This window comes from Monodon monoceros, unplaced genomic scaffold (assembly GCF_005190385.1).
Source record: "Monodon monoceros isolate NGI ecotype Baffin Bay Population unplaced genomic scaffold, NGI_Narwhal_1 Super_Scaffold_8, whole genome shotgun sequence".
Lineage (NCBI taxonomy): Eukaryota > Metazoa > Chordata > Mammalia > Artiodactyla > Monodontidae > Monodon > Monodon monoceros.
The window spans coordinates 57,773-195,555 of NW_021703785.1; the positions used below are offsets into that span (position 1 = coordinate 57,773).

The window sequence follows — 137,783 nt, forward strand, 5'->3', positions numbered from 1 at the left end:
AACCCTGAATATACTTGACATTCAACAGATACAGAAAAAAAGCCTTCTGGGAGTTCCCCTTATCTGAATAAAAGCAGAAACTTTTGAGAAATGACCACGGCCATAAATTCCTTCTTCAGGGTGGCTTCTATTCCCAGGAGAGAGACCAAAATAACCCACCACAAATCCCTTCTGTGAGGTGTTTTATGACCCTGAAGAGGTGCAGAGAACGCTCACGCACAGACAGACAAACGTGATCACAAACTTTCTTATAACCCGTTGTTTTCCAAAGAACTCGTCTCTCCTGAAGAAACCCATCCGTTCTTCCCATAGAAGCCAATTCTCCCCTCTCCCTTTCCCCTATAAAGTGAGGTTTATAATCCTTTAACTTTCATCATTAACACGCTAGTTACTTTTTTGATTGGTTCCTGTGTGTCTAGAAATAAACCTTTCCTCTGTTCATCTACTCTTTATTTCTTTGGCTGTCTTTGGGAGTGACTCTGGATCATGGGGGCTGCTCTCTTTTCACCTTCTTTAGTGACATCTTTTTGTCCATGGTTAAGCTATAAAAAGGCTTATTGGTTTTGAGCCACATATGGAATAGGTATACCTTTGGAGACCTCCTGGAAGGAAATAAAAGTTCGATACTGCCAGGAGAATTTACTGGTTGTCCTGGCCAAATACATAATAAGAATATTTGCAAGGATATTTTCTTTAAGATTCTCACCCTAAGACAAACATCCTATGGAACACTCTCCATTTTGAAAATTCCTGGCTAGATGATGACTTGTCATTGGAGACCCAGCTCAGAGGTCACCTCCTCTATGAAGCCCTTCACGATCCTCACCCCCCCCCCTACAGCCCCCTCTGCCCTCACCCGGGACCTGATCACACTCTGATTACCTCTCCAGCCTGTGAGCTCTGTAAGGTGACTGGGCCTGATGCGGGAAGGGGCTCAGAAAAATGTAATGAGGATTAAAGCACCAAACAGATGAAAGGACTAAACACGGGTCACGTGTCCACCAAGTTCACCTTCTCCGTCCCTCCAGGACTAGGGCTCCATCATCAACAGGAACCAGAGGGAACTGCTCTCACCCTCGTGCTCATTTAGACCATTAACTGTCTGGATTTTTTTTCCAATATTAATTTTTTAAAACTTGGAAGGCATTTCACAACAAGTCCCCTCAGTAGTGACCAACTTAATCACTACTTGAGTGGGATCCGTGTGTCATGCCTGAGCTGAGACTGGATGAAGTGGAAACGCAGGATGTGGAGGACGAGACGGCTCAGGGCTGGGTCTCGGGCACAGGAAGGGGAGATGGAGAGAAAGGGGGAAGCAGAGGTGCCAGGGCCTGGGTCACGGCAGGAGGAGGGGAGCCCAGGGGTTCCCAGGGTCCCTCCTGTCACTTCCTGTATGCAAATCCTTCCACTTTTGCCAAAGATGGGACCATGCCATTCAGTAGCTCTCACGTACCAGTTTCTGCCAGAAAAGCAAGGAAGAGTTGGCCCAAAAAAGTGGCTGATCATTTTACATTCAATTGTATAAATTAGGCTGCTGTAAGTTGTAGCACTTTGGAGCGGAAGCCCATCAAAACCTTCCCAAATCAGTGCCTGCAGTGTTTCTCCCTCCAGCCAAACCTCCTTGTGGATGGAGACCACAAAGCTCCTTCATCCTCTTAAAGAATCCTCATAGAGAGCCTGGGAGGGTGGCAGACACATTAAAGTTTTCTCCACTTTTTTTTTTCTCCATTAAAGCTGAGCGTGTTGAGGCAACCAGGTCCCAGCCCTCCTGCTGTCTTGTGCTCACCAGGACAAAATGCCATCTCTCCAACTATGTCAGCATGTTACTATTGCCAAAGATTGCTTTTCTTTATTTCTCTTGTGCAGTGCTGTCTCTATTTGATCCACCCAAACCTAAAGCACAAATTTTTAAAATCATCCATAGTGAAAGAGGGATTCCACATTTTGCTCTGTACATGTTTGCACTGTTTGAATTTTTATAATGAGAATATATGTGTTGATTGAGGACTTAAAAACAGACAAATAAGTGAAGCAGGGAGAGGCAGGTGGGAATGGGTTGCCCCTGGACAATCTGGTGCTAGGTCTCCTGGGTCTGTCCGCATTCACATCATCTTGATGCTTCAAGGGGGCTGATGCAAGCCTTAATATTTCTGATACTTTTTCAAGAGAAGTTATCTCTGACTTGAATTCAAATATTACAGGCATGTTCAGGCCATGTAGAATAGAATGCCCAAGCTGTAATCAAGACCTGGTTTTAAGTTGTCTTGTCAGCACTATAAAGAAGATTTCAGGGGACTTCCCTGGTGGTCCAGTGGTTAAGAATCCGCCTTCCAATGAAGGGGATGCAGGTTCAATCCCTGGTCAGGGAACTAAGATCCCACATGCCACGGGGCACCTAAGCCCACGTGCTCTAGAGCCCGCACACCACAACTAGAGAGAAGCCCATGAACCACAACAAAGAGGCCATGCGCTGCAACGAAACATCCCATGTGCTGCAACTAAGACCCGACACAAATAAATTTTTTTAAAAAATTCAAACTTGTTTAGAGCAGCAAGGTTTATTTCATATTAAAACCTTTCAGCTAAATACATCCTAGGAGTCACTCCAGCTTCAGGTGCCCCCATGAGGTCAGCTGAGGCCTCTGTGGGTCCCGTATCACAGCGCAATTTCTCCCTCTGCCCAACCCTGCCTCCTTCTCATCCCTTCCCTTCCACAGGTGTTGATACAAGACCTCTGCCTGGTAAATATCCTGCATGTTCACCTTTGAGTTAGTGAAACCATGCCCAGTAGGACTAACAGAAGCTGGCCCCGTAACAGAAATCCTTGAGTGTGTCTCACAGAGCAGCAGATAAGGGAACAGCTTGTTAGAGGCTCCTCTGCATGTAACTTGCCTTTACTGATTAAGGCTGCTGCCCAGTGGCAGCAAGCCAAACCCCGAGACGCTGAGGTTTGCAGCAGAGAAAGGGTTTATTCACGAGGCAGGCAAGTGAGGAGACGGGAAAACATTGGGCCAAATACCAAACTTTCACTCTACCATACAAAACACTGTTCAGTGTTCATTCAGTAAAGGTAACCTTAAAACTTCTTTTAGCTCTCTATAAGATGCTACCTATTCCTTCATCAAACATATGGGCAGGTTCAAATTCATTAAATTTTTATTGTCCCCTCTATGCAGGACCAACCACTGTGAAAACTATTTTGAGTATTTTTGCATCAATACCCATGAGGGATATTAGTTAGTAGTTTTCTTTTTTTCATAGTATCTTTTTCTGGCTTTGGTAACAAGGTTATGATGGTCTAAAACCGTGAGTTAGAAGTGTTCCCTCCTCTTCAATTTTTAGGAAAAACATGACAAGAATGAGTATTAGTTTTTCTTTAAATGTTTGGTAGAATTCATCAGTGAAGCCATGGCTTTTTGTGTGTGTGGAGATTTTTTTATTACTAGTTCAATCTCCTTACTACTTATGGGTCTATTCAGATTTTCTATTTCTTTGTGATTTAGTCTTGACAGGTTTTGTGTTTCTAGGAACTTGTTCATTTCTTCTAGGTTATCCAATCTATTGGTGTACAATTGTTCATAGTGTTCTCTTACAATCCTTATTTCTGTAGAACCAGTAGTAATGTCTCCACTTTCATTTCTGACTTCAGTAACCTGGTGTTCTCTGTTTTTCTTACTCCCATCCAGCTATAGCTTTGTCAATCTTGTTGATCTTTTTGAAAAACCAACTTTTGGTTTCATTGTTTTTTTCCTATTGTTTTTCTATTCTCTATTTAATTTATCTCTGCTTTAATCTTTATTATTTCCTTCCTTCTGCTGGCTTTGTGTTTAGCTTGTTTTCCTTTTCCAGTTCCATAACTTGTAAAGTTAGGCTGTTGATTTGAGATCTTTCTTGTTTTTTTTTTTTTACCACAAACATTTATAACTATAAACTTCATCCCTTTGTGGTCAGAGAAGACACTTTTTAAATCTATTGAAACTTAATTTGTGGGCTCACATATGATCTATCCTGGAAAATGTCCCCTGTGCACTTGAGAAGAGTGTACGTTCTGTTGTTTTGGGCTGGAGGGTTCTGTGTCTGTCTGCTGGCGCTAGTTGGTTTATTAAGTCCTCGATTCCCTTGCTCTTCTTCTGTCTGGTTGTTTGACCGATCATTGTGACTGGGGTACTGAAATTTCCAAGTATTACTGTAAAACTATTTCTCCCTTCATTCAGTCAGTTTTCACTTCATATATCTTGACGACCTGTCATTAGGGACATAAACGTGTATAACTGTTATGTTAAACCTTTTATTAAGCCTGTGTTAGAACTTTTATTCACATGTAATGTCCCACACTAAATCTCTCCCAGACTGAACCAAGAGGGGGTTGGACCCTGCTCTGTGCCCAAGTGCAGCCTGAGCCCTACTTTAACAGCCCCCTCCTGAAGGATCCCCATCGCCAGAATTCACATCCTACTACAGCATCAGTCCCTGGAGGCCAAAGTTGTCTCAGACCAACCTATGGGGTGCAACTCAGATTTGGCCACCATCTCGGGGATGCAAGTCAATGTCCTTCCATTTGCTTCGAGCCACTGCTGGCTTCCACCTGTGGCATTAGCCACGCAGGCCCCAGCCTTCCAAGGCCAAGCTCACTCACACTGGGAGCAAGCGACCTCAGAGTTCCAGGCGCACCCATCAACCAAGAGCACATCAGCAGAGAGTAGATTTTTCACGTGTAAATAGGCTTTCTCCATTTTGTCTGCTGAGTCTAGGAAAGTGGTAAATAGGCAAGAGGTTCCTTTGTCCTCAAAACTAACTTGGAGGATGCTAATCATATTTTGTTGTGTTAAGCTTCTAATGGGAGCAGTCAAATAACTATACCGAGGAAAAAAGCATGTAAATTTAACCTGTGAATTCTATGAGTACAGGTCACTAGGTGGAATTAGGAAACGAAGATCTTGGGCTCTGCTCGTGACTCCAGCAATAAGTATTTGTGTTTCCTTGAACATTTTTCTCACCTTCAACCCTGAGGTAATATCTGAGGGATATTTTCATGAAGAGTGTTAATAGCACTGGTTAAAGTCTTGTTACAAACGGGCACACAGGGCACATGAAAGCCTTCCAAAAACAGGCATCATACATCCTTATTTCCAATCTTTATATTGGGAAAAGCCCAGTAACCATATCAAAACTAGGAATGCACTTGATTCTCATGTTTATATTGATTCTTATTTAATCTGTGCTGTTTAAAAAATTGTCCAAAACTTGGAACTAAGGCAAAAGAGTGATTTCACAGCTTTCTCTGTCATGTCTGACTGGGTAAGGATTATTGAGTGTTTGATCTATTATCTCTTTTTGATTTGGACCCACACACATGAAGTTGTATGCTAACATGTAGATTTTTGTATAGTAGAGATGTGAATGATTTCTGTCCGACAGGAAAGACAAATTTAAAGGTTATAGGTTTACTGCCCTGTATTTAACCACTTTTGTATCTAACTAGCATTCTTTCTTCTATGGCTATATATTCTCAGTCTTATGAATTCTCTTTGAATGAGCTTTATTCTTCTCTTATTCCCTTGAGTTAATAAATCTCTGATATGTGTTCACTTTATATTTGTGTGAGAGTCATGTTTTTAACCTTTGAAAGTATACTGACATTCACCAAAATTGTACTCCTCATTAAAATACTAACATCATTTTAGTTAACATTATTTTGCATTATTATAAATTAAGTAGGGAGAGTTATCTGTCTTGTTTTTGTTACTCTTAAAGTGGATAAGTTAATTGTATTCGATCTATATTATAATCTGGGCTGCTTTTATTATTTCTCTTACAGGAAGCATTCCTTAATTTATGTCTCAGTCATTTTTATAATTCGTCACATGTATATTAATGCACTAGTTTGAATTGAAAAACTGTCTTTTTTTCTGACAGAAAAGTCAGTCTGATTTTGACCACTTCATTTGACAATGTGCACAGGGTTTGGGTTTGCAATCGTGATTCTGTGTAGGTTCTGAGTATGTGCAGAGGCTCAATGTCATTATCCTTTATGCACATATGACAAATGACAAAGCCCAATGCCATTTTGGTTGTGTGTTGGGTCCTCATCCCCAGAACTGTTAAGGTTGTCACTTCTTGCTGCAATTTTAGTTCACCTGCCTCCACCAATTCATTCCCTTCTTCAAGTTTGGCACCTGGAATCTAGTGTAAGTTGAGAAAACACCCAGATTAGTTATTAAAAAGTATGTGTTAAGTAGGAGCCTTAAACTAGATTGTGTTTGAAAGCCTGTAAGTCCTCATTTTAGTGGGTTGTGTAAGAGTTATTTCTGCTTTTTTTGCATACTTTCAAGTTTAGGGCACTATTCTAAGAAGCTTTAAAATACCAAAATTTCAATAATTGGGAGCTCCGTTTGTGTTATTCATCTTGAAGTATTTATATATTCTAGAGCTAAAATAGCTTTGTTTACATTTCAATTCAAAAAAATGGCAGGTTTTTTGGTGTTTTGTTATTTTTTGTTGTTGTCTATTCATAAAGAAAACATCAATGAAAAAGACGCAGTTACTGCCCCAGTACAATCTAGATATTGGCTTCCAGAAGTTGCCCTATGCTAGAGGCTTGTGCAGAGTTCAGCTGGAATAATCAACTCATTCTAACACAGGAGAAGAAAACAAAGTAAAGAACTTGTTCAAACTACAGCCTGCAGCCACAACGAGCCTTGTTTCTAAAGGTGAATTTCATAACAGAAGGTAAAAAGGCCCCAGGGGCTTCTTAAAGGAAAGGAATCCAGAACTCCGGCACTCCAGCAGTGTCCTCACACGCCACAGCTGCCTCTAGATGGAAGGGACTCCTTTCTGCAGATGGACTAAAGGAACAGGTACACATCTACACATTGATATTTCACTGACACGTCACTCCAACTGATCTTCACCAATGGCAGAAATAATAAACTGATATCTTGCTAACAGTCTCTGGGCTCTAACCAGTTCTTTAACTGGAAATTGTATGATATGGATGACAAATTAAACTACCTTTCAGGAGGTGGCCTCACAAGTAACAATAAAAGACTGCAACAACAATACAGGGTTGCAAGTTATTTTGGTAACGCTGACGTAACAGCAACACTTACAATAAAATTAATAAAGACTTTTAAAATACAGACTTAAAATAAGAAAATCAACACTCCATCTATTCCCAAGCTGAATTTCACAACATAGCTTCATATTCAAGATAACAATCTCAAAAGTTCTTATAATATAAAACTTGATCTTCAAAGAAAAGATCTCATTTCTACCTTTAAAATTTACAGCTTTAAACGTGTTTTTATTTGCATTTTTATTATTAAAGCTTTAGATTTTTTTGTTTATTGGACGGACATTTATGTTCTTCTTTTCTAAATAATCTGTGTCATTTGCCTGTATTTCTAGTGGCGTTTCAACTTTTATTTTTTGACACACAACTTTTTCATAAGTTAGGAGACAAGAGTTCGTTTCAGGGTTGGGCCTTGGGGGATGGGAAGCGTTTGCCTAGGTAAAGACGAATGGTGTTCATTTATTTGTGGTCCCGTCACCCATTCCCCCTCCCTCTCCCCTCCCAGAAGTGAGTTTACAGTGTACCTGGGCAGGTTCTCTTCAGCCCAGGCGGTGCCTCCATCCAGGAGTCCACGCAGCTCAGGTAAAAGATAACTGAAAATTGTAAAGCCTTTAATTATGTGGAAGGTCTTCTTTTAAAGCTATTAAATCTAGGGCTTCCCTGGTGGTGCTGTGGTTAAGAATCCGCCTGCCAGTGCAGGGGACACGGGTTCGAGCCCTGGTCCTGGAAGATCCCACATGCCGCGGAGCAACTAAGCCCGTGCGCCACAACGACTGAGCCTGCACCTTAGAGCCCATGCTCCGCAACAACAGAAGCCAACGCAATGAGAAGCCCGCTCGCCGCAACTAGAGAAAGCCCGCGCGCAGCAACAAAGACCCAACACAGCCAAAATTAAATAACTAAATTAAAACCGGTCAAAAGTATGGATCATTTTGCTGCAAAAACCTTAAAATTTCCTAGAAAGCACCCCAGTTACTATTTAAAGTTAGACTATTTCCAGGAATTAAAAGAATGCAAGGTTTTAAATTTGGCGTGAAAGTGAGCATAAAACAAAAAACATAGGCATAGACCAGAGGTGCCTGCAAGTGAGATAGTGGATGCCGTTGGCTCCCACAGGGAACCTGGCGGCCAGCCGTTTTCCTCCCTACGCAGCACCGTCTCGGCGGGGCACTTAAGCGCTCCGGAGCTGTTAACTTTAAAGAACACGGCCAAAGACAGAAACAAATCCCAAACTCAGAGCGGCCGGGTGGTCCCAGGCCGCGGCTCGGACCCGCGACCCGGCGGGAAGTACAGGTACGGCCACCCTGCCAGCCCTCACCGTCCACGACAGCAAAGACAGTCCCTGAAGCCCGCCTGCTCGCTGTAACTTCTGGGGCGGAGCCGGGGCGGGCGCGTCCGGGGGGCGGAGTGGGAGCACGCGTCACTTCCGGGGGTGGGGCGGGCCGCTCAACAGACCAGCGCTCTCTCCACAAAGCGGCGCTCCGCGACCAGCGATCTGATTGGTCTTCGCGGGAGGGCGCGCGGCGCCAAACTCGCTTCCCGTCAGCCCCCTCCGGCCCATTCTGTGGCCGCGCACACGTTCGCGCGCCCGGAGCTCGCGCCTGCGCCTCGTCGCCATTCGGGAGGCCGCCGCGCCGCAGGGCCTCGCGGAGCCGCCTCGGACCGCGAGCCCGGCCTCCCGCAGTCCTTCCCTGCCTGGACGCCGCCCGCGGCCCACCGGTGAGAAGCGGGGCGGGCAGGGAGGGGCGTCGTCTGGGCCGCAGTCCCGAGGAAGCCTGGGGCGGCCGCCGAGGAGGGGCCCGGCCGCTGGCGCCGGCGGAAGGACCCCTCCCCCCAGAGCCGCGGGCGGGGTAGGGCTGCCGGCACTAGGGGTGGGAGGCCCTGCGTCATCCCGTGGAGGCACGAAATGTTTTGTTTAAAACCGCGCTGGGAAGACGGGACCCGGCCCCGCGAGGGTCCGGTCCTGGAGGCAGTTTTCTCTGCCGCCCTCGGCTGCGTGGGCTTTGTCATCAGTGCTGTTCAGAAGTCGACGGGGTAACCCACGGAGGGGGAGAAATGTGGTGTGCATCTGATAACCCAGCAACAAAAAGCTGTGTAAAATTGGGCAGAGGGCTTGAGTGGGGGTCTCTCCCGGGAAGATGTGCAGATCGCCAGGCAGCACATCAAAGGATGCTCTTAGCCGGCAGAGTTACGGAAAGGGAATCCAGAACGAGATGCCGCTTCACACCCAGAGTGTTGGTTCGGACGTGGAGAAATTGGTACACTCCTGCACTGGTGGCTGGGAATTAAAATGGAGCGGCCATCAGCTGTGGAAAAATGGTTCAGTGGTTCCTCAAAAGTGTCAACATGGAGTTGCCCATGGTCCAGCACTTCCCCTCCTAGGTGTGAACTCCAAAGAATTGAAAGCAGGGACCCAGGTACTTGGACACCAGTGTTCAGAGCAGCCTTCTTCGAAGCAGCCAAAAGGCAGTGACTCTAAATGACCATCAGCAGGTGAACGGGAAAAAGTTGGAATGCTGCTTATCCTTAAAAAAGAATAAAATTATGATACATGATTCAGTTTAGACGTGCTAAGTGAAATAAGCCAGACACAAAAGAGCAAGTGTTGTATGATTTGACTCAAAGAGGGTATTGTTGAACGGGTATAGAGTTTCTGCTTTAGTTAACAGTAACATATGTTATTTGTTTATCAGTTGTGACTCAAAGAGGGTATTGTTGAACGGGTATAGAGTTTCTGCTTTAGTTAACAGTAACATGTTATTTGCTTATCGGTTGTAACAAATCTACCGCACTAATATAGGGTGTTAGTAATAGGACAAAGGATGTGCAGGGGAGGAAAGGAGGTATATGAGAGCAGAGAACTTTCTGTTCAGTTTTTCTTTAAACCTAAAACGTCTCTAAAGTTTAATAATTTTTAAAAAATCAGCAAGGATGAAGAGCCGTGCTACTGTGTATATATTAATAGAGCAAATTAGCTATAGACATGCTCTGCATATTGAGTTTACATGGGAGAGCTGTGCATCAAAATGTTTTAAAAGATCAATGGTGCTAGATGTTAAGAAAGAAACTGGATGGGAAATGGAAATAGGTGTGATACCATATGGTAAAACTTCTCTGAAAAATACAGGATGGTGGACTGGCAAAACACTCGTGATTAAAACTTACGTTTTTTAGACACAATATGTGGTCTGTAGAGGTGAAATGTAGGATGAGAGATTTTTATTAACCTGCACAATGTAGAGTTACTTTCATAATTAGGCTAAGGAACTCTGAAACTTAGGGGAAAAAAATGCTATAATCTGGAAGCTGGAAGTAATCTCAGTTTCTAGCCTCTACCCAGCAGCTGAATTCTGAACTCAATTCTGCAGCATCCCCATGGGGAAGACATCATTACTGTTACAGCAGAGATCCAGAGTGAGGAAATCAGGGTCTTCTGTTGCTTTCTTTGACCTAACTGTTGTGATCTTTAACAAGTCACTTCTCTCCCTCAGCATCACTTTTCTCAATTATAAAATGATGCGGTTGGACTTAAGTCCTCTGAGGACCCTTCTGGTCCTGTACTAATCATTGGCTCCCAGTTATGGAGGGCTCCTGCCTGACAGCGCAGCTCACTCTACTCCATGATTGAGTGCTTGGTAAAACTTTATGTTGAGCTGAAATCTCTTTTCCTGCTGGCTTCCACTTGTTTTTGGACAGCTTGTGTATTATCCATAATTCTTCCTCTTTTGAAGTTAAGTGTCTGTGCTCACAAATGACATGTTTTTAAAGACTTCCTACCATTCTGTTTGCTTTCTTTTGCATATTCCCACTGTTTGGACTCAAGATCTTAAAGTGTCCTTCCTGCCCAGAGCTGGAGACAGTGATCCACTGGGATACTCTGCCCAGTGCAGTTCACTATAGTCCTATGTTTTGTAATTGATATTTGGATTCTAAATGTTTGATAAATTTCATCTGTCTGATTTGGGCCCATTTACTGGCTTTTCAGGATCTTACTAAATTCCACTGTATTAGGTTGGTCAAGATATTTGAGGAAGAACCTGGATAGATAGCAGAACATGGTCTGCTGTGGTCCTTCATCAGACGTGGACTGCCTAACCTTGAGCAAGTTATTAATGTCTGGGTTTGAGTTTCCTCAACTATAAGAAGTTTTAATTGACAGAATAGCCTGTAGTCACGGCAGGAGTCTTCTGAGTGCTTGTCATGTTAGCTGAAGTTAAATGATGGGTTTGAGAAGGGTTTGGTTGGGTGAGGGTCAGGCATTAATTCCATAGAGGATCATTAAAATAAAATTCAACAAGGATGGCGTCGTGGATAGTATCTACTATAGTCTTTGGTGTCGTTTCATTAAAGTTAGTGTCCAGGCCTTGGATTGGACCCCTCTTGCTATTGTAAGGGGCAGGGTAGTGAGGGAAATCGGCAGAATTCTGTTACAGAGGGCACAAATTTTCACAGAGAAGTAATCTGGATTCCCCTTCCCTTGTGTTTCTCAGGTCCAACTGCTCATCTTGTCCTTCGTGTACTACACACTGTCTTCTGTGGTTTAGTCGAAAAGCCATGTAGACTTGCCTGCCCTTTGAAGACCACTTTTAAGACTTCTAGTAAGACAGTTGGTAAGTCTACTAGGGGAAAAGCATGTTGGTGTGTATTTCTTCCCCATTCTAAAAGTACTTGTCCTGGATTTATATTGTAAATTAAATATACAATATTTAGTAACGGTATTGTACCAGCATTGCTTTGCGTGTATTTTTGTGTGCTTTTAACATTTCTTTCTAACGTTTAAGAGAATATTTTATGATGAGTATGTTTTTGAAAAGTGCTTGGAGTTCTTGAGGGAAAACTATAAAAGCATACACACCCATATATATAATGATGCATGAACGTGTGCTAAATACGTTAGTTACAGAATCTGTTTTAGCAGTTGTTGGATACCCATGCTAAGAAGAGCATACCAGATGGAGCTGGTGGGGAACAGAATAGAGCCCAGAATAGCATCATACACAAAACTTAGTAATTGCTAAATAGAACATTACATGTCATTGGTTACATGTGTAATCAATGTTGAGATGACTGAACTATCCATTTGGGGTCAAATATAGGCTGGATCACAGAGGATTAAAGATACAAATGTAAGAAAAGAATGAAATTGTCATAGGGAAAATATTGAGTGATTAAAAAAATAATGGAATGGAAGGCATAACTTAAAACAGTCATAAGGGAAGCACTTTTAAGTTTTTAATTTTTATGTAAACCAATTGTATGTAGCAAAAAAAAAAAATCGTAAAGTCGAGACAAATAATAAAGTGAGAAGATAGTTTCCATAAAAGGACTGACTTCTTTCACATACAAAGACTATTTACAAATAATTAGGAAAAATGGGCAAAGCACATCCTAGAAAAAGAAATACACATGGCTGGGCTTCCCTGGTGGCACAGTGGTTGAGAGTCCGCCTGCCGACGCAGGGGACATGGGTTCGTGCCCTGGTCTGGGAAGATCCCACATGCCGTGGAGCGGCTGGGCCCATGGGCCATGGCCGCTGAGCCTGCGCATCCAGAGCCTGTGCTCTGCAATGGGAGAGGCCACAGCAGTAAGAGGCCCGCGTACCGGAAAAAAAAAAAAGAAATACACATGGCTAATAAACAAGGGGAAATATTCAGTCTTTGTCATTAAACTACATTAAAACACTAGTGAGATATCAGTTTTCACCTAAGAAGTAGAAAGGATTCGAAGTTTAATGATACTCTGATGCTGAGGGAGCTGGGGAATTAGTCTTCACATCAACACTCTTGGTTGGTGTGTAATAGTACGACAACTTTTTGAGAGTTTGGTAAAATGTCAGTTTCAATTGCAAATAGCCTTTGAACCAGGTAATCCATTTCTAGGAATTTCCCTTTCAGAAATACTCTCACATTCAAAGAAAATTCAGTGCTTACTCTGTATGTAAAAATATCCTAGAAAATGCCTTCTAATTCAACAGAACTCCTGAAACCTGTATCTGCCCTTACTATAGAAACACAGAAACCTGGCCCAGTTGTTTCCAGAATCACCAAAACATGTACCTCTCACTTCCCTGGAGTCTGGCCCTGTTGTTTCTCCTGAGCCACAGACACCTTCTCTTCCTTAAATGAGAGCTCGTTGCAGAAAAATATGCTTAATATCTCATTTGTGTAGAATGTGTAAACATAGACATTCTCTTCGGTGACACATAAGTACAGTGGCTACCCCTGGGGAGTGATACTATGTGAGTACCTTGTACTGCGTGAATGAGTATGTTTTTAACTGTGAGCTTCTGTTCCTTTTACCACCTTAACAAGGCTAGCTTAAAAGTTTAAAAGTCTTGTTTTCTGGCAAGCAAGTTGCCTCAAGTGTGTCCTCCATCTGAATTGCCATTTGTGGCACACTTCATCGCATCATTCAGGATCTCTGCTTGAGTGCCTTCCTGTGCTGCCCTCCACATTCTTACCTCCCCAATTGATATAAGCACCATATTGCAAGACACGCCTTTAAACCCAAGCGCCTAGAAAAGCATGGGGCACAAAATAATTAATTTATTAAATGAATGGATAAAGTATATTAGGATGGATAAAACATTACAAGATATGTTGACTTTTTTTTAAAGCTGTCTTTTCATGTTAGATTTAGTTTAACAAGTGCTTTCTGAAATGGACCTAAAGTTTCTTGGTCTGCCTTAATAGCCTAGCTTTAGCTTTGATATTTACTCAGGTTTGCGTACTGACATCTTATTGACTCGCGGTTTTAGAGTCTAAGTGTAAGGCACATGCAATAGATAATTCTGGAGTGAAGCTTGGGTCCCTGATAGTCCTGTAACCTGGGTAAGTCATTTCTTTGAACATTAATTTCTTCATCTGTAAAGGAAAGTAATATTTGAGTCATATTGTTAGGAGTGTTAAATGGGATGATGTATGTAAAAATAGCAGAGTTCCTGGGACTCAGTTTAAAATTAATTATTATTTTTCCCATCTCTTCAAAATCTTTATAGAGATATTATCTAATAAATACATGTGCCATTCTAGACTTATGCAAGTATAGAATGGACTAGAAACAGCATTTTATTCAAAAATGTTCTCTGAAAATCATTTATTTCTGCTTTATTGCAGCACTGCTTTTAAAGAATATAATCGTGTATGTTAGAAAAATGGAAGTATTCCAGGAACTTCGTAAGCCATCGGCACGTTTGGAGTGTGACCACTGCAATTTCAGAGGCACGGATTATGAAAGTGTACAAATCCACATGGGTACCATCCATCCAGAATTTTGTGATGAAATGGATGCTGGTGGGTTAGGTAAAATGATATTTTACCAGAAAAGTGCAAAGCTATTTCACTGCCATAAATGCTTTTTCACCAGCAAGATGTACTCTAATGTATACTATCACATCACATCCAAACATTCAGCCCCAGAGAAATGGAATGAGAAACCAAAAAATCAGTTAAACAAAGAAGCAGATCCTGTGAAAAGCCCTTCTGTTCCTGAACACCAGAAAATGGCCTCTAATTCAGCAGAACTCCTGAAACCTATACCTGCCCTTTCCATAGAAACACAGAAATTTGGCCCAGTTATGTCTCCAGAATCACCAAAACCTACTCCTCTTACTTCCCTGGACTCTCAGAAACCTGGCCCTGTTGTTTCTCCTGAGCCACAGACACCTTCTCTTCCTTCTCCCGAGCCTCCGAAACCTGCCCCTGTTTCTTCTCCTGAACTTCCAAAACCAGTCCCTCTTGTTTCTGAATCTCAGAAACCAGTCCCTGTTCCTTCTCCAGAACCACAGAAACTTGCTCCCGTATCTCCTGAGCCAGTAAAGGCAACTCTTACTAATCCCAAACCCCAGAAACACTCTCATTTCCCAGAAACATTGGGGCCACCTTCAGCCTCATCTCCAGAGTCACCAGTTCTGGCTGCCTCCCCTGAACCTTGGGGACCATCCCCAACAGCGTCTCCAGAGTCTCGGAAGCCGGTCCGGACTGTCTCCCCTGAGCCAAGGAAGCTGTCCCCATCGGAGTCTCCTGAACCTTGGAAGCCATTCTCTGCTGTGTCCCCAGAGCCTCGGAGACCAGCCCCAGCTGTGTCACCAGGTTCTTGGAAGCCAGGGCCACCTGGGTCCCCCAGGTCTTGGAAGTCCAGTCCGTCAGCATCATCAGGACCTTGGAAGCCAGCTAAACCTGCTCCATCTGTGTCTCCTGGACCTTGGAAACCAATTCCTTCTATATCACCTGGACCTTGGAAACCAACTCCATCCATGTCCCCTGCGTCCTGGAAGTCTTCATCAGTCTCACCTGGTTCCTGGAAATCTCCCCCCGCATCTCCTGAGTCATGGAAGTCTGGCCCACCAGAACTCCGAAAGACAGCGCCCACCTTGTCACCTGAACATTGGAAGACAGTTCCTCCAGTGTCTCCTGAGCTCCGTAAATCAGGACCTCCCTTGTCTCCTGAGCTTCGCAAACCAGGCCCATCACTGTCCCCAGAGATCCGTAGTCCAGCGGGATCTCCAGAGCTCAGAAAACCGTCAGGGTCTCCAGAGCTTTGGAAGCTTTCCCCTGATCAGCGGAAAACTTCTCCTGCTTCACTTGATTTTTCTGAGTCCCAGAAAAGTTCCCGTGGTGGTTCCCCTGATCTCTGGAAGTCTTCCTTTTTTATTGAACCTCAGAAACCTGTCTTCCCTGAGACCCGGAAACCAGGTCCTTCTGGGCCATCTGAGTCCCCTAAAGCTTCCTCTGATATCTGGAAGCCTGTTCTCTCTATTGATACTGAGCCTAGAAAACCTGCCCTGTTTTCTGAGCCTACCAAAACAGCCTCTCGTGCTTCTCCTGAACCACGAAAACGTGCTCTTTTTCCAGAGCCCCGGAAACATGCCCTTTTCCCCGAACTTCCCAAAGCTGCTGTCTTCTCAGAATCTCAGAAGGCAGTTGAGCTTGGTGATGAACTACAGGCAGATGCCATAGACGATCAAAAGTGTGATGTTTTGGTTCAGGAAGAACTACTAGCTACACCTAAGAAACTCTTAGAAGACACTTTATTTCCTTCCTCTAAGAAGCTCAAGAAAGACAACCAAGAGAACTCGGATGCTGAGCTTAGTAGCAGTGAGTATATAAAAGCAGATCTGGATGCGATAGATAGTAAGGGCCAAGAATCGAGCAGTGATCAAGAGCAGGTTGACGTGGAATCGATTGATTTCAGTAAAGAGAACAAAATAGACATGACTAGTCCAGAGCAGTCCAAGAATGTACTGCAGTTTACTGAAGAAAAAGAGGCTTTTATCTCTGAAGAAGAGATTGCAAAATACATGAAGCGTGGGAAAGGAAAGTATTACTGCAAAATCTGTTGCTGTCGTGCTATGAAAAAAGGTGCTGTTTTGCATCATTTGGTTAACAAGCATAATGTCCACAGTCCCTACAAATGTACAATTTGTGGAAAGGCTTTCCTTTTGGAATCTCTCCTTAAAAATCATGTAGCAGCTCATGGGCAAAGTTTACTTAAATGTCCACGTTGTAATTTTGAGTCAAATTTTCCAAGAGGCTTTAAGAAACATTTAACTCATTGTCAAAGCCGGCATAATGAAGAGGCAAATAAAAAGCTAATGGAAGCTCTGGAACCTCCACTGGAGGAGCAGCAAATTTGATTTTTAAATACAGTGTGGATATATGCTCTACAGAGTTGTTTATTGAACCCGTTGTTGAAAGTATAGTTAAATAGCCTAGTTGGATCAGTAGATGTTGACGTGTATGGTGTACTGTGTCTCGGTAGTGTTACAAAGCATAAGCGTTTGGTTATTTTTTTCTTGATCTTTGTTTATGTGGTTGTCGTGTAAGTCAGTAAATTCATGTTGTATATTCCAGATGGGTAAAATTAATTTCAGTATATTTGAATAATATGAAGAGGTAGGCATTCCATTTAACAATCAAGAGCAAGTTGTACTCAATTTAAAACATCTAGTTAAAGTGTATCTTTTTGTGCAACTAATTTCAGACATTGGAAATTATTCGTTAGAATGTTTAAGAATTAGGCATGAAAATTTTGAGAAATTTTGTTCTCAAGTATTTTCGCATCATAAAAATTATTTTAAAGTTTCTATTTGGTCATATAAAGTTATTTATAAATCTTGAACCCCTTCTAGGTGTTTATTAACTTTTATATTATGGAAGATTGGAGTCTCAGGGTTGCTGATTTTCTGCTAAAGGAGGGGAAATTGAGTCCGTTTAAAAAAATAGTTTGCAGCCTTCTCCTGTAGGAAACTGAGAAACATGAGTGCGATTTTAGGCCTTGTCTTTAGTTGTTTCCTTTGGAGTCTTCCATTCTGGACCTTACCCCAAGATCTGGCCCTTCACTTCCCCGTGAGCTCAAACCAACAGACGATCCTTATTTGCCAAATGTGTCAGGGTTGCACCTCCTACTCCTGGGCCTTCCGCACCATCTGTCGGGGCTTCAGACCAGGGTAAGGAGCAGAAATGAAAGTCTTCCGGATTCACAACAAAAAATTTTATAAATAGACATTACTGTTTAAGAGTACATCAGTTTTATGTTTTTCACAGTTGTTACTGTAAATACCTTGTGCCTGTTAGTGGATTATTTTATTCTAAAATATTTTGTCAAATGTGTATCAATCAAATTAAAAACAAAGGCTTTCATGTTAGCAGCATATTCATGTGTGTTTTCTTTTGTGTAACTTTCATTGTATGATACCAAATTCCATTATTCTTTCCTATTTCCACTTGTTTTTAGCATACTAATTTTCATACCTGGAGCAGCATTTTCTAAGCTCGGTTTTCTCAGAGTTCTGTGGTCAGGTAGGTTAAGGGAAACACTGTACAGTCATCCCTTGGTGTCCATCCACAGGGAATCAGTTCCAGGACCCCCTGCAGATTGCATATAACCTACACATGTCCTCCCATATGCTTTAAATCATCTCCAGATTACTCATAGCGCCTGATACAATGTAAATGCTATATAAATAGTCGCCAGCAAGTGGCAAGTTCAAGTTTTGCTTTTTGGAACTTTCTGGAAATTGTTTTCTAATATTTCTGATCTGTGATTGGTTGAATCCACGAATGTGGAAACCAAGGATACAGAGGCCTGGCCACATTAGGCTCTCTATGAAAATTCTCATTAATCCACATTAGCCCATTAAAGGTCATTTAATCTCAGTGGTGGTCAGTCCTGAGTGCTTCATTTAAACAATGGGAAGCATTTAGTGCCGTAAGGACTCTGATACATAGCCGGGGTTGAGATACTGGCTTTTATCAAGGTGTTCCCAGACACTTGAACAAGGAGCGCTTTATTCATGGCATCCAAATGCATATGCCAATTGGGAAGACAATGTTTAGATAATACTGGGAAGATCTTACAAGCTTCAGACCTGTCACTTGTTTGGAGAGCACAGTCTGGCAGGCAAGGTACTGGTTGATGGGATTGTTGGTTTATACTGGGCACCTTGACAACAAGCTTCCAGTTCTGGAGTTTGCTTCTAGGCATGATGCCAGCAAGTAGGAGAGGTAAGATATCCTGGCTATATCCGTCTCGTATACTGACTTGATTAAAATTATGGGTAGAACAACGGGCTTCCAGTGCCCAGAACCCCTTTTGAAGCCTGCAGTCAAATCAACCATGCTTGAGCATACGTAACAACATGCAACAGATTCTTAGGACTTCACACTTTTTGGTGCAGACTTCTCACGGAGTCCTTCCTATATCTTTGCTCAAGGGGGAGCTAACTAGATCCTACGACATGCCATCTCATGGTGGTTTTTTAATAATATTTTTATAAGATAGAGGGTATTAACGCTAGGGTAAGCAGCGGTGATGCATGTGTAGTCTGGGCATTAAGGCCTTAATTTTAGACCAAAGCACGATGTTCTCGGCTCACCTCAGTTGTGGCTCCCCACTTTTTTCTCCTTTTACCTCTAAGGTCAAGGGTTAGTTAGCTGTGCCCTTACTTTAGAACCTGTTTACGTTCTTTTTAATCGTTGGTAACTTTGCCTTCTATACGATAGCATCCCTCACTAATCAATATGACCCACTCTGTATCTTTTCATTTTCTTATTTACCTATGAAATTACAACTTTCTAATGACTCCCCAGTGATTTTACATAACATGAAAGGGAATAAAAATTACCGTACCATTTTTACACAGCATTCATGGCCTCGATGCCATTATGTTCTAGGGAGCCAATGTCGTTTTCATTCACTTGACTCTGAGTACGTGAATTGTAGTGTCTGTGTAGGAGATGCTGCTTTTGTTTTTAATATTGGTGTAGATTCCGTAGCTTTGTCTTGGATGAAGACAGACTGATGCTTAATCAAATCTGATCTGCAAGCATCACAAAATGAAGGGTGCCTCTTTAAGATGAATTACACCCTTAGATTAAAAAAAAAAAATTGTCTCCTTTCTCAATCTAGCTCTTTCTGTTCACATGTAATTTTGATCACTCACTTCCTATTGCTGCTATACATTGCATGAAATTTTGTGGCTTGAAACAATGCAGATCTGTTAAAGTTACGAAGTTCACTGGGCTGAAGTCAAGGTGAGAGCAGGGCTGCATTCTTTCCTGGAGGCTCTAAAAGGAAGTTCATCCCCTTCACTTTTCCAGCTTCTAGAGGCCACCTGCACTCTCCGCATGATTCCCTTCCTGCATCTGTGAGCACTTAGCATCTCTGACCCTGCTTCTGTTATCACATGTTCCTCTGACTCTTTCCCTCATACACTTAAGGACCATGTTATCACATTGGGCCCCTAGATAATCTAGGATGATCTGTATTTTAAAGTCAGCTAATTAGCAACCTTAAATCTCTGACATAAAGACTACCACACTCACAGATTCTGGCAATCTTGTACTTTGGGGGTCATTCTGCCTTCCACACCTGGGCTTGAAAATTGGGGTTTTGATTCCTCTGCTTAGCCTATAGCAAGCCAGGTTGGGTTTCTTTGGCAACATGTCTGTTGCTACCGCCTCACTGGTCTAGGCCCTCATCGTTGGTGCAGTAGACTGCTCCATAGTCTGGGGCCTCCAGTATCAACCCCAGCCCACCCTTTACACACCAAAATAAGGTCTCCACAATACTGATTGTGTGTTGCATTCTTTATACGAAATTACCCCTTAAGGTACAGTTACTTAAGGCCTTCCATTGGCAAACCACACCTTACTCAATAACCTTCTCACCCCACCTCATAATACTTGGTCAGTCCTTCCTGTTAAAGTCCTACCCTTACTAAGCCTGGCACGGTTCTCTCCACCTTCCGAGTCTACTATTGCAAGACTACTTTTTTCATTTTATGAATTGAGAAAAAAAAACCCTATAGGACTGATTTGGACCTAATTTAGCGTTAATGCAACACGGGAATGCTATTTGTTGTTACAAATACCCCACACTGGATGCTACATTCATTCAACCCTAAAACTGAAAATGCTGTTGGAATAAAATATGACATTTCAACCCCTTTGATCCTGATCAACTACCAGCTTAGTTGGATTGAGCATACTTTGCATTAACTTTGCTTCTAACACCCACTGATCTCTTGTAAATGTTTGCCATGGGCCACACGGAGGATTAGATGAAGTGGATGGGAAGCCTACTAAATTCTTACTAGATTTGTATAAATGGAAGAAGAGTTCTAGGTCAAGTGAACAAAATTCCAACTTGAATCATAAAGACAGTCATGGCCCCTCAGTCATTTCCCAGACTTGAGCCAGTTTACAGACCTTGAACGAAGGCGAGGCTGGGTCCCCTTGAGCAAGGATCCCAGTACACTGCCAAAAATGTATACCATTAACCTTTTTCCCAGCCTTCCCCAAAGGTACAGATGGCCATTTACCAGGGTGGCTGCACTGGGCAAAAGGAACTAATCAGACCCTTCAGGAATGCCTGGACACTGGTTCTGAACTGACACTGATTCCAGGAGACACCAAGCATAACTGTGGCCCTCCAGTCAGAGTAGGGGCTTATGGAGGTCAGATAATCAATGGAGTTTCAGCTCAGGTTCATCTCACAGTGGGTCCAGTATCCTCAAACCATCCTGTGGTCATTTCTCCAGTCCTAGGATGCATAATTAACAGTAGACATACTCAGGAACTGGCGGTATCCCCACGTTGGTTCCCTGACCTGTGAGGTGAGGGCTATTATTGTTGGAAAGGCCAGTAGGAAGCCTCTAAAATTGCCTCAACCTAGGAAGCATGTAAATCCAAAGCAATCGGGCAGAAAGGATTCCGGGAGGATGGTGGAGTAGGAAGCCCAAGGAATCTGTCTCCCCACCTAGACAGCAACTGTACTGGCAGAATTCATCTGATATAACTATTTTGGAACTCTGGAGTCTGTTGAAGGCTTGCAACTTCCAGGGGAAGAACTGGACAGTAAATTGTGGTTAATTTTGGTCAATTTTGGCTTTTCACAGAGTAGCAGCTACTTGTCCCCTACCCACAGCCATGCAAGCATCTTGCACACAACTTGCAGGAGCTAGTGTGGGTGAGAAGGTCCCTGTCTTGCAAATACCGAGCATCTGTGCTTTGATTTCTAGTTGCTGCTTTTGCTCACAGAGGTGCAGACAAAGAGGCAGGCAGCCATTCCTTCTGTAAATACTTCCACCTCTAGCTGAAGTGACTTTCAGGTGATTTAAAGGGCCAGCACCCTCCCCCACCCCCACCCCCACCCCCTGCCCCTGACACACTTCATTTTTTGCTTCTCTCCTTTTGAGAGCCAGACGTTAAATACTACTGCATATACAGGGAAAATTAGAAAGTGACTGCACCTGCCCAAGGGAAGGCTCATAAGAGACATAAAAAAAGACATTATTTGCACTTCAGGCTGATCCTTGGCACAGAGACAGCCTACAACAGTAAAACAAATAAGTACATAAATAATAAACATGGCAAACCCTGGGGAAGGGGAAGAATCTGATTTCCAGAGTTACACATTATTATATTCAAATGTCCAGTGTTCAAGAACAACAACAAAATCACAAGGCATACAAAGAAAAAGGAAAGTATGGCCTGTTCAAAGGGAAAAAACTCAACAGACTCTGTACCTAAAAAAGATGTAATGGCAGACATACTAGACAAAGACTTTAAAACCACAGTCTTAAAGATGCTCAAAGAACTAAGGAAGATGGGGAGAAAGTCAAGAAACTGGTGTGTGAACAAAATGTGAATATCCATAAAGAGATAGAAAACCTAAAAAGGTACCAAAAAGAAATTACGGAGCTGAAAAGTACAACTGAAATAAAATTTCACTAGAGGGATTCAAGGCAGACTAGAGCAGGAGGAAGAAGGAATCAGTGAATTGAAGACAGATCAATGGAAGTTATTGAGGCTGAGGAACAGAATGAAAAATGATCAAAGAGAAGTGAGCAGAGCCTAAGGGACTTGTGGGACATGATCAAGTTGACGAACACAAGCATTGAGGGGGAAGAGAAAGGGCAGCAAGAATATCTGAAGAGATAATGGCTGAAAACTCCCCAAATTTGATGAAATACATGACCATAAACCTCCAAGAAGCTCAACAAACTCCAAGTAAGATGAACTCAAAGAGAACCACACTGAGACATTATAATCAAACTTTCAAAAGATAAAGAGCAAATCTTGGAAGCAGTAAAAGAGGAGAGATTCATCACCTGCAAGGGATCCTCAATAAGATTATCTGAAGATTTATTATCAGAAGTTTTGAAGGCCAGAAGACACTGGGTTGATATATTCCCTGTGCTAAAAGAAAACTACTGTCAACCAAGAATCCTGTATTCAGCAGAACTGTCCTTCAAACGTGAAGGAGAAATTAAGACATTCCCATTTAAACAAAAGCTGAGGGAGTTTGTGGCCACTACACCTGCCCTGCAAGAAATGCTCAGGGAGTGTTGCAGGTGAAATGAAAGGACACTAGACAGCACCTTGAAGCCGTGTAGAGAAATAAAAATCTTAGTAAAGGTCAAATAGGGCAATTATGAAGCTAGTATTTTTATGACATTGGTTTGTAACTGTACTTTTTGTTTTCTGCATAATTTAAGAGACTAATACATTTAAAGAAAAAAGTATTAGTGTAAAACTAGTATTAATGTATATTACTGTAACTTTGTAACTCCAAATTTTGTTTCCTGCATAATTTAGGAGACTAGTGCATTTAAAAGAATTATTAGTTTATGTTTGGGGCACACAATGTATAAAGATGTAATCTTGTGACATCAATAGCCTAAAGGGCTGGGGATAGAGCTGTAAAGGAGCAGAGTTTTTGTGTTATTGAAGTTAAGCTGCTGTAAATTCAAATTAGAGGAATAATTTCAGGATGTAAATCCTCATGGTACCACAAAGAAAATTGCTATAGAATATAAACAAAAGCAAATTAAGAAGGAATTTAAACATTTCATTACAGAAAAAGTCAACTAAATTCAAAAGAAGACAGAAATGCAGGAAATGAGGGACAAAAATATAGACAAACATTGTATATGCTCTACGTGCTATAGGGCATACAGAAAACAAATAGCACAATGTCTCACCTAGTGAATGGGGCAGATGCTTTCCACGTCAGCAAGAAAGAACTGGATGGCCAATCACGAGTCCCCTTATAGGAGGGACCAGCAGGGCGAACCTGGGCCCCCAGAATCCTTTGCTCTTTCTCTGCTGCCAGGCAGCACTGGCTCTGCTGAATGACCATCTAAGGGTCACACAGCCAACCAGGGTGAGGCAGGTGAAACTGACAGGATCAACTGATTCCCCGGTGCCTGGCACATGGTAGGCACTTAATAAGTACTAATTGAATACATGAATGAATAGGTTTTTCACACACCTGCAGATGAAAGGTTACCAGGAACCTGACACTGGTCTGCTGAGTTCTTTTATGCATGGCCAACGAATCGTCACAGTGCAAAGCCAACCTCTTCCAAACGGTCTTCTTTGCACCAATGAAGGGAGTGGCAGAGGGTACTTTTTGATTCAAGCAGGCTGCCCCAAGTGTGAAGGTCACCTGCTCTTGCTGGTGAAAAAAAATAAATAAGGAGCAGCATAGAAACCGACCTGGCCTTGGACACTGTGCTTGTGGAGCTGCAGAAGGAGCCCATGACTTCTCTCCTGCCCAGCGTTCTGTATGAGGCTGGAAGCCGAGCTCCCACTCCAAGCAAGGACTTCCACCACCTGGCCATCACCAAAACTGAGGTAAGGCACCAGTAAAGCTAAGGAGCTGCCTTCCTGGATGTTACAGCTTTAATGCTTGCCAAGCACACACTTCCTCTCATGCTGGGAATAAAGGGCACACTCTTTGAGACCTTGAGCTATGAAGTCAGACAAACCTATGTTTGAACCTGCCTCCATCACTCGTGTGTGTGTGTGTGTGTGTGTGTGTGTGTGTGTGTGAGAGAGAGAGAGAGAACTTGGGCGACCTAGTATCTTCACACGCACAATGGGGCAGTCTTGTAAGACCTACCTCAAGGTGGTTTTGGCACAAGACAGAATGAAATGCGCAGAGCACTTGATAAATGTTAGATGCCATTGATACTTAATGCTCTGACTGAACTATACTAACAAGAACTTGACCACTGGTAGGGAAACTGAGTTCGTATTGAAAGTTTAGGATTTTATGGCTTGCCTCTTCCTGGCACTGAGTTAGGTCCTTTGGGGATTTCATTCTATCGAACATCTGAGTTATGCGTAGCCAACTTGTCACCACCCTGAAAATGTCTACAGTGGACCCCCATCTGGTCTGGGGCTCCAGTGATCAAGAAGTTGTTTCTGACTCCCTGTGCACCCTTCCTGCTGTCACCACAGAAGTGAGGCCTCAGGTCCTGATGAAAACAGCCCAGGCACCACTTCCTCAGCTAAGAAGGCTTTCCTGCCACCCGGGCTGGGCAAGTCACGCCTTCTCTGACTCACAGACGCCTAGTCCTCTATTGTTACTGGCTTTTATCGGACTGTCTCCCCCACCCTGAGGGCCTTATTCCTGGAATATAGTACTTTCTCAAATAATTGTTGAAAGAGCAGAGGAGGGGGCATTCTTTGCTACGCAGCGTTTTCCCATAGATACAATATTACCTTCCCATAGATACAATATTACCTTCCCATAGATACAATATTACCTTTCCATAGATACAATATTACCTACCAGCTGTTTTCAAATCTGGCTGCACATTTGAATCACCTGCAGAGCTTTAAGAACGACTGGTTCCTGGGTCGCACCCGGACTAGTGAAGTCTTTTGGGTGTGGAGCACAGGACTGGGTGTTTTGTAGAGTCTCACATGCTTCTAAACGCAGCCAAGGTTGAGAACCACGGTTATGAGCCATGACTGTTAGGCCCACAGTCTTGCCCACACTCTGAGAAACTACTTGTGTGGGAAGAAGAAGACCAGCCTCCAAGTAAGGGGGCAACTTACATCTTTCCGCCTCGGGTTCTTTTGTCTTTAAAATGGTGATATGACATCTACTGCATGGAGCAGTTAGGGAGAAAGTGATTGAGAGGAAGTGTCTGCTCGCATTGCGAGTCACATTTGTGATGAAGCAGGAACGTCCTAGCTCACACTGTGGTTTTAGTTATAAAATACAGTATCTAAACAAGCAGAGAAGATGCCAAAGGAGTTCAGCTCTTTAACTGTGGTCTGTCTACCTTCAGGGACGGAAGGGGGTTGAAACGAAGCCAGATTGAGCCACGTGGGCGCCCAATGTGGTTAATAGGTTGGTTCCCCTTCAAGCTGATTGTTTTAAAATATTTGCTCAACACTCATTCAGAGGAGGCTGAGGGCCAGGTGGGGAGAACACAGGTTCTCCCTGCTGCCCTGAGCAATTCAGCTCTAGCCTCAGAAAAGACCCTCAGAAGGCAGTTGAGGGCCCAATCACTGCTCCTTCAGGAAACCCATCCACAACGATCATTTCTCCTAAGTATTTCTTTCTGCCACATGGAGTTCTCTCCCTGAGAGGAGTTCTGGGGAACAGAATTTTCACCATCTGGGTGCATCTCAAGTCCAGACTGTCCTTGTCTTCATCCAGCTCTGAAAAGGGGAGGCCTGGTCTCCCTGGGGGTTAAGTGGAGATTGCACCTTCAAAGATCACATGACTGTTCCAAGCAGGGAAACTCGACTGCCCACATTTCACCTGTGGAGCTTCCTATCATCTGTGAATCCATGTTCCTTCACCGGAAGAGAAGCACCAAGGTGGGAGCAGGCCTGCCCAGGGCTCCCGGCTCGGTGGGAAGACAGCAGCGTCGCTCTCCTTCACCAGCTTCTTCCACTCCAGTGGTGGGATTCGCTCTGGACAGAGTTAAGGCAAGCAAAAAGGATCAGGAGACTACATATCTATCCAAATGATTAATCGGAGCTTTCCTGTTATGAAGTCTAAATTTTCCTGTATTATTCCTTTAAGTAGTAGGCTGGAGGAGGGATGGCATTTAAGGCTTTGGGATAAGTGAACAAATGGCAAAAAGAATCAGTGATTTGGTACAACAAGACCTGGGCTAAGACCTCGTTCACTCACAGGTCTGCTGATCTTTGGCACATTAAATGGTTTGTCTTTTAACACACCTGAGATGATAATGCCTGCTTCGCAAGATGAGTTCCGGGACATGATGGGATAAAAGAGTTGAAAATTTAGAAAAACAGTTAAGGGTGTGTGGGCTTGAGGTCCAAGTATGATTTCCAGAAAGTGACACCAGAATGAATACATTTCAGGGTTTAATCAGCTTGTGAGCTTGTGAGTGTGGAATGAGCGAATGAGCTAGTTCAGAGGAGAATTTAGGGAACAGCAGTTTAAATAGTAAAGGCAGGTTAAAATAAGCTTGCTAAGTTAGAGAAAACTGGTTAACGGGACTATGTCCAAAATACATTCCATAAAGTCTATGGGTAAAATTTTATGTGATTTCTTCCTGATAAGATGTGTAGTAATCATTAAGATAGTTTTAAAAAACTCTTTTGATCAAGTATATTTACCAATTACATTCTTCATCCAATTAAATATTTTATTATTCATGCCTCCCATTGATTAAAAAGTGAATTTATATGCTAGCTGCCAGGCAGGGTAGCTTCTAGCAGTATATTTTACTGTTTTTTAAAATGGTAAATATAAGAGGTTTGGTAGTGGTATAAAACAAAATCAAAGGATTTATTTGTGAGTTTTTAAATAAATCTTATTTAAGTTTTCCCAAAAGCCCAATGCTAGAGTTTGATATATTCATGTACACATATTTACTGAAGAAATATAACTTCCATTATCACATTCTTTGCTTCATCAATAACCCATTGGTTTAGCTACACATTATTTTAAGTTAGCTAATAAGAAAGACTATTAACTCCATTTAATTTTAATCTTGACATTACTGCGTTTACTTACAAGATGTTTCTAATTTTTGTATAAATAGGTCCTCATTTTGAGACATCAATTTCATGTTTATTTGAATTGAAAAACGAAGTTTTTCTGAATAAATAAGGCTGATTTGGCTGATTGGCTTGATAGTAAGAACTAATTGGCAAAGGTTATTACACGGTGACTATTTTCCATAAATTGGATTCATTAAATTTGCAACCCAAGGCTTTAGAAAACTCTCTATGAAAATATACTGGCAAAGATGTTCTGAAATGACTGCCTTGATTATTTTTCCCCAAGCCTTTTTGAGTAGATCAGATTAAACTGTTCACTTCCAAGAATGAAAGACTAGGGACTTCCCCGGTGGTCCAGTGGTTAGGACTCCACACTTCCACTGCAGGGAGTGTGTGTTCGATCCCTGGTCGGAGAACTAAGATCCCACATGCCGTGTGGTGCAGCCAAAAAAGAAATAAATAAACCAAGAATGAAAGACTAGCAGGTACAATTAATAATTTTTTGAGATGTTGGAAAAGACTTTTGTATACTTCCCAGGAACCGAGAAACTGAACGACTCCAATCATTGAATTGCAAAGCCTTTAAAAAATCAGATGATTTCTAATTCTTTGCTTTCAATTAAATTAGAAGAATTATCAAATGGTAGACATTAGAAGTAATTTTTGATTATAGATAACTATGAACAGTTGGTATACAACTTGAAAGAATTTTAAAGGATTAAGTGGTATTTTATAACAAAACTCCTCTGCTCCATTCAGTGTCACCAAGGTTTCTCAGCAGTTAGATCAATAAAAATGGAAACCTGGAATAGAATTGTCCAACATTGTCTTATTCTACTAGCAAAAGGTATTCATTAAATTCATCTGTCAATATATGAACCCATTGGGGAAAATATCCCCATCTTTCTGAGAGGAATTTTCTTTTTAACACTTTATTGTTGACTATTTTAAACACCCACATAAGTAGAGAGAGTAGAGAGAGAAACTGGGCCCTCACCAGTTTCGAGAATTATAAACATCCTGCTGTTTTTAATTCAAGGAAGGGTATTTCTAACCATCAGACTTTTATGTTTATGTCTTAGTTGGTTTGGACTGCTATAGGAAACCACCTTCGACTGGGTGGTTTATAAGCAGCAGAAATTTATTCCTCACAGTACTTGACACGGGAAGTCCAAGATCAAGGGGCTGGCAGATTCAGTGTTCGGGGAGAGCCTGCTTCCTTGTCCAGATGTGGCCATCTTCCCACTGTGTCCTCACATGGCAGAATGCGTGAGGGACGCTCTGGGGTCTCTTCTGTAAGACCCTAATCCCATTCCTGAGGGCTCCACCCTCATGATTTAATGACCTCCCAAAGGTCCCACATTCAAATGCCGTCACCCTGGGGATCAGATTTCAACATGTGAGTTTGGGGGGGAGGGGCACAAACATTCAGGGTATAGCAGTTTATACCTCTATTTTAATATTTGTTTTGATTAGTTATGTACTATTGTAATAGAGATATTTCTTAGTACTTAAGACCTTGTGATAGGAAGTCCAAAATTTTAATTAACATGCACATTTTTATTGCAGGGAATTTTGTCCTCATTAAGATAAAAGTATGTGAAATTAAATTATGAAAATTCTTTTGGGAGGTACAGGAGCAAAAGTTTTGCGGACCACTTGTTAAGGAAATAATAGTAGGCTAAGTGTAAAGCTTTACTAGTTTCAAACTGGGCCAAGTCTTCCCCAGTTCCTCAGCACGTTTTGTGATTTTCTGGTACACGCAAACCCTACACATTGTTTATCAGCCAGTCCTGTAGAGACTGGAGAAGGTGAAAAAGTCTGACACAGCTTATAAGTACCGCTTGGGTGTTTAATAAATGCAGACTGTGATCCAGTGGGCCTGGAGAAGGGCCCAGCAGCTTTCCTTCATGGTAAATCTCAATGAAAAGGTTTCAGTGTAGATGACACATCCACATGCATGAGCCCTTCCCACACTGGAGCTTCAGGAGCATGTCACGTCAACACTCACAGACCAGCCAAAGGAGTTGGCTAGGGGCTTCCCTGCTGGCGCAGTGGTTGACAGTCCACCTGCCGATGCAGGGGACAGGGGTTCGTGCCCCGGTCCGGGAAGATCCCACATGCCGCAGAGCGGCTGGGCCCGTGAGCCATGGTCGCTGAGCCTGCTCGTCAAAAAAACAAAACAAACAAAAAAAAACCAAAGGAGTTGGCTAGATCCTGTCTTTATTAAAAACGTTTAGGGGGATTGGTGGTGGTGGGATGAATTGGGAGATTGGGATTGACATATATACAGTAATATGCATAAAATAGATAACTAATAAGAACCTGCTGTATAAATAAATAAAAAATAAATAAATAAATAAATAAAATTTAGGAAGTAAAAAAAGAAATTACCCAGCCCATAAAAACTAACCACCCTGTACCCTGGGGCCTCTTGACCTCTGAGATGGCCCATACTCTGTCTGTGGAGTGTGTTTCTCTGTAAATAAATCCACTTCTTACTTTAGAAAAAAAAAAAAAGTTTATATTTTGTTATTCATAGATTCCTTAGCATTAATTTAGATTTTTTAAAATACCGCATGGAAATAGTATTTACATCAACTACTGAGTTTTTGTGCCAGTGCCTCACTCACCTTGCCCATATCCAGAATGTTTTGGGAGCTCTGCTCTCTGGCCTCCGTGGTGGGCAACTTCTGGGCCAGACTGTGTGTGTTTGCTTTTGGGGGCAGGTTATCTGGAAGTCGTGGATGGTTTCTCTCCACCTAGAAGAAGAAACAACCCTCCCTAGAGCAGCGAGGGCGCCCCCTGCAGGCTTCCTGCTGAACAAGCAGCAGCACAGCAAGTACTGGGCTTTGGCAGGTGTGGCAGTTTCAAAGTGTCCCAGGCACCCGTGGCTGTCCCTTCCTCCCTCTTTAAAGAAAGCCTTTTGTTGCTGGCCCTAGAAGCCTGTCTGGGAGCCGTGAGGGAGCCCAGGGGCAGCCCCGCTCGGTTGAACTCCCACAGGGCATCCACGGTGTGCAGCAGCCCAGGGCAGAGCTGCAGTGCCGCCAGTGTCTAGTGGCTGCCAGGAGTCCTGCACGGGCCACATGGTCAGCTGCTCTTCTTATATTCCATCCAAGGAGTGGGGACATGCGTTAGACCAGCGAAGGGTGCATTGATTTATTCACTTGGTGGGCGTTTTTAGGTGCCTACTATGTCAGATGCGAAAAGGCTGAAGCAGCGAGACGGAGGGGAGGGGCCACAGGTAACCAGCGCTGTGAGGGGCAAGCGGACACTGTGCTGAGTCTAGAGTGGAGAGTGAGTTTCCCAGCAAGGCCCAGGCATGTGGGAGCCTTGATTGGTCAGGAGGTCTGGGTGGGGCCTGAGATTCTGCACCTCAAGCAAGTTCCTGTGTGAGGAGGTGAGAGAGAGGCCTCCCAGCAGCTGTGGGGACGGCCAGATGAGGACGACACAAAGCCACAAAGACGTGGAGGTCGAGGCAGCATGGTATGTTGGACACAGAGGGATGCGCGGGGGCACAAGGAAGTGCCAGCCGTCCCTGAGGCTCACCACGTCAGGGCACCCAGGTTTGCAGCAGTGCTGTCCCCAGGCTGGCCCCATCGGGTGCACCCATGCTTGTCCCCTGCGTCCCCTACTTGAGACAGTCGACTCCACAGTTGCTCACAAGATGCCAGGAGCTGAGGTCCTGCTGGCATCCTTGCCCTGCATCTCTCCGGCAGAGGCCCTGCGAACAGAATACAGTGTGAAGCTTGTGGATTTTGGTCAATCTAAGGTAAATGCCTATAGGAAGAAGAGTCACGTAAGTTCTTACAAGGCTCTTCAAACGTAGCCATCTTTCCGAATAGTCGAAGGTCTCTGGGTCTGTGAACTGACTCTTATCTAGAAATTGGTTGAAGGGCCATGTCTCACTTTCATGGTGAATCAAGTCACACCTGCGCTCACAAGACCCAAAATGGGCTTTAGTTCTGCAGACCAAGCAGGAATCTAGTGGGTGGTTCGTCCATTTCAGCCCCAGAGCGACTGGGGGCGGGGCGTACAGGCCCTTCTGACTGTTAGGGTCACCTTCCTGACCTTGACTCTAAAACGCCTGTATTTTCCCTTTAAGTCAGGGAGCCTGTGAGTTTCCTACTGCTGCTGTAACAATTACCATGAGTTTCGTGGCTTCAAAGGACAGAATGTATTCTCTTACAGTTCTGGAGATCAGAGGTCTGAAATCAGTGTCAGCGGGGCCCCTCCCTCTGGAGGCTCTGGGGGAGAGTCTGTTCCCTGCCTCCTCCGGCTTCTGCTGGCATCCCTAGGCTTGCGACAGCAGCTCCCCGGTCCCCAAGGCCACATCTTCCCATGTCTCTCCTGCTCGGCCTTCATGTCACCTTCTCTTCTGCATGTCTGCGAGGAAAATCTTTTCCTGATTCTCTCTTAAAAGGACACATGATTGAATTTAGGGCTCACACGGACAATCCAGGAGAATCTCCCCATCTCAAGACCCTTAACTTAGTTGCATCTGCAAAGATCCCCCCCTTTCTCCCACATACGGCAATAGTCACAGGTTCCAGAGATGAGAATGTAGCTATCAGTCTACTACAGAGCCCACTTTAATTGCAGTCACTGAAGTCTTTTCAAAGATTCTAGTGTTTCCTCATCAGTGCATTCTCAGAGTTTTGTAGAAAAGAGTATTATTAGACCCCTGGGGGCCATAGTTCAGAGGAGAGGGTGGGTTGCCCATAACCAGTTCATTCCAGCCTTACTATCCTGGGAAATCTCTGAATTCTGATGGGAGTTTTTGGCATCTCGACTTTACGTGGCTGCCACTGAGTTTAGGCTGCTATTAGTCAGCGGAGTAAACGACTAGAACTGATGTTTAAGCCACCACACTATCCATAAATTCAGTCCAACCCAGTATTCTTCTCTTTCTTGTTTAGAACCCTTCACTCGGAATCCATTCCTGCATTTGTTCCCTTCACGTTTGCTGACGTGAATTAATAAAGTGTTGTTGTTTTGGTTGGAAGCTGCCTCCTCCAGACATTGACTTTGTTATTGGCTACTTCAGATCCGGAAAAGGCTGTGGCATGGGGGGAGCTTAAGGAAGTCAGCTTCCTTGGTGGGGGGATGGCGTGGAGAATCAGCTGGGTGTTTGTGGGTCTGACGTATTCTGCGTCTGCTGAGGCCTGCTGCATACCTTCATTCTGAGACATAGAGTCTCATTCTTTCCAGATTGTTGAACCAACTTTCACACAGACACTTCGTGGCTATTTCAACCCTCTGACTGTTTTATTATTTTAGCATGTGCATAGCGAGTCCCAATTCTTATGTTTGACGACTTCAGACATTTTGTTTGCCATTTGACAATGTTCAGTGCTGTTAGGAATTGCTTCTCTTCCCTACAATCTTGAATCCCTCTTACCTTTCACACTGTTCTGTGGCAGCACCAATGCAGTTTCCCCAAACCTGACCCATAATGAACAGTTTATTTCAGGGGACCACAGGTAATTGGCCATTTTCCACCATAGGACATAGGCTGCCAGATTCTCATTCCTCAATATTAGTGGGATTTTTTTACTCAGGGCAGTGTAACTTATTTCCCCAAATTTCCTTTCTCCAAATGTCTTTACTGTTGCCTCTAACCATCTCCCTGTTTATCAGTTTTCTTTTGAAATTCTTGGTCTTAAGCAACAGAAACCAATCCTAGCTGACTTAAGCAGAAAGAGAACTTATTGGAAGCATCTCAAACAGCTCAGAGAATCAGCTGGAAGACTGGAGAATGGGATGGGGCTCAGAAGCCAGAGGCAGGGCAGCATATGCACGAGCACACGCCAGGCCCCTGTGGAGTCACTGCTGTCACCTGTTGGGCACCGCTAGCAACACCCCACACGCTGCTGTGAATGGCCCCAAGCCATCACCTCACCTCTGCATCACTCGTGAGGCAGGGTCATAGGCAGGAGCTCCTCACTGGTTGAGCTCTGGCCTCCTGTTGCCAGGACAAGGGACCCCAAATTTTATTCCTCCCAAACAGATCAGTGTACCTGGGGAGAAGATGACTGATAAAATAAGAAGTATCCATATTTCCTGTCCACACCTTACTTCAGCGCATATCCCAGTGAATTATAATCGTCCACTCACTTGTGTGGGTTTCCCTGCCAGCTGGAAAGACTGTTGTCAGCAAAGTCTTGTGCTTTGTGTCTTGAGGGTGTAGCAACAGTCCCTAGCACAAAGTTCACACTCAGACGAGCGTAGTTGAACTGAACGAATGATGAGTAGACCTTGGTGTAGGGCTGTCCTTGGCAAGTGGGAGCTTGTGTCTGTGGTGTGCAGAGGTGAAGAAGCGGCTGTGCCCCTTATTCCTTAGAGGGTAGAACCTGTAATTTACCTCTTAGAAGCAGCACAAGAGGTTTATTGAAATGCATATTAAATGGAAACGCTAGGCTCCAGGACACCTGGAAGACTTAGAATTTTTCTGAATGTTTCTTGTTTAATTAGTCAAAGTTACAAGACGAACCACAGCTTTATCGCAATCTATCAGTCAGTTCTAGATTAGAACCTTGAGCCTTTGGGGTGTTTCTCTGTGGTTATTTTGTAAGTGGAGGTTATGGCTGAAAGCTGGTGTGGCCTCCTGGTCTTACAAGGCAGCATGGTGGAGGGAAGGGGGTCCCTAGAATATCAGTAGTTCCGAGGCAGGGCTTGAGAAGAGCTGAGGCCTGAGCACCACAGCAGCAGGGTTTTCCGCCAAGTCAAAGCTTTCTCATACGTTCGACCCAAAGCAAAGCTGTCAGTTAAGATCCGATTTCACTAAAGTAATAGACACAGTCACTCACACTGCTTTAGTAACAAGACACACCCCCATCCCCCAACAAGCCCACAGGAAGGTGGGCTCCAGGGTGAGCTGGTCCAGCAGCTCCAGCACTGCCGACAGGAGCCCACCATCTTCTCACCTCTGCTCTGAGTGCACATTTCAGCTCCATGGGAAGGTTGACTCCCCTTGGGCCTCCTTGGTCACATACAGAACGACAGGGCGAGTTTGCCCTGCCATCCTGTTGGACTCGCACGTCACTTGGCCAGCGCAGCCCCCAGGCACACGCTAGGAGAAGACCGGCGCATGTCTGGGGGCTGCCCTGATCAGACTGGCCTGAGCCACGTGGGCCTGGGGAGGGGTGGGAGGGGTGGAGAGCTGCAGTGGGGGGAGGGGCAGGTTCTGTTCAGTATAAAGAAGGTGACAGTGATGACCCCCCAACTCTTCAGTGGAGAGAACATACTTATTAAGTGTCTGTTACTTTAGATGACAGTTTCTGCCTATAATATCGAATTGCTCCATTTTATGTTTGTGGCAAGAAGATTGTGAGAACAATTCGATGCTGGATTACTGACAGCCTACTGTATAAAAATTTTTACTTTTTAAAAGTTATTCCTTTGAGGATCTGATGCAAGCTTATATAGACTCCTCTACAGAACAATGTATGATGTGCTTGCTCATATGATACTAACTTAGGGAGCCTATGGATGACCACAAGAGCGACAATGTTACAAGAGCACCCAACACGGATTTCGAGTTAAGAATTCAGGGGCTTCCCCGGTGGCGCAGTGGTTGAGAATCTGCCTGCCGATGCAGGGGACACGGGTTTCGAGCCCTGGTCTGGGAGGATCCCACACGCCGCGGAGCAACTAGGCCCGTGAGCCACAACTACTGAGCCTGCGCGTCTGGAGCCTGTGCTCCGCAACAAGAGAGGCCGTGACAGTGAGAGGCCCGCGCACCGCGATGAAGAGTGGCCCCCGCTCGCCACAACTAGAGAAAGCCCTCGCACAGAAACGAAGACCCAACACAACAAAAATAAATTAATTAATTAATAAACTCCTACCCCCAACATCTTCTTTAAAAAAAAAAAAGAATTCCTGATTTAGGGGAACTGGTGAGCTTTTAGGGGTTTCCACTCCTTTTAAGTGAAAGGAAGGGTTTTGAGGCCTGTGAAGTCAGGAACTGGTCTGCTTTGCTCACCACTGAATGCTTGATGCCTAGAAAAGTGCCTGCCACACAGAGGCACGCAGTGACCATTTGATGAATGAATGTGACAATAACTGTGTCTCCAAAGAGCTGTTATCTGGATGTAAAGAACTTCATAAATGGGAGTATCTACTCCACTTAAGCTAGGACTGCTCAATGGTGACTGTCTCTTCAGTGGGACAGAACTTTATTCTAAAGACAGGTTCATCTGTGTTAAGAAGCACAGGTGCTTTGAAATTCAAGTGACTTTTTTGTGAGTGGGTGGGATTCAGCTGGCCTGTCATAATTTAGTCTGTCTCTCAGTTTCTCTTTCTCACTGATGTTTAGGGCAGATGGAGAAAGTGCTTGAGAAAGAAGTACTGGATTATCCTTTGAATGTGTGTCAGGGGCAGTTTGACTTGCTAGTTCGCAGGCCTGACAACATAATCCTTCAGATCTTCTCCTTTCCTGATTTGGATGACATTGGGCAGCTGCCAAAAACCTGCAAACAATTCCAAAAGGCAGGACCTTAAGATAATCTTTACTGGTAAATATTACACAGAATTTCAAAGAGAAAGGGAATGATTTAGAAAATTTTAACTTCATATAATGACAAACGTTGGGTTTGTGCAATAATAAAACTTTTTTTTTTTAAACCTATAACCTAAAAAACTGGCTAAGCGACTCTGCTCAAGAGGAAACAGTAGCACAGGAAGAGAGAATGATAAAGTGGTCACGTCTGTAAAATGTAAGACAGTGAGGGTCACAAACAAAGCAATTGTAGCACGAAGAAATATATCATGCTGCATTGCAAGGTAAGTGACATTTTTCAGAAGACACATCAGAGAGGATGCTGAAAATAGTACTAATATAGTTCCTACTCGTGCATAAACTTAAGCAAATACCAAAAACAGGAAAAGAAATTGCATAGGAATTCCGAAGTGCAGACTTTGCCATTGTTCTTCCCTGGGAAACTCAGTAGCAGACTGGTAGAGATCCTTGGGGAAAGAATTAGTTTTCAAATTCCTCATTTCAAATTCAAATGCCTCATTTCAGGCATTTATATACATTTGGTAAGTACAAGCTTTGAATCCATTTGGAAAGAGAAGTAAAGAAAATCTATTTTTTGTACATAATCATTGTTCAAAAATTAGAAAGAAAAGAACTAAAAATCACCTTAATCCTAGTTTCAGTTGCTATTAAATTTTGGCATATTTCTTATCAGTATTTGTCCTAAAAGCTTGAGTACTTTTAAAGCTATTTCACTGTGAGGTTTAGGTGGTTTCTAGACCAAAATACATACATAAAAATATTCAGGTAGTCAGAAATTCTAGGCATAAAACAATTTGTTATTTGTAAGATAAATATTGGCTTAAAGATAAATTTTCTCATTTAAGAACGAGCAAGTTGCAATATAAGGTATTTTGTCTTTTTACTCATTTGAGCATTTATTCAATAAATACTGAGTTCCACCAATTTGGCATAAACAGTAGTAAACATCTCAGTCTCTGCCTTCATGGGCTTGTCATCCAGTGGGTGGGCCGTGGAGGAGTGACGGAGCCATGGGGTGGGGGGTGACGGAGTCTGCGGAGGTTTTACAAAGCAGGATTTAAAATGTGTATCAAAACATAAAAGCTCTACTTCCACAATGTAGTCTCAATTATTAGCCACTGTAAAAATGTTAGTAATTGGCACACATCTTTCCAAACATTTTCTATGCAAATGCAAACATCCCGTGAGTCTATAAAGGGTTTGAAGCACATTCTGCACTCTGGACTTTACCCCACCCTGTGGAGAAGTTGGTGTTAGTGTTGTGCATTGTGGAGCTGTCACTTAGCCACGTCCCAGGAGGAACACCTGGGCTGTTCCAAAAAGAAGGGCATCTAACCGCTGGTGTGTCTATGCTTTGTAGCAGCAGTTCAATCTGTAGGGTGCAGTGTTAGGAGTTCCAATGCTGGGTGTAAGGATACTTCTATTTTATGTTTTGATAGATAAGGCAATTTAGCTTGAGGAATTTTTTAATAACATAAGAACTAACAAATCTCATTTGAAAGCTGACAGAAGTGATCCAAAAGAGGAAGACTTGGGGGTCCAGGAGAGAGGAGCCATTGCTGCAGGCCACCACCATTGGGTTCCTTCCCTTGCAGTCCTTGGGTTTCCTGGGACAGGCCTGTCTCAGCCTGCTCAGGCTGCCATAACAAAATACCACAGACTGGGCAGCATAAACTAAGACATTTATTTCTCACAGTTCTGGAGGCTGGAAGTCTAAGATCGAGGTGCTAGCTTATTGGTGCTGGTGGGGGCCTTCCCAGATGGCAGACAGCGGCCTTCTGGCTGTGTGCTCATGTGGCAGAGAGAGCTAGTGAGCTCTGGTGTCTTCTTTTATAAGGATACTACTCCTATCGGATCAGGGCCCCATCCTTATGACCTCATTTAGTTGCTTCTTTACTTCAATACGGCCATACTGGGGGCTAAGGGTTCAACAAGTGAATACTGGGGTGGAGGGGGACACAATTCAGCCCATAGCAAGGCCTGAATCCAAACGTCATGGGTTCTACCACCTATTAAGATATCCTAGAAATGCCAGCAGTTTGGTGTCCAAATAGCATCTCCTACATTGGCCCTCACACCCCAAACTGGCATAAGAATCCTCTGTCCAATCAACTGCTCCATTTTTTTATTCAGAAAAGTATGATCCTAGTGATGTAGGAAATGGCTACTCCATGAGCATGTGATGGAGTAATTGTATGTAACCTGTAAGCACACTGTATGTAACCTGTAGGCACACTGCTCGCAACTTGGCACACTGATTTTTCTACCATGATAATAATTTAAATTATTTTACTGAAAAATACCATTCTTTCTATGGGATAGGCTGCTTATGTTTAAATTGACTAAGACTTTTTTTAAAAATCTCTTTTGTGATATAAGGCTACTTCTGTATTTATTTTTCTTTTAGATGTGTAGCAATGAAGAATTCTGGAAGAGATTTAGAACTTCACAGGATAAACATGCTTTTGATACAAAGAAGACAGGGATAACTATTTACAAGAACTGCTAGCTTTCCACCAAAATGCAGCCTGGCAGAAATTCACACAAAGAAGACAGACAGCATTTTTCTAAACCTAACTGAAGTGACAAAGTTAAAAAATAATGATTAAAACTGAATTTTCATGTAAAAATAACTACGAGTAGACCTTGCCTATAGCTAAGATTGGGTTGAAGCAATTATCTGGTAGATTTAAGTGGGAAAGTCTGTTTTTTAAAAAAACCTCTTGACTCTGAATAGTGTTCTGAAAATAAACTTCTCATTTTTCTTTTTCTTTACTGCTATTAATCTATGAACAGATCAAGAGGATCAAATACCTACTTAATTCTCCACTTTAACCTAATACATGTCCTTAATTTTAAAGATAGGAAGAACAGAATAGAAAGCAAATCTGCTTATAGATGATTATATGTCTTTTCATCAGAGTTAAGACAGACACCAAAATGAGAATTCAGGGAAAGAGATGAAAGTAAATGATCCTTTCTCACAGTGTGATGTGAAAAAATGCACGCCCTGTCCGCGTGGATCTTCCACATGTGCAGAATTCACTCACCCCACGAGGAATGCGGTTGGGGAAGAAACAGTGGGCTGCTGGGAAGTGGCTGGAGCAGCCACTCTCCTTCCTTGGATTTGCTGGATTTGCTGCAGAAACATCCGCAGGTGTTTCACTGCCTTGGGATTTATGAAATGGGAGACGATTACTCAGTAAGTACTACTATTATTTAGCAAGTAAAAACTTGTTTCCGAAGATGGTAAATGAGATCCTTCAAAGGGCCTATATTTCATGTCAGATTTGAGGAATTACTTCAGTTGGTGTCTATGATTTACTAGCAAGGCTGAGAGCAATGAAAATCCCAATAGGCAGCTCCTCTCCTTTGTTATGTTCATGTTTAGAATATAATTACTAAATCACTAAGTAGTTGAATAAAACCAAGGACTGAAATCTAAAATGAGAAACAACAGAAAACATTAAAAGAAAGTTTTGCAGAGGAATTACGAAGAAGTGAAACAGGAGGCCAACCCTCACTCGGGCCCTCAGTCACACGGAGAACTCGGTCCCTCCCCACGACTGTCAGCTGTAATTCCACGCAATGTGTCCACATGAACGGTAATTCTTTCCTTAACATTTTTGCCAGTTCTTAGACATATGATAAACTCAAAGTTTTTCTATAATTGGTAATAAAATCTTCACACATATGTGAACAGCTTTTGATCTTACCAGCCACAGGTTGCTAGACATCCCCAAACCTCAGACACTGTGCGTGCCCTGCCCAGCCAATCTGAAAGCCTACACTGGGAAGTGTGTACCAATATAAAGAGGTATTACTGTTTTAAAACAGTGGTCTCAAAATGAGTTCTGATAATCCCTGAAGGGGTATCTTAGGCACCTTTCAGAGGGTGTAACTATTCAATACTTTTGTATTTATATATTTTTCAGCTTTATTGATATATGATTGACAGATAAAAAATTGTGATGTAGTTAAAGTGTACAATGAAATGATTTGATATATGTACAGTATGAAAGGATTCCCACTAAGTTAATCAATATATGCTCATTGCCTCACATATTTACTTTTTTTTTTTTTGATTAGAATACAAGCTCTACTCAGCAAATTTCAATTATAGAATACAGTATTATCAACTACAGTCACCATATTATACATTAGATCCTCAGACCTTATTCATCTGATAACCCAACATTTGTACCCTTTTACCAACCTCTCCCTACTTTCCCCATGCCCCAGTCCCTGGTAGCCACCATTCTACTCTGTTTCTATGAGTTCAACTTTTTTTTTTAGGTTCCAAATATAAGTGATACCATGTAGTCTTTGTCTTTCTCTGTCTGGCTTATTTCACTTAGCATAATGCCCTCCAGGTTCATCCATATGGTTGAAAATGGCAGGATTTTCTTCTTCTCTAAGGCTGAATAATATTTTGTTGCATATAGATAGATAGAGATATATCTATAGATATCTATATCTATGTAGATATCTCACATTTTCTTTATTCAGTCATCCATCGATGGACACTTAGGTTGTTTCCATACCTTGGCTATTGTGAATAATACTGCAGCGAACATGGGGATACAGATGTCTCTTCAATATCGGGATTGTTTCCTTTGGATACACACCCAGAAGTGGGGCTGCAGGATCATACGGCAGTTCTATTTTTAATTTCTTGAGGAACCTCTGTACTGTTTTCCATAGTATGTATCCGTTTACATTCCTCCAACAGTGCACCAGGGTTCCCTTTTCTCCATACCCTCGCCAACACCCTCGCCAACACTTATCTCTTGTCTTTTTGACAAGAGCCATTCTGGCAGGCATGAGGTGATATCTCATGGTGGTTTTGATTTGTATTTCCCTGGTAACTAGTGATATTGAGCACCTTTTCATGTACCTGTTGGCCATCTGTACTTCTTCTTTGGCAGTATGTCTGTTCAGGTCCTTTGCCCATTTTTAAACTGGGTATAGCTCTTCCTTGACTTATGGTGGGGTTATATCCCAATTAAGCCATCATAAGTTGAAAATATCATTAAGTCAAAAATGCATTTAATACACCTAATCTACCAAACATCGCAGTTAGCTTAGCCTATCTTAAACATGCTCAGAACACTTACATTAACCTACGGTTGGGCAAAATCATCTAATAAAAAGCTATTTTTAATATGGTATTGAGTATCTCGTGTAATTTACTGAATACTGTACTAAAAGTCAAAGCCAGAATGGTCGTATGGGTACAGAATAGTTGTAAGTGTATAAATGGGTTGTTCAGCCTTATGATTGCCTGGCTGACTGGGAGCTGCAGCTCACTGCCACTGCCCAGCGTCATGAGAGAGTATTGTACTGCGTATTGATAGCTGGGAAAAGATCAAAATTCAAAGTTCCTACTGAATGTATATTGCTTTCACACCATTGTAAACTTAAAAAATAGCAAGTCAAACCATTTTAAGCTGGGGACAGTCTGTAAGTGGTTTGGTTTTTCTTTGCTGTTGTGTTGTATGGGTTACTTGTATATTTAGGGCACTAACCCCTTACCAGACATGTGGTTTGCAAACATTTTCTCCCATTTCATAGGTTGCTTTTTTTTAACCTCTTCTATTGTAATTTATTTTTTATTATTTACTTATTTTTCTTAATTTTTTTTGCTGCGTCGGGTCTTATTTGCGGCACACGGGGTCCTCGTTGTGGTGTGCAGGCTTCTCTCTAGTTGTGGTGCGTGGGGTCCAGAGCGCGTGGGCTCTGTAGTTTGCCACATGCAGGCTCTCTCATTGAGGCACGTGGGCTCAGTAGTTGTGGCACGCAGGCTTAGTTGCCCCACGGCATGTGGAATCTCACTTCCCCAACCAGGGATCGACCCCACGTCCCCTGCATTGGAAGGCAGATTCTTTAACACTGGACAACAAGGGAAGTCCCTGTAATTTATTTTTAAACATCACTTCCTTCACAATTATTTGAAAAGGTGTTTAGTTCAGATATTTTTTTTCAAATTAATTTTTATTGGAGTATAGTTGCTTTACATTGTCGTGTTAGTTTCTGCAGTACAGCAAAGTGAATCAGCTATATGTATATATGTATCCCCTCTTTTTTGGATTTCCTTCCCATTTAGGTCACCACAGAGCATTTAGTAGAGTTCCCTGTTCTATACAGCAGGTTCTCATTAGTTATCTATTTTATACATATTAGTGTATATATGTCAATCCCAATCTCCCAATTCCTATTTTGTTGATGGTTTCCTTTGCTGTGAAGAAACTTTTTAGTTCCTTGTAGTAGCATTTGTTTATTTTTGCTTTTGTTGTCAAATGCAAAAAATCTTGCCAAGACCAATGTCAAGGAGCTTGCCCCCATGTTTTTTTCTAGGAGTTTTGTGGTTTCAGGTCTCATAGTCAAGTCTTTAACACATTTTCAGTTGCTTTTGTGTATGGTGTAAGAAATTGCTCCGTTTTCATTTGCATGTGGCTGTCCAGTTTTCCCAACACCATTTATTGAAGAGACTATCCTTTCCCAATTGTATTCTTGGCTCCTTTCTTGAACATTAATTGATCATATATGTATGGGTATATTTCAGAGCTCTCTATGCTGTTCCATTGCTCCATGTGTCTGTTTTTCTGCCAATACCATACTGTTTTGATTACTATAGCTTTGTAATATAATTTGAAATCAGGGAACATGATGCCTCCAGCTTTGTTCTACTTTCTCAAGATGGCTTTGGTTATTTGAAGTCCTTTTTGGTCTTCTTTTGGACTTTTTTTTTTTTTTTTTTGGATACACGGGCCTCTCACTGTTGTGGCCTCTCCTGTTGTGGAGCACAGGCTCCGGACGCGCAGGCTCAGTGGCCATGGCTCACGGGCCCAGCTGCTCCGCGGCATGTGGGATCTTCCTGGACCGGGGCACGAACCTGGGTCCCCTGCATCGGCAGGCAGACTCTCAACCACTGCGCCACCAGGGAAGCCCTTCTGGACATTTTAACAATATTAATTCTTCCAACCTATGAACATGGAATGCCTTTCCACTTATTTGTGTTTAATTCTTTTATGAATTTTATAGTTTTCAGTGTATAATCTTTTACCTTCTTGGTTAAATTTATTCCTAAGTATTTAATTCTCTTTGATGCTACTTAAATGGGATTGTTTTCTTAATTTCTCTTTCTGATAGGTGCACTTCTATACACTAACAACAAACTGATTTCTGTATACAGATTTTGTATCCTGCAATTTTACTGTTTCCATTTATTATTTCTAACAGATTTTTTGTGGCATGTTCAGTGTTTTCTGTACATAGTATGTCATCTGCAAACAGAATATTCGACTTATTTTTAATTTGGATGCCTTTTATTTCTTTTTCTTGCCTATTTGCTCTGGCTAGGACTTCCAGTACTATGTTGAAAAAAAGTTATGAGAGTGGGCATCCCTGCCTTGTTCCTGATCTTATGGAAAAAACTTGCAGCTTTTCACTGTTGAGTATGATGTTAGCTGTGTGTTTGCATATATGACCTTTAATATGTTTAGGGACCTTCCCTCTATACCCAGTTTCTCAAGAGTTTTTACCATGAAAGGATATTGAATTTTGTCAAATGCTTTTTCTGTATCTATTGAGATGATCATATGAGTTTTATCCCTCATTATGTTAATGTGGTGTATCACACATTTACTGATTTGTGTATATTGAGCCATCCTGATATCCCTGGATAAACCACACTTGACATAGTGTATGATCCTCTTAATGTACTGGTCAAGTCAGCTTGCTAATATTTTGTTGAGGATTTTTGCATCAATGTTCATCAGGGATATTGGCTTGTGATTTTCTTTTCTTGTAGTGTCTTTGCCTGGCTTTGGTAGCAGAGTAATGCTGGTCTCATAAAATGAGTTTGGAAGCATCCTGATCTGTTCTACTTTTTAGAAGAATTTGAGAAGGACTGGTATTAATTCTTCATTAAATGTTTAGTAGATTTCACCAGTGAAGCCATCTGGTCCTGGACTTTTGTTTGTTGGGAAGTTTTTGACTACTGATTCAATCTCCTCACTAGTAATTGTTTAGATTTTCTACTTCTTCATGATTCAATCTTGGCAGGTTATAGTTTCTAGGAATTTATCCATTTCTTCTAGATTATATAATCTGTCAGTGTATAATTGTCCATAGTTGTTTCTCATGAGCCTCAGTATCTATGTTATCAGTTGTAATGTCTCCTATTTTCATTTCTAATTTTATTTGTCTTGTTTTTCCCCCCTTAGTCTAGCTAAAAGTTTATCAATTTTCTTTATTAAAAAAACCACAAAAACCCAGTTCTCAGTTTTATTGATCTTTAAAAAAATGATTTTTCTTTTTTAGTCTCTACTTCCTTTTTTTCTGGTCTGATCTTTGTGATTTCCTTCTTTCTACTAACTCTGGGCTTAGTTTGTTGTTCTTTCTCTGGTTCCTTGAAGTGTAAAGTTAGGTTGTTTATTTGAGGTCTTTCTTTTTTCTTGATGTAGGCATTTATCACTATAAACTTCCTTCGTAGAACTGCTTTTGCTGCATCTCATAAGTTTTGATGTGTCATGTTCCCATTTTCATTTGTCTCAGATATTTTTTGATTTATCTGACCCATTGGTTTTTCAGAAGCATGTTGTTTAATCTCCACACATTTTTGAATTTTCCAATCTTCTTCTTCTAATTGTTTCTAGTTTCATACCATTGTGGTTGGAAGAGATGCTTGATATGATTTCAATCTTCTTAAATTTATTAAGACTTGTCTTGTGATCTAATATTTGATCTGTTTTGGAGAATGTTCCATGTGCACTTGAGAATGTGAATTCTGCTGTTGGTTGACATGTTCTGTTAGATCCATATGGTCTAATGTGTAGTTTAAGTCCAATGTTTCCTTATTGATTTTCTGTCTGGATGATTATCCATTGTTGAAAGTGGATCTTGAAGTCCCCACTATTATCTCATTGCTGTCTATTTCTCCCATCATATCTGTTAATATTTGCTTTATATATCTTAGGTGCTCCAATGTTGGGTGCATATTTATAATTGTTAAATCCTCTTGATGAATTAGCCCCTTTATCATTGTATAATGACCTTCTTTGTCTCATTACAATTTTTGACTTAAAGTCTATTTTGTCTGATATAAGCATAGCTAAACCTACTTTCTTTTGGTTTGCATTTGCATGGAATATCTTATTCCATCCCTTCACTTTCAGTCTGTGTGTGCTCTTAAAGCTGAAATGAGTCTCTTTGAAGCAGCATAGAGTTGGATCTTTTTTTTTCCATCCATTCAGCCACTCCTTTTTTCTTTTTCTTTTTTTTAAAATTGATGTATAGTTGATGTACAATATTACATAAGTTACAGGTGTGCAACATAGTGATTCACAATTTTTAAAGGTTAATATATTCCATTTATAGTTACTATAAAATACTGGTTATATTCCCTGTGTTGTACAATAATACATCCTTGTACGTAAATATTTTGTACATAATAGCTTGTACCTCTTAATCCCCTATCCCTATCTTGCCCTTCCTTCCTGCTCCTCCCCACTGGTAACCACTCATTTGTTCTCTATATCTGTCAGTCTTTCTTTTTTGTTTTATTCACTAGTTTTCTTTTTTAGATTCTACACATAAGTGATATCATACAGTATTTGTCTTTCTCTGTCTGACTTATTCCACTTAGCATAATGCCCTCGAAGTCCATCCGTGTTGCTGCAAATTGCAAAATTTCTTTCTTTTTTATGGCTCAGCAGTATTCCACTGTGTGTATGTATGTGTGTGTGTATATGTATATCCCTTCTTCTTTATCCATTCTTCTGTTGATGGACACAGGTTGCTTCTATACCTTGGCAATTGTAAATAGTGCTGCTATGAACACTGTGGTGCACACATCTTTTTGAATTAGTGTTTTCTTTTTTTTCAGATATATACCCAGGAGTAGAATTGCTGGGTCAAACAGTAGTTCTATTTCTAGTTTTTTGAGGACCTCCATACTGTTTTTCACAGTGCCTGCACCAATTTACATTCCCACCAACAATGTATGAATAGGGTTCCCTTTTCTCCACATCCTCACCAACATTTGTTATTTGTGTTCTTTTTGGTGATAGCCATTCTGACAGGTGTGAGGTGGTATCTCAATGTGGTTTTGATTTGCATTTCCCTGATGATTAGCGATGTTGAGCATCTTTTCATGTTCCTGTTGGCCATCTGCATTTCCTCTTTGGAAAGATGTCTATTCAGTTCTTCTGCCCATTTTTTAATTGGGTTGTTTGTTTTCTTGATGTTGAGCTGTATGAGATGTTTATATATGTTGGATATTAACCCCTCATTGGTCATATCATTTGCAAATATTCTCTCCCATTCAGTAGACTGTCTTTTCATTTTGTTGATGGTTTCCTTTGCTGTGCAAAAGCTTTTAAGTGTAATTAGGTCCTATTTGTTTATTTTTGCTTTTATTGCTCCTTGCTTTAGGAGACAGAGCCACAAAAAGATTGCTACAATTTATGTCAAAGAGTGTTCTGCCTATGTTTTCTTCTAGGAGTTTTATGGTTTCTGGGCTTACATTTAAGTCTTTAATCCATTTTATTTTTGTATATGGTGTTAGAGAATGTTCTAATTTTACTGCTTTACATGTATCTTTCTGGTTTTGCCAGCACCACTTATTGAAGAGACTGTCTTTTTGCCATTGTATAATCTTGCCTCCTTTTTCGTAGATTAATTGTCCATAAGTGCATGGGTTTATTTCTGGGCTCTCTATTCTGTTCCACGGATCTGTGTGTCTGGTTGTTGTGCTGGTACCATACTGTTTTAATTACTGTAGCTTTGTAGTATAGTCTGAAGTCAGGGAGCATGATACATCCAGCTCTGTTCTTAAGATTCTTTTGGTTATTTGGGGTCTTTGGTGTTTCCACACAAATTTTAAAATTGTTTTAGTTCTGTGAAAAATGCTGTTGGTATTTTGATAGGGATTGTACTGAACCTGTAGATTGCCTTGGGTTGTATAATCATTTTAACAATATTAATTCTTCCAATCCATGAACACAGTATATCTTTCCATCTGTTTGTGTCATCTTCAATTTCTTTTATGTGTCTTATAGTTTTCCAAGTACAAGTCTTTTACCTCCTTATATAGGTTTATTCCTAGGTATTTTATTCTTTTTGATGTCACGGTAAGTGGGATTGTTTCCTTAATTTCTCTTTCTGATAACTTGTTGTTAGTGTTTAGAAATGCACAGATTTCTGTGTATTAACTTGTGTCCTGCAACTTTACTGAATTCATTCATGAACTCTAGTAGTTTTCTGGTGTCGTCTTTAGGGTTTTCTATATATAGTGCCATGTCATCTGCAAACAGTGACAGTTTTACTTCTTCCTTTCCAATTTGGGTTCCTTTTATTTCTTTTTCTTGTCTGATTGCTGTGGCTAGGACCTCCAATACTACATTGACTAAAAGAACCACTCTGTCTTCAGATTGGAGAATTTAGTTCATTTACATTTAAAATAATTATTGATATGAACTTACATTTGCCATTTTGTTAATTGTTTTCTGGCTGTTTTGAAGTTCCTTTCTTCCTCTTTTGCTCTCATGCTTTCTGACTTGATGATTTCCTTTAAAGGTATGTTTTGATTCCTTTCTCTTTATGCCTTGTGTATCTACATCAGGTTTTTGCTTAGCGGTTACCATGAGGCTTACATAAAACATATTAAAACAGTTCACTTTTAGCTGATAACAACTTAACTTCGAAGGCATACAAAAGCTCTATATTTTTACTTCCCCATCCCACATTTTTTTCTTGGTGTCACAATTTGCATCTATTTTTATTGTGTAGCCATTACCAAATTATTGTAGTTATAGTTATTTTAAAACTTTTGCCTTTTAACCTTTATACTAGTTATAAGTGATTTACCCACTACCATGACAATATTAGAACATTTTGAATTTAACTATATATTTACCTTTGCACCACTGAGTTGTATACTCTCATATGTTTTCCTGTTGGTAATCAGTGGCCTTTTGTTTCAGCTTGAAGAACTCCTATTAACATTTCTTGTAAGGCTAGTCTAGTGGTGATGAATTCCTTCAGCTTTGTCTGGAAAACTCCTTATTCTCCTTCAATTCTGAAGGACAACTTTGCCGGGTATTCTTGGTTGGTGTTTTCCCACCCTCCCCTCCAGTATGTTGAATATAACATCCCACACCCTTCTGACTTGCAAAGTTCCTGCTGAAAACTCCACTGACAGTCTTGTGATGGTTCCCTTGTGCATAACAAGTTGCTTTTCTCTTGCTGCTTTTAAGATTCTGTCTTCTTTAACTTTTGACAATATAATAATATGTCTCAGTGTGGGTCACTTTGAATCCATCTTATTTGGTATTCTTTAGGCTTCCTGTATCTGGGTGTTTCTTTCCACAGGTTATGGAAGTTTTCAGCCATTATTATTATTTTTTAAATAACGTTTCTACCCCTTTCCCTCCCTATTCTCCTTCTGGGACCCCCTATAATGCACATATTGGTCTTCTTGTGGTATCCTATAAGTCCCTTAAGCTATCTTTACTCTTTTTTTTTTTTTCTTTTTGCCCCTCTGACTGGATGAATTCTACTGCCCTACCTTTGAGTTTACTGATCCTTCCCTCCACACGATTTAGTCTGCTGTTGAACTCCTCTATTGAAATTTTCAGTTTAGTTATTGTAAGATTCAGCTCTATGATTTCTGTTTGGTACTTTTTAATATTTTCTATATCTTTGTTGAAATTCATACAGTGTTCCTGCATTGCTCTCCTGACCTCAGTGAGTACCTCTGTGACCATTATTTTGAACTCTACTGGGTAAATCACATATCTCCATTAAGATCAGTTTCGAGATATTTACCTTGTTCTTTTGTTTCAAACATATTCCCCTATTTCTTATTTTCCTTGAGTCTCTGTGTTGGTTTCTGTGCATTAGATAAAACAGCCACCTCTCCCAGTCTTGACAGACTAGTCTCACGTAGAAGATAAACCTTGTCAATCAGCTTGGCCTGAGTATGTGGTTGCCTCTCAAACCTTTATGATTGTCCATGCTACTGTCTTTGTTCTTAGTGGCTTCCAGTAGTGGAAGGTGTGCCAAGACCCATCAATGTCTCAGTCCACTTCCACGCACGTGCAGGCTGATTAGAATCTGGGCTCTCAAGTAGCAACCAGAAGAGTACGCAGTCAAACCCTTCCAGGGAGAATCTGGTAGATGAGTGTTTTTGCCTGCTCCTGTGCGGAGACCTGGGGGGATAGCTGCAGAGAGGGCTCTCATGCACACCTGTCTTGTGGGTCTCATGGACAGAAGCCCCATTGGCTTTCAGAACCAGGTGATTTAAAGGTCCATCCCTCAGATGGGGAGCCTTAAAAGTTGGGGTGCTAGATGTGGCAGCCCTAGCTTTTCTTCAGGAAAAAGCTGGGAACTGGAGGTTCCCTTGCGATTGTATGGTGCTGTGCTGGGGTTTGGGCTTATGGTGAGAGGTTGTCTCCGACTTTCCCACCTGTTTTGATGTGGGTATTGACTCATTTGTCTGGTGTGTAGGAGTCGCTTGGCTAGTTTCTGGATGTTTCTCTGAGGGAACTTCTGTGTGTGTAGCTGTACATTTGGTGTGTCTATGGGAGGAGGGACATTCAGGAGCCTCCGATGTCACCATCTTGGTCCCTCCCTTGGGTATAATTACTCATTAAGAGACTAAAAGACATTACTTGCCTTTTTACTGTGATCTTCTCACGGGTGTATAGTGGAGTTTTCCAGAGGCTAGAATGATGTGTGTTGATGTTATTACTCTGACAGCTATAAAAAGAACATGTGTTTATGTATTCTTGTGCTTAAACATTTTTGCTTTAATTTTGAATACATTAAACATCAATAGATATAATCTAGCTAATAAACAAAAGTCCTTTGGGGTTGTTAATAATTCCTAAGAACGTAAAGTATTCCTGAGACCAAAAAGTATAACAACCATTGTTTTAAACCATGAATCTTGAACACTAACCAACTATGGCCCACAGGCCAAATATGGTGTGCTGCCTGTTTTTATATATTAAGTTTTATAGGAACACAGCCCTGCCCATTCATTTTCTATTGTAAATGTATTTTAAGGCTCACTATGATGGCAGTTTAATCGTTGTGACAGAGACCGTATAGCCTATAAAGTCTAAAGTGTTTGCTATCTAGCCCTTTTCAGCCAGAGTTGATGCTGCTGGATCACCTGGAACTCACTGAATCCACAGCAAGTTCTTCTCTCCCCTCCCCCACCTTCTGGAGCTCATAAGTCAAGAACACGAGCACAGCAATGCTTGAAACTGACTGTATGTCTAACAGTCATAGAGGTTTGTTTAATAATAAATCTCAGTTTTTTATAAACATTTTATATTTTATAAGGAATAGATATAATAAGCAAAATATTCAGATGATTAAAGCTACATTTTAAAAAGCAGTATTTTGTTATATATAATTCTATATAGGAAAAGTACCATAACTGGAGTTCAAATTCATAGCAACTAAAATTTTTATTTAATAAATGGTTCAAAGCACAGTGCCAAAAGCATTAACATTTAAAAATTTCACTAAAAGGAAAAAATACTGTAGAATGCACAGCTGCAGAAAACTATACTAAGTTATCAAAAAACTGCCTCAGACTGCAAAAAGAAAGACTCCAGATGCCATACCTAATTATTCCTCTCTAAAATAATGCCATTTATGTTATAAAACATGAGCACTCAAAAGACTGGAACTCTTTTTTTTAATTCAGTGGCCGTATTGTTAAAAGGGCAACAATTAAAGCTGTTGGGCTTTATATGGTGTTAAAGTTCCTATCAGAGGGAATACAGCACAACAGACTTCAGCTAATCCTTATGACTGAAGGTGCATGAATGACTGAATTACAATGGTTATAAGAAATGAGAGCTGCTCACTTTCCAGAAACTACAGCTCACAGAAAACCAACAAAAAGCACAATGAGATACAGATCATTGACTTACAAATGTGTAAAACTGAAAGTCCAAGTTATTCCTACACCATGTTTAAAATGCTTCAGAATTCACACTGATACAATACTAGCTTTCTTCTGGTTTTGGTCATACTTTTCTGCTTTCTGAAGGAGATTATTTTTCTTCTGCTTTGGCTAAATTACATATACTAGTTTATATCAGAAATGGCCAAATCTATAACTCTGTTGAAAGTTTTAAAAGATCGCTTGAGAATGGTTTCTAGGTATTTCTATGCCACCTTTATAGTTCTAGTTTCTCTATAAGGAGTAGTTTCACCTTGTCGGTTTTATTCCAGGCTAATTTACGTGCTTCCTGAAGGAATGCCCTCTCTAATCCAGAGTGTGGGTGGGAGACCACCCACGTCACCAACATGCACATTGACTCACTCTGCCTCTTCGCTCTTCTCAGCTCCAGCCCCTGGTGAATCTTCCACCTCACCCCTCCTCCCGTCACGGCCCTCCTCAGGGGGTCTTCCATCACATTCACGGGCTCGGTTGCCACCTCTGGGCTGGTACAGCTGCAAGCCTGGTCGGTCCTGCCAGGACAGAGGGCGTGTTACTCTTCCAAGGGCCAGCAATACAGGAGGGGGCAACAGCTCTATCTATTTCTAGGGCCTGATAATCCTAATTATCTAAAGAAAATCAGTCTTGAAGCTAAAAATCAGACTTTTTCACAGCACTATCTCAGAAATCAGGCATTGAGATTAAAAAAAAAAAAGAGCCACGAAAAAGAAAGACAGTTAATAATAACTTGGAAGTAAAGTTAGTGTCTGGGAAACTGTTACTGCTCAAAGCCAGAACACTCTGTGGAATTAATACAATCACGGCATTCCCTCCTATTTTGAGAGGTGAAAACTCAAACACACTCATCTCAGCCCCTCAAACTCGCCACGCAGGGTGGATGCAAAGTCTGGAACATAATGAGGCATGGTCTCTAGAGATATGGCTTTTTAGAGCTATGAACTGAACAGTCACACACATTTGTAATTAGCAATTTCTGTGTAGCTTATTCCTCAACTGTCCCCTTTATGGAAAATGCTAACCAGCCATCATACTAATCTCTTAGAGGTGGTGGGATAAAAACATTCCTGGATAAAGTACATAAAATGAAATGAAACTGCTTCAGGGAATGAGGAAAGCAAAGCCAGGGAAGGACAAAGCGATTCTGCAGGCCAGGACCAGCCTTGGGGAAGCCAGCTAGCTCTGCCGTGGACCCAGCTCTGCCGTGGACCCACCCCTGAGGGAGCCGTCTGCTCATGTGGGTGGAGCAGCAGCCTTAGCCTTCCACGGCCACCTAGGGGCCAGGGCAGTGTGACTCGGGTGGGCACGTCCTATGCTGTTTCTCCAGGGCTCACCACTCACCTTTGCCCACTCCTGGGCTGTGTGTGGAGGCCCCACAGTTACCACCATGGGGTTTACCAGAATGTTCTTTTCCTTAATATCAGCCTGGCCAATGAGAAGGGTGGGAAAGGGCTTGGCAGGCCATACAGACCCGAATCCCGTGTAGACAGAGAGGCAGGCTTCACACACCACCTCTGCCCGGGGCCAAAAGCATGGCTCTGCTTTCGCAGGGTAATGTCTGTGTGTACAGACGGATTCTAGAAGGACATCACAACTCACCTCGTGAGAAAGGAGCTATGACACATAGCACCTTATTACCACTACAGCACCACAGCTTTAACTGAGCGCAAGAGTCACCTCGGGTTCCCACTCCCAAAGCTGTGCCCATACCCGTCACTCACTGCTGCTAAATGAAGAGGCAGGTGAAAAACCAGTGCTCGTGTGAACGAACCCAGCAGAAAGCCCTGAGGTTACAGTAACTGCAGAAACCTCTGAGTATACGGACGGGGCTGGTCAAGGGTGAAGATGAGTAGACTCCCTCTGGCTGGGGCTGGCCTTGCCTTCACTGCAGACACTTTAAAAATCAACATAGCGGGACTTCCCTGGTGGCGCAGTGGTCAAGAATCCGCCTGCCAATGCAGGGGACACTGGTTCGAGCCCTGGTCTGGGAAGATCCCACATGCCGTGGAGCAACTAAGCCCATGAGCCACAACCACTGAGCCTGCGCTCTAGAGCCCACGAGCCACTACTGAGCCCGTGCGCCTAGAGCCCACATTCCGCAACAAGAGAAGCCACAGCAAGGAGAAGCCCGCGCACCGCAACAGAGTAGCCCCCACTCACCACAACTACAGAAAGCCTGCGCGCAGCGACAAAGACCCAACGCAGCCAAAAATAAATAAATAGATTTATAAAAAATATAAATAAATAAATAAAAATCAACATCGCTGATACCCACCACCCCCTGGATGGATCTGCGGGGATTATGCTGAGTGAAAAAGCCAGCCTCAAAAGGTTCCATGCCGTGCTCCCATTTCTACAGCTTCCTGAAATGACAGAATCAGACACAGGACAGAGGGAGGCTGCCAGGGTCGGGGGCGGCGGGGCACGTGGATACGGCCTGCAGCCCAGGCCTCCGTGCCCTTGGCTCACCTAGACGCCAGGCTGTGAGGGCTGGCCAGCACCACGGGGCCGGGCCTGGCAGGGAGATGACCCGTTACAGTGCTCCTCTGTGACGATGTGATCCCAATGCCATGCCGGTTGTGCAGAGCTGGCCTGGGTGTTTACGGCCACCTCATTATCCACTAATAATCAGAATGCTCTTGGAGGGGGATCACCTCCCCCCACAAACACATCAGAAACACATCTACCTGTGGAATGGTTCTCACAGAAACTGGCAGAAGACCCTCTACACAGCCAAAGCTGCAAGAGCTCCATGTAACTGGTCTGGACAGAAGGAAAGGCACCAGGTCAGGACCTGTGCCCCGGGGAGATCTGTAAGGAGGAGAAAGTCCTCGTGGGTGGACCCTCGCCCTGGGGAGCAGGCAGGCTGGGCAACACCCTGGGCATCCCAGTCCTAGGGTCCCGCACGGAGGAGACGGCCCCCCGGCCTGCTGGGAAATCCGCTGAGACAGACAGAGGTGCTGGAGAAGCTGGGACTCTACTCACAAGGAGTGCCTTGTGCAGCGTGCTGACAATCAGGGCGGAGAGAGCTTTGCAGTCGCAGCTGCCACCTCTCTGCACTCCAGATCTGAAGGGGTGAACACCCTGGCATGGCTTCCTGCACACCACAGCCTGGCGTGAGATCTGGGCAGAGACTCGGCCTAGCAGTGAAGAGACAGACCTGTGTCTCGGGTGGGGTCCAGGTGGGGCGGCAACAGCCATTGTCAGTGTGAGCCCCTGGCTCCACCCAGTCCACATGGCAGCTTAGTGCTGGATCTGGGGCAGACCGGTCTCACACAGCAGTGCAGCCACCTCAATTCCTGTACCCACAACGTCCCAACCCCCAGCCCCAGCCTACTCCACACCACAGCCTTGCGTGAGATCTGGGATGAACACAACAGAGAAAGGGATGCGACCCCGGGCTGCTTCTGAGCAGAACTGTGGACACCTACACAGGTGACGCCTAGGTCATCTGTGGCCTCAGCTGCGTCAGCACTCACCTCCTTTGGGGCAGACACTCAAGAGCAACGGAGCCTGACTGAACTCGACCCTCAGGGCTTCTACTCCAACAACTGGGGAGCAGAGCCCCCACCCCCGACAGGGCAGTGACAGCCACGGAGCAGAGAGGAGGCCCCACCTCACAGCCAGCCCAGGCTCTGGATAGTACAACACTGACCACACCCCTATCAAGGGGCTTACGGACAGCACACCCTGAGGAATGACGTGGCTGGTGGGCATACCAAAACCAGCCCTGGCACCAAAAACACTGAATACACACCATCTGCACAGGGACAGTCCCACATAAAAACACACTTTCAAGACCTCAGTAGATAACTCTTTCTCCTAAATTCTTAGAGACAGAGAAAATTAAGTAGAGTGAAAAAGCAGAGGAACTCCCAATTAAAAGAACAAGAGAAATCCCCTGAAAGAACAAATAATGAAACAGAGCTCATCAGTCTACTGGACCCCAAGTTCAAAAAGGAGGTAATAAAAGTGCTACCTGAATTAAGAAAGATTATTGATAGAAATGTAGATCACTGTAACAAGGAACTAGAAACTATAAAGATGAACCAACCCAAAATAGGCAATTTCTGTGAGAAAAAACAATCAAGCAATGAACAGCAGACTAAGTGACACAGAAGAATGTGTAATGGAAATCACCCAATCAGAGAAGAAGACAGAAAGACAAATTTTTAAAAAATGAAAACAAAATATGAGATCTATGGGATAATATAAAATGTGCCAACCTACACATAATAGGGATTCCAGAAGGAGAAGAGAGAAAGAAGGGGATTGAAAATGTATTTGAAGAAATTATGGTTGAAAACTTCCCAAACCTAAAGAAGGACACACATATCCAGGTATAGGAAGCACAGAGGGTCCCAAACAAGATGAATCCAAACAGACCCACACCAAGACACAGAATTAAGATGACAAAAGTGAAAGATAAAGAGAGAATTCTAAAGGTAGCAAGAGAAAAACAAAGAGTTAGTTACAAGGGAACCCCCAGAAGGCTATTAGCTGATTTCTCTGCAGAAACTTTCAGGCCAGAAGGGAGTGGCATGATATACTCAAAGTCCTGAAAGGGAAAAACCTGCAACTAGGATACTCTACACAGCAAGATTATCATTTAGAATAGAAGAAGAGATAAAGAATTTCTCAGACAAGCAAAAACTAAAAGAATTCAGCAATACTAAACCTACCCTTAAAGAAATATTGAAGGGTCTTCTCTAAATAGAAAGGAAGCAAGGATCTATAGGAAAGGCAAGTATATAAAATGATTGGAGATCACTTAAATAAGCCAGTACCTAGGTTAAAAAACAATTTTAAAAAATTGTAAAAGCAATTATAACTACAATTAACAGTAAAAGGATAAGCATGAACATGTAAAACAGGACATTACAAGTCACAAAATGTGGGGGAGGGGAGTTTTAAAATGTAAGTATTTTGGAATGTTTTTGAACTTGAATTACTATCAGTGTAAAGAAAATAGATATAGTGATGGGTTAACATACTCAAACTCCATGGTAACCACAAATAAAAAATATACAATAGATTCACAAAAACCAAAAAGAAAGAAACTCAAGCATACCACAAAAGAAAATCATCAAGCCACAAAAAGAAAAACAAAAAGAAGAAATGAACAAAGAACTACAAAAAACAACTGGAAAACAAGGATTAAAATGTCAGTAAGTACATATTTATTGATAATTACTTTAAATGTCAATGGTCTAAATGCTCCAATCAAAAGAGTGGTAGATTGGATAAAAATACAAGAACCTACAATATACTGCCTACAAGAGACTCACTTCAGGGTGAAAGACACACACAGACAAAGTGAGGGGATGGGAAAAGATATTTCATGCAAATGGAAATGACAAGAAAGCGGGAGTAGCAATACTCATATCAGACAAATTAGACTTTAAAACAAAGGCCATAAAGAAAGACAACGAAGGGTATTATATAATGATAAAGGGATCAATACAAGAAGAGGATATTATACTTGTTATCATACATGTACCCAACAGAGGAGCACCTAAATATGTAAAACAAATACTAACAGACATAAAGTGTGAAATTGACAATAATATAATAATAGCAGGAGACTTTAACACCCCACTGACATCAGATCCCTGGACCAATCATCCAGACAGAAAATCAAGCAACAGAAATCCTAAATGACACAATAGACCAGTTGGACTTAACTGATATCTACAGGACACTGCATCCAAAAAAACCCAGAATACACATCTTTTCAAGTGCGCATGTTACGTTCTCTAGGACAAACCATGTATTAGGTGACAAAACAAGCCTACCAAATTTAAGAGGACAGAAATTACTTCAAGCATCTTTTGTGACCACAATGGTATGAAACTAGAAGTCAACCACAGAAAGGACAATGGGAAAAGAATGAACCCATGGAGACTAAACAACATGCTACTAAAAAACCAATGGGTCAACGATAAAATCAAAGAAGATATCAGAAAATACCTTGAGTCAAAAGAAATGAAGACACAACCTTACAAAAATCTATGGGATGCAGCAAAAGCAGTTCTAAGAGGCAAGTTCATAGCGATACAGGCCTTCTTCAAGAAACAAGAAAAATTTCAAATAAACAACCTAACCTACAACCTAAAAGAATTAGAAAACCAAGAACAAACAAAACCCGAAGCTAGCAGAAGGAAGGAAATACTAAAGATCAGAGAGGAAATAAATGAAATAGAGATTAAAAAAACAACAGAAAAGATCAATAAAACCAAGAGCTGTTTTTTTGTTTGTTTGTTTGTTTTTTTCAGTACGTGGGCCTCTCACTGTTGTGGCCTCTCCCGTTGCAGAGCACAGGCTCTGGACACACAGGCTCAGCAGCCATGGCTCATGGGCCTAGCCACTCCGCGGCATGTGGGATCTTCTCGGACCGGGGCATGAACCCGTGTCCCCTGCATCAGCAGGCGGACTCTCAACCAGGGACTCTCAACTTGCGCCACCAGGGAAGCCCAAGAGCTGTTTTTTTTAAAAGATCAATAAAATTGACAAGCCTCTAGCCAGGCTCACCAAGAAAAGAGCGAGGACCCAAATAAATAAAATAAGAAATGAAAGACATGAAAATAAAAACTAATACCACAGAAATACAAGTCATAAGAGAACACTATGAACAGTTATATGCCAACAAATTGGACAACCTAGAAGAAATGGACAAATTTCCAGAAATATACAGCCTAACAAAACTGAGTCAAGAAGAAACATATAATTTTAACAGACGAATCACTGGATGTGAAATAGAATCTGTAATAAAAAACAACTCCCTACAAACAGAAGTCCAGGACCAGACAGCTTCAGTGGGGAATTCTACCACACATACAAGAAGAACTTATACCTATCCTTTTAAAACTATTCCAAAAAATTGAAGAGGAGGGAACACTCCCAAATTCATTCTATGCAGCCACCCTCACCTTGATACCAAAACCATACAAAGACACTACAAAAAAAGAAAATTACATGCCAATATCTTTGATGAATAGAGATGTTAAAATCCTCAACAAAATATTAGCAAATCAAATCCAATAACACATAAAAAGAATCATTACACCATGATCAAGCTGGATTCATTCCAGGCTTGCAGGGATGGTTCAACATATACATATCCATCAATGTGATACACCACATTAACAAAAACAAAGAGAAAAACCACATGATTATCTCAGTAGATGCACAAAAAGCATCTGACAAAATTCAACATCCATTCATGATAAAAACTCTCACCAAAGTGGGTATAGAGGGAACATATCTCAACATAATAAAAGCAATTTATGGCAAACCCACAGCCAACATAATACTCAATGGTGAAAACCTAAAAGCCTTCTTGCTAAATTCAGGAACAAAACAAGGATGCCCACTCTCACCACTTCTATTCAACATAGTATTGGAAGTCCTAGCCACAGCAATCAGACAAGAAAAAGAAATAAAATGTATCCAAATTGGAAGGGAAGAAGTATACTGTCATTATTTGCAGATGGCATGATACTTTCTATAGAGAAACCTAAAGTCTCCACACATAACTATTAGAACTAATAAATGAATTCAGCAAGGTAGCAGGACACAAAATTAATACACAGAAATCTGTTGTTTCTTTACACCAGCAATGAAATATCAGAAAGAGAAAGTAAAGAAACAATCCCATTTAAAATCATGTCAAAAAATAAAATACCCAGGAATAAATTTAACCAAGGAGGTGAAAGATCTATATGCTGAAAACTATAAAATGCTGATAAAAGAAACTGAAGATGATACAAAGATATAGAGGGCTTCCCTGGTGGCACAGTGGTTGAGAGTCCACCTGCTGATGCAGGGGACACGGGTTCGTGCCCCGGTCCGGGAAGCCCCCACACGCCGCAGAGCGGCTAGGCCCGTGAGCCATGGCCGCTGAGCCTGTGCGTCTGGAGCCTGTGCTCTGCAACGGGAGAGGCCACAACAGTGAGAGGCCCGCGTACCTCAAAAAAAAAAAAAAAAAAAAAGAAATAGAAAGATTTCCCATGCTCTTGGATCAGAATAATTCATACTGTTAAAATGGCCATACTACCCAAAGCAATCTACAGATTTTATGCAATCCCTATCAAAATACCCATGACATTTGTCACAGAACTATAACAAATAATCCTAAAATATATATAGAACCACAAAAGGCCCAGAAGTGCCAAAGCAATCCTGAGGTAAAAGAACAAAGCTGAAGGCACAACACTTTCAGATGTCAGATTATACTACAAAGCCACAGTAATCAAAGCATCATGGTACAAAAAACTGACATACATATCAATGGAACAGAACAGAGAGCCCAGAAATAAACCCACACACCTATGGTTAATTAATCCATGACAAAGGAAGCAAGGATATACAATGGAGAAAAGACAGTCTCTGCAGCAAGGCGTGTTGGGAGAGCTGGACAGCTACATGTAATCAATGAAATTAGAACACTCCCTCACACCATATACAAAAATAAACTCAAAATTGTTTAAAGACCTAAATATAAGACATGACACCATAAAATTCCTAGAAGAGTACATAGGCAAAACATTCTCCAACAGAAATCGTAGCAACATTTTCTTAGGTCAGTCTCCCAAGGCAAAAGAAATAAAAGCAAAAATAAACAAATGAGACCTAATTAAACTTAAAAGCTTTTGCACAGCAAAGGAAACCATCAACAAAATGAAAAGACAACCTACAGAAGGGGAGACAATATTTGTAAATGATGTGACAAACAAGGGGTTAATATCCAAAATACATAAACAACTCATAAAACTCAGTATCAAAAAAACAAACAACCCAATCCAAAAACATTGGCAGAAGACCTAAATAGACACTTTTCCAAAGAAGACATACAGATGGCCAACAGGCACATGAAAAGATGCTCAACCTCACTAATTATTAGAGAAATGCAAATCAAAACCACAATGAGGTATCGCCTCACACTGGGCAAAATGGCCATCATTATAAAGTATACAAAGAGTAAATGCTGCAGAGGGTGTGGAGAAAAGGGAACCTTCGTTCACTGTTGGTGGGAATGTAAATTGGTGCAGTCACTATGGAAAACAGTATGGAAGTTCCTTAAAAAAACTAAAAATAGAGATACCATATTATTCAGCAATACCACTCCTGGGTATATATCTGGAAAACACAAAAACTCTAATTCGAAAAGACACGTGCACCCAAGGTACACAGCAGCACTATTTACAATACATAAGCCCCCTACATGTGAACCTTCAAGTTGCGAACTTTCAAAGATGCAAACGTGTGTTCCATCAACGTCAGGTGTGAGTGAAACTGCAGCTTGCCCTCCATCTCCTATTGCTGACGACCCTTCAGCTCTACCATCTCCCACCTCCTCTCCCTCCTCCAGTCAGTAACTCTTCTTGCCTGTTCACTTGATGCCAACCCCTGTATGCCAGCTGTTGTACTGGACTACTGTACTTTTCAAGGTACTGTATTGTAAGATTAAAAATGTTTTGTTTTTTGTGTTTATATATTATTTGTGTGAAAAGTATTATACACCTATTACAGTACAGTACTATATAGCCGATTGTGTTAGTTGGGTACCTAGGCTAACTCTGTTGGACTTACAAACAAATTGGACTTATGAACATGCTCTAAGAATGGAACTCATTCATATGTACGGGGCTTGCTGTAGTCAAGATATGGAAGCAACCTAAATGCTCATCAACAGATGAATGGATAAAGAAGATGTGGTATATATACAATGGAATATTACTCAGTCATAAAAAAGAATGAAATTCTGCCATTTGCAGCAACATGGATCGACCTACAGATTGTCATACTAGGTGAAGTTAAGTCAGACAGAGAAAGACAAATGCTATATGATATCACTTATATATGGAATCTAAAAATAATACAAATGAATATATATACAAAACAGAAACAGGCTCACAGACACATAAAACAAACTTATAATTACCAAAGGAGAGAGGGAAGGAGGGAGGGACAAATTAGGAGTATGGGATTAACAGATACAAACTACTATATATAAAAACAGATAAGCAACAAGGATTTACTGTATAGCACAGGGAATTATATTCAATATCTTGTAATAACCTATATTGGGATATAATCTGGAAAAAATGTCTGAATCAGTTTGCTGTACACCTGAAACTAACACAATATTGTAAATCAACTAAACTTCAATTTAAAAAAATCGTAACTCTGTTAATGATGTAAAAGAAAGCACCATGACATGTCATTAATATTTTCCTTACTGTCTTAGGGGTAAAATGTATAATCTTTCCATTACTTATTCTCAAGCAAATAGTGTGAATGTGCCAGTTTTATACTAAATAAAAGGTTCTTTTTCTTTCCTGGTTAAAAAAAAAAAATTGATTCTCTGAGAAAAGATGATGCTGGTTTCATTTCAGGACTTGGTGCCCTCTCACTGGACAAGAATAACTGCTCTGCAAATACAGACTCTCAGGGCAGTGAGCTCCCTAGGATGCTGTCAGAAGCTACGATCCTGCACCTCAAGACACCTCAAGACTCTTGGTTAGAAAAAACATTTCTGTTTGGAAAAGCAGTTGTAAGCCTGCAGGATTACAGCTGATACTCTGAGCAGACGAAAATGAAGTGAAAGGTTATCCCCAGTGAATAGAAGAACCTTGCTTCCCGTGTCCTCCTTCTTGGGTGCCAGCTCATCTTCACTCTTCTCCCTTCCTGGTGTCTCTGCTGCCCCCACAGGGCCGCCCCCATCCTGGCTCCCCTTCTTCCCTCGGTCTGGGGTGAATCCTTTCCCCCTTTTCAGCTCTTCTTTGCTCCTTCCTGAAAACTTATCCAACTCATAGTGAGCTCTATGTTTTCTGCTGTCATCCAAGTGGTATCTTTGTGCTTCAAGTTCTTTTTCTCGGAATCTTCTCTCCACGTCCCTTTGCTCTTTATCACTGTCATTTTGTGACCTGTGATTCAACACAAATTATCAATAACCTTACATAAACTGCTTGTCAATTACCCGTCTTCCCTTCCAGACTACAAGTTCAAAAGCAGGCAGGGGTTATATAAGTCTGCTCATCACTGCAGTGCCAAGTTTACACATGATGGGCACACGACAGGCATTCAATAAGAAACTTTTGAAAACATGAATAAACAATAGTAATAACAATATTTACTGTTACACTTGAGTCACACATATGTAATAGGCACTATGCTAAGGTACCACATACACATATTTTTATAATTCTTAGTAAATATAATCCTCCCTTTTTTTACAGATAAAGTAAATGAGACTAAAAGTACTCAAGGGACTTTCCTAGCAGCCCAGGTGCACATCCGTCGTGACACAGAGCTGGTATTTACAGCTGAGTTTCTGTTCCAAGCAGAGCTAAAATTAACTAAAAAAATTAATGCATGCATATATCAAACTGAATTAAATGAACAGTAAGTAAATAAGTTGCTGCTTAGCTCATCTGGTTCTTAAAGTCCTTCTCTCCACGAGCCTCATATACGTACGTCTGTGGCTCCCCGCACGCAATGGCAGCAGGGCTGATGGGAACGAAAAGAGCTACAAGCACAAATCTGTACCAGAAACATGACAGAGGCACTGCTGTATCCTAAGCAATGACAAGAGATACGCCCGTAACATAAACCAGAGGGACCGTGGATTTGATAGTCATGTACAAATTAATCTTATCAACAAACCAATTAACCAGAATCCCTATACAGAAGAAAGAAAACCTTTATCACAACTGTGCAAGAAAGGTAGTAAGAAGTCATTCCAAGTTCTGTGATTCTGGGCAAAAAGCAGCCTCATCCCATGACCTTGCCATTTCCCCTCCAAACTCACCCCTAGCCACCCCTCTGAGCAGAGTGGTCCTGGGCTCCAGGAAGCTCTGCAGGCACCCACGTGCAGGACATGGGGAGGAGCCCTGGGTCAGGGGAACAAGAATCCCAGCTGCACACGGCCCCCTGACTGTGGACCCAGGAGGGAGGGGCTCCCTGCTCAGAGGCTGCCGTGCATCCCGTCCCCAGAGCACTCTGCTCAAACTCCTCTCATGAGCCGCTGTGCGTGAGCAGGCGGGGGACACCCCCGCCGCATAGAGGCGGGGCCAGTGGACACCAGCATCCACGGCTGCTGGGCAGATCCTGGCGGGACCAGAGGACTGACCACTCCAACAGAGAAAGGGCAGCACTTGGGACTCTATTTCTGTATCACAGAAGATCTCCAGCGCCTAAAAGGCTGGGCTTTCCAATTTACAATTCTGCAGCTACACTGAAGGAGGTCTGGAAGATCAAAAGGGCAAGATATCTCAAAAGACAGAGGAAAATTACAAACTGATAAAATCACCAAGTAAAGAGAGTGGGAAGGAGATCTTGAAGCTGGAAGTGCAGAGGCAGGAATCCAAGAGAATAACCAGGAGAGGAGATATGGAGGAAACAACACCAGGACACTTCCCTGTTTGAAGACAGCCTCGGGGATGCAGACTGGGCAGTCCACCATCAGCGTGACTGCTGGCCAAGGAGAGACAAAGCTGTGGGCAAGAGCAGCCCAGCAAGCTCCTGAATTCCAGGTAGATTATGAAATACAAGCACTCATACTGACAAAGGATATACAACCACAACTCGATGACAACCTCGGGTGCTTAACATGGTCAGGGAAACAAAAGCACGGCTCACCTTTCCCTGAGCTCCTGCAGCGAGCTCTCCAAGGGCTTGGGCTTCATGACTGCACAGCTGGGACCGAGTTCCTGTTTCCCATCTCTGGTGTCAATTTCCTCTCCTCTTTCTTTTGGCTTCTCAGTGCTTGGCTCCTCTCCCTTTTCTGATTTCTTGAGAAGTTGAGAAATTATAATGATAGTAAAATATCACTTTAGGAGTATATTATAAAAGAAGGTATTTAATAAATAATTTAAAATATACACCAATATTGAGCCCAAATGTTTGAATAGCAAAAAAACATAAGCTAAAGGTCCAATGAACAGGTTTTTGGTTAAATACACAGGGGAACATTCTTTCAATGAAATACTTTCTAGTTATGAAAAACAATTTAGGATAATGTGATTAAAAAAGATATTATATTAACGAAGAAAAGAATGTTACAAAGTGGAATGATCCAATTTCTATTTGCATGTTCATTCACTCACATAGAAAAACCTCTAAAAGGCTTGCAACACTGTGTTAAGAGTTATTATTTTTAGTTGGCAGAAATGAAATTATTTTCTTTCCTTTCATCTACAGGTTCCAGTTTTTCTAAAATGAACAAGTATTACTTCGGTAATAAGGAAAAAAATTTTTTTAAAGGATGGCTTTATATTAATGACTGAGAATAGTTTTAAAAACACCTATTACTCTCTTTCTTGAAACAGATTTAGAAGGTTCCTATGATACGTTCGTTTACGTATGAAATTAGGCCTCTTCCTCCCTGTTCCTGCTCTTTGAACTTTAAGTACCACAGGTACAGTCAGTTTGTAGAACATGAACCGAAGTCTACTTGTGAGAATTTTGTTCTCACTTATAAAAGTGAACTTATGTAAGTTGCAGCAGACAAAAACTACACACAGATACACCTAGACTAAATGAGTCCATTTAAGGATGAAACATAGACCGTCAGGCAAACGCTGCAAGCTGCTTCTCATCAGTGGACTATGTTCCCTGCCTATGGGGGATCCTTTCAGACAACAGTGTATCTTTTTTTAATTAAAAAATTAATATATGCAAACCACAGGGCAGTGCAACAGTATAAGTCTCCATCCATCCAACAAATAATTTTGTGCACCTATGAACTGTTTTTACAATATTTCTGAAACCAAAGCTTTTTCCAACACCACCTCCCCAGCTGTCCAGCACAGGCTGGGTGTCCCATGACTCAACCCAGTTCTGACGCTATCCACCTGGAATTAATGTCAGATCCCACAGGACTGTCCCCACTTCAGAGGCCAGTTGCAAGTCCCAGGTTGTCACCAGTACTTCTGACTGGCCGGCTATAAATTCAGGGGGTTCTTGAATGATACTGACTCATGGAACTTAGGGAAGTGCTTTACTTACTATTACTGGTTTATTATAAAGGATACAAATCAGGCACAGCCCGATGGGAGAGATGCACAGGGCTCTCTCGGCTCCACCCCCTTGGCAGCGGGATACGTGTGTTCACCAGCTGGGATGCTCTTCAAACCCCACGCTTCAGGGACTTTTATGGAGATGCCGTTACACAGGCATCATTGATTAAACCTCTGGCCATGGATGACTGAACTCAATCTCCAACCCTTTCCCTCTTTAGAGGTGGGGATGGGGCTGGAGGTTCCAATGCTATATCACGCCTGGTCTTTCTAATGAGCAGCTCCCATCCTGAAGCTATCCAGGGTCCCAGCCACCTGTCAGCTCATTAGCATACAGAGGACACTCCTGTCACTCCAGAGATTACAAGGGTTTTAGCAGCTGTGTGCCATGAACTGGGGTAAAGTCCCTGGGCTCAGGGCTAGGAACCCAGTTGCGGGTAAGAGACAAGCGCCCACAATTAAGGACTCACACTTGATAGTCTTGCCAAGGCGGTGGTGGCCATGGGGGTGGGAGGACGGTATACACAGTGACAAAAATAGAAAGCCGTGAACCAGATAATCTCAGGTGGTATGAAACGCTACAAACACATGATAAACAGACTAAAAGGACAATGAGGTGTGGGGCAGGGGAGGAGGGGGAATGGTTTCTCAAGGGGGTCAGGGAAGGCAGGGACCAGACAGTGGGGGGGGGGGGCCCCTGGGGGGGGGGGGGGGTCGGGGGGGGGGGAGCCCCCCGGGGGGGGGGGGGGGGGGGGGGGGGCGGTCAGGCCAAGTGTCCCCGTGCAGCCCACATCTATGCTTGTTCTACATGCGTGTAACCTATCTCACACACACATCTGTTTCTAAAGAGCTTCGTGGAAAAGATCGCACAACTCTTTCAGATAACAACAGTATTTATAGCCTACAATTTATATACAGTATTCGGGAATTTTACTTGTGACTTTGGTAACCTGACTTCCTACTTCAACTTGAGCTCACTGCTTAGTTTTCAAGTCTCAGAGGAAAATAAACCACTGGGTGGCTCTCCTTGAATCATATTCTTCTTTACTGTTAAAAACAGCCACGAGGACCTCTGCCTCTTTACTTTTAGGGTATTAATACAAATTCTTTTGGGCTTTTTTTACAGGTTTTATTTTTTAGGTTTTCCTTTTTTTTTTTTAATTTGAATTCTCTAGATGAATCTTAGGTCAGAGATCCCCAAACTGAGCACAGACGCTCACTAAAGGCCACCCTGGGAGTCAAATATGTACTGTCAGGTCAGAACACCAGACACTCGAAGGACAGAGCTGTGGGCGGCCCACGTCACTGGGGTCTAACCTGCCACCAGGATTCTGTTTTACCAGATTCAGTAAGACTAAGCCTTTCTCTTGCTGTGCCTGTGTTGGTTTCTTTGTTTCTGTATGAAGAGCCCCACAGTTACTTGGTTTCTTTGTTTCTGTATGAAGAGCCCCACAGTTTGTGTTGGTTTCTTTGTTTCTGTATGAAGAGCCCCACAGTTACTTTTTGACATCATTTGCTTTTATGTCTTTGGTTTATTCTGGATTCTAATTCCATATTCAAACATGTAAAAATAAAATGCTATATTCCAAATACTGTAAGTCTTACTTAAAATTATAGGCAAAATTGTAGGCTACACGTTTTAATGATTCTTCTTGAAAAACTCTCAAAGCTGTTGACAAAAATGCTTTTCAGAATATAAAGCATTAGGTGCTATTATTCTTTGCTGAGAAAGGTAAAGGAAAAGGTTAGACAATATTTGCATACCTGTAGATGGATACCTACTTGCCCCCTGGTCATGACAGAGCTGTCTTTCCAAGATGACGAAGGCCCTCCCGTAATATTAAGGTTTCATTTTATTATCTTTCAAGGGCTGTTAGTTTATACTGTTGAGACTACATATGACTGTTATAGGAAGTATATCTGCTACGCTTTTGTTATGAAAAACTGTGTTCATACTTAAACCACATGGACAAACAGAGGACACTCTCAGAGTTATTTCCAGAGGGACACCCTGGCTACACCCATTATTAGGTCCATGTCCTGGCAGAGGTGGGATGGACGATCTTCATTTAATAATCTTGACTGGGCTCCTCAATTTCATCAGTGTTATTAACAGATTATGAGATTTTAAAACTACATAGATCTGTAACAATTGTCATCAAAGCCAAAATGAAGGAAACCACTCTGGCTGATTTCTTGCGGGTCAAACGGCTACCTACTCATCTTGCCCACTGAGGTTTTATCTTTGCAGTAAATGTGCTGCAGCAACATGACCTGGCCCACACCTTCCATCAGGTTGAGTTTTTCAGCAAATCCTTGAACTTAAAAAGAGCCATTTCCAGCAACAGTCTTCAGAGGTTATGTTATTCATTAGTGCTGCTGTTCATCAGATACTCCAGGTCTTCCTCCTAGCACTTGCCATGTCCCTCAGCTTGAGAGTAGGTGGGGACGTGCACCGCGTTTTGGCCAGTGGAATGTGGGCACATGGGACCTGTCACTTCTGTGTGGAAGGTTTAAGAACCAGTGTGCAACCTGCTGTGTTACACACCTCCTTCCACTTCATAACGACTGTGGGAGCAAATGCAAGATGGAGCCCCGTCAGCTTGGCTCACTGAATGGCTATGATGAGCAATGCACAATGGACACGTAATGTGAACAGGAAGAGAGCCTCAGCTGCACGAAACCAGTGAGGTCTTGAGACCATTTTTACTACAGCATAGCCCAGCCGGTTCTGATCGACACAGATGGCTGTGTGTGTCACAGGAATATGGTTAAGAATCCCCTCCATTGCTAGTGAGCCCCATAGGACCACCTACGGGAGACACTGTTTTAGAAGCAAACGCCTAGAAAAAGCTTTGCTTTCCTTGAAGAAATGGCATGCTTTCTCCTCATGGATAGTGAAAACTACGTTTCTGATCAACTTTTCTGTTTTTGACTGCCGAGCACATCAGAAACTAATCTATGGCTCAACTACAGCAACTGTGGTCTCTTCCCTCTCCTTTCCTTTCTGCCTCTGTTCCCTCAAGTCCTGACCTTCCATTTCTTTCCTTTATATTATACAATGTTAATGAACCCCTAAAAGGCACCTTAAACCCTTTGTGGAAGAGGTAAGATTCACATGAGGTTGAAATCTAGGCTTAAAGTTATCTGAGCAGAATACTAAGAAGGTAGGGGCTGACCCCAATTTAGGCAATAAATTTTACATAGAGGGTAATTCCCTCTGTGGGAATTAAACCACCCTCATAAATGAATGCATCAGTCAAAGGAAAAATTGGGCAAGAGACGTAGAAACCGGGCTTCCCTGGTGGCGCAGTGGTTGGGAGTCCGCCTGCCGATGCAGGGACGCGGGTTTGTGCCCCGGTCCAGGAAGATCCCACATGCCGCGGAGCAGCTGGGCCCAGGAGCCATGGCCGCTGAGCCTGCGCGTCCGGAGCCTGTGCTCCGCAACGGGAGAGGCCACAACAGTGAGAGGCCCACGTACCGCAAAAAAAAAAAAAAAAAAGAGACGTAGAAACCATCGCTGCTACCACAAAAGAAATGATACAACCCAGTTCTATGAGTCAGTCAGCATAAAGAAAGGCCAGTAGACACAAAGCCAGCGGGTTTCAAATGTGTAGTGTTTTAGTTAGGAAATCTTTCTTGAAAGGCAAATATAAGCAGAAGCCCAGCCTACAACATTTAAATGTGGGCTCCTCTGGGTGAAGTGCTTCTGTCACACCCAGGAACCTGGTCCTCGCTCACTCTTCCACCTATGTGGTCCCCCAAACACAGCAAGCTCAAGAAAGCCCTGGGGCTCAGGGAACACCATCTGAGAACCACTGTCATAGAACAGAGAAAAAGAACTATAATAGTGAAAGACTACACTAATGAAAATGTTCTGCAAGTTCTGAAGAGCTAAAATACCTAAAAGGTTGAACCATTTTTGGAAAAAAGAAATGAAACGTCTCCTCAAAATTACCTTCCTCCTTACTTCTTTCTCAGCAGTTTTCTGCTGTTTTTCTGCTGCTCTCCTCTTACATCTCTCCTCTTCCCTTCTCCTTCTTATCTCTTCTTCCCGTAAGCGCTTCCTTTCCAACTCCCTCCTCCTCCGTTCTTCTCGCTTTTCTTCTCGAATTCTCTAAAGATGGGGAAAGTATGTGTATAAACTGTCTGCACAGACATGATGGGAACAAGAAGGCTCTTCACTGGGTAAAAGGCCAGACCTACCTGCTTTTCTAATTTTCTACTTTTAATATACTCCAAAAGAGGTGTGGTTCTTCTAGCTAAAATACAAAAATTGCAATGTAGTGTTTAACTCTAAACTAAGATTTCTTTATTTTAAATACTTGCTTTCAATTTAATCTTTAAAATAATTAAGGGAAGGCTATATCATTTTAAAACTTTCCTACTCTATCACTATAAAGTCAAGTAATTTGGAGGCACTGACAGACTTATACACACTAGGCATTTAATTCCTGAGTCTTAAGGGAGTCCCATACATTACTCACAAAAATGTATAAAGCGAAAAAGCAAAATGAAAACAATACATTAAACTTCCCAAACGTTATAACGTATTTATATACAGACGGCCCTCCGTATCCACTGGTTCCACATCCGCAGATTCAACCAATTGTGGATCAAAAATATATGGGAAAAAAAATTCCAGAAAGTTCTAAAAAGCAAAACTTTGACTTTGCAACTCAGTGGCAACTATTTCCATAGCATTCACAGTGTATCAGGTACTACAAGTAATCTGGACATGACTTACCGTATACAGTAGGATGTGGGTAAGCTGCGTGCAAATATAATGCCCTTTTACAGAGGGGACTTAAGCACCCACAGATGTTGGTACCCATGGGGTCAGGGCGGGGCTGGAGAGGAGTGAGGACTCTGCCCTGTACAGCGGTGGTTCTGGGCTTGTCAACTAGGGCAGAGCTGAGACCTACCCGGGTGGGGCTGGGGAGCCAATGCTGAGGCTCCACCCGCCTTCCCTCCTTCCTTACAAACACCCGCCTTGCTCCCCCAAAGGACTGATGTGGTGGGTAAATAGGACCCTGTATAAGAAAGTGCTTTACAAGCCATAAAAGTGTATCATTTACTAAATACAAGATGCACAACCACGCAGTACAACACTGATTTAACCGACAGTAGAACCGTTCTCGCTTACTAGGCTTGGCGACAACCACGTACGAGGAAGCCGGTCCCACGGCTGCTAAGTCTCAGAGCTGGGACCGCGCTCTGAAGACCCTGATATGCCTGCACTAATCTGTAACTTCAGAGTGAACTAACATTTGCATTTAACCCACACTGCTCAGCCTTGACCATAAGAATCCACTAAAGGTCAAAATCTAAGAAAAGAAAAAGGCATTTGCCATGAATTGCCTGATTAAGACAAAATTTAAATAGGCAGAAAGAGGAATCACAAAGTTCTACAGGCTCGTCCTGGGCTAGTGGATTCTAAGTCACATTTATTCATTCAGTAAATAATTACGGTGCACCTACTGTGCACCAAGCACTGGGCGAGATGCTGGGAATGGGAGAGGACAGGCTCGTCCCTCCTCTGCAGGAGGGTGGCTGGACTCTGGTGGGAGATGTGTGTGTGATCAGCAAGTGGATATCTAACAACTGCCCAGAAGTGAAAGATCTTGCTACTTCCCTGCAGCGGCCCTGTACAAGGGCATTTAAGAAGAAGCAGTAAAGAAATAGGACGAGGAGGGTGAGTTCTGTAAATAATTTCTAATTTGCTGCTTCGTTTAACTCTTCTGAAATTTATGTTCTACAGTGAAATCACGATTTGCCCTCAATACTGTTTCCTCCCCACGTCAGTCCTGGAGCCATAACCCACTGATCTGCTCAAGTCAGGCTCCTGGAGGCTTTGATCCTTTCTGCTTTCTTACTCTCACACCCAATCCTCAGCCGGTCTGGTCAGTTCAACCTCCAGAACACATGCTGACTCTGCCGCCCTCGTTCAAGCAGCCTTCCCTGACGACAGCGAGGGCCTCCTAACCAGAGCCCAGCTTCTCCATCTTATGGAGCAACCAGAGTGACGGGGAAAAAAAATCAATCAGACCACATCACTCCCTCGGTCGCCAGCTGTCCCTCAAATAAAATCCAGCCCATCATGCTGTGGTCCCACCTCTCCAGCTACTCTGCTCCTTGCCCACCATGTGCCAAGCACACAGGCGTGCACCCCGCTCCTGCAGGCCCAGAGCTCCAGCTCCAGCCCTTGTGTTTGGAGTTCCCCCTTCTTCCATCTCTTGGCCCAGCTGGTCTCGGCTCAAATACAGTCTCAGAGGGTTCTCTCTCTCTATCCCATTATTCTATTCCATTACGTCTGTGGCACTTATCACAAGTGGAAATACTCTGGCTTGAGAATTTCTGCATGTGTTTGCTACAGTCACCCCAGTAGGAGGGCAGCTGCATGAGGGCAGAAGCCTGTGTGTCCTGTTCCAGTGCTGTCCCCGTGCCCAGGCTCAGAGTCGGTACCCAGTCAACATGTGCTAAGCACATCTCCATAAATACTTCAGTGATTAAAGATCCTTTGAGCCACACATTAAATCACCTCTTATAAAATATAAAACTTCATTATTAGACTAACGAAGAATGCTTCAATAATGTTAACCTTTTTTTATTAATTTACTCAACACATATTTACCAAATACCTAAACTTGCTCAAGCAATTACATGCTAAGACTACAGAGACAAAAATACAGTTCTCTTGGGGGGTGGAGAGACAAAGTGAGAGGAGAGTTAATGCAGAGAGAGACAGACAAATAAGAAGATAAATTATCAACAGTGTAACCATTCTGTCCTGTAAGTCTTGGTGGGTGAGCAGGAGGTAGGCATGGGGAAGGGAGGGCAGAACAGGTGGGAGGGGCACCGGGCTGCACGGTGAGGCCCCAGCCCCGGCAGAGGCAGGAAGGGAGACACTTACAAGCATGTTTGGGAGAGACAAGCAGGTTGCCTGATAGAGAAAGGAGTTTCACGTCTACTCTTGAGTTCTGGGGGAATGCTGCTAGGAGAGAGCCGTTTCCAAAATATTCCACTTGGGGGTAGAGGGTTGAAGGCCTGATTCAAACCGGATTCTGTGCTCTGGCTGGGCTTATCCACTCATCTGCCTCACTCGCTCAGGGGCCTTGATAGTTTTTTGAACAACAGCAAGATGACCTCATACTTAAGCAAAGCATCTCCTTTCTATGACTGCTCTTTGCAAAGATGACTGACTTCAACTTTGAGACATAAGTTTACCTGATGCAGCCCGGCACACAGCACTCCAATGTCTTCTCTACTGCTCATTCAGAAGCGTCATAACTTTGAAACAAAGTGACTGTAACTGAAAACTCAGGTGTTCTCCCTCCATCAACAGATGCTCAGAAATATTTTCCCAAGTTACCATCCTGCTACCCTTTTCCTTTTGTCAAAACTGGGAAATACTCTGTATTTCTGCCAAGCCTGTCACATGTGTCAATTTTCTATAATAATCATGAAAAAGGAAAAACAAATATATACTCTATAAATACATATCTCAATAAAGAGGAAAAAAATGAGCAAAACAGACCAATAAGTTCTCTTGTCTTTGCCTCTATGTCCCCCAGAAGAGTTTCAGGATTGGCACTAGTTTTCTCCTCCTCCACACAGTAAGTTTCTAAAAACTTCTTATATTCTGGATCTGTAAATTAAGATAGAAAGAAAATAAATATATTCTTCCCCATATAGGGAGAGAAATTATATTTGACCAATGTGTTTAATTTGACCAATGTGTTTAATGCAGTTTCACAATCCAGCATTTGAAAAAGGACTCACCATCTTCAATGCTTCCAGCTTGGGTGTCTTTTTTCTTTAGCTTCTTTTTGGCTGTCTTCTGGAATGGAGCAAATTCTACCACTGCAGGATATTCTAGGCCTTTAACAGGAAACAAATTACAAAAGTCATTCTGAAATTCTGTATTCATTTTAAAACAATAGTCTAGCTTACTTAAGCACTGAGCATAGCATTGACAATATTACTGTTTAAAATATAATTATACTTTCAAGTAACAGTAATCTTAGCACATCAAACTCCAGATTTAAACAAAGGATGAGCACTTATTTACTAAATAACACAATTCCTCATACTGTAGTTGTGGTTACATGACTGAATACATTCAAAATTCATTAAACTGTATACCTTAAAGTGGGTTTTTTTTACCATATGTAATTTCTACCTCAATAAACCTTATCACTCTCCCACCAAAGAGTTTATTTTGGAATACCTTTCAATAGGTGTCCTAGTAACATCTTACATTTTTTAATTTTAAAGGGTTAATTCAATTATCAATCTGGTATATGAGTTCAAGGAAATGACTCTGTTTACAAGAGACACTCAGCTAAAAGAGAGGGTTTCAAAGGGTGTTCATGATATCCAGGTAAGATTTGCTTCAAATAGAAAAATCTAGAATGAAAGTCACTTGAAGCTGACTCTGCTGTTATGTAGGGGTGGCGGGGAACAGACACACAGAAACGCTCGCGGACAGCATCTGCCTCACGGAGAGAGGGAACACTTCCACCCTGCTGCCAAACCCGCTGAGGGATCGCTTTCACATTTGCCAGAGGGCTATGATACTTTAACTCTCATGTATCTGGAAGACACTTTTGAGTATTTATTTTATCCTCAACTACTCAGAATAAAGTCAAGAACCAGGAGGAGAGCAGGGCTTCAGACAGACAGGGACAATGTCTGCTTCATTTTCAGTGCTGCATCCGTGATGCCTAGTACATAGTACCAGGATAAAATAATTTACTTTGGGAACGTAAAAGAGTAAAGAGTTCACCTATCCAGAAAACTCATTTATGTGAAAAACTTCACTCTCTGATGATGATACCTAACTAGGTTGTCACCACTACACAAAATTGCTATTAATTCTTTGGTTTATATGTAATTTTAATTTTTAACATAAACCCATAATCACAATAACATACTCAAAATTTATGAATTTATTTTAGATTAGCATCTAAGGACTCAATTAAAATTCACAAACATCCAGCAAAACTTAATTAATGTACTTAGAAATTACAATAAAGAGTTTAAAAAGCCAATGACCCAACCTTTACTGTCAATGAAGATATATCCATCAAAACGATCTCTGAAAAGCAGGATGTCATCAGGATTTCTAAAATTAATGTATGCTCTTGAATAGAGATGAGGATAAAGACTGAAAGAAGAGATAACAATGAAAACAGTAAAAAACTTAAGACTTCTTTTAATTTTGTCTTTTTTTTTTTTCTTCTTTTCTGGATACAACAAACTACTTCAGATAAAACCTTTATGCCAAAGAACAATTTGTCAGTTAATTACAGCAATCTGGATATTCTTTAGCAAATAAACCAAAAACGAACAAAATATTAACCGAGATCTTTTTAATGATTTGGGAGAGACACTTTAGGTTGGTTTCTCTACTGCACAGAGCCAGGGTTAAAATACTGGTGCTCAGAGGTAGAAAATCAAAGGCAAGGTTATTCAAAGATCATCCCTAATCACGTATCATGATTGCAATACAACCTAGTCACGATTCATTCAGAGAAGGAAATGTTGTATTGTAAATGAGCTCCTTTACTGATTTAGAGAACACATTTAGGTATCTTAAAAGGGTATTTATTGTAGCACATGGCATAGGATCTACAGAAGAACTAAGCCTTTCCCCTCTAGCTCACAGCTACCAATGTCCTTCATAGGTGGGACCTTTCAACCCCATTTCACAGATGAGAACACTGAGGCTCAGAGAAATTAGGTGCTCACAGAGGGAGCAGTTAGTAAAATGGTGGGACTGGGATTGCAATCTGAGTCACTCTGAGTCCAGTGCCTGACCTCCTGTAACTGTACTAGTTTTCCTAAACTTTAGTCATTTCAAAAAATCATGTTTATGTTGTTTTTTTTAACCAAATCTACATTTACCTGTGATATTTTTCTTTGACTGAACTGACATTTTTTTACTTAAATGTATTTATTCAAAAGGAAAGTTTATAATGGCTACCATAAATGAGAACTCATGATATTGAAGAGAAAAAGAATAATAAAGATAATAAGAAATCACATAGTGAAAATCACCAAATTCTAGCTGAACTGTCATCTGTTGGGCTAACTTGAGGTCTGCTCTCCTTTTTAATAAAAAGGAGATTTTGAAGTGTTAAATTATTGTCAGAAACATCTTCCTACCAAGCTGCAAAAGGTAACTGAAAAAGATATAACTTAGCGGGCGTGGGTTGAGGGTGGGGATGTCAGTGATAGAAGGGAACACTAGGGGCTGCTGGGGTCTGGAATATTCTGCCTGTTTATCTGGTCTTAGTTACATGGGTGTGTTCACCTGTAAAAATTCATTAGGTTATACATCTATTATTTATTCACTTTTCTTTCTTATATCTTAATACAATTTACTTTAAAAGGTTATATGAAACAAGGTTTAGTGATATCCAAAATAAAAAAATTAATACGTTGTTAGACTGCTTTCCTTTTTAGGCTATGGTGGTGGAGATCTTCAAATCTATTTTAGGGAAATTTAATTATCTGCCTACTTAGAAATAACTTGCAGAAATAAAGGCCTGCACTGATTTCCGCATATATGTGGGAACGAAGATGGAAACAGAGATGGCTTCTATTGTCTATATTCCTTTACCATCAACTGACAAAACCCCTCAGCCTTCTTTATTTTTTGGCCATGCCGCACAGCTGGTGGGACCTTAGTTCCCCGACCAGGGGTTGAACCCGGGCTCCGAGTCCTAACCATTAGGCCACCAGGGAACTCCCTCTCAGCCTCTTAACGTTGGTAAAATCTTCTCACCTGAGATCAGCAGTAAAGAGCCCGAAGTAATCATGTGCAGGAAGGGGGTGAAGCTGCTGTTCCAGCTGCTCCTTGGTGAGGCTGGGAGGAAGCCGCCGGATGACCACCTGGGGAGAAACGCTGGCTGGGTTTCCTTTCACTAGTACTGTATTAAGCTTACCTGAGAGCTTGGTCACCTGTGTTTATGCTCAGAGTAAAATCTAACCCAGGAGTCCAGCAGAAACACGTATTTTAGTAAAGATTAAGGAACATATGCATGGAGAACATGGCTGTCAAAAGAATAACAAGGGCTGAATAATGTAAAAGGGATCGGTGGGGTCAGAAAAGGCTGGGCATAGCAGCCGTTTTTCATAAAATCTTTTCATTAAAACCAGATAACTGTTGGTATGTGCCCGCCTCCACGCTCCCTACCAGGAGGTAAGGTACATGCAGGGCAACATCCACAGCAGCACCTTCCGCCTCCCGCCCGCAGGGTCCACCCGCGTCCACTCCAGCGCCACGGGCTCTGCTCTCCCGGCTGCGCCGTCTCCCCTGGACCGGACCTGACCCTCGGCAACGTGGAAGACTACTGCCCGGCACTGGTAAGCCCAGCGTCCCAGCCTCGACGGGAAACACCTACAGGCTGAAGTGACTTTTCTTCCTCCAAAGCCAGAAAAGATCGCGTCAAGGGCGCCCTAGCAGCCCAGACGCCGCGGGGTCAGCGCAGCCCGGCCGCTGTCCGCGGTGCTGAAGCGCCCGCGGCTCCGCCCCGGAGCGCAGGGATACCGCACCTTCGGCCCCGCCCCTCACACCGCCCCGCCCCCACCTTGCTGAGGACCGCCCTCTTTTCCTCGCGAGGTTCGACTGCACCGGCCCCACAGCCGGAGGACCAGGCTACTGGCGCTTCAGGCTCCCGCCGCTGAGACTCCCGGCGGAAGTGGCTTTCTGTGGGCGACGGCTTCTCCTTCCCGCTCGGACCCCGCGTAGTAACGGGCAACCCTGGGCCCCCCTCTCCCTCCTTCTCCGAGCGCATCCCAGACCCGCCGCCGAGCCGCTGCAGCCTCTCGTCAGGGCCGAAATCTCGCGAGGACTGGGCTGCCCCACCCAGTCCCCACTGTTCAGAGGCCGCACGCCCCCTCCCCCGTCCCTGGCTGCAGTTCCGCATCCCTCTCTCGTACTCCGACTTCCGTTGCCGCGCCAGTCCGGGCCCCGGGGACGCGCGTGGGGAGGGACGTTTGGCTCCTGGACGTGGGGGCGGGGGTGGGGGGCGTATGCGGGGCCAGGACCTGCAGCTGGAGCTGGGTTGCCGAGGGCGGGCCCTGGCCCTGCGGGGGCGGCCCCGAGAGCAGCGGCCAGTTCGGGGCCGATGCCCTGGTCTCCGTGCAGCCCGACTTAGAAGGGTCTGGGGGTGGACGGGGGCTTGGCGGCCTCGCCCAGGAGCGGGTCAGCGAGAAATTCGGGACCTGAGGACTTGGCTCAAGCGGGAGCCTTGAATTGGGCTGTGCAGGGCTGGATCTCTTTCCCACCGAGAAGAGCTGGCCGTTTGGCTAAACATCCCAGAGAATGACATACACATGCTTAATAAAGTGTTTACAGCTATTTATTCTTTTCCAAGGAAATCTGAACGTTTCATCAGAGAGTAGCAATTACATTCAGGAAAAAGCAAGCGATTGACAAACAGCACAAATCAGTACATGGCTTTCCTCTACGGAGTAGAATAAATGCCCCAGAGTTGAGAGAAGAAATTGTCCGCAGAGAAAGAAGGCTCACTTCGACGGTCCTTAGGACTCAGGTGGCAAGGACTGGAGTAGCTCAGACTCACGGCACTCAAAATAGGGCCTTATCTCCACACCCTCTCCAGCATTTATGGCATGGACATATATACACTACCAAACGTAAAACAGATAGCTAGTGGGAAGCAGCCGCGTAGCGCAGGGAGATCAGCTCGGTGCTTTGTGACCACCTAGAGGGGTGGGGAGGCATTAATTAAGAGATTAAGGGAATCGGGCAGCCGCTGGGAGTAAATCCAGGTTTAACTCAATCCAGTCCTTTATCCCTGAACCACTCACTACCTATGAACACAATTGAAATGTGTCATTTTAAATGGGCTGAAAGACTCAAAAGAGCAGTTCCAAACCTGAGTTCTCTAAAACCCCAGAAAGGAGGCCAGGAGCAGTTTTCATTATTTCAAATAAAGTCTAAAGGAATCCTATAGGAACAAACTATGCTGAAGTTGCACACACACTAGATCCAGTTTCCTTTCCTGTCTCCAATCAACTCGGTATTGAAAGCCTAGTTCTGCTGATCAAAAGCTCTTATTGTGACAAAGAAAAGGAAAATGTGGTTGTCGGAGAAGATGGTTTATTATATCCTGAGGGTGGGAGGGAGGGGCACAAGGGGCTGATGGTGAGAAATGGCAGAACTTCAGAATTCGCGGTGGATGGAATTATTCTTTAAATACAATTTTATAATACCAATTTCAAGACAGTGAATGACATACGCTTGTTAAATCGCTCATGATTTTATATGAAAGAAAAGTACAGCGTAAAGAATATCTATCTTCCTACACATTACTCAGCATGTTTTGTTTAAAATACACATAGAATTACATCCAAAACAAAGCAGTATTAACTAATCTCCAAATGTCAGTGAACCTAACCCTAACTGAACACTCCACCCATAAGCGTGGTCCTGGTCATAGGAAGGGTTACATTTTGCTCCAGAGCACGGGTCTAATTGATGGATGACCATGACCTAAAGCAACTGGTGACCGTTACACTCTGTTTTTCTTCAAAGATGACAGCACAGTCACTTTAAAGGTGGCAAGAAGGCTGACTTTTTAGGAAACTAGGCATTATTATGAGATACTAGAGTCATATCAGAAAAATACTTGGCAGTACAATTACACACTACCCCTCCTTTTTTTTGACACTTTCTGAAGACTAAACATTGATATTAAACTTGTTAATGTGAAAAACAGCTTAGTCAAATGTCTTGAAGTTCTTGTTCTTTTATGTCTTAAAGCACTGTCAACAAGGTTATGGGTTAATTATCAGGCGTTCACTTTTCCAGAACATTAAAAAAATCACACCACGTGATCGATGAAAAAACTAAATGAAGCAATGTTATTGTCTGGTGGGTAAAATAAGTGTGGAAGAGTATTAATACCTTCATTTTTATTTATTTTAAAAGTGATTATTTTCAGTTCCATAATTTGATTTTCCAGCCCAGCTAAAGAGAGGAGAGGCATAAAAATAGGCACATGTGATGCTTGACAGAGAAGAGATAGAAAAGCCATTTGCCTGACAGAGAAGAGATAGAGAAGCCATTTTAAAAGAAAAATGAAAAGTCAGGAACACACTATTTGAGTCTAAATAGCAGTAGGCAACTCAGGGACTCTAAGCGCCTCACTGCACACAGCCAATGTGCAGTGTGAGGGGCTGAGACAGGAAATGGGGCCTGTACGCTGCCTTGGATGCATCGCTAGCTGGGCTCAGATTCCTCACCTGTACAGGTCTTACTCCAAAGACTGACGGGAGGTATTAGCACATGGGGACCTCAAGAAATGACAGCTATTATTCTTCTACCTTATAAATCATATTTTTCTGCCTTAGCTATTATATTTCTAACCTTTAAAAAGGTACAAATATATAAGATACATTTTAGGCTAAGATAAAAAGTTTTAGTGTTTAAGAGAGAATATTAGGTGCTTGGAAAATTCATTTCTATACAATACCTTATTTGTTAATGATGCTGTAAATAAATGCCTTGGAATAAAACATTTTTCTGTGAAAAAATAGGATAATGTGTCTAATATGAGGATAAGAGCTTGAAAGAAAAGATTTGAACAAATGAAGGACCTAATCCCATCTCTTTATTAGAATGACTAAGAGTTGTTCTTTTTTTTTTTTTTTTTTTTTTTTTTTGCGGTACGCGGACCTCTCACTGTTGTGGCCTCTCCCGTTGCGGAGCACAGGCTCCGGACGCGCAGGCTCAGCGGCCATGGCTCACGGGACCAGCCGCTCCGCGGCATGTGGGATCTTCCCGGATCGGGGCATGAACCCGTGTCCCCTGCATTGTCAGGCGGACTCTCAACCACTGCGCCACCAGGGAAGCCCCGAGTTGTTCTTTTTTTATTATAATTTATTTATTTTTGGCTGCATTGGGTGTTTGTTGCTGCACTAGCTTTCTCTAGTTGCCGTGAGTGGGGGCTACTCTTTGTTGTGGTGCACGGGCTCCTCATCACGATGGCTTCTCTTGTTGTGGAGTAAGGGCTCTAGAGCGCAGGCTCAGTAGTTGTGGTGCACGGGCTTAGTTGCTCCGTGGCACATGGGATCTTCCCGGACCAGGAATCAAACCCGTGTTCCCTGTGTTGGCAGGCAGATTCTTAACCGCTGCACCACCAGGGAAGCCCTGTATAAACTTTTTAAAGACAATTTTAACATGTCTTTCATGGAATAAGTCACCTGCCAATGGGTGAAACTATAAGAAATTTTCTTTCTTGCCCCCCAAAAATGTGCTACATCATTTCAGTAAGTTCTGCCACAACTGATCCGGATGCTTGGACAAGACAATTATCTAAACTATGACATATTAAAAATGACATATTACAGGAGAAAAGCAGCTCCAAAACTAAGACTCCCTAATTAGCTCAGGCTCCGGCCCAGAGGACTGGGCGTGGCTGTATTTAACGGTCTGGGAAATGGCTCTGGAAGGATGCTGGCTCAGCATTACAAAATTCCTGGATTGGCCAAGATGGTGGAGTAGAAAGCGACTGAGCTCACCTCCTCTTACGAGCACACCAAAATCACAACTATTGGCAGAACAACCATCCGTGAAAAAGACTGGAACCTTCCAGAAAAGATCTTCCACAATTGAAGACAAAGAAGGAACCACGAGATAGGTAGGAGGGACGGACTTGCGATATAGTCAAGTCCCATACTTCCAGGGCCCCAAAACTTGAGAATAATTACATTGCAGAGGTTCTCTCAAAGGAGGGAGGGGTTTGAGCCCCATGTCAGGCTCCCCAGCCCAGGGGTCCTGAACTGGGAAGACAAGCCCCCAGAGCACTTGGCTTGGAAGGCCACAAGGACTTACTTTTGGGGGGGCCAGAGGGCTGAGGGAAATAGACTTCATGCTTAAAGGGCACACACAGAATCTTACACGCTCCAGGACCCAGGGCAGGGGCAGTAATTTGACAGGAGCCTGGGTCAGACTGGCCTGCTGATCTTGGAGAGGCAAGAAGCCACTGCAGCTCACCCTGGGGACACAGGCGCTGGCGGCAGCCATTCTTGGAAGCTCGCTCCTTCTACCACATGGACACTGGTGCTGGGAAGGGCCACTGTGGAACCCTTCCTCTAGCTTATTAGCCCCAGGACACAGCCCTGCCCTGGCCCAATAGCTTGTAGGCACCACTGCTGAGACGCCTCAAGCAACTAACTGAGTGGGGACACAGGCCCACCCATCAGCAGAGAGGCTGCCTTGAGACCTCCCGAGCCCACAGCCGCCCCTGGACAAGGCCCTCCCACCAGAGTGCTCAGGAACCAGCTCGGCCACCAATCGGCAGGCACCAGCCCCAGAATCCCCTGGGCCTCAACCCTGCCCTTCAGGAAGCCGGCTCTAGCATCCAGACCAGCCTCATCCACCAGGGGGCAAACGCCAGACGCAAGAAAACCACAGCTCCACTGCCTGCAAACCCAGCCTGCCCACAGCCAGCCAGACCCTACCCTGGGACCAGCTGGGCCCCAGCCCTGGCCAATAGAAGGCCAACACAAGCTTCAGGACACCCTGGACCCTGGACCCAACTGTGTCAGAACAATTCCCCCCAACCAGAGATCCAACACCAGCTCTGGGACCCCTGGGCCCTGCAACCAGACCCCAGGACCTGGCTCTGCCCACCAGTAGGCTGGCACTAACCCCAACACCTGGGTTCACCCACCAGTGGGCGGGCAACAGCCCCAAACTCTTCTGGACCGTGACTCCGCCCACCAGTGAGCCAGCACTAGCCCTGGAGCCCGTGGGGATTCTGCAGCCAGCTGCCTCCTGACCAGGCCCCACCAAGCAGCAGCTAGCAGCCTCCACACAAGGCAGAGCTTGGCAACCAACCAAACCAGGTGCCAACCAAGCCCACCAGACTGCCCACATAGTCAGCCTGCCACAACAGAAGGACCCACACAGTCCTCACAGGGGGAACACCTAGAGCATACAACTTGGGAGACAAGAGGGGAGTGCACTGCTGCAGAGGACGTCTCCTACAGAGGGCCACTTTTCTAAGGTGGTGAAACGTAACCAACCTACCAGATACATAAAATTACAAACAGCAGCTTAAGTGAAATGAGGCAACAGAGGAACGTGTTCCAGACGAAGGTACAAAATAAAACCCCAGAAGAGCTAAGTGAAGTGGAGATAGGCTACCTACCCAAGAAAGAGTTCAGGGTAGTGATTGTAAAGATGACCCAGGAACTCAGGAGAAGAATGGATGCACAGAGCAGGAAATTAGAAATATTTAACAAAGAACTAGAAAATATAAAGAGCAACAAAACAGAGATGAAGAATACAATAACTGAAATGAAAAACACACTAGAAGGAATCAACCATGGACTAAATGATATAGAGGAACAGATCAGTGAACTGGAAAACAGAGTAGTGGAAATCACTGATGCTGAAAAAAAGAAAAAAGAATGAAAAGAAATGACCGTTTAAGAGACCGCTGAGACCACATCAAGTGCACTAATATTCACATTATAAGGGTCCCAGAAAGAGAAGAGAAAGAGAAAGGGGCTGAGAACATATTTGAAGACATAATAGCTAAAAACTTCCCTAGCCTGGGAAAGTAAACAGTCACCCAAGTCCAGGAAGCACAGAGTCCCATACAGGACGAACCCAAAGAGATACACACCAAGACACACAGTAATTAAAATGGCAAAAGTTGAAGATAAAGAGAGAACATTAAAAGCCGCAAATAACATACAAGGTAACTCCCATAAGGCTATCAGCTGACATTTCGGCAGAAACCCTACAAGCCAGAAGGAAGTGACACGATATATTTAAAGTGATGAAAGGGAAAACCTACAACCAAGAATATTCTCCCTGGCAGGGCTCTTATTTAGATTTGACGGAGGTCAAAGCTTTATAGACAATAAAAGTCTAAAAGAGTACAGCAACACCAAACCAGCTTTACAAGAAATGTAAAGCTTCTCTAAGTGAAAAAGAAAAGGCCACACCTAGAAACATGAAAATTACGAAAGGAAAAAGCTAATCAGTAAAGGCAAACATAAAGGAGAGGTAGGAAATCATCTAAAGCACAAAGCTAGTAGGAAGGTTAAATGATAAGAGAAGTAAAAATCATCTATATCCACAATAAGCAGTTAAGGGATACGGAAGACAATCAGATGCAAAATATGATATCAAACATAGTAATCGTGAGAGGAGGAGCGTCCAAAGCAGGGATGTTAAAATGCATTTGAAATTAAAAGATCAGCAACTTAATTCAATCATGTATACGTACAGATTGCTATATAAAAACCTGATGGTAACCACAAACCAAAAATTTGTAATAGATACACACAAAAAAGAAAAAGGAATCCAAATATAACACTACAGGTAGTCATCAAATCAAAGCAGAAGAGAACAAAAGAAGAAAGGAATGTAACAGACCTACAAACAAACACAAAACAATTAACAAGATGGTAACAAGAACATAATATCAATAAATACTTTAAATGTAAATGGCCTAAATGCTACAATCAAAAGACACAGAGCGGCTGAAATCAACACGAAAACAAGACCCATATATATGCTGCCTACAAGAGACTCACTTCAGATCTAAAGACACACACAGACTGAAAGTGAGGGGATGGGTTCGTGCCCCGGTCTGGGATCCCACATGCCGCGGAGCAGCTGGGCCCGTGAGCCATGGCCGCTGAGCCTGCGCGTCCGGAGCCTGTGCTCCGCAGCGGGATAGGCCACAGCAGTGAGAGGCCCGCGTACCGCAAAAACAACAACAACAAAAAAAAAACAACAAAAAAAATTAAAAAATAAAAGATATTCCATGCAAATGGAAATCAAGGGACAGCTGGGGTAGCGATACTTATATCAGAAAAAATAGACTTTAAAATAAAGACTGTTACAAGAGACAAAGAAGGACACTACATAATGATCAAGGGATCAATCCAAGAATATATAACAATTGTAGATACACACACCCATCATAGGAGCACCTAAATACATAGAGCAAATATTAGCAGACATAAAGGGAGAAAAAGACAGTAACGCAATAACAGCAGGGGACTTTAACACTCCACCTACATCAATGGACAGATCACCCAAGCAGAAAATCAATAAGGAAACACTGGCCTTAAATGACACATTAGACCAAATGGATTTAATAGATATATAAAGAACATTCCATCAAAAAGCAGCAGAATGACACATTCTTTTCAAGTACACATGAAACATTCTCCAGGATAAGTCATATGCTAGGTCACAGAACAAGCCTTGGTAAATTTAAGAAAATTGAAATCATACTGAGTATCTGTTCTGACCACAATGCTTTGAGACTAGAAATCAATTACAAGAAAAAAGCTGCAATAAATACAAACACTTGGAGGCTAAACAACATGCTACTAAACAACCAATGGGTCACTGAAGAAATCAAAGAGGAAATAAAAAAGTACTTCAAGACTAATGAAAATGAAAACACAACCACCCAAAATCTAGGGGACACAGCAAACACAGCCCTAAAAGGGAAGTTTCTAGAGGTACAGACTTATCTCAGGAAACAATAAAAATCTCAAGTGAGTAACCTAATCTTACACCTAAAGGAAATGAAAAAAGAACAAACAATATCCAAAATTAGTAGAAGGAAAGAAATCATAAAGATCAGAGCAGAAATAAATGAAAGAGAATTTAAAAAAATAGAAAAGATAAATAAAAGCAAGAGCTAGTTCTTTGAAAAGATAAACAAAATTGATAAACCTTTAGCCAGACTCATCAAGAAAAAAAGAGGGCCCAAATGAATAAAATCAGAAATGAAAAAGGAGAATTTACAACCAACACCACAGAGATACAAAAGATCATAAGAGACTACTAAAAACAACTAAATGCCCATAAATGGATAACCTAGAAGAAATGGACAAATTCTTAGAAATGTACAATCTCCAAAGGTTGAACCAGGAGGAACAGAAAATATGAACAGACCAATTACCAGCAATGAAACTGAATCAGTAATTTTAACGCTCAAGAAACAAAAGTCCAGAACCAGATGGCTTCACAGGTGAATTCTACCAAACATTTAGAGATGAGTTAACACCTATTCTTCTCAAACTATTCCAAAAAACTGCAGAGGAAGGAACACTTCTGAACTCATTCTATGAGGCCAGTATCACCCTGATACCCAAACCAGACAAAGACATCCCCCAAAAAAGAAAATAGGCTCAATGATGAGCATAGATGCAAAAATCCTCAACAAAATATTAGCAAATTGAATCCAACAATACATTAAAAGGATCATATACCATGATCACGTGGGATTTATCCCAGAGATGCAAGGATTTTTCAATATCCCCAAACTGATCAATGTGATATATACCACATTAACAAGGTGAAGAACTGAAATCATATGATCATCTCAAAAGATGCAGAAAAAGCTTTTCACAAAATTCAACATCCATTTATGATAAGTTTTCCAGAAAGTGGCATAGAGGGAACATAACTCAACATAATAAAGGCCATATATGACAAACCCATAGCTAACATCATACAAAATGGTGAAAACCTAAAAGCATTTCTTCTAAGATCAGTAACAAGACAAGGATGCCCGCTCTCACCACTTTTATTCAACACAGTATTGGAAGTCCTAGCCACAGCAATCAGACAAGAAAATAAATAAATAAATACATGGAATCCAAATTGGAAAGGAAGAAGTAAAACTGTCACTGCTTGCAGATGACATGACACTACACATAGAAAATCCTAAAGACGCCACCAAAAAACTACTAGAGCTCATCAATGAATTCAATAAAGTTTCAGGATACAAAATTAATATACAGAAATCTGTGCATTTCTATACACTAACTTCAAGTTATCAGAAAGGGCAATTAAGGAATTAATCCCATCTACCATCACATTAAAAAAAGTACCCAGGAAGAAACCTCCCTAAGGAGGTAAAACACCTGTACTTGGAAAATTAAAAGATACTGATGAAGGAAACTGAAGGTGAAACAGATGGAAAGATACACTATGTTCATGGATGGAAGAATTGATATTGATAAAGTGACCATACTACCCAAAGCAATCTACAAATTCAATGCAATCCCATCAACGTACCAAGGGCATTTTTCACAGAACTAAAATAAATAATCCTAAAATTTGTATGGAAACACAGAAGACCCCAAATAGCCAAAGCAATCTTAAGAACAGATCTGGAGGAATCATGCTCCCTAACTTCAGACTATACTACAAAGCTATGGTAATCAAAAAACATCATACTGGCAAAAAAACAAGACACACAGATCAATGGAACAGAATAGAAAGCCCAGAAATAAACCCACACACTTATGGTCAATTAATCTGTGACAAAGGAGGCAAGAATATACAATGGCAAAAAGACAATCTCTTCAATAAGTGGTGCTTGGCAAACTGGACAGACACATATAAAACAATAAAATTAGAACATTCTCTGATACTATATAAAAAAATAAACTCAAAATGGATTAAAGACCTAAATGTTAAGACCAGAAACCCCAAAATTCCTAGATAAAACATAATTAGAACACCCTTTGACATAAATCGTAGCAATATTTTTGGATGTCTCCTAAAGCAAAGGAAATAAAAACAAAAATAAACAAATGGGACCTAATTAAACTTAAAAGCTTTTGCACAGCAAAGGAAACCATCGTCAAAATAGAAAGACAACCTGCTGAATGGGAGAAAATACTTGCAAATGATGACTGATAAGGGGTTAATATCAAAATATATACACAGCTCACACAACTTAATATCTAAAAAACAAACCCAAGTAAAAAATGGATAGAAGACCTGAACAGACATTTTTCCAAAGAAGACTGCAGACAGTCAACAGGCACAAGAAAAGATGCTCAACATTATTAATCATCAGAGAAATGCAAATTAAAACCACAATGAGATATCACCTCCCACTGGTCAGAATGGCTATCACCAAAAAGAACACAAATAACAAACATTGGTGAGGATATGGAGAAAAGGGAACCCTTGTACACTGTTGATGGGAATGTAGATTGATGCAGCCACTATTGAAAACAGTATGGAAGTTCCTCAAAAAACTGAAAATAGAACTACCATATGACCCAGCAATCCCACTCCTGAGTATATATCCAAAAAAAACCCAACATTAATTCAAAAAGATACGCACACCCCAACATTCATAGCATCATTATTTACAATTGTCAAGATATGGAAGCAACCTGTCTGTCAACAGAAGAATGGATAAAGAAGTGGTATATATATAGATAGACAGATAGATAGATAGATATACACACACAATGGAGTAGTACTCAGCCATAAAAAAGAATGAAATTTTGCCATGTACAACAACATGGACAAACTTCAAGCATATTATGGCTAAGTGAAATAAATTAGAGGAAGACAAATACTGTATGATACCATTTATATGTGGAATCTAAAAAGTACAACCAAATAGTGAATGCAACAAAAAAGAAACAGACTCACAGATATAGAGAACAAACCAGTGGTTACCAGTGGGGAGAGGGAAGGGGGAGGTGCAAGATAGGAGTAAGGGAGTATAAGATAAAAACTATTATGTACAAAATAAATAAGCTACAAGGATGTACTGTGCACACAGGGAATATAGCCAGAATTTTAACTATAAATGGAAGGTAACCTTTAAAATTTTTGACTATGTTGTACACCTGTAACGTATGTAATATTGTACATAAGCTATACTTTTATAAAAAAATTTTTTAAAAGGCATATTAATGATCACCTGCTTATTTCATATGAATTCAGAAGCTGTAACAGGTATAAATATATATGCATCTGATAGGAGTCCTAAATATATGAAGCAAAAATGAACAGAATTGAAGGGAGAAATAGAGAGTTCTACAGTAATATTTAGAGACTTCTAACAACCCACTTTTAATAAAAGAACAACGAGGCAGAAGGTCAACAAGGAAACAGAAGACTTGAACAACACCATAAACCAATTAGACCTAACACACATATACAGAACACGCCACCCAACAAAAGCAGAACATACAATCTTCTCAAGTGAACAGGGTACATTCTCCAGAGGGACCATAAATTAGGCCACAAGAAGAGTCTTAATACACTTAGACTAAAATCACACAAAATATCCTTCTAAGCACAATGGAATGAAACTAGAAATCAATAACAGAAGGGAAACTGGAAAACTCACACACATGTGGAAATTAAACACATTCTTAAACAACCAATGGGTCAAAAAAGAAATCACATGGAAAACTAGAAAGTACATTAAGACAGAAACAAAAACAGGAAAAGTTATGGGATCAGCAAAAATGGTGCTCAGAGGGAAATTTATAGCTATAAACGCCTACATTCAAAAAAAAAGTGCCAATTCAATGGTCTGTACACTTTAAGGAACCAGAAAAAGAAGAGCAACCTAAAACCACAGCTAGCAGAAATAAGGAAACAATACATTAAGAGTGGAAATAAGATATACTTGAGAAAAACAACAGAGAATGTAACAGCTAGCAGAAATACGGAAACAATACATTAGAGTGGAAATAAGACATACTTGAGAAAAACAACAGAGAATGTAACAGCTAGCAGAAATAAGGAAACAATACATTAGAGTGGAAATAAGACATACTTGAGAAAAACAACAGAGAATGTAACAGCTAGCAGAAATAAGGAAACAATACATTAGAGTGGAAATAAGATACACTTGAGAAAAATAACAGAGAATGTAAACAAAATTCAAAGTTAGTTTTTTGAAAAGCCATAAAAAATTGACAAATCTTTACCAGATTTACAAAGAAAAAAAAGAGAAGACTCAAATTTCTAAATCATAAAATGGAAGAGAGGAAATTATTACTCACTTTACAAAAATAAAAAGGATTACAACAGGATACTATGAACAACTGTACACCAACAAACTGAATAACCCAGATAAAACAAATTCCTAGAAACATACAAAAGTATGAAAACTGACTCAAGAAACAGCTATAACAAGTAAGGAGACTGAATCAGTAATCAAAAACCCTCCAACATAGGAAGGCCCAGGACCAGAGGGCTTCACTAAAGAATTCTACCAAACATTTAAAGAATTAACATCTATTCTCAAACATTTCAAAAAAATTGAAGACTTATCTCAGGACTGCAAGGGTGGTACAGTATATGAAAATCAATAGAATGAAGGGAAAGAAACCTGAAAGATGTTACACAAATGAGTCAAATAGGCCCCTGCATATTGATCCTCATGTTGTTTACTTCTTCACAGCAGGCTAGGATGGTTAGCTTAAGTCCACCAGAGCCAAATCAAAATTTTCACATGCACCTGTTTATATGTAGCCCAGACAAGCATATCTTCAGCCATTCAGAGCCTGCCTATTTTGCATACTCATCAAAACTACACCCAGTGTCTGGTAGCTGTAAATAAGACAAAAAAGACCCCAAGGTGCCACTTTGTAACCCAGAGACCCCCGGCATGCTGCTACTCCATCATGGAGACATGTGAGCCCCTCTGGAACTTCCCTCTGCCCCAGGAGTTCCATTGCCCTCTTCCCCTTCTGGGTGGTGACCTCATGCTGCTGTCTCTGGAAGGGGCTATCCCCTCTTGCCACCTGTCAAAACAGGGCTCAAATAAAGCTACCCCAAATAAAGCGTGTGACTGCCATTTATGGTTGTGTCTTTTCCTTGAACAGTTCCAAAATCCTAGAACTCATTAAACCTGAACATCTCAACTGATCCAAAAAAAGCATTTGACAAAATCAGCACCCATTCCTGATTAAACAAAACATTCAATAAACCAGGAATAGAAGAGAACCTCTCCAACACTAAAAAGGACATCTATGAAAGACTAAAAGCTTTTAAGATCAGGAATGCCTACTTTTGCCACTTCTTTTCAATAAAATACTGCAATTCTAACCAAAGCAGTTACGTAAGGAAAAGAAATAAAAGGAATCTAAATTGGCAAAGAAAAAGTAAAACTATCTCAACTTGCAGATGACATGATCCTATTGCACAGGAAATTCTGAAGAACGAACACACACACACAAATTGTTACAGCTAATGAACACGTTCAGGATACAAAGTCAACAAACAAAAATCAGTTGTATTTCTATACACTAGGAATGAGACAATCCAAAAAGGAAACTAAGAAAACAATTCCATTCACAATAGTATCATAAAGAATAAAACACTTAGGAATGAATTTAATCAAGGAGGTGAAAGACTTATACAACGAAAACTGGAAAACATTGCTGAAACACATTAAGGACATATAAATGAAAAGACATCGTATATTTATGGATTAGACATATACTAAGAAGACATACATATTCAATTAAATCCCTATCAAAATCCCAGTGGCTTTATTTTCAGAAATGGAAAAAAAAATCTAAAATTCATATGGAAATTCAAGGGACTACAGTAGGCAAAACAATCCTGAAAAAGAACAAAGTTGGAGGACTCACACATCCCAATTTCAAAACTTACTACAAAGCTACAGTTGACAAAACAGTGTGGTACTAGCATAAGCATATACATATGGACCAATGGAATAGCACTCAGAGCCCATAAATAAACCCTCATATTTATCATCAATTCAACATGGATGCCAAGACTATTCAATGGGAAAAGAACAGTTTCTTCAAGAAATGGTGCTAGGAAAACTGAATATCCACATGCAAAACAATGAAGTTGGACCCTTAACTTACAACATTTAAAAAAATTAAAATGGATCAAAGACCTAAATTTAAGAGCTAAAACAATAAAAATCTCAGAATATCAGAAGTGAAACTCTGCATAACCTTGGATTTAGCAATAGTTTCTTAAATGACACCAAAAATACAGTCTACAAAAGTCAAAAACAAAAGAAAAATAGATAAATTGGATTTCATTAAATTAGAACTTTTGCATACTGAAGGACACTATCAAGGGAGTGAAAGGACAACCCAAAGAATGGGAGAAAGTGTGTGCAAATCATGTATCTGATAAGGGTTTAATATCAAAAATCTATAAAGAAATCCAACAACTCAACAACAATAAGATAAACAACTCAATTTTAAAGTAAGCAAACGATTTGAATAGACATTTCTCCAAAGAAGATATACAGATGGCCAATAAGCACAGGATAAGATGCTCAACATCACTAGTGATTAGGGAAAGGCAAATCAACCAAAATGAGATACCACTTCCACCTACTATAATGGTTACAGTAAAAAACAAAACAAAACAAAAAACAGAAAAACAGTAAAAAGCATTGGTGAGGATGCAGAGAAATTGGAACCCTCGTGCACTGGTGATGGGAATGTAAAATGGTACAGGCACTGTGAGAAAGGTTTGCTGGCTCCTCAGAAAGTTAACCACAGTATCATCATATGACCCAGCAATTCCACTCCTAGGTATATATCCAAAGGATTGAAAACAGGGACCCAGATAATCATGCAGCCATGTTCATAGCAACATTATTCACAACAGCCAAAAGGCGAAAACAACCCAAGTGTCTGTCAACACATGAATGTGGTAAATATACACATTTTGGAATAGTATTCAGCCATAAAAAGGAACGAAGTTCTGATAAAAGCTACAACGTGGATAAACCCTGAAAATATTATTCGAAGTAAAATAAACCAGACACAAAAGGACAAATATTGTGTGATACCACTTACACGAAATTATCTAGAATAGGCAAATTCAGAGACAGAAATTAGATTAGAGGCTACCAGAGCTGAGGGACTTTCTGCTTAGTGGGTACAAAGTTTCTGTTCGGAGTGAAAAAAAAAAGTTGGAAATAAATGCCACTGAATTATACACTTGAAAATGATTAAAATGGCTCCCTATCCACACATGCACACACTTTATTTCTTCACTTACAGAAAAACGGGACAGAAGAGTTCCCATATACTAACCGTCTCCCCATATCCCTATCTTGCATTGATGCGGTACAGTTGTTACCAAGAGTGATGCATTATTATTAACTAAAGTCCATAGTTTATGTTGTATACATACATTTTACCAAAATAAAGGAAAAATGAGAAGAAAAAATGGAGGCATGTCACAAGGACATAAGATGGAGGCATGTCACGACATAAGAGCCAAGCTGAAAGACTTCCAATGGCCAAAGCTGAAACAACTGAAGCCACAAAATAAATAACGTTAGTATAAAATTATCACCTAAAATAGAAAATATGTATACATGAGTTTATGCTGATAAATAAATGGGATAAATAAATAAAATGAACAAATGGGAGAGAACAGATGAAACTGTCAGGGGATGGAGCTTAACTTAAACCCCTCAACAAACGGAGGGTAGGCTGGGCTTAGTGATTTGCTTCTCAAGTGTGGGAAGAGGGAAATAGTGACTTTGCAGTGGGGAAACCTGGCAGACACCATTGCCACCAAGTGATCAGGTCCACACCTCCTGTGTAAGTCATGCTGATAACATGTAACCCTGACACAACGTGGTGAGAAAGGTACTTCACACCCAAAACCCCAGTCCAATCATGAGAAACACCTGAAACAACTCAAACTGAGGAACATTCTACAAAATATCTGACAAGTCCTCTCAAAACTGTCCAGGTCACGAAAGATAAGAAAAGTCTGAGTCAAGAGGAGCCTAGGCAACCTGACAGCTAGTTGCAGCGTGGCCCCCGGATGCAGGAGCGGAAAGAGGACATTCACGGGAAAACTGGTGAAATCCAAAGAAGTCTGCAGTTCGGTTACTAGAGACCAACGTGGATTTCTTAGTTATGATAAAAGTCCCACAGTCACATAAGATGTTCACAATGGGGGAAACTGGGTGAGGGTGCACGGAAGCTCTCAGTACTACCTCTGCAGATTTTCTGTAAGTTCAAAATTAGCCCCAAATAAAAGTCTATTGAAAAAGAAAAAACGACCTAAGACACGGTTTACTTTCTTTATTTCACTTTGTATAACTGTTCTGTAGGATCAGAAAACATCTGTTGCAAAGGTGTGCGATCCAGGCTCTTAAGGCAGGTCTCCATTCCTAAATGCAGAGGTGGGGTCTGGATGCATGTTGAGAAATGGGACATTTTAAAGACAAGGATGAGAGGAAACACTGACCTACTCTAGGACACAGGGGAACTGGGACCCGTCTGGAATCACGTACTGTGGTCTGACATAGGTGTCTCTAACATCATGTCACTTTCATTCATTTCAATTTCAAAGGTTTCTTCCAAGGAAGGTCTGGAATCTGGAGTTTTCCTTGAGGTTTCTAATGGTGCAAGCCCTGCTTCTTCCACTGTCTGTTTTTCTACTTCAAATTCCCTGAAATCCCACGGAGGTGAAATAATGTTCTTTAATGTCTTCATTGTATGCACGTCAAAGTCGTAACATTTTAATTTGTCTTTGATGTCTGCTCCTAAAAAGAGAGAAATGCCACAGTGAGAACAAAATAAGAAATTCCATTTACCTGTCATTTCCACCAATACATGACACTGCTCTATCGTTTAGGTCAGATGTCCTTGTGAGAGCACACGCATAGCTAAGGAGGAGAAGCGTTCCCATCATGCCCCTGCTCCTTTGATCTTGGGGACGAAGGGAGATTGTGGGGAGGCTCCCAGAAGCACGTGCAGGCTCAGCTCCGCTGGGCTCAGCAGCCGCCCCACCTCCAAAGCGAGTCTGGCACCGACAGAAGCCCGTGCGCGGTGCTTCCTCAGCTGCTGCGCACGGAGAGCTGCCGGCTGGCGCTTGGCCCTGGTGCAGTCACAAGCCTCAGGTATACAGAAACGCAGTGAAGGGAAATACACTGTCTACAAATCAAAATCCTGAGAATAATGGATGTATTAGGTCCGATCATTCCCGACATAAACAAAATGACAATTTTACAGAGTTCAAACTAATAGCTTTCAGTAACAGATGTTTTAACAGATAATAACATCCAAGTCTTCTTAAGATAAAAATAGTACAGCATGGCGATTACAGTTAATAATACTGTATTACATATTCAGAAGTTGCTAAGAGAATAGACCTTAAAAGTTCTCATTGCAAGAAAAAATTTTTTCTAACTATGTTTTGTGACAGATGTTAATTAGACTTACTGTGGTGGTCATTTCACAATGCTTACGAGTATTAAATTATGTTGTACACCTGAATTTAATACATTATATGTCAATTTTACCTCAATAAAATAAACTAATATGTAATGAACAATACACTTGGAAATCTCCTTTCTAAGACCATTACCTTTGTGAGGACAGGCAAAAGGTCCGTCTTATTCAGTACTGTATCTCCACACCTTTCTTAGCCTTATAAGACTTTTGCGTTTAAGCTTCACAACTCCTCCTTGGACAAATGTGGAAACTGAGGCTCACACTTGCCCCAAAGCCACAGGGCTACTGGGTGGCAGACCTGAGGTTTCAACCCAAGGTCTTTTTTTTTTTAATTTTAAAAATTGAGCCGTAACATACAAACTGTGAAGTGTGCACAGCTGGATGAATTTTCACATATGTACACATCCACATCACCACCACCAGACCAAAAGCGAACATTTCTAGCTCCTAGAAAACCACCTCAGGGCCCTCTAGTGAACCTTCCCTTTTAGTCGCCGCTCTCGTTCTTCTATCACCACTGATTAGTTCTGCTTATTACTAATCTTTGTATAAATGGAATCAATCAGTAGATATTCTTTTCTGGTCAAAACTGGTGAGACTCATGTATGCTACAACACGATTCAGTCGTTAGCTCTTCTAACTGTGCAGTGTTCTCCACTCTCCTATTGCTGGACCTCGGCTATCTCCAGTGAGCTGCTGTGGGAAAGAAGCCGCTATGAACAATCCTCTGGCTTACCGAGGCACTTGCTTCTCTTGGGCATAAACCTGGGAGCAGAGCTTCTCTTCGGCATAAACCTGGGAGCAGAGCTGCTACACTGTAAGATCAGCACGGAAGGTCACTGCCTCGATCGCCCCCAGTGAATCTCACCTCCCAGCACCCACGCCCTTGAATAAGCCCTCCTGTGTTGACGGTGCACTTAACCACGACTCATTCTGATGAAGAGAATGGGATGGAAGTGATTTGTGCAACTTCCAGCTTCCAAGGGGTCCCGATGCTTTAGTTCTTGTCCCTCAGGACCCTGAGACGACCATGCTATGAAGAAGCCTGGGTTAAAGACCCATGGAGAAGCCCAGCTGTGTCACTGAGGTCCCCCTGTGTATGAGGCCATCTTGGACCATCAGCCCCTCCAAGTGAAGACCAGCGAAAGAGCCATGAACCGACCCACAGGACTGTGGGAAACTGGGCGGAGTGGTGTGTTAGGCAGGAAAGGCCTGTTTAACTTTAGCAGATGTGCTGTTAAACAGTTTCCCAAAGAGCTCTGACCCGTTTATAACCCCGCCAATAATCAATAATGTACGAGGATTCCAGCTGCTCCGTGCCACTGCCAACACTGGGTACTACCAGTCAGTATTTTTCACTTTTAGCCATTCTGGCAGGTTTATAGTGGTGCCTCATTACGGTGTGTGTTTTTTTGTTTTTTTGTTTTAATTTAATTTAATTAATTAATTTATTTTTGGCTGCGTTGGGTCTTTGTTGCTGTGTGCAGGCTTTCTCTAGCTGCGGCGAGCGGGGACTACTCTTCATTGCGGTGCGTGGGCTTCTTACTGCAGTGGCTCCTCTTGTTGTGCAGCACGAGCTCTAGGCACGTGGGCTTCAGTAGTTGTGGCACGTGAGCTCAGCAGTTGTGGCTCGCGGGCTCTAGAGCACAGGCTCAGTAGTTGTGGTGCACGGGCTTAGGTCCTCCGCGGCATGTGGGATCTTCCCGGACCAGGGCTCGAACCCGTGTCCCCTGCATTGGCAGGCAGACTCTCACCCACTGCGCCACCAGGGAAGCCCTCGTTATGGTTTTTATTTCACTTTACTGATAAGTAATGATACTGAGCACCTTCATTTATTTTGTAATTACCTGAATAACCTCTTTGCTGAAATTCCTGTTCAAGTATTTTGTCCATTTTTGATGGAATTTCTACTCATTGTAGGATTATGCATAGGACTTTTTGTATTCTAGACGCAAGTTCTTTGATGAGTTTATGTGTTGTGAGGGACTTCTCTCGGTCTCTAATGTGCCAGTCTGCTCTCAGGTTGTTACTTTTATTGAAGCCTAATTTAACACTTTTTCCTCTTCTGCTTTTACACCCTGTTAAAGAAGTCTTTGCCTACCCCAAAGTCCGGCTCTCAAGATGTAACCTCACTGCAATGCTCTTTCCCTTACAATGTTCGTAACTAAGTGGGCACCCAAGTACAGCAACTCCATACCAACTTACCTTATGACTTGCTAATCATTAAAAAAAATTTAAAGAATTACATAGCATTGTAATGTGAATGTAAGCCAACTCAACAGTCCGCTGAAGTGCAAAGGTTTACATGCTATGCTCTGCACTGTAAAATATTAAGGCAAGAGCCCTTTCATTTACTTATTAGAAAAATCTGTCTTAAGATTTTTTCAATTATGCAATTAGATTGATTGTTGTATATCACAGTGCTTTACACATATTCTATAACTGTATTTTGCATACAGCAAGTACTCAACTTTAAACTGAATGGATACTTAATGAATCATTAATTCCCACACGTTGTTCCACTGAAATAAATGGAGTTTCTTAATATTAATGTAGCTAGAATCATTAGAAAGATGAACTTAGAACTTTACATGAGAATTTGAGAAACATAAAAAGAGATATACAACAATCTAAAAAATGGAATACAACGTCAATAAGGATAATTATGATCTTACCAATATAAGCTTCAGAATCACCAATGTACATTTCAATGCAATGACCAAGCATTGTAACAGAAAATGTATCATCTCGCCTAAGACCAAGGGCCTGCCAGAAAAGATTCAGCACGGTTATTACAAGAAAATCTGTCTCCTTCTCTTTGGTGTAAAACATTCTCACAGGACTCCTTTCTAAATACTCCAGGGAACCCAGGGTAGAGGGAGAGGGAGGCTGTTAGTGAGGATACAGTTAACATGAGTAGCCAATAGTTGATGACTGTTGAAATTGGGTGATGGGTACGCGGAGGGTCATTACACTATGTTATTGTTTACGTTCGAAATCCCCTCCTCCAAAAAGATTTTAAAACCTGTATCTCCACAAAAAGCCTTCAAAGACTTCTGTATTAATTAAATCATAGAAGAGAGGTAAATTACACAATGTTCAAATACAGACATTTGAAAGATCACAAAAACTATTAACACTTCTAAACACTTCTGCCTGCTCAGAAAGTATTCTGGTTATCTCAGTGGCACTTCAGGACTTCACTTTACCTGAAAATCTCTAACCAACCTTTGAAAATCAGTTACGAATCTATCACTCACAAATTTATCTTTGAAATATTGCATTTTCTCAAATTTTATCTCTTTCTCCAAAAACAGTTATTTCATCGATTCTAAGACGCACATTTTTTCAAATTCTAGCATTTCTGAACTTGGGAAGTCTTTCAACAGGTGGATTCTTACTACTGCTGTCCGCCGGGCACAGCCATGATACGGGAGTCTGTGACAGCAATGTGGGCTTGGCGGCCACACCAAGAGCACAGACTAGACCACAAACCCCCTGAAGAACACCTACAGAAGATACTGGACTTGTGGTTGTTGTCTAACAACCTTTTGGTGACACCTTCTGACAGAGCCAATGTCTCTGGCTGGGAGGAACCTGAGTGAAATGGGGCATGTGCACTGGCACACGGACACAATTTTGGGAAAACAGGAATGACCACCTGGTACAAAAGTGATTTAGAAGGAGCAAACTCTGAATGGGAAGAATGAATATCTTAACTATTTATTTCACTTATACCTTCTTTTTTTATGTAGGTAGTAAAGTGATCCCTGATAAAAATCTATGTCCTAATATGTCCAAAAGAGCACTTTTTCTAAGTACAGAAAAACTAAGTGATAGGAAGGAATTATGATAAAGTGTAAACGGCAGCGAATTTTTGTGTGTGGTCACCTCGCTTATTAATGGTGGCTTAGAGCTGATGAAATACTGCATATGGATTAAGGGGAGAGTCTTTCCCAGTGATGAATGCACAAGTTTTGCTCATCTACAAACATGATCTAAGAGAATTACTTTTAAGTCATAAATAGAAAGAATGGAGTTCCCAAAGGGCTCCTCAGATGTACACCCAGCTCAGCTGCGCTGACAAACACTCCTGGACACTTGTGTTTCTCACTGACACTCAGGACAAGGTTCACATCTGCTCTAATGTGAGGAGTTACTACACGACATTCACGGACTTTTCTCTGCAAAGACAAGAATAAAATACAAGGTTGCCTGAGGAGTTTTAAAATGTAAATTTTAAACTGCACTTCTGTAAAGTAACAAAACATTGCCTAGAAAACGTCTTTTAAAAAAAGTGGTAACAAAAAAAAAAAAAAAAAAGTGGTAACTGTTAACCAGATTTAAAGTTAGGTACAAACAAAAGACGAAAGACGTACTGTGTGGAAATAGTCCACGGCATTTTCAAAGTTGCCCATCAGACTATGGATATACCCTATGGCAGAATAGGTGGATGCATTCTGAGGAATCAACACCAGTGCCTGCCGGTGGTAGTCCAAGGCTTCAGCATACTTCCTGGGAGAGAAGACGAGGGAGGAGAGGAGAACAGGAAGAAAGAGAGAAAGCAGTCAGTGGGCGCAGTGGGTACTCCTTGATGTAGGCACGTAAGAACCACTTTCCTATATCAGAGAAACAGTCTAGACGGCAACGGTCCTTCGCATCCACTGCGTATCTTCAGTGGGTCTTCCTGCCTTCCAGCTGAGGGTGGGCACTCCTGCAGGGCTACCAGCTGAATGCCATTCTTGACCCTTGGGCCTATGCCCCATCGCACAGCAAGACCTCTTTTATGTGAAGACAAGCCTCCTACACCAGGGATGGTTAAAAGCAACCAAATTGTTTTGCTTTAAGGTCTACAGGAGTTACTTGGAGCAGCATTTCCCCAAATTCTCTGCAATACTTGCTCTGTAAAAACTCTTGTGAAAAAAGGTTTTGTGTTTAATAATGTTTGGGAAATGCTGCAGTTCATAACGCATAGTAAAGACTGCAAGAAATCCTGAAAAACCTGCTAAATTTTGAGTAACCTCGAGGTTCCCAAACTTATTTAACCAAAGAATCTCTTTTTCAATTGTCATCTATTATCACATCAATCATCACACCATAAAACTGGTATCTGGAGGAGGAGAGTGAGTTAGGATATGGATATGGCTTTAATTAGCTCCTACTGTCCTAATTCTTCTAAATTAATTTTGAACACTAAAATTTTTTAATCCTAGAAAATAGAAGTTATTATAATTCTCAATATATTTCTAAAATAGAATTATACCAACAGAGGTAATAAAAACATTTGTTTTGTGCTTGTTACATCTGAGTAGCCAAGTACAAGAAAGCTAAATAAAAATATGGAAAAGAGCTACACAAAATTAAGTAAACTTTTACTCACAAAGAATATTTCTGAAAATGCTTTACTTCACTTACTTAAGTTTTCTGCAGACATGGCCCAAGTTGTTCAACAAAGGTTCCCATTTGTCAACTGTTACCTAAAACAAAGCACATCAGACCCATGATTACAAGCTACTTTTCATCCTGACCCGTTTGCACTGCATGACCTCACTCCTCTGTGCGAGAGGGGCTCTCTCCTGGTGCTTGCACAGCACTAGGCAAGACTGTTGAGTTGCTTTTCCAGCTTTCCTACTAGAAGACACTTCCTGAGCGTTATTTTATTAGCACTATTTTGTCAAAGAGCCCATCTATGCCAAAGAACTTCAGATTTTGTACCTCCAGCCCAGAGCTTTCCATCTGCCTAGTAATGTTGCTACCTGGCAACCTCACAAGCACTTCAAGTCCAGCACACCACGTGCTGACGTCTTGTCCACTCTCCCGCCAGCCCAGCTCCCCGACCTCACCCCTCTGGTGCTCTGCCACTCAGCACACAGCACCACGTCACCCCTGACCCCTCCGGGGATGGCTTATCAGCCCCCTCATCAGAACGCCACCCCCATCACTAACACGTCTTGTCTGGGCCCCATCATGTGAGTCTGACCACGCCACCTGTCTTAAAGCTCCTACTGTCCCGCCACCTCTCGACAAGGTGCAAACTCTAACATCATCCTCAAGGCCCTTGAAGGCCCACACTTACCCCTCCTGCCCCATTTCTTGACGTTCTCTGTGAACTGAAAATCCAAGCCATACTGAGTTGGCTCCAGTTTTGCACATACCATTCTCTACACCTGAAATACCCTCTTCCTTACTTTTGCCTGGCTAGCATCCATCCTTTAGGACCGAGGTGTATTTCCTTGAACCCAGAGGCCTCCTTGACCGACCATCAAGTCTGTGTGGAGTCCTTTACTTCCTCAATCACAGCCCTTTCTGTGCACTGTATTATTACTGGCGATTTATTTATCTGCACTGATCTGAGGGCATCAACATCAAACCAGTTTTCTGTTGCCTCCCAACCCCTAGCTCAGAGCTTAGGACACAGTCGACACGCAGCAGTAAGTCAGAACTAAGGGAATAAACAGACCTGGTCACACCCTCTAACTGCCCTGAGCCCAGCTCTGGAAGGCACTGCCCATGTGAATGGAACAAACCCTCTGCGATTCTTCGACACACCTGCTTTCCTGGGCTACTCTGACATTTGCTGCAGTTTACAACTAAATCACACAATATCTTCCCCTCCTCATATAACTGTTTAATGAGCATTTTGAAAGTTTAACAGTATTGTGCTTTTGTATTTAAACCATTACTTTAAATGTCTGCAAGAATCCAAAGTGTCTTCTGATCATCAAAGATGTATATAATTGCAACTTCAAATGTGGTTTATGACAGTGCATCTCAAACTTTTCTGTGCATGAGAATCACCCGGGGATCTTGCTAAAACTGCAGATTTTGGTTCAGCAGATATGAAGTTCTGCACTTCTAACGAGCTCCCAGGTGACGCTGATGCAGCTGCTGCAGTCCAAGGAGCAAGGTCCTAAGGGATTCAATTCTTTGAAAATGGGCAAGGTGATAAGTGGCCACCCTATATCAACAGAAACACATGCATTATCCCGACCACCCAAGACTGAGCTGTGGAAGACCTGCTTTATATACATACATGTGCAAACACACAGGTATATAGTGTTTTTAGGTTCATATGACCATTAAGAAGAGACCAAAATAAACAAAGCTGTGTCTACAGGGACAAGTAAACTGCCACCTGGCAGGGAGCCCAGGGGAGCTGCGTCTGTCTCAGTAAAGAGGAACTTACAGCCAAGGAAGATGTATGCTGTGGGCAAGTGTTCCTGGGGGCAGGAACAGAAGGACACTGGGAAGTGATAATCAGACAGAGTAAGACAACACAGGCGTGAATAAAAGAATCAGGAACCAAAGAGCAACAACGTGCAAATCTCTGACCTACAGAAGTTTACAGCATCTCTAACTGTCAGCATTTAATATAATACCAGTGTTTACACATCCATGATAGCTGGAAGGTTAATTCATGAGCACAAATTCACGCACCTCTCATGTGACAGAACCTGGTTAAAGATCTAAATATATACTAAGTATCAGGTAAGGAAGAGCAATGATACGTCTAATTTTAATGACATTTGGCCCCATTCCTGCAGAAGTGGGATCTGCTGCTACATGTACCCATTGGTCAAAGAGGTTCTAGACAAGGACAAGTCAGATGCTACAGTGCCTACCAGCTTCCATGTATCATCACCTATTCCCCGTATCAAATAATCATGGAATATACTCTGATTACGCCCACAGATCAAAACTAGAGCCTCTTAAGAAGCGAAGAGCCAACACCTACCCTCTCAATGAGAAAGACTCATTTTGTACCATGTAACAAAACACTTCATACCATGACAAGTCAAACATTAACAAACAACTGCTATGATAAATATTAGGTTATTGTATTCTAGGTAAGTCTAGGTATTCTAGGTAGGTCTAATATGATCTTCCTCATTCAATACTAAACACACTTATGAGTGTGTGTGTGTATTACAGATATTATATAGAATACCTCATTCCCAATTGCTTTAATTTTTTCCAAAGCATCGAGAAACCATTTTTCCGCTGTTTTCCACCTAAAATAGAGGGGGGAAAAGTTGCAGTTTATTCAAAATTAGCATGTATAAACATTTTAAGAAAAATCTGAATATCTCTTTCCAGTAATATTAAAATGAAATGAGGTAAACTTCTGTAAACAGTTTTTTAAAAGTCAAATTTAAGTGAGATAAATGATTACTTTTATGGCATTAACATCACAAGAGTTCAAGATTTTAGGAGATACAGCATATTCTCAGTAATTAGGTTCTATAAAGGCACTGTTAACACTGCTTTAGCCAACACCAAACCACTGCTCCCAGTGGAAAAACTACAATCCCCTGCTCACATGCTCACCAACTGTTCAATGGATCTGGTTTCACATGTGCTTCTGTTTGGCAACACCTCACTTGACGTATATTGTTGGTCTGTTAACACTGAACTCACAGCCAAAAGCACTGTAACTGATGCCTGAACAAAGCTTATCTAACACCTGTATTCTGACCAAGGCATATCGCAGCCTTCCTGAGCTTAGGACACTAGACAGCACTTTGGCATTCCGCTTGGGGATCATTTTAAACTGTAAAATAGCCAACATAAAGCACAAAAAAGGGAAAAGGGCATAAAATAGACTATAAATAAATTGACTGTACATGAAATTGTTACTGAAGATTATTTTAAAAGGCTCCAAACTCTGTTATAAATATTACATAATCGAATTTTTAGAATACACACAAATGCCACAAAAACACTACAGTAGTACTAATTTACTGCTTTAAAATTTAAGTATAGTTCAGTGCAAAGGACTACAGATAGTCCCCTCTTTGAGTACGACACTGAATTGCTTATTCTATAAATATCCAAGACTACGGTAAGCCTCAACTACTGACCAGGAAACTCAGAGACTGGGCCATTCTAATCGGCTTAATTTTTGGATTATCTGCAAAGGAAACATTTTTGTTCCAAAATTGTAAGAAATCTTTCTCAAATGTATGAATCCAATTCCTAGTCAACAAAGAGACGACTAGGGATTCTGCAGTGCCTCCAGGCCACCCTGAGGGGTCCAGTGACTTAACAGAGTTGGCAACAACTGTCCAGTCCAGGACCTAAGAGCTTGTGACAGCCCACAGCACAGGGGACCAAAACCCAGGTTTAGTATTTTTAAAGAATTCCAAGATAACACGCGCTATTTTCGTTTTTTACCTGTTCGCCTCCTTCTCCTAAAATGAAATGTCTATGAAGAGCCACTCTGATGGGCTAAACTCTGGTGACTGAGGTTTTGCTCTCTGTACAAAAAGGAAACAGAGGGGCCTCTGGCCTTTCAGTACTTACTCTCCATTTTGAAATGCGACCACGCCAACCTCATGCATAACAAAAGGGTCTTCTGGTGCGATGCTTAGAGCTTGGCCAAAGAATCTTTCGGCCAATTTTGAGTTATTGGTCAATCCATATTCTAATCCAATATAAAGCATTGGCAAATGACACCTAAAAATATTGGAAAATTTCACATATTCAACACTCAAAACTTTATAGTTCAGCAGATTTCAAATCCTGTCTGCAAAATAATTTTAACATAGCCAAAAATAGAGCGCTTACTTGTTTTCTGACACTTCATTTACTAACATTTAATGAATATCTAATAGGCTCTTAGACTACTCAGCCGCCACTCCTAAAATCTACCAGCAACCTATTCACCCTTACTTTTCATTATTCTACAGTAAAGAGACGAAACAAAACCCCTGCAAAGCAGAAGGGCAGGCCCCACTGTGCCAGCACCCAGGCCCAGCCAAGACCGCCTTCCTCCCTCACTGACTCAGCAACACAGACCCTCAAGGCTGTGCTCAATTCCACTTGCCTCTATGCAGCTGCTTCGGACTTCCAGCTAGACCAACCCCCACCCCTCGTGTGAGTCTCCACTAACGGTTATTATCAGTTCTATGCTGCAGAGCTCTGAATTATGTCATGTGTATTCTACTCTCATACCCTCTGAAAACAGTTGTAGGCAGAGTAACTAGTTTTAATTGAATTTCCATCTCTTCACCCTGTCAGACCAGTGATCACAGTAAGATAACCTCTCCCCAAAGATGGATCTGACAATGTCAGTGAATACTGACTGCCTGGCTGGGAGGTGCCCGGGCTCTAATCTAGAATCATGACTGAAGTTACAACTGCAGCATCTACAGAAGGGTCATGAAGAACCTTTATGGATGTACCTGGAGGAAATATGAAATGCACAGGAAGGAGCTCCAAAAACCTATTCCTCGGGCTTCCCTGGTGGTGCAGTGGTTGAGAGTCCGCCTGCCGATGCAGGGGACACGGGTTCGCGCCCCGGTCCAGGAAGATCCCACATGCCGTGGAGCGGCTGGGCCCGTGAGCCATGGCCGCTGAGCCTGCGCGTCCGGAGCCTGCGCTCCGCAACGGGAGAGGCCACAACAGTGAGAGGCCCGCGAACCGCAAGAAAAAAAAAAAAAAAAATCTATTCCTCCATAGGAGCAGCAAGAACACTGCCAACAATTGTCAAAATAAACATTTCTAGAACTTTGCAAGTTAACCAAAGGCTTACAACAATCTGAGGGGTATTTATTCTAGAAAAACAGCTGAATCTCAGTAAGAACAGCAAACTCTATGACATTTAACTTGTCTGATTCCCATCTCCCTTTCCCCAGCACCACATTAGCCTAGAAAATCAGCAGTCTGACAGCCACTGGAGGGGACAAAAATTAGTTTGGAGCTTCTGAAATACCCCACAGAGACCTGTCACTATTTGACATATCTAGCAGCTCCCTGGAAAAGCCCCATTCACAGCTGTCTTATTTGACCTGACTCAGAGCTCATGCAGAGAAATGTCTACCCCCAAGGCATTTGTTGAAAACAATGTTTAACATTAACCTGAGGCAGCTACACCAGAAGGCCACACACAGGACCATATGCACACACAGGAAAGGCTGGAGAAGGCCCTAATCTCTCATCTCTGGATGCCCCTGAGGCTCAGTGCAAGCAGGAATTGAAGAGGGCTAAGGCAGAATTACCAACCATGGGAACACTGAAGACATGCCCCTATACATGTACAGGGTCCTTCAGAAAAGGGGGGGAAACTCGGCTCAAGATATGAAAAGAAGCCCTGAGCTAACTGAGCAGAGGCTTCACTGGCCTCAGATGACAAAGGACACAGACTTTACAAAATTTTTAAAAGCCCAGCAAAGTCACCAAACAGCCACAACAAATAGCAACAACAAACCCTGGGGTGGTGTAGGGTAAATGTGATTTCCAGAATTGCCACATTATATTACTTTAAACGTCCAGTTTCAACAAAAAATAAAGAGACATGGGAAGAAACAAGAAAGTATGGCAATACATAAGGGGATAAAAGCAGGCAATAGAAACTACCCTGGAGGAAGACCATACACTGGGCTTACTAGAAAAACACTTTAAATAAGCCATTTTAAATATCCAAAGAACTAAAGGAAATTATGTCTAGAAAACTAAACTATGAGAACAATGCCTCACCCAACAGAACAACAAAAGGTAAAAATTATAACAAACGATCAGAAAACCTGGAGTTGAAAAACAAAATAAATAAAAAATTCACTAGAAGGGTTCATCAGCAGTTTGAACAGGCAGAGGAAATCATCGAACATGAATAAGGTCAAATGAGATTACCCAGTCTGAGGAACAGAAAGATAAAAGAATGGCAGAAAACAACAGTCGCATCGAGTTGGGAGACACCACCAAGCATCCCAACATGTGTGTAAAGAGAGCCCTGGAGGCGAAGGGAGAAAGTAAGGGGTAAAGAAAATATCTGACACCAAAGAACACGTAGGCCAAACACACCCCAAAGCTCAGAAAACTCCCAAGTAATCCCCACCTAGACAAACCATAGTCAAACCACTGGAAAACACTAAATAAATATGTAGATAAACATCTTTAAAGCAGTGACAAAATATAACACATGAGATCCCTGATCACCTGACTTCTAACCAAATACCCGGAGGCCAAGAAAGCAATGGATGACACTCAAAATACTGAAAGAAAAAGGACAACCAAGAATTTTATATCCAGCAAAACTATCCCTTGAAAATGAAGGTGAAATTAAGACATTTTCAGGGACACAAAAACTGAGAAATTTTGTTGCAGAATCACCTTACAAGAAATACTGAAGGAAGTTCTTAAGGGTGAAAGAAGTGACCCCAGACAGTAATTCAAATCCACATGAAAAACACAGTACCAGTAGAAGTGATTACATTTCATCTTTCTTCTCTTGACTGACTTAGAAAGCAATTGTGTGAAACAGTGTGATTAGGCCTAATGTATGTAGAAATGTAATGTTTACCACTAACGGCACAAAGGAAGTGGCAGGAGCAAAGCTGTACTGGGGTAAGGAAGCGACACCAGACAGTATCTCAAATCCACAAGGACAAATGAAGAGAACTTGAAATGGTAAAAAAGGTCAACATAACAAACGACATAAATATACACCTGCTTGCGTTTCTTCTCACAGCTTCTTTGAAAAACAACATTACATGCGGAAATAATCATAACAACGTATAACTGAGAGAACTTGTTGTTAGCAGACCTGCCCAACAAGAAATACTAGTAGGAGTCCTCAATCTGAAATGAAAGGACACAAGATAGTAACCCAAATCCACAGGAAAAAATAGAGTTTAGGCAAAGTAACCACATAGGTTAGGATAAGGCAGTACCAATGCATTTTTGTCTGCAACCCTTCTTCTACTTGCTCTACTGAAATTGAGTTGGTGCCGTAAAGTAAGAATTACATTTGGTTTTCGTCTCTGGTTGCTGGCACAGGGCTCCTGAGAGCCCTGGGATTTCCTGAGTGAGAGGAGCATCTTTTGTTAATGAGCCCCTTCTGAACACACCCAATTTATGCTACTGGGGTGACTCAGAGTGGGGCTGGTTACCAGGAAGACCAAGTGATGAGAGGACTGGAACTTTCAGGTCCACTCACAGACCTCCTGGAAGGAAGGCTGCAGTCTAAGCTCTATAAAAACTCTTGAACAGTTAGCTTCAGAAGAATTCCGGGTTGGTGAACATACTGAGGTGCTGGGAGGGTGGTGCCCAGAGAAGGAATGGAGGCTCCACGCACTCCCACTCACGTACCCTGCCCTATGTATCTCTTCCATTTGGCTCTTCCTGAGTTGTATCATTTATAATAAGCAAAATGCTTTCCTGAATTCTATGAGTCGTTTTGGAAAATGATCAAACCTTAGGAGGGGGTTGCGGGAACCCCTGGTTTGCGGCCAGTGAGAAGTACAAGTGACCCAGGACTTGCGATTGGCATCTGGAGTGGGGAGGGGCAGTCTTGTGGGACTGGGCCCTTAAGCTGTGAGGTCTGCACTAACGCTGGGTAGTTAGTGTCAGAACTGAATGGACTTGTAGGACCCAGCTGGTGTCTGGAGAAGCAGAGAACTGGTTGTTAGTGTTGGAAAGTACCCCAGTCAGTATTAATCCAAACTAGATTGGATAAAAGCTGTTCTGGTGAAAAAGTGAAACTGAGAGAAAAATGTTTATCTTGATGAGCTGATTTGAAAATTTAATTAGAAAAGTGTCAGACTGGGAAACATTAATCATGTCATTAATTATCATTGGTTTTGACTCTTAGCTAGTAACTAACTAATAACTAGTAATAACTGTTCCTGGGCTTGTGAGCACCCAGAGTAGCAAAATGAAATTAGCAGACTAGCATTTCCTCATAAGAAACAACCCACGGGAAGTTATTATTTGCTGCCAGTTCACCAGATTGATGGATCAGGGGTATGGGCAGACACTGGAGCCAAGCTTCAGCAGAGCACTGGAAAGGGTCTCGCATGTCTTGGTGAATAGGATGGACTGGGTACGAGGACCGTTTAGATGGATCAGTAACTGGCTGAACAACTTTAATCTGGAGGATTACTCTAGTAATATGTTAGTATCATGGACTTATGGACTGAATGTATGTCTGCCCCCAAATTCGTATGTTACACCCTAACCCCCAGTGACTATATTCGGAGAGAGGGCCTGTGAGGAAATAATAAAGGTTATGTGAGGGCATGAAGGTGAGGCCCTAATATGGCAGGGCTGGTGCCCTTGTACGAGACACTAGACCTAGCTCTCTGCCCTGTGAGGACACAGTGAGAAGGCAGCCGGGAAGAGCCCCCCCCCCCCCCCCCCCCGGAACCCAGTCAGCCAGCCGGCCAGCCAGCCTTAGAACCGGGAGAAAATAAACTGCTTCTGTTTAAACCCCCCAGTGTATGGCGTTTTGTTATGACACCCTGAGCTGACTAACGCAGTCAGGGAGCTACATCTTTTACAATATTTTCATGGACAGCTAGTTAGATATCAAAGTCATACATATCAAATTTAACATAACTAAAAAAGCTGGGGGCCATAAATAATATAGATGCAGGACTGGGTGCCAAAATGAGTCTGACAGTCTGGAAAGGTAAAGCAAACCTAACCAGATGAAATTCAATCAGGCAAGTTAAGGCAGCTAACTTTCACTGAGTGCTTTCTATGTGTCGGAAACTGGAATTACCTCAGCTATCCCTCACAGCAAGCCTAGGTGTTAAGTGTTGCCATGATTCCTATTCTTCAAGAGGCACACAGCTGGCCAAGATCACCAGGCAGTCTGGCTCCAGACCAGCCCTCTGCACCCCGGCACTCCCACTACCTCTCCACGCAGAGGTGGGGCGGCAGACAGCAGAAGCAGCCCGCACAAGAGAACGAGGCACAGTAAAACCGATGGCAAATCCAAAGAGTCAACAGGAACAACAGCAATTCTCTGCTCCCCAAAGTACCGTATGCTCTCAGGGCACACCGGCTACTGCCAACACATCTAACACTGACATAAATCTACAACACCGGCAAACTCAGTCCTGAACTGAGTAATGAGCTGAGCCACATAAATACCTTCTGGACATAAGTAGGATATAAATAATAACTTTGCTCACGAATACTTTCATTCTTATATGAGCATGTGAAAAACAGCTTCCACCCTATCCTGTTCCCTTAGCCTAACTTGTTAGTCCCCTTTTGTATTGGTTAAGGTAAACTGCTAGGCAAAATCACTACACCAGCTTCTTTCCCTCTCACTTCCACAGTTATTTCACAGTCATAAGCTACTAACATGATACATTATTCTTTTGTTTAGTTTAACAGCCAAATGGCAGAGATAGTAATAACAAGATTTCGCTTTGCTTAAGCGCCCTGCTCTGCGCACCCTTTCATCAGCTGTGCTGCCGTGAAGTAAGCAGCCATCGCTTGGTCATGCTCACTCTCCACTGCGAACGAATGCCCGTAAGCGATCCACGCCGGCCCGTAGGTCTTCTCCAGCGTCGTAGCTTTGCTAAAACAAGAGATTTCATTCGAGTGTGTAATATTTATTCTTAAATTGTTAGGTTAATTTTATGTAAGTTCATGGTTTCAAGGACATCAGAATTAATGAATGAGTTGTCAACATATTAAACACTAATGTAACATTTATGTTAATTCACTTGAAATAAAATGTTTAATAGTACAAGCAAATTTGTAAGTAATTTTAGGAGAGGTCCACAACTTCTTAGGTACTATAGTGGAGCCCATTAGCTTTCTGTATAGAATTTACAAATATTACTTAATCCAGGAGCTTCATTTCAAAACCTAGTAGCTAAACGGTGGTAGCAGCAAACACTTAAGGAAGTGTGCCTTATATGCACCACCTAGTCCTCATAAGCTTCAGGATGAATGACTATTTGTATTCTAACGACAAGTACACTGAGGCTGGGAAGATTAAGTGACGTCCTACAGATGACTAAGAGATTCATGCTGGGTCTGTGGACTGGACTATTTACATAGTCTTAAATAGTCTTCAACTAGGTGACCCACAATAATGAAGAGAACACATCACAAAACAAACATAGAAAATACAAAAGGTGAGATGCCCACTTCTTAGCATTTTACTTTCTAAGTTTTCTTTTACCCAAATGTTCCCTGTTTCACGTAGAATTCATCGCTGAATAAGCACACTAAGTGAGAGAAGCACAGTCAAAGGAACCATTACAGCACGAGGCGCGCCGCTCCCGAAAAGAACACAAGCGCCCTTCTTCTAAAACGCCTAGCGGCCCACTCATCAGAGAGCTCGCCCTAACGCTCTCCTAGAGCAGGGTCCTCTCCTGCCATCTCAGCAATTTTCCTAACAATGCTGACATACGACTACATCATTCCCATTTTCACAGAAGAAAGGGAAGGTAGGAGAAATGAACTCTCCCAAGGAGTTATAGCTAGTAAGTGGCAGAATCTGGATTAGAATTCAAGTCTGTGTCCAAAGTTTATGAACTTCACCACAGATCCATTTTCTATTTCGTTCACATGGAGGAAGTCACAGGTATTATTAGACATATTTCTGTACTTGTGTAATTGAATAGCACTGGTTAAGTAGTTTGATTGGGCTGCATGGAGCTCCTCAAGCTAAAACCACAGCAGATCCTTACATAAACCAGTTCACTATGCCAAGAGTTCTGTTTTATAGTCACATTTAGTGACCCTAACCTCACATAAAGTGTCATGTAATTTCACAACTATTAACAAAAGAAGTCCTAAGAGTAAGAGGTTAATAGTATCTCTATAAGTAAAAAGACTTTCGAAATACTTTGTATTATTCCCTATTTTTTCGTATTTATTCTCATTTATAAATAAAAGTTTAAATACATCATAAGCTCCTTGAGGACAAGGTCTATACCACTGACTACTTTTATCTCCCCTCATGGCATCTTATGAAGAGCAGGGTAAATAATGGACACAACTGAATGGAATCTGAAGAAAACCTTTATTCTTTCATACTGCTTTTAAAAGTACTCCTAATTACTGCATTAAAGCAGATGACCAAGAAATTACTTCCTGTAGGTTCACTACAGAGGGAGGAAGACAGTAAGTTCATACCTGAGATATCTTCTGGCATGTTCATTTTTATGACCGACCATGAGATAATAGCACCCCACTGCAAACCAAGACACCTAAAAAGTTTAAAACGTACCATGACCAAAGACGCTTAACCTTGAACCGGGAATCTGTAACAAGTCAGAGGTCCCAGCATATACTCTAGTTCAAGTCAGAAACGTCGCTGAGACAGGCTGTCTACTAAGGGTCCTGGGTGACACGAGGCCAGACTCTCTACAGCTCTTGCTCCAGGTGCTTCCCATTGCACCCCTGCAGCATCTGAATCTCTTCCTACGGCAAAGTCAGCCTGAGTCCCAGCCTCCCACCTGCACTGTGTCCTCCCCACCCCACCTTGGTTCTACAGATTCCACCTCTTCAGCTGACTTCTCTTGCACTGGTTTCGCCTCTTTATAAATTGTTTTCACACTGGTCTGGGGTGCAGATTCTTGTCTGAGACTTAAACCCTGACCCCTGACTTTTGTCTTTAAGGACATGGTTCCTGATTCCATTTTCAATTTCTAGGTCTTCATTCTGATCCATGGCAGTTTGGAAGACACAATGATTCAATTCAGTGCATAATTCAGTAAGTTATCATACATGTAATGTGAGAAAGCTACCAAGCAGTTATTAGCATTGCTTATGAGAGGTATGAGTATGACTTTCACTTTCAATATTTAATTTTTCTGTATGTTAGCTATTTCAAAATAATATGCATATACAATTTCTGTAATCATAAAAAATAAAGATTTTTAAGTTATATACTAAAAAAAATATACTTTCATGAATTGAAAAAGTGAATGCTGCTTCTAATTATCATAAGCACTAGGAGATTCTGCTCCAACACCTTAAAATAAAACATTATTTGCTTGAATTTAAATTTAGCCTCTGTCTAAACACCTGTTAAGTATTTTCTTAAAGTTCAGGTAAGAAAAAAGACACTATAAGGGAAAAAGTTTATATTTACTTACAGGATTACTAGGATATAAATCCACCAATTTATGAGAAAGATAGAAAAGTTCTACATTAGAAAAAAAGAAAAAAAAAGAATAAAATTATTCACAGCAAATGAACTTTAAGATATGAGTTTCCCCCAGTTACAGCTCTTCACAATCATATAAATCTTGTTCTCGCAGCAATGATTTCATACTTTTCTTTCTTCCTGGATACAAAATCCATTTACCTAATGCCATATAGAAACTCCACGGAGCAGATACTACAGCTGTTTCACGTACCCCCACCTCCAATCCCTCAGCCCACTCCAGGCCCTAAGTGGGCGCTGAGCGCTTATCGAGTGACTAGCAGCCTGGATGAGAGGCACACGACAAAGCACTCCACGTGCTTAAGAGGCTATTTCAAGGGGCCTCGCCTGTCTTGAAGCCCAGGTTTCTTACTCCACGGGCCTAGTACAGACCGTCTTGACCACCCACAGCCAATCTGGTTGACCAAAGCCTCCCGTTTATGGAACCAGCAAGATGATGTGCTCCTGGGTAACACAAAGTCCCGGCATGTCACGACGACTCTCCTAGGGCTCAACAGCCCAGGGCGGCTAGAGAGCCTGCAATTCCAGCAAACTCCCCGGAGGCGCGATGCTGCTGGCCCACAGGCCATGCCTGGAGCAGCAGGGGCCCAGAGCTGGGGTGCCTGGCTAGTTTTCCTCCTGACCGAGCTGACGAGTCAGTTTAGAAGATTTAAGGGCAAATACAGTCCAAACCCTGTAAATGTTCCCAGAATATGGAAAATGTGAGCAAAAACTCTGCCCCCTTCCCGTTTCTAAACAGCTACTGACTCCTGCCATACCAGCTTTCTTATGGATTTTACAAGAAAAAGGGAAAAGGCACACCTGGCACCCAATGCTCTAAAGCTAGTACACCTTGGAGCACAAATTACATTTGAGAAAAGGAAGCAGGAATTAGGGATATAGAAACAGTGTGCTCTGCTGGGATAACAGAAGAGACTGCTGGTTACTTGGATAAGCATTTCCTCCCCCAGTTGTTAACCTGCAATCTGAATTGTCCAGGATTTGTGAGACAGAATTTCCAGAGCTACGGAATATTTTTTGTCTTAAAAATTATTATTTTAATTTAAAGAAATTCTTACCATTTGCTTTATTCAGCTCCACAAGTGTCCCTATATGTACAGGTAAACAATTTGCATGGAAAGGATCTTTTTCCATTACTCTGAAAGTTAAAGAAACACACTATGTACATACGTACAAACAGTATGTAACAGCGCTCACTGCAATTAGCTATGCCTATCCAAACAGTCATTACCACATTACATACAATACTGTGGGCTAGAATACATTTTTACTTTAACTCCATTATCTTCAGACTTGTTCAGTTAAGGCAATGATTAAGTTTTAAATGAAAGGGAAAAATCCTGATTTATTCAGAATCAATAAAAATAAACATCACCACATACATGTACTTTAAGCTAACAGAACTGTACCACATAAAATAAGTGGCCTCATGATTTAGAAGGATCAAAAATAATACGAACTAGTAAATGAATCCTAACTACCTGTCAATTACAATTTTAGTGAATTCAAGGGTTTTAAGCAACCCGGAAGATCCATTAAAAACAGTACATGTAAAGGACAGGTGTGAACTATGCACATGGAAAGACTGGTGCTGGGGGAGGAGGCCTGGCCAGTTAGTGAGCCTGACTCCCAGTACCTATAGGATTTTATCAGCCTCTGCTTTAAGAAAGAACGGACTTTATAAAACCATGTGCCAGACGGTATTCTCAAACTTGCAAATTATCTCCTGGGAGGGACAGGATACTCCCGAGTTAATAGAATAAAGCAACAAATGTGCATACACCTGTGTCAGTATATTGCTCTTTTGAGATGACACGCCCCCCCACTCCCACCCCCCTGTACTCTGCAAATGGAAAAGGCAGCTTAAATGATCATCCATCAGTTTGACATTATTCAGAAAGCAGGTCCCACATATTTCTCATGTAAAATGGACTAAACTCTACGTTCCTGCACAAAAATAAGTGGATGTACTTACACAGAAGTCAGCTTGTAGCACATTTTAAAATCACAGTTATAATAATGTCTTTCAGCTAAAGACACGACCACATCCAGATTCTCCTGCAAACCATCTACAGACTCGGGGATGACAGTTTCACTAGGTTTATTATACTGAAACAGAGAAATGCAAACATGACTCAGTGTGCAGCACCGAATCCAAAGGCAGACTCAACGTGGCCCGAGTGTTTCAAGGTTTAACACAATGACACCTGTGAGATGCTCGAAACTTTTCTAACTTCAAGTATCACCAGTACTCCTCTCAGCAAGTCTAATTCTCTTCTCAATTTTATCACAGAATTCCATGGTAGGAAGTATTTTACAAAATAGTAGTTTAGGAAGCATGAGGAAAAAATCCTCATTTTCACACATCATTGATTATCTGATAGTTCAATCTTTTAAAAGTATGAGTTGTTCCCGGGAGGAAGACAGATATTTTGGGAAGCTTTTTCAGGAATCATATCATATATTTTAAATAATCTAAATCTGTCCTTGCAAATGTGCTAAACTGATAAAAATTAATTTCTAAATTCTTAACCTGTGAAAGAATAGAGGACAAATTTAATGAAATAAGATGCTTATACAAAGCAAATACTAACTTTGTGTTTTTACTTACCTTTTTCAATTTGTTCTCAAATAGAAAACGTAGCAATTCCTGTTCTTCAGTACAGAGCTTGCTAAGAGGTAGTGATTCAAGAAGTTCTTTTTCTAAAAAATGTTGAGAAAAAAGGAACGTCCTCACAGTATTTATGGGGAAGAAAAATCAGCAATGAAAAATATTCTTCTATAGTTCTTGGTTTAAGTAAATTGAGCTCAAAAGAGAAAATAACAAGATAGAATGAACTGGAGAAAACTAAGACAGTGGTTCCAGACCCAGGTAATAAGAATCACCTTGAGGGCTCTGCATGAGCCTGCCAGGCAATTCTAGTCATCACCAGACTTAAGAACCACCAAGCCGCTTACCCACCCTCAGCACTACGGACACTGTGGGGACAATTCTCTGCTGTGCTGGCTGCCCTACGCACTGTAGGATGTGTGCAGGACCTCTGGCCTCTACCCACTAGAAGCCAGCAGCAACCGCCCACGCCCCACCCACCTGCAAGCTGTGACAATGAAACTCTGCCCAGACACCGCCAAATGTCCTCTAGGGGGGCAAAATCACCCTGGCTGAAAACCACGCATTAGGCTAAAATGTCTGAATGCCATTAATACAACATCTCCACTTTCTGTTTCTCTTGTTTATCCACCTCACACCACTGGCAACATACTAGGTCAATGGTTCTCAGCCCTCGATGGATCTCAGGATCATCTGGGAGCTGTAAACCATCTGATGCCAGGGCCCCACCACCAGATTCTGATTCCACTGGTCTGGAGTTAGGACCTGCACAATGATGTTTTTAAAACTCCTGGGGGTTTAAAGAGCAGCCATGTTGGAAATTACTGAATCAGATCCTGATTCTTTACAACTTTAAATCACTCATCACATCACAATCCCTGAAGATTCTGACTGCAAGGAGCACCACACAATATTGTATTTTGCAACGTGCTTCATGTTTGAAGATGTGAAGGAAGTTTAAACCTGTACATAATAGCCTGCTCTTGATTCTATAGATTTCAGAAAAAAAAAAAAATCGAAACAGTATTAATTGTGCTAAACATAAAAACACCTGGGTCTCCAAACCTTCTTGGGCTGTCAACATGTGGTGTGACGTTAAAAGATCAAATGCTTCAAAGCAGTAGACGTCAAGCTTCAAAGCTTCTTTATAGCTGTAAGTAGCGAGGGTTCGGTTATCTAGAGCATCATAGATTTTTCCTCGTAAAAGACAAATAGAACTCTTTATCTGTTGGAAAAATGATGAGTGACATACTAAGTCAGCACTACTGAAATTAATTTTTTATCAAAAATCATATATTGTCTGAAGGCTAAGACCTTTTCTTTTTACATCTAAAAGGATGTGCTCCATCCAATGTCAGACACAATATAAATTAATAGAAACATAAAAGCAAAGTAAAACTTCTCTCATCTATGTTCCTTAGGCTCTCCTCACTTCAACAAACCTTTATAACTAGCTTACACGTTACTGCTACTTTGTTCATTACTTGTTCTGTCTCAAATAGGGTAATGATTTAGAGACAGCATACAGAGCATACGTATATTAAATCAAACACGAAGACCGTTTGATAGGTAGATCTCAATGAACGAACCTTAGTAAATATTAGAAAACCGGCAGCAATGCAGCACAGGGGTTAGGAGCGTGGCCTTTGGGAACTGGACAGACCTGAGCTCAAATCCCAGCTGTGACACTTACGAGTGACCCTGGACAATGCTCTAACCTCTCGTGACTCAGTTTCCTCCCCTCATCTAACTCACAGGCTCTGTAAGGATCAGAGGTGGTACCATCGGTAGCCAGCACATGGTAAGCTGCTCACACAGCAGCCACCTCACTACTACCATTAACGGGAGGATGCAGAAATCTGATTTATGTTCCAGATTCTGAACCTCAAAAAACAAATAAGTGAGCTTAAAGATGGTCCAGAGATGCAGCTAAAATTGGTAATGGGGACTTCCCTGGTGGCACAGTGGTTAAGAATCCGCCTGCCAATGCAGGGGACACGGGTTCGAGCCCTGGTCCGGGAAGATCCCACATGCCACGGAGCAAACTAAGCCCGTGCGCCACAACTACTGAGCCTGTGCTCAAGAGCCCGAGAGCCACAATTACTGAAGCCCTCGCGCCTAGAGCCCATGCTCCGCAACAAGAGAAGTCACCGCAATGAGAGGCCCGTGCACCGCAACCAAGTGTAGCCCCCGCTCGCCACAACTAGAGAAAGCCTGCACGCAGCAACGAAGACCCAATGCAGCCAAAAATAAACAAACAAATAAATAAATAAAAATTGCCGTCTCTCAAACCACTAAAAAAATAAATAAATAAAATTGGTAATGGGATTCATCATAAAATCACAATTCAAAAATAGTAGAGGGCATTATGAGAGAATCTTAGACCTGTGCAGTATCTATGAGTTATTAAAAAAAGTAAACTCATAAAATAAATGCATTACAAATAAATCATGCATTTCTTAGCAGTTAATGGATAAGAGGTCCAAGAATAATGATAATCCTCAACTCCCTCATAAATGTATTTCTTCACAAAAAAATGTGCTTCTTAAAAAGAAAAAAAAACCTAATAATGTATAGTATTCCCACCTTCTTGAGATGAACAGTAGAGTAACCAAGTTCCTTCATAGACATGTTATAAAGAACAACTGGGAAATGGGGGATTGGTGGGTAACAGCTAAAGGGTACAGGGTTTCTCGCTGAAGTAAAAAAAAAAATGTTCTCAAACGGACTGTGGTAAGGGTTGTACAGCTCAGCGAATATATTAAAAACCGAGGTACTATGCACTTCAAATGCATGAATTGCATGCTATGTGAATTACATCTCAAGAAAGCTGTTAAAAAAAAGAAAAGAGTTAAGAGTCCAGATTAGCAATCTGACCGTGGATGGTATTTACCATGTTACATTGTATCAGTATAATCTCTGCCAGCAAGGAATTTGCAATTCTATGCAGGCATGAAGTATACAAACTGAAATACACAAAATAACATAAACAGTAACACCACACCACTCCCTGGAAAGAAACCATCTAAGGTAATCAAGGTTTCTTGGGGGTAAGTACAAAACACTGTTGAAATACAGTAAGAAGGGAAAATATTATTCCACCTGTGGGGAGGAGTTTAAGGTATCAAATGTAAGAAGAAAGAGCTTAAGTCTGCCTATTTCAGATTCAAGCATCTGAGGACACAATTACAACTTCTAACTGATGGCTCAGAAATGTCTCAGAATCTTCTTGGGTTGTGAAAATTAAGTAAGTTGGCAATCAAACTACTTTAACATGATTGTACTCAAGTAAAAGAAGGTGATTTACATTTGCCCTACCACGTGGGCAATTCTTCCTGATGTTACGGAAGCATGGTTATTACAGCGTTACTCACTGAGGACTGTGACATTTCCCAGTCACTGGAGGGGTCTTTCAAGCTACTTTCATCCTTCAAGCATTTCCCAAACAGTCTTTTGCTGATCGGCTCCTCCAGATCAAGAATGTCAAGAGCCTGCTGGTGTTCTTTTGCAGCAAACTACAGAAAACAGAAATAGCGTTTGTCAACCATGACTTCTGACGCTAGATACACACACAATCACAGTAGATTTTAAAAGGGTAATAAATATTACACCCACTCATTACTTAAATTTAAAATGTCTAAAGTTGAATTTTCTTCATGCATATGAGCTTTTAGTAAATGGAGAGTCAGTATTTTGAATTCTCACACTCATGGGAGGGATGTGTAACATTCACATCATTAAACCTTTATCGAATAAAACAAACTGAGAGCACACTTACATGGCATCTAGCTGCAAGGTAGCGACATGCTTCATACAACTAGGAAAGAAATTAATCTATTAAAAAAGTGATCAAGATAATATGCATCTTCAATCAAAAAACTATAACCACGAAGTGAAGAAAGCCGTTTTCATAATTCCTCTTTTACTCTCGCAGAGAAAAAAAAACAGTCTTTTTAACCCATATTCATCATGAACCTACTGTTTACCAGTCACCAAGGATTCAAAAAGGAATAGGGACCTGCCCTCAAGGAGGTTGTGGCAGGGGAGACATAAACACAGCACAGAGTTTCTTTCATAAACTATGAAAGAATCGCATAAAAAATACTAACCAGTTGAATAAGAAAACATCTCCAGGGGAGAGGGTAACTTAGGAGTTGGTCAGCATTCCAGCACTGAGTCTGAATAACTGTCACACACCTAAGGAACTGCAAGCAGTCAGCATGACTGGATACACATTCCATGCACTGATGGTGGTGCTGGGTCAGACACAGACTGGAGAGAAATCAAGAAGCACCTGGGGTGCCTATGAATGCATCTGACTTTATCCTGTAGGCAATAGGAAATCACTGAGTTACACTGTGAGTGATGTGATCAGATCTGTTTTAGGAAGACCACCCTCTGACAGTTTAAAAGATGAACTGGAGACAAGGAAGGTGGGGTGTGGGAAAGATGTTACTGGAGAAAAGAGAAAGGAGAGAGGCTAAAACAACAAAACAGACAAATTACAGGCCTGACACGTATGAATGGTAATGAGATAGAAAGGACTATCCATACTTTCAGAGCTATTTAGGAAACAGAATTTTCAAAACTTAGTGACTAGATGGGGGGGTGGGAAAAGGGAAAAACAAAGTGACCGAGATTAGGAATATGAAATTTTCTCTTGGACTTCCCTGGTGGTCCAGTGGTTAAGACTCTGCGCTTCTAATGCAGGGGGCGCGGGTTCAATCCCTGGTCAGGGAACTAAGATCCCTTATGCCGTGCGGCACGGCCAAAGAAAAAATAAACGTACACAAGAAATTTTCTCTTTACATTTAATATGAAAAATTGAATCCTTAAAAAATTTTGACATAAGAAGAACATATACCTAAAATACTAATCTAATAACATTTTTAAAAAGCTTTAAGGTTCATACAATCACTTACTTTGTCCAGTTTTCGTGACCGAAGTGCATGAGCTGCTCTATGATACTGGGCTGTCAGGTAAAGACACTGAGCCAACCAGTAAATGTCCTGGGGTTCCTCTGGAGGGAAAATTACGTAAATGGTCAGAGGTGCAAGGTAAAGTAGAAAGTTTTTTAAGGATAGAGAAATCAGAAAAAAAAATCAGAATCTGTCACTTACCATGAGAGAGTGAGGCTACTTTATCTGCCCAAAATAGAGCACTCTGATACTGCTGCTGTATCCAAAAACAAACAAAAAAGTGGTAATTGCCCTGTTACTTCAATAGCTTTACACAGATAGGTATTGTTAGAATGCTATATAATAAATCAACATCTCAGTACAATAATTTTTACGTGTAGTAAAGGGTCTATCAGTCATATCTCTATCTTATACCTCAAGTAGGTGAGTTTTAGTTCAATGGTGCAATAAAAATATTATTGGAATACCTTTGATATATACAGTTGAAGAAGGTAGTTTTTTTTAACTTATACATTGCAAAATTGTATCAGCAGGTGTCTAAAGAAGTAGATAACTTAAGTGATCATTTTGCAACATCTAGCCATTAGTAAGGTTCTCAGTCTTTGCCTCAGTCCTCCCGGATGCAAACCGATGCAAACCAGCAACTCTGTTGCCAGTCAATTTGGGAGGAGGAATGCTTCTGGGACGGTTACAAATCTGCTCAATATTAGTGCCTGGAGGGTGGAACCAGGCCTGTCTCCTTCCTCACTGCATCCCCAGAGCCAGAGAAAAAATGCGCAGGAAGCATTTATTCAATTCAGCTGACTTACGGCAAAGCAAAATACAGCCCTTCAGCGTGCTGCCAAACATTCAGCTGCTACATTTCACATCGAACAGTTCACCGTGAACACGCTTTTCTCTCCCCTTCTTGGTTTCCAATTTACTGGGAGAGCATACATTTTAGAAAAACTAAGTGACATCGCAGATTAAACTGATGCTGCTGATTCTGGAAACATTTCTTTCCCTTAAACACTGTTTGCTGTTCATTCAAGAGGAGTACGGGGAATGAAAGTGTAGTTAACAGGAACTTTTTAAAGTACTGATTTTGAGACTACAGATTTGTTTTTATATTTATTCAGTTAAATTCGGCCAAATAAAAATGACAACTAAACTTTTCAAAAATTTTCTATTAGCTAGCTAAATTCAAAGGCCACCCCGCAACTTTCATCCTAAAATAATCCTTCAACTTCCACCTAGCACGAAGTATGTACTGAGCACCTCTGTGTCCGGGGTGGGCCGGCTGCGGAGCGGGGCTTGAACACGTGTAAGGCTCGTCGCGCGCATTAGTGGCTTCACGCTCAGCACAGGGCGGGGGGCTCGACCCCTCCCTTCGGGGGCTCTACCACGAACCAAAGCCCAGGCCCTTAAGACCGCGCGCCGCCAAGACCCCGACAGCAGCCGCCCCTGCTGCCTCCCGAGCCCCGGCCCGCGCTCCCCGGATCGGGCCGCCCACCTGGTCCAGGTACTGCCGGACGCGCTTCCGCAGCCGCTCCAGGTTCATGGCTGCGTGGCCGGGGTCCGGCGTGCACCCTCCCTCCTGCTGCCCGCCGGGCAGACCCGGCCCCCGCGCCGCCACAGCCCCAAGCCCCAAGCCCGGGACCAACCCCACCCGGCCGCGCGCGCCGCCCGGAAACTTCCGCTCCCGGCCCGGCCCCGCCCCGGAAGTCCTCCGCAACCGCGTCCCTCCTGGCGACGGAAACGGGCTGCGCGCCGTTAGTGCCGAGGCTCTCTCTTGGCCCTCGGGTGGCCGGGGTTCTCGTGCGGCCGTGGACGCCTTTCCTCTGCAACTCAAGCCGCCGCGGACGCGCAGCCAATGACGTGTCCGTGCGCGATTCGCTGATTAGCTCGTTCGGAGGCGGGAGCTTGGCAGCTACGCCCCGCGGGTTCCGTGGTTCCAAGTGTGACTCGCATTTCCCGTGTAAAAACGGCGGTAACCAACCCAGAGGCTGGTTGTGCGGACCGGTGGGTGCACACGCTGTCCCGGCACGTGATGTAGAAGTTCTGCCTGTGGTCGCCATGGCCAAGTGTCCCTTTCAGATTGTCTTTTGGCAAAACCCAAAGGCTCATTCCTTAACCTCAGGTAGAGGAACCTGTGATCAAAAACGAGTAAGAACTGGAAAAGCGGGTCTATTAAAACCTTGGATCCATACAGTGGAACATTATTCAGCAGCAACAGTGAATGAGCTGTTGACATATGTATGAACCTTGAGCTGTTGACACATGTATGAACCTTATGCTGAGGGAGAGAGTCCAACCGCAAAGGACCTCATGTTGTATGATTCCGTTGACAGATTCTCTCATTGACCAAAGTCGGCCCGGTCTCCCCGAACTTTTTTCAGCTAGGTCTGGCTTTTGGACTTCCATGTTCCTTTCTGCCTTGTCCAATTTTTGCAAGAATTCTGATGTCAGTTTAGCCAGAATCCCCCACCCTGTACCTTCCTTATCCACTGCAATCTCCCAGGTGATATCTGATCACCCCGGCCCACCTTCAGGGAGAATCCTCCGAACCCTGATGCTTCCTCTTAGCCACTTCCTCCTGGTGCGCCCCCACCCGGCTCCTTGGCTATACATTCCCACTTGCCTATGCTGCGTTCTGAGCTGACCGCGATCTCTCCCTCACTGCGGATTTCCATCTCAATGGTCCCTATAACTGTGTTGGTAGTTCTCCACCTTTGAATAAAATCTTACAGTGCTTTAACAAAGGTCATTTGAATATTTTTTTCTTTAACACCATTTAAATGAAATATCCAAAATAGGCAAGTCAATATAGACAGATAGTTGAGTAGTAGTTGTCAGGGGCTGGAGTGAGGGATGGGGTTGGGCGGATGACAAGTGACCGCTAAAAGGTCCGGGGCTTCTTTCAGGGTTATGACAATGCTCTAAAATGGATTGTAATGGTTGCTGCGTAGCTCCATGAATAAACTAAAAGCCACGAAGTCTACACTTTAAACTTTATGGTATGTGAAATATATCTCAATAAAGCTGTTAAAAACCCCTTTTTTGACAAGTTGAACGCAGAAAGAAACATCATTTGACAAATATGTTTCACTCGACTTAATCTGCACAACATGGTGCCAGCAGTTAGCTGTGCAAAGATGAAAAAGGTACGGCCCGAGGGCAGTCTCTGCACATGCAAAATGTTCAGTCTAGTAGAAGGAAACGTGTGCAAATATGTAAATGCAAAGACGCAAGACTCATGAAGGAGTGGAGCGACTAGCAGGGAACAGTCAGTACTACCCAAGTGAGAAATCAAGTGACATGTAAGCAATTGAAATGGAGATGACATAATCTGAACTTTTCCTTCCCCATAATGAAGTTCAACTTTTAAAATAAAGGCAATGCATTCTCATTACCTAAAAACAATTTAGTGTAGACAGGCAAACAGCAAATGAAGTCAAAAGACAAGCTAGGGAGAAATTTGAAATCTACCATAAGATGCTAATTTCCTTTAGATGTAATAAGCCAATATAAAGAGACTGATGGCTCAAGAGAAAAAAGGGGGTAAATGACATGAAACTACAGTTCATAGGAAAAGAAATGCAAGAGAATAATAAACATATGAAAGAAAGCTCAACTTCACTCATAATAAGAAAAATTAAAATAGTGAGGTATCACTTTATATACAGCAGCAAAGATCAAAAAGTTTGGCAACACTTTGTGGCAAGAGTAGGGGAAACAGGCCTCCTCATATATTGTTTTTGTGAGTGATGTTGATATATTCTCTATGGTGAACAAGTTGGCATGTCTTCCAAAACTAAACATGTATATACTCTGCCCTAACGCTTCCAATTCTGGGAAACCTCTCATAGAGATGCATATTGCATGTGTGGATAGTCCCCATATGGATAGTCATTACAACATTGTCTGCAAGAGCAAAAAATTAGGGACAATTTCACAACCCATCAGCTAGGAAACTGATAAAAGAAGCCACAGCATACTCACGTAGTGGAATACCATGCAGCTGTTTAAAAGAACAGGCAATTCTACATGTGGATATGGAAAAACCTCCAAGATATATTAAGGGGGAAAAAACAAGGGATAGGGAAGTGTTTATCATATGTGACCATTTGGGTAAAATAGAAAACTAAAGAATAGGTAGAAAGATCATTAAACTATCCCTGGGAGGACCAATTAGGCCATTGGCAACAGTGCAATGCCTCTGGGAGAAGTGCTGGAAGTTAAACGATGGTGGACGTGGGAGAGACTTTTCCCTGGGCATGCCTTTGAGCTTTTTGACTTTCAGACCATGTACTGTATTGCCTTTTAAAAATAGATACAACCTTTATCAATATAAAATCCTAGGAAAGAAAGAAAATGCAGAGAAGCCAAAAGAATATAAAGCTTCCCACAAAGATTCCGTGTACTCAAAAACTCTTCTCTCACTTCTTTTGTGAGTTGCCTGCCGTGTCCTTTTTCTATGCATACACATACACTGGATAATATTTTGAAACAGTCCCTTTAAATTTCTTCTCCTGTGTCTTTCCCTTTCCTTCTCTTCCTTTCCCACCCCTTCCATGCCAGCAGGTCATAATCAGCTCCATGCTCATTAACTTGGGGTAGGCATATGGCAGGCTATAGTTCAAGCCATATTCTCAATTGCTTCTTTCATTTAATGATATTATATATAATTATGTGTGCATTACCTCCTTAGATTTTGTCTTTTTCTGTCACTTAAGTTTCGCATGGATGCGCTCTATAAAAGATTCCCGTGATGACGGTGTGTACAGACTGTAGACGTTGCCCTGACCCGTCCCCCCTCTTCTCAAAAACTATCACTGTCAATTGTTGTGCATTTTCTTCTCTCCTTTCTGTGCTTTGAATGCACATATGCACATTTACAAATATATCTCTTTTCTTTTCTACAAAAATGAGGGATACAGTATGTGATTATTCTGAGAATTGCCTTGTTCACTGGTATACCTTGGAGAAGTTCCCAGTCAGAACCTGCTTTGTTCTTCCTGATGACTGAAAAACGTTTCACGTTCTATTCATCAGACTAGGCGGAGTGATGATGCTTTACAAACTAACACTTCAGGTCATACCTCAGTGGCTGTGGTGGTTGATTTTATGTATCAACTTGACTAGAGCACAGAATGCCGAGATCTCTGGTTAAACATTATTCTGGGTGTGTTTTTGAAGGTGTTTTAGATGAAATTAACGTTTGAATCAGTAGACTGAGTAAAGATTGCCCTCCCCCATGTGGACCAGCCTCATCCAACCCATTAAGGAGCTGAATAGAACAAAAAGGTACAGCCAGGGGCTTCCCTGGCGGTCCAGTGGTTAAGACTCCACGCTTGCACTGCAGGGGGCACAGGTTCAATCCCTGGTTGGGGAACTGAGATCCCACAGGCCGCATGACGCCGCCAAATGATAAAAGCAAACAAACAAATAAAAAAGACACATGTTGCTTATCAGAGATACAACTTTGTTCAAAATCCATTTGATACAATCACCAGTTAACAAAATAATGGAGAAAAACGTGATTTAAGAAAAAAAAAAAAAGGTTCAGCCAGACAGAGGCTGTTCTCTCTGCCTAACTGCTGGGTATTGACCTTCTCCCGCCTTTGGACTCGGACTGGAACCCACAGCGTCAGCTCCCCAGGTCTCCGGCTCGCTGCCTCAGACCCTGGCACAGCTCAGCCTCCGCAACTGCATGAGCCAGTTCCTTACAGTAGGTTGACGTGCATGTAGTTGCAGAGAGACATGTATCTTAAGATAGCAACCATTTCCTCCAGGAAACCTTTGAGCTCCCCCAAGTTGGGCTTACGTGTCCCTCCTATACTTTTTAGTAACACCATTGTGGTTGCCAGTTCATGTTTTCACATTGCCCTGTAGTCTATATGTCCCTTGGGAGCAAATGCTGGTGGAGAAGGTAAGGAGAGGAAATAAATAGTCAGCCACTCCTGGTAGGGCTCTAATATTGTTTCCTAATCTCCAAGCGCTACCTGAAGTGGGTCGTGACTGATGTCAAAGTGTGGGCAGGGCTGTGCTCCTTCCAGAGGCTCTAGGGGAGAATCCGACCCCTTGCCTTCTCCAGCACCTGAGACACCTGCAGACACCCTTGGCTCCTGGGCTTTAAAGCCAGCAGCGCAGCATCTTCAAGCCTCCATCTGATTCGGACCCTCTTGCTTCTCTCTCACTTATAAAGATCCTTGTGATTATAATGCTTCCACCCCAATTACCCGGGAAAACTGCCGTATTTAAAACCCTTAACTTAGTCTCCTCCAAAAAGTCCTTTTTGCCACTTTGGGTACCATATTCACAAGTTCAGGAATTAGGCATGGACATCTTGGGAGCTGTTACTCTGCTCACCACGTCGGCCACCCAAAGGCATGCCTTTATTACACCAGGGTAAGAAAATATAAATGAATCAGACAGAAGCCATCCTTTCTGCTGGAGGCCAGCTCCAAGTGCATAGACCGCCGTTTCCAGGACCATATTTTCTTTCCAGCACTGTAGGCAAGTGCTTTACCCGCTGTTACTGGAGGGTAGTCGTGGGGTGGGGAGGACAGCCAGAGGCAGACGTGAAGGTCCTGTGAAAACCTCAGAGCCACACCGTGGGAGGCAGCAAGTGTGCTGTCTGGTGGGAAAGGGTCTCTGAAGTGAGACTGCCTTGGTTCAGATCCGGAGCAGAGGTTCCTCGACCTCTTGGTGTGTCATTTTCCTCATCTGTCAAATAGCCCTTACTTCGTATGATTGAGGTGTGTGAGGCCTTAATGAGATCATTCATGTAAAGTGCTTAGAATAACGCTGGACACCTTCCTGTGATCATGTTAACGTGAATATCAGGATATATTGCCTTGCATTACACGACATTATATTATGTTATGCGTGGCATTTGTTACTAGTGGCAATAGTTGTAGAAGAAGTCTTGCTAAGAAGCCTGGGCGGCACAAACGGCAGCGTGAAAATCTATCTCAGCCGTTTCTGGGTCCATCTCAAGGCTGAACAGTTTGCTCCACGCCGCTTGACGTCTCTGCACCAAGACAGCCCTTGTTTATCTCCTGCCCCACTCAGCTCCATGAAATGGCTAAAAAGCAGTGACCAGGCTGCCAAACAAAGATTCTGGAATCTCAGGTAGGCCCGGAGTTTCTCTGTTGTGCTAAGTCTGGCCAGGCGACTTGTCATACCCAATTTCATGTTTAGCGTCTTCATTGAACATTTTTTTTTATTAACTTATATGCCTGTGTTAAAGTCATATATTTGAGATGAATAATTAGTAAAATCACAAATATAATCTAAAATTTTCTTTCCATCAAACTCATTTTTAAAAAGACAAAATAAAACAGTGAATTCAGTTTGGATTACAAGCCCTCGGGAACTGAATCATACTGACATTTTCCAGATGTGTTTGAGGGTCATACATCTTTTATTTCATTCCATGAGGCCAGACTCTCCAAATGTCTTCAGGTATTAAAAGCTTTGCTGCAGGGCTTCCCCGGTGGCCCCGTGGTTGAGAGTCCGCCTGCTGATGCAGGGGACACGGGTTCGTGCCCCGGTCCGGGAAGATCCCACATGCCGCGGAGCGGCTGGGCCCGTGAGCCATGGCCGCTGAGCCTGCGTGTCCGGAGCCTGTGCTCCGCAACGGGAGAGGCCACAGCAGTGAGAGGCCCACGTACCGCAAAAAAAAAAGCTTTGCTGCAAAAGGATTTAATAAAGTAAACACACCCTTGAAAGCACAGCTTATCACTTTTTTCCAGTTCGTTCTTTCCTGTGCTTGATGGCAGCTCCAGAAACTTCTCCACTGCAAGCAAATCAAGATGCTCTCTGTGACACTTGACTATGTGAAGAATCTAAATCTTGGGAAAGTTTAATTTCAAAGTCCCAAGAATCTTTAAGCAGTAACCAATACCCAAACGAGATTTCTCCACTTTCAAAGTAGCCTCCCATGTAGCACATCACTCACCTCACCACTTCGGGGGCTGTGGCAGTGTCACCTCCTTGCAGGACAGGGGTCTGAGTCCCAGGGATTTACTGAAGGGTCCTGTGCCCTTTCTGGCCACTGCTCTGAAGGGGCAAGCAGGGCCCTTGGCTACAGGAGGAATTTTGCTAATGAGCCCACAGCATCCAGTTAAGACCATTTCTTTATCAAATGCTGTTGCTGGAAGTATTTATAAACCATATTAACCTATGTTAGTGAGTTAGTGAGTGTGGTAGGGGAACCATAGTGATGCAAGGCTCAGCTCCAGGTGTGTCATTCTAAGATCAGTGATGACCATGTGGCCGCAGGTGGCAACGGGTATAGGAGGGAAAAAAGGGCAAGAATAAAGCAGGAGGCTGCTGTGGAATATTTGTGTCCTCCCAAAATTCACATGCTGAAACCTGACAAAGACTTAGGAGTTACTAACACCTGCCCCTCACCTCCCTCGGGACTGTGGCCTGTTGTTTGCCCAGCAGCTCCAGGCCAGTGTCGGCCTGGCCAAAGGGCAAACTCCTCGGCCATCCAGAACCATCCCCCCCCCAACTCCATCCTCCCCCTTCCGTGGCCACGGTGGCAGTGGGAAGGTGGCGGGGTCTCCCTCCCCTCGGACGGTCAGTTGCTTGGCATCCAGGTGGCCAGCCCTGTGTCCTCAGGGGTCCTGGGTGCCGAGGCCCAGCCGGCTACCGCAGGCCAGGCTGGCTTCCCTGGCCTCCGCCTCAGACGGAACGGCACTTTTTCCTTCGGGAATAACAACCCGAGCTGGATCTGCCTTCCCTGCGCTTCACGTTTCCATGCACTTTGCAGCTGCTGTCTTTGCCTTCAGGGCTCTAACCAAGGATGTGACGTGGAACAGCAGCCCGTGTCCACAGGGCTCACTGGACTCACACCGCACGGGGCTGCTTACGGCATTTCCGGCACGCAGCAGCGAGTTAAAAAGATGCGCCACCAGGTGGGCACCTGTGTGTGTGGTGGGAAAGATGCTCCCTCCACTTGCCCCCGCACACCTACAGCTGTGACCTGAATGCACCAGTTAGAGGTCACAGCTCAGGTGTCTGAGGGGTGGTAAAGGCCAAGGGCCAGCGAGGGACGCGGGACAGCGGGCAGGGTGCTTCCCTTACATCCCTCAGATCGCCTGTTCTTCAGCAGGAGTCATTTCCACTGTCTTCGAAGCAGGACAATGAAGAATGACACACGGAAAGAGAACAGGACCCCGATATCCGCAATCGAATCGTGAATTACGTTAGACAGTAGTACAACTTCATCCAAGAGTTTCTAAACCCCTTCCCCACCACCTTTCTTGCGTGTTAACTTGTCTGAAGTCAGCCGAATACTGGGGAACAGCTGCACGTTGATATTTTATGAAGTACTAAGTTCTGTGAAATTGCATATGTATAAGTCTCTGTTTTGCTGTTTCTTTTAATGAGTCCATCCTTAAACAGTCCATGAAATACAGTCAGGAAAACAGGACACAGATTTTCAGTCTGACCAGAATAGTAAACATCTCAAGGGGTTTCTCATGAATTTAAATTACTCAGAAAAGAATAGAGAACAACCTTGTTCACTGGAGTGAGGAGTGACGTGATCAGGCCACTGCAGGAGAGTAATTGCCTGACTCCTATTGGCTAAAGTGGAAAGGACACAGATAATTCCTAAGACAGTGATTTGCAAATATTCTGTTGTCGTTTTACAATGACAACTCTACAAATTTGGGATTAACCTCTATCCAAACATCAGAAAAACACTGTTTTTTTTTTTATATTGAGCTGTATGAGCTGTTTGTATATTTTGGAGATTAATCTCTTGGCAGTTGCTTCGTTTGCAAATATTTTCTCCCATTCTGAGGGTTGTCTTTTCGTCTTGTTTATGGTTTCCTTTGCTGTGCACAGCTTTTACATTTAATTAGAAGTACAATTTTTTAAAAATAACAGCAGTACATCACTGAAAAAAGGTGTGAAAGTGTTTAAGCTAGAGATACACACACATCCTTGTACATGCCTACATGCACGTGGTCTTATTAGCAGCCGAGCCTTCCTCCACACCTGGTCCTCAGATATCTAGACTTGGCTGGGCAAATACTTTTTAGCTACTCAGCGTGGGATAGAAGCGCCACAAGAGTCCTATTCAGGGAATAAAAGGATGGTTGCTGAACTGCTGGTAAGGGCAGTAAGTCCAGCTTGATGAAGAGGTCCTGGTTTTGTTGAGTGTGAGGTGCAAACTGAGGGCTGGAGTGGAGTTGCCAGGGAAGAAGGGACATCTAAGCTACGCAGGGAAAGAAGGAAGCAGAGAAAGGAGGAGAGGCAGTGGAACTCAGAGTACAGAGTCAGGGGAACAGAGACATTTAACAAGAACTTTGAAGGAGGCTTACTGTGTGGGGCTCGATCTACACCAGCATTTCTCTCGTTCCATGAAGCTGTTGGTGACTCTACACTTATGTCCAGTGTGTGTGTGCAGGAAGTCTCGTCCAGTGCTGCCAGAGGCCTACAAGGGACAGAGCAGGGTGCCCTGGGGGGCACTGGGGCCGGGTGGGGCCCACGCTATTGGAAAAAGGGAAACGTAGATGCTTTAGGAGCAGGGAAGGGGTTCAATAAACATCAAAAGCCATGGTGTTCCAGAGGAGAAGGAGAAGAAGCAATGATCTTTCACATCAGTGACAGAGGTCAGGCGTTATCCCCCCTGTGCACCTTCGGAGAAAGTGCGCCTTGTGCCAGCAGAGGGCACTACCATGTGAAAAAGGAAAACGCCGGGAGGAAGAGGCACAACAGTGTGCACACCACTGTCTGAATTCTCTTCTGGCAGCAACGTGGCAAGCTGTGATTCACGTGGAAATGTTATTTTGAGTGGGTTTTCATAAGGATCTGAAGGGGATCAGAACATGCCACACCCAAATACACCACTTTGGCTTATTGATTATTTGGAGAAACAGCAGATGCAGGAGGGCTCTCTGCCCTCCCCCTTTCTGCCTAAAAGCAGGGCATAAATTTTTTTTTTTTTTTTTTTTTTTGCAGTACGTGGGCCCCTCACTGTTGTGGCCTCTCCCATTGCAGAGCATAGGCTCAGCGAGCCCGCTCCGCGGCATGTGGGATCTTCCCTGACCGGGGCACGAAACCGTGTCCCCTGCATCGGCAGGCAGACTCTCAACCCCTGCGCCACTGGGGAAGCCCGCAGGGCATAAATTTACCTCGAGAAGGATGCCCTCCTGCACCAAGCAGAGGACAACACTCTTAGCACCAGAGGCCGGAGTCTGCAGAAACGGGTCTACAAGCAAACCTGCGAAACAACACTTATCTTCCACTAGCCCGTGCATCCCCCAGTCATGGCTCCACAGGGCACTCTCCAGCCCAAGCCCCTCTTTCTTGTCACCCCCCCACAACTTAGCATTCTTGGTTTAAAAAGGTAAGTACGGTCTTGAGTCTATTGGTTTCTTCAGGTTTTCATTTTCCTTTTGAAGACTCCCATGTTCACTTAAAATATTAAACAAGCTTTATGGTTCCCTCCTGTATTGTATCTGTCAGTTCAGTTCTTCGGCCGCCCACAGATCCTCGGAGGGTAAAAGGAAGCTTTTTCCTCCCTACAGATCCTATTCCCGCTGCTTCTAAACACAATTCTGTTAAAATTCCTGGGGACTCTAATATTTTCCCAAATTGGACTTCATGACTTGGAGACCCTTATTATAAAACAACAGCCATACAACCGTGCTGAAGAACTGCTCTTCTGAGCGCAGATCGCACGTGGTGATGGGGTACATCCATCCTTCTCTATCAGGCCGCAGTATTTTGGGTGACTTAGTACATTTTGGTTGAGAACAATTGATTATTTTGCTACAATTCACAAGTTGATGAAGATATTGGAAAAAACATGAGAAAAAGAGTGCTAATTAGGGGGATTGGAATTGTGGGCTCCTGGACGGTTCTCATCAAACAGTAGGAAGGGAGAGAGCTGGGGGCTCTGCGGTCCCACCCCGTGCGGCAGCCCTCCGAGCTGGGCTGCGGCCCCGGGGCCACCAGCAGAGGGCGCGCCTCTACAGGCTTCTCCAAGGCCCGCGGGCCCAGGATGCCGAGCGGTCGGTTTCGTGGACGCCTTGGGCGGGGCCGGGCGAGGGGCCTCGGGAGGCCGGCAGGAGGGCCGGGTCAAAGGCCCTGAGGACCAGCGAGGCCCTGTCTGTTTCAGCCACTGTTTCCAGGGTCAGTTTGCTATGTGGTTTCCCCAACCTATTCCTGGATTACGTGGAAGTGAACCTGTTTTCTAAGTAACTAACCAAGAAGTGTTGTTCAGCTTCTACAGCGTGTTTTTAGGACTTCGTAGTTGATGTTGGGAAGAGGAGACAGACACTGCACGGCGACCGTCCCAGCTGACGGGCACCAGGGCTGTGGCGGCTTCCTGAGCTGCCTGACCGGACGGGCACCACGGCCTGAGAACACACTGCAGTTTGTTTCTTTCAAGTCATCTTCAAAGTCAGCTGCTCTTGTTTCCCAGCGGTTCAAGCCCGTGTCACAGTTTCCAGTTTTCATTGTTTCAATGTGCACCCTAGGTTCTGCCCACCCGGCCAGTGGACGCGAATTTCTCACAGGAGTTTGCTTTCTCTGCTGGGCACGTCTGACCACCAGGCCACACCACTGTTTCTGGAAGTTAGAAGTTATAGACCTTCAGCACCAGACACTCTATCCAGCGCCCACGTCTGCATTTCCAGAACATTCCCTCACATTCAGGACTCTGCTCGGCAACCAGAGGAGGGGCCTGCGTGCCCTCTGAGCCTGGAGGAAAGGAGGCCGCCCTTGCAGAGACCTCCTTCTCCGTCTGGGATACAGGGATCCAGGAGGCCCGAGGGCGGCCGTATGTGGCCTTTCTGGGGCCTTTAGCTGATTTAGCAGTAAGCAAGAGGGCGAAGCAAGCAAGTCGTGTAAAACTAGACAAAATCGGCCCCCCAAACTGTCATTGAGAATGAGAGCATGGCTGTGGTGATGTGGAGCTTTCTGGGGAGCTGGGGCCCTGGGGATGAGATGGAGGGGTGCTCACACCCAGCCCCCCAAGTGCAGAGTCGGGCCCTGCAGGCCCCGGGGGCAGTGCCTCCTTGTCTTACCCGGGGTCATTCTGGGCCCCAGAGCCCTGTGCAGCCCCCTTCCTCCCCAGTCCTCTCCCCCCTCTCCTCTTCCTCCTCCCCCCTGTCGCTGTCCCTGGTCATTACAGTCATTATGTTTATGGGGATTTAAAAGCATTCCAAAGTTCTACATATTTAAACTAATTTGATGCACAGGGTAATATGGGACAAACACCTGAAAACACACCCGGTTCTTTATTTCTCAAGTTATCTTCAAAATAAGAGCTCCTGGATGGCCAGTTTTCACCCTAAGGGGCCTGTATGGGCAAACACCGCTTGCCTGGCAGAGACTCCGCGGGCAGAGGCCAGAGAGGAAAAGCCAAAGCCAGAGGAGGCTCCCAGCAAAGGAGAGCCGCTCCTTGACCCCGTGGAGCAATTCAGCAGCTTTATGAGCTGTTGACTCTCTGGGAAGCGGCAGGTGGAAAAAGAATTACGTTCTCATGACCAAATAGCAACGTTTCCAGTTACAGAATCTTTTGTACTTCTTTTGTTGAACTTTTAATAGTCTCTTTAGCGAATACAGGTAGTTGAGTAATTGTTTCAAAAGCTCAACAGGTAACACATTTCTTTTCTAGAAACAAGACATTTCTTGACAACCTTATCAGGTATAACAAATCTTTTTTTATTCCCTTGTGTTCTTCCAAGCTGCTTTTTGGATTTTGGAGTTGAGTGCCATGGAGACTCAAACGTCAAAAATATATTGTCTAAATTCATTGCCTTTGGGTTTTTCAGGACTAAGCTGCACAAATCCAGCTTCTAAAACTCAACTCTGGGAGTAACGTGGTCACTGGGGTGAGGGTCAGGCAAGACGGATACTGACTGCCAGCAGGAAGTGCTGGTGTTGGCCCTAAAGTGCCACGGTTACAAAGGAGGGACGCACACGAGCGCTTGTAAACCAGCATTCAGCTGCTACTCGGAGGGTTTTTCTATCAAATTTATCACTGAGCGCAAGACTCTTAACACAGTACTGTGCCCAGTTTGAGGCTTCCTGACAGGAAAGGGATGTGGACAGCCTGCGGGGGCTCTGGGATCCGCCGCCCCACAGCACACTGAATGCTGAGCACGCAGTCGAGAGCCATGTTCTAGCGCAAGCTCGCTCTACGGACGGGGGTTCAGAGAGGCTGAGCAATCTTCTCACGCCACTCAGAGAATCCTCTGAAGGGTCAAAACTCACATCCAGGTCTGTCTGACTCCAGGCCCGTGATTTTAAACACTGTCATTGGGGATTCCCTGGTGGCGCCCTGGTTAAGAATCCGCCTGCCAAGGCAAGGAACACGGGTTCAATCCCTGGCCGGGAAGATCCCACAGGCTGTGGAGCAACTAAGCCCGTGCGCCACAACTACTGAGCCCGTGAGCCACAACTACTGAGCCCGTGAGCCACAACTACTGAAGCCCGCGCGCCTAGAACCTGTGCTCTGAATCAAGAGAAGCCACCGCAATGAGAAGCCCGCGCACCGCAACGAAGAGTAGTCCCCGTTCACCCCCACTTCGTTGTGCACAGCAAAGAAGACCCAATACAGCCAAAAATAAATAAATAAATAATAAACACTCTTTCAAACAAACAAACAAACAAAAACACCGTCATTGAAGGACCTCCCTGTCAGGAGCAGGGAGGAACCTGGGTGATTCCACATAGACGTGGACACCTGAGAGGAGACGGGCCCTTGACCTCCAGGGGTGCCGTCAGGGTTTGAGCAGGAAGGAGTGACGTAAGCTGCTGGTTCCCCTCTTTTGCTTTAGCAGAGAATTCAGCCTAAACTAAACCTGCAGCACGAGTTCAATATAGCCTAGAGCACTAGGTGCTGTGATGCTGCCAAGGGTCCAGCTCCGTGAAGCGGGGACCGCGTCAGTCCTTCTTGTCTTGAACCCCGGGCCTGCCCCAGGGCCTGGCACATGCACAGAGTTTGCTGATAAATGAATGAGTCTTTTCATCTTTTTAATTTTTTTTTTTGAGGCCTTAACTACAGGATAGATGTTCGTGGTTGTGGAAAGCATGATCTTACCTGGGTGTACAGAGGAAGGAAGCAGATTCTGAGAGCCTCTCAGCGGTGCTTAGTCGCTCTATCCAAGACCTACTGATTCCTTTTACGTCTTATGTTGTGCATTTTGGGGTCAGGGTGTAATTTCATCACACTGAGGAGTTTTAATCTGATTTATTTAGATATTTGTTAAAGTAATAATCACAGATTTTTAAGGCAAATTACACAAATACACCTGAGAATTATAAGCAAATCCACAACAGCACAAAATATGGTAACAGAGTATGAATTAATAACTAGAAAAAAATCCAGTTCAAAAGCCCTTAACTCCCAATATTACTCTGCATAATGTGTTTCCAGCTATCAGCCTAAGAAGCACAAAAAATAGTTTTGCTGCATCATCTGGTCAAATACACCCTGTGAGCACACGGTTTCGGAGTGCTGACTCACGTGCATTTAAGCTGTCCTCGTGTGATAATCCAGGGGGGCCTGCCCTGGCCGAGGTCAGCGCCAGCACTCTGAGGACCAGGCTGGCCATGATGGCCTTGCCATTTTCCCATCACCACTTCTCACACGTCTTCTTCTTCTTTTTTTTTTTCTTTAGTGAGATAATTTATCTTCATTGCCTAAACTGCGGAACATTCTCTACACAGCAATAAAGGAGAAATGGGCCAGGAACAGGACATGCAGGGAAACCAAACTTGGGAATTTATTTAGGAGCAGTTGAAGAGGTTAAGGTCCCAAGCTGATGAGATTGCAACCTTGAAACAGCGGACAGTCTCTCAGTTAAATAAGGGGAGGCAACAGGACAATGAGAAGGAAAGAGGACTCCCTGAGAACCAGATGGCTTCAGGTTTCAAGCAGAGGAGAGCCTGAGCTCATAGCTTCTCATTAGGAAGCCCCTGCTGCGGGACAGGCCTCAGGCCCTTCCTTGAGCCTCCCCCACCTAGGCTATGACTTCCTTCAAGGTGGCCCCCAGCTCTGGGAAGGAATACTGGCAGCCAGTGTCCGCCTTGGGACCACCTTCTGGCCCTCCAGCAGCATGACGGCACGTTGTCGCCCGAAGACCGCTTGTGCCACCGTGCTGGGGGGAGGGATGAATGGGCGGCCCAGGGCTGCGCCCAAGGCCCGGGCAAGCTCAGCGCTGGTAGTGGAGGAGGCTGGAGCCACTCCGTTCAGGACCCCTTGCACGTGGCTTGCTTCAAGGGCGTGGGCTAGGATTCCTGCCAAGTCTCTGATGTGGATCCAGGGGAAGAACTGGTGGCCCGAGCCGATGGGGCCCCCCAGGCCCAGGCGGAAGGGCAGCAGCATGTGACCGATGGCGTGGCCTCCACGGCCCAGCACAGCCCCTAGAGCAGCAGGAAGGACGGTACAGGAGGGCCCCTCAGCCTCCAGGCAGCCCCACCGCTCCTCCCTGCTCCCCCTTCCTCGCCTGTCCCGCATGCTGCTTCGCTCTGTCATGCGTCTTCTTTTCCAGTGCTGTGCTCCAAGCCCGCCCCTGCACTTCGCTTCTCAGGTCCAGGATTTGTCTTTGCTAAATTTCAGTTTCAGTTCCTGTTGGATCAAAAATACATGTTGGAAACAAATTTTACTTTCCTTAGGTAAGGACAGTAAAATACCAATTTACTAGAATGCATGGGAAGTGGAGTATATAATTAAACTCATTCACAATTCTACTTTATTTAGAATTCATCATATCCGTTTAAAAAATAACAGCTTTGTGGAGACATAACTCTACAACCTAAAATTCATCCTTTCGAAGTGTGTACTTCGGTGGTTTGGGTGTATTCAACGCTGTGCAGTCATCTCCGAATCCAGTTTTAGAAGGCCTGAGTCACCCCTGCAAACCAGCTGTGGCTGACGGCTGTCCTCCGCAGCTCTTGGTAACCACCAATCTACTTTGTGTCGCTGTGGATAGGCCTGTCCTGGACGTTTCATGAAAAGGGAATCATACGCTACGTGGCTGTTTGTATCTGGCCTATTTCACTGAGCACAACGTCTTCGATGTTCGGCTACAATGCGGCACGTATCAGAACGTTATTCCTTTTTATGCTTGCATAATATTCTAGTGTATGGTTATATCACATTTTGTTTATTTGTTCATCAGTTGATGGAACACTCTTGTACAAGTTCTTGTGAGGACATGTGTTTTCAGTTCTCTTGGGTGTATACCAAGGAGTGGAATTGTTAGGTTCTATGGTAACTTTATGTTTCACTTTTTGAGGAAAAGCCAGACCATTTTCCAAAGTGGCTATTTCACATCCCCACTGGCAGAAGAAGAGCGTCGTGTTGCCACATCCTGGCATCACATCCCACATCCTCAACACTCATCTTCTGTCTTTTGATTCTAGTCAACTGGTGGGTGTGAAGGGAGGTCTCACTGGGGGTTTGATTTACATTTCCCTAATAACAGTGAGCATCTTCTCATGGGCTTATTGGCCATTTGTACATCTTCTTTGGAGAAATATCTATTTAAATAATCAGATCATCTTTTGCTATTTCAACTTCATTGTTGAAAATCTTTCTAAAATGGGTCAAAGTACTTTTACACTAGATTGGTACTTCCACGATTGCACTTTGAACCTGTTGGCTTGTTGGTGTTGGATGTTTTGCTGGGCCTTTAGGACGTCAGCCAAACCCCAGAGTTTTTATTTTTGCTTTTATTTCCCTGAAAGGCTGTGCTGGGAACTGCCTGTGGATAGAGTCTGGGGTAATGGGACCTAGCTGTCCAGGGCTCTCAGGGAAAGGGTATGGACTCATTAGGACCTGGAAGAGGGGAGAATGAAGGCTCCCTGCTGTGTCCTGCCCTGGAGAGTGTCCGCTTACCCTGACCTTCCACAGCATGTGTGTCAGGGGGACTACATAGCACAAATCAGTGTTTCACATGAAATGCTAGGAGTTGAATTCTTACAGTTTTATTTATTTGAACAACATAGTTAAGATATAATCAGGCAAACAACCCATCAAGGGACGGCGTATGTGATCACAAAATATTCTCAAAACTTATATATAGCTCAAGGGGTAGGTTGAAAAGCCGCCTCAATAAGTATACTGATGGATTCCTATGGCTTAAAATAAGCCACATTAGTTTTTTCCATTATCTTAAATGGCTAAAACCTGTAAATAGAACCTATTGGATTCTCTTTCAGTTCTAACTATAAGCCTAAAATAATAAATCCCTGTTGGATGCTGAATGCTTGGTAAGTAGTAGGCTCTCAAAAAACACATTAAATGATAATACAAGAATATTTCATAATTAAATTCAGTTACCTATGGAAAAATGTCACCCTGTTCCTCATGCAATATTCTCAAGTAAGAATCGAAATAACCTTAATGGCATCCCTGGTCATTCATCATCCATTGATTTCCAACAC

General features: G+C 42.7%; 3 protein-coding genes and 1 pseudogene across 13 annotated transcripts; 1 reads left to right on the forward strand and 3 right to left on the reverse strand.

Moving 5' to 3' along the window:
- The first annotated feature begins 8,705 nt into the window (after positions 1-8,705).
- CHAMP1 (chromosome alignment maintaining phosphoprotein 1) lies at positions 8,706-17,712 on the forward strand. Its single transcript, XM_029209773.1, has 3 exons — positions 8,706-8,791; positions 11,563-11,682; positions 14,188-17,712. Exon 3 carries the CDS (start codon positions 14,226-14,228, stop codon positions 16,704-16,706), a length of 2,481 nt encoding a protein of 826 aa, XP_029065606.1. The 5' UTR covers positions 8,706-8,791; positions 11,563-11,682; positions 14,188-14,225; the 3' UTR covers positions 16,707-17,712.
- Positions 17,713-31,060: 13,348 nt separating this feature from the next.
- UPF3A (UPF3A regulator of nonsense mediated mRNA decay) lies at positions 31,061-76,718 on the reverse strand. 11 transcript variants are annotated; one of them, XM_029210528.1, is made up of 13 exons: positions 76,480-76,707; positions 75,675-75,781; positions 73,945-74,051; positions 72,665-72,763; positions 72,420-72,530; positions 69,089-69,144; positions 68,841-68,999; positions 63,504-63,655; positions 61,495-61,789; positions 51,228-51,376; positions 49,559-49,642; positions 38,929-39,047; positions 31,061-31,081 (listed from the first exon to the last, which is right to left on the reverse strand). In XM_029210528.1, exons 1-12 carry the CDS (start codon positions 76,684-76,686, stop codon positions 39,041-39,043), a joined length of 1,533 nt encoding a protein of 510 aa, XP_029066361.1. In that variant the 5' UTR covers positions 76,687-76,707; the 3' UTR covers positions 31,061-31,081; positions 38,929-39,040. The 11 variants fall into 11 exon arrangements, with proteins under 11 accessions (XP_029066361.1, XP_029066362.1, XP_029066360.1 ...); XM_029210529.1 differs by lacking the exon at positions 31,061-31,081 and adding an exon at positions 36,757-36,910 and having other exon boundaries at positions 68,853-68,999; positions 76,480-76,718; XM_029210527.1 differs by lacking the exon at positions 31,061-31,081 and adding an exon at positions 36,757-36,910 and having other exon boundaries at positions 76,480-76,706.
- Positions 76,719-92,758: 16,040 nt separating this feature from the next.
- CDC16 (cell division cycle 16) lies at positions 92,759-121,048 on the reverse strand. Its single transcript, XM_029210413.1, has 18 exons — positions 120,868-121,048; positions 119,577-119,631; positions 119,379-119,476; positions 118,235-118,273; positions 117,831-117,971; positions 115,522-115,681; positions 114,457-114,548; positions 113,821-113,954; positions 112,904-112,983; positions 111,775-111,824; positions 110,810-110,883; positions 109,113-109,238; positions 103,229-103,381; positions 101,874-101,937; positions 99,341-99,402; positions 98,305-98,440; positions 96,601-96,691; positions 92,759-93,234 (listed from the first exon to the last, which is right to left on the reverse strand). Exons 1-18 carry the CDS (start codon positions 120,913-120,915, stop codon positions 92,975-92,977), a joined length of 1,863 nt encoding a protein of 620 aa, XP_029066246.1. The 5' UTR covers positions 120,916-121,048; the 3' UTR covers positions 92,759-92,974.
- A 14,307-nt stretch (positions 121,049-135,355) lies between these two features.
- Positions 135,356-135,870, reverse strand: LOC114888377 (annotated as a pseudogene).
- Positions 135,871-137,783: the final 1,913 nt, after the last annotated feature.

Bases quoted from the DNA above. Each gene is read 5' to 3' on its own strand.
- UPF3A (XM_029210528.1), bottom strand. From the start codon at position 76,686: ATGCGCTCGGAGAAGGAGGGAGAGGGGGGCCCAGGGTTGCCCGTTACT. The intron at 72,764-73,944 runs GTTGGGTCATTG...TTCCTGTTAAAG, and splicing joins TATCTTCATTGACAGTAAAG to GCCTAGAATATCCTGCAGTG. The intron at 63,656-68,840 runs GTAATTTTGAGG...CAACTTCTCAAG, and splicing joins AGAAAGAAGTAAGGAGGAAG to AAATCAGAAAAGGGAGAGGA.
- CHAMP1 (XM_029209773.1), top strand. From the start codon at position 14,226: ATGGAAGTATTCCAGGAACTTCGTAAGCCATCGGCACGTTTGGAGTGT.
- CDC16 (XM_029210413.1), bottom strand. From the start codon at position 120,915: ATGAACCTGGAGCGGCTGCGGAAGCGCGTCCGGCAGTACCTGGACCAG. The intron at 112,984-113,820 runs GTAAGTACATCC...TTTAACTTTCAG, and splicing joins TGCTACAAGCTGACTTCTGT to AGTAATGGAAAAAGATCCTT. The intron at 93,235-96,600 runs GTAAGATCATAA...CTCTCTTTTTAG, and splicing joins TGATTCTGAAGCTTATATTG to GAGCAGACATCAAAGACAAA.